This window comes from Neomonachus schauinslandi, chromosome 5 (genome assembly GCF_002201575.2).
Source record: "Neomonachus schauinslandi chromosome 5, ASM220157v2, whole genome shotgun sequence".
NCBI lineage: Eukaryota > Metazoa > Chordata > Mammalia > Carnivora > Phocidae > Neomonachus > Neomonachus schauinslandi.
This window is the reverse complement of record NC_058407.1, coordinates 155504932-155649110: the sequence shown is the minus strand read 5'-3', so window position 1 is coordinate 155649110 and position 144179 is coordinate 155504932. Positions and strand designations below refer to the sequence as shown.

The following is a 144179-nucleotide window of genomic DNA, read 5'->3' as shown; positions in this document are numbered from 1 at the left end:
TGTGTGTGTGTGTGTGTGTGTGTGTGTAGCAGGGTATTTCTGATTATTTCTGATTATTTCTGATGCAGGCAAGCCAGGTCCAAGGACCCAGAGGAGTCCCGCAGGACCAGTCAAGGGGGTCCTGGGCTTTACGAAGGATGGAAATCAAACGCCAGACAGCAGAGAGTGAGAGCAGAGTTTATTGAAGATGTAGAGAGAGCAGAGACAGACGGAGCATCAGGGAGGGTCAGAAAGGAAATGGAAGATGAAGCTCATCTTTGCTTGGGGGGCTGGAGTTTTCACTGAAGATGGTGGTCTGGTATAGGTGTGCTCTCAGGCATGCAGGAACTGGTTGAACAAGGACACGTGCTCAGGTGTCCTCCATGTCACGCACGTCCTGGAACCAGGGGGTCTTGGTGTCAAGGTGTTTGGAGTCAGTTGTCTCAGAGAACCTCCATGACCACCTGGCCACTCCTTAGATATCATCTATCATGCTGGAAGACTGCAAAGAAATCTTTAGCTCCCTGACCTTTACAAGGAGAACATACATTAAGGCATGCAGAGGGCAAGGGTGCAGGTCCTAGCAAGAATAAGGGCAGGAAAAGGAGCAAATTAAAAAGCAGCTTTTTTTCATGGGGTCCCTTTAGTTTCCCTGTCTCATTTTGACTATGCTGTTCTGTACAGTTAGATAGTAGTGCCTCGGAGGTCTTTCTGTAAATTTTGGGCGACAGAGATGTCTTAACTGCACAAAATGCTTGTGGACACCTAAGAAGTATCTGATTCATTCTCTCAAGCCAGAAGCTTACCTGCCTAGGGCCCAGGAGGAAAGATAAGGTGGCAGTTTGGGTCCAGACATATTCAGACATGTCTAAGGAATGTGGAGTGTATCTGATGGAAACCTGCTTGGGAGGAGGGGCAACAGAGACCCCTAAACAATGAAGAGGTTCAGGACAAGTCTCTCCAAAATGTGCCACTTTGGCATGTGGACTATTTTGAACTGAAAGCAATTGAGACTCTGCAGGCTCAAGAGAAACTTTTGCCCTTCCCTTAACTACCTAGGAGAATCCAAATTGGAGTCTTTCCCAGAGTAAGAGTTATTACCGGAGATAAATTTTATTTGAGTGACCCATCTGTATGACAGGGCAAACATCTAATTACCAAACACCAGCTCTTCTTATTGCCTTGTGAATTACCCTCCTCCCCTTTGAAGTCCCAGGCTCAGGATAGAGTACATACCTCATTTTACCTCTCTGTCTTTGAACCCCTTGTGGACGTGAGGTTCCTGTATGTACAAAATTAAATTTGATTTTCTCCTGTTAATTTACTCTCATGTCAGTTTAATTTGTAGACCGGCCAGAAGAGTTTTTGAAGGGTAGAAAAATTTTTTTCCTCCCCAACGTTCATCCCCAGATTCAGGGAGGAACAGTTTCTTGGAGTCTGGGCTCTGTTGAGGGAGGGAGTCGGGAAGTTGAGGGAGCAGGGATTCTGGGTCTAGGTCAGGCTTGAGGGTTCATGCTCCCCGAAAAGGAAAAGGCTGGTGGAATGAGAAGAACTGCCTCACCTGTGGCCTGAGTCACCATGTTCGGGGACCTCCCAGAGGCCATCGGGCAGTAAGATGGAATAAGGATGCCATCAAGAGCCTGAACCTCTTAGTGAAGATGACGCATCTTGGAAAAGTCTGGATGTTGGAGGGACGGGCATTTTCCTACCAGCCAGCGAGAGATACAGGTAATGGAGAACCACAGAGACCATATGAGTAGCCAGAAACTTAAGTGGTCGGGAACCAAAGAGAGTGACATGGTGATGAAGAGTGGACAGGCCACCACACGAGACACCTGTGAAGGTGGACCCCTGCCTGGCCAATTATATTTTAGAGACTTTGCCTACCAGTATTCAAATTCTAATTCAGTGACTAACCACTACCCCTAGAACAGAGCCTGGAGTCCTCTTCTCATTATGGTTGGTAAATCAAAAGCTGAATGGTACCACGATGGCCTGATGACTCCGCTGGCCCTTGGGATACCCCCAAAGAAGGAGATAATGTTGGAAACCACTGGGATTTTATCCCCATTTATCTGCAAGGTGAGACAATGGATATGGGGGGCACTGTTGAGGCAGGGAAGTGTATCCCGAAAACATTTTCGGGAAGAGGCAGCAGAGGGTGGGTAAATTTATGACCTTTCCTATTGCAACAGGTAGAAACCAAGCAAACTGGCTTTAAGGCAAGATACGGGCTCATGGAATGGAAGAATTCAGGAGTATCTGGCTCTGGCGACTCACATGGGGCATTATCAAGTTTCCATCTCACACTCTCCATCTCTTGGCTCTGCTTTCTTCCATGTAATTCCATTCTTGGCTTCGAGGCCAGGCATGAAGAGGGTTTCTAGCAGCTGTGGGTAGGCAGGTGGCCGTTCCTGACTGCTTAATGGCTATTTGGTTCATTTTTGGCATCCCAAATATGCCAAAAATATAATTTCAATTCATTTTACAAAAAGACAGCTCTATTACATCACCCTTTGAACCTTTGAGTCTGTCTTCCAATAAGGGAACAGGGATGACAGCAAAACGAAAGGCTAGGTCCTCTCCCCACCCCAACCCCAGGGGAGGACACGTGAGTCTTCCTCTCCTTAATGTTGGAAAAGCCCTTTGAGTGAAAGCTGAACTTCTTCTTCTTCTTTTTTGAAAGCTGAACTTCAATCCTAGCATCAAGGGACTCAGCTGATCCTACTATACACTTTTGGGGTGGAAGTGACAGCCTCTCTCTGAAAAGCTCTGCTCCTTGGAAACTTTGAAGGTGTACAACCAAAAATGTCCCGTGAGGACAGTGAACAAATTACACAAAATGTAATCCCCATACCAAGCCTAGCATGATGAAAAAAATCCCCGGAGGGAGAGGACATCAGTTCAGTATAAACCCTCTACATTCTTGCTGTATGCTGGTGGAGAAATCTTCAAACCACATTCTACTCCTTTACAAAAGGAGAGCATTGATCTTATGTGAGTGGTTTCTAATGCTCCTTATGTGTGTTCAGTTCTCCTAACTGTTCCATGTGGTAGGTTCTTACTTCCCTCACTGTACAAAAGTGGAAGCGCAGAGAGGTCGTTTGCCTGGGATTTCAACTCACTCTGCTTTGCCCCAGGGAGGGCGAGTGTGTGTTCCCTCTGAGAGCTAAGACTGCAAAACACAGAACTGCATCTCCTCTGGCTTGGGATCCCCCAGCTCAGCTCCCTTTTTTGTTGTTGTTGATTTGCGTTTTTGTTGACTTAAGGAGCCACATCCTGTGCTCACAAGCAGCAGGTGCTCGACAAGTCAACAGTGGACAGAATTTGGAGCCACAGGGAGTGTGAGGTGGGGGTGGAAGGGGCTGAGGGTGTTTTGGACAAAGTAATTCTGACAGGAGACTGACTGGTCATGAGGGAAGCCGACAAAACTCACGTCAACAAAGCTTCAACCCTTAGCTGCTTTTAACAATTTCTTCCTTGGCCTTCTGCTCTGCCTCTCACCTTTGGTCTTTGGTTTTTAAATTTTCTCCTACACATTGTTTTTTTCAATATTGATTATATTGCCTTCCTCATTGTGACATCTTTTAATTTTTTGTAGGGACTCCTTTTTTTAACTTTGTGTAATTGTTATAGTTTCTTCACGTTGATTTTCATTATTTTATTTCAAACCCCATCTACCTTTGTCTTTCTCTGCCTTGTTTTATTGGAATCTTAATAAAAGAAGCATTGTATCTTAAGTATGGAGTCTTTTCTTTCCATTGTCTTGCTCATCCCATTTTAGCATTTTATTATTCACAGCCAACTTTTTTTTTTTTTAAAGATTGTATTTATTTATTTGACAAAGAGACAGAGAGCACAAGTAGGCAGAGCGGCAGGCAGAGGGAGAGGGAGAAGCAGGCTCTCCGCTGAGCAGGAAGCCCGACGTGGGGCTCGATCCCAGGACCCTGGGAACATGACCCGAGCCGAAGGCTCAACTAACTGAGCCACACAGGCGCCCTTCACATGCAACTTTTAATAGGCTTATTTAAATGCAGATGTGTATAAAATAAAAAGTAAAAATCTTCCCTCCCTAATGACATTCCCTAGAGGTACCCACTGTGAACAGCTGGGTGTCTGCCTCATTCAGGGTTTTTTCCCCCCTTTAAACCCATAAATCATGTAAACGTATTACCACACACATATTCATTTATTTTAATAAAAATGAGGTCACACCATCCTCGATGCTCTGCAGATTGTTTTTGCTTTTACGTATCATGATTATTCTCATTTTAAATCGTTTTCTTTATTTCCCCCCTAACTTACATGAGATAAAAATCATCACTCGCGCTGCTTATTCTGTGTTTTATACAGTGATTATTTATATAGAGGGGTACTCTTCTGTTCTGATGTGTCCTCCCCCGCAACTTGTGATTCTCCCTTACCCTCATCCACTTGGACAACCAGAAACGAAGCATCTTTGCCTTGAGGGACAGGGTCACAGCTCCCTTCTGGCATTTGAGCTGCTTGGGCTGAGATCCCGGTTTCTACCATAGTTTAGAAGATGATTTGCTTAGTTAATTTTTCCTGCTGTAAAGAAAATAAAACTGCCTTGGCCCTGGGGCAGTGGTGAAGGGAAGAAGAGAACAGGAGAATGAGGCAGAGGTGTGGGCTTTTGAGAAGGAACAGGGAAATTAATAGGATTCTGTTAGAGACTGAATGCTCGTGTCCTCCTTGAAATTCACATGTTGGAGCCCTAATCCCAGTGTAGCTACGTTTGGAGTAAGGTTAAATGAGAAGAAGAAAGAAAGAAAGAAAAAGAGAAAGAGAAAAGAAGTAAAAAATGGGGGGAAAAATTAAAAAAATAAATAAAAACAAAATAAAATAAGGTGAAATGAGATCATCAGGGCAGGGCTCTAATCCAGTAAGATGAGTGTCATGAGAAGAGACACCGGAGAGCTTGTGTGCACAAACCCAGGAAAAGCCATGTGAGGACACAGCAAGAAGGTGGCTGTCTTCACGCTGGGAAGTCCCCTCCCCAGAAACAGCTTGCTGAACCTTGATCTTGGGCTTCCTAGCCTCCAAAACTGTGGGAAAAGAAATTTCTATGGTTTGAGCCATGCAATCTGTCATATATATATATTTTTTAAAGATTTCATTTATTTATTAGAGAGAGAGAGAGAATGAGAGAGAGAGAGAGCATGAGAGGGGGGAGGGTCAGAGGGAGAAGCCAACTCCCTGCCAACCAGGGAGCCCGATGCGGGACTCGATCCCTAGACTCCAGGATCATGACCCGAGCCGAAGGCAGACGCTTAACCGACGGAGCCACCCAGGCACCCCTATCATATTTTGTTATAGCAGCCCAGACAGGCTAATACAGACTCCAAGACAGGTCTGGGAATTTCTCTGTAGAACCCGGGGGGCCTTGGGGAGGCAGGCCTCATTATCATCCACTCAGCAAATACTTCCTGGGGCCAGCCAGACGCCAGGCAGTCATAGGAGCCAAGGGTAGAGCCACCAACTAGCAGATGTGGCTCCTGCTTGCATTCTCCATCTATCGGGTGCAGGCATGCTGTGACAGCCTGAGTGCAGGAAGGCTGGTTCGGTGGCAGCGACGCAGGAAGGGCATGAGGCTCTCCACATGCTTTCTGCTGCCCCCGGAGTGGCGTGGGAGGGCCTCTGTAATGAGAGTAGAAGATGATGGTAAGCAAAAATGGAAGAGAGAGGGGCGCGAGGGTGGCTCAGTCGTTGGGTATCTGCCTTTGGCTCAGGTCATGATCCCAGGGTCCTGGGATTGAGCCCTGCATTGGACTCCCTGTTCAGCGGGAAGCCTGCTTCTCCCTCTCCCACTCCCCCTGCTTGTGTTCCCTCTCTTGCTGTCTCTCTCTGTCAAAAAATAAATAAAATCTTTTAAAAAAATGGAAGAGAGAGAGAGAGAAAAAGGGAGAATGATTGGCAATGATGGACCCTTCCTTATCAGTTTCTCTTTCTTTTTTTAAAAATTTATTTTTATTTTTTAAAAATATTTTATTTATTTATTTGACACAGAGAGAGCAAGTGAGAGAGAGAGAGAGAGAGCACAAGCAGGGGAAGTGGGAGAGGGAGAAGCAGACTCTCCACTGATCTCTGAGCCTGATGCGGGGCTTGATCCCAGGACTCCGGGATCATGACCTGAGCCGAAGGCAGGCAATCAACCGATGGAGCCACCCAGGCGCCCCTCCTTATCTGTTTCTCCTGATTTTCTTTATAAAGTGGTTGACGAATGCATAGATTCAGAAACCGGCTCATCCAGTGCTTCCCAAATTTCAGTGAGCATCAGACTTGGAGGATTCACCACAGCATACAATTTCTGGTCCCCCTCCCTGAGAAATTCTGATAGAGAAGGTCTGGGTAGGGCCTAAGTATCTGCATCTCTATCAGACTTCTAGATGATGCTGATGCTGCCCTGGTCACAGGGTGAGTAGCTCTAAACGAATGTAACATTTATAAACTGACCCTCACAGAGGTAAGTGTCTCCCAGCAAAGTCTTATAGCAAGTTGGTAAAGCAGGTGGCCTCAGGGATCTCTATGGGCTCTTTTAGGACCGTACGGCCCTCCCGGGGACCAATCCCACAGATCCCTCTGGGGTTGGGGAAACGGTAGGTTCTGATTGGCCCGGACTGGGTCACAGGCCACCTCTGGAACTGAGGCTAGAGTCAGCTCCATCGAACCAGATGTTCTTCAAGTGAGAGAAGTTTGTTCTCCAATAAAAGCGAACAGAAGTGAGGTCAATATTGGCGTACAGCCCTAAACAATACCTTCCATAGAACTTAAACTCCTGGGGAGGGTAGATGGGCTGCTCAGATAGAACCCCATCTTGGGTAAGGACCCAGGCTCTGAAGGGAGCTTGCCCAGGTTCAGAATCCCACCTGCCATGCAGGGGGTGTGGGGAGAGAGGCAGGCTAATCCTTGGCCCCAGTGCCAACCCACCTAACATCTTCGTGGCACCTGCCGTGCAGCTCACCTTCAGAATGGAGTGTAAACTTTATGTTCAAAACCCTTCTTGCATTGAATGGAAAAGACATAGTTTGTGAAACTCTTTTGGTTGGGTTCATGGCTCAGTCAGGGATTATCTGTCCTTTTTTTTTTTTTTTTGAAGCCGTCAATTCTGGGAAGAGGGTCACAGAAAGGGGGGGCTTTCAGGGGATGGGTCTGAAGAGATATATTTGACTTTCAGCCAAGCCTCATCCTGGGGAAGAGGTATGGGAGTTGGCCGCAGGAACTAGGAAGCGTAGGCTGGTTATTGACCCTGGGGCCAGGACCCAGGTGCCCATTTGACAAGGAATGAGCTGGGTCCAAGGCAGCCCCCACCTGCCTTCCTCACTCTGTTTAGTGGCAGACACCATAGCCCCCACCCACTGTGCTTTCTGGGCAGCAAGGGCTGGGGGTGGGGAGCCCAGGGAGTCACAAGGACCTTCTGCAGGGATGTTCCCATTTGGGTTAGGGGGGTGGTGAGACTAAAAATACCACCTACATGACATATTTACTCTGTTCTTGTTAATACCCCAGGGAGATTGCCAAGAGTCACTACCACCAAGCCTGTGATTAAACCATAATAACCACTTTCATGTTTATAAATTTTGTCCTTGATATCAGAGAGGAGTATTTTTAGGCTAGAACTTGGAGCGAACAAATCCCAATGCATGAGTGTGGATTTAAGCAAGTATCTCTCCTTAAGATGTACTTCCCAGGACACAGCAACAAGGCCAGGAGCTATCTGTTCCCAGGAGTCAAATGGGAGACTCCACGCACACCAGGGCATACACCCCTTCATTCCGAGGTACCTCACCAAATGGGAGAGCTTTGTGGACATCTGTGCTCTTCTGTCTTCTCGACTTCATAGGGCTGCCATTCATTCATCCATTCATCTGTTCATTAACTAACTGATTTCGCATGTATTTATTGAGTGCTTACTATGTGCCAGGCACTGGGGATAAAGCAGTGAATAAATAGACAAGCTGCCTACTTTCATGGAGTTTACATTCTAATGGAGATGGTATCTGCTGATTAGGGAGCCAGATCATTCATTCATTCAATATTAAGTAATAGAAAGGAAATATACAGGGAGAAATGCTATATAGTAGCTGGGGAGGCAGGGCTACTTGAGGTAGCAAGGTCAAGGAGGTAATTTGTGAACTGAGAAAGAGCCAACCATGTGAAAAGCCAGCTCTCTGCTTCTGCTTTGCTGACCCAAATTCCCCACTACTCCCTTCCATCCTAACTCTTCACTCTGTGTTCAGTACCAAGGAAAACCTCTTCCACCCTTCCATGAACCTGTTTTAACTGCCAGTTGATTCTTCTTCCAGGACATCACTTCCCCTTGTGGCTCTTGTAAATAGTGGTTGCTTATTTGGCATACCCCATTAATTCTGGGTCAGAAGGGTGTGGGATGTTGGAGCCCCTTTCCTAGTGCTCTCTCCAAGGTGCTTAAATGTCCCCGCTCCTGCCATCTGATTATACCACACCCTCCCTCTCACTGCTGTCACTCACTTGCCTCCTAGACCCTCCACTCTGTTCACTGAAGACTTTGGGACCTGCCCCACCAACTTCATGTTCAACTCAAATATTGAGTCACCTGCATTGTTTTTCTGGTATTCTAGTTTAAAAGTTCTTTGACCTCAATTCTTTTTATTTTCACCTCCACCATTTTCCACAGCTCCAGCCTGGGCCCACTTGGGTTCCATGTTAAAAATCTTAAAGCTCTCTATCTCACCCTAAACAGAGGAACCATGGTTTTCTCAAGCCTATTTCTCAGCCTGGTATCACAAATAAAAGAAACACTACTCCTCTCCAAAGAGCCATGAAAAATATTCTGAATCTTTAGTGAAGGGGTCTTGAAACAGTGTCACAGGGGCAGGGCATATCACATGATGTATGGGAAGACTTCTTAACAAGGGCCTTTACTCGTCTCTCTCCCCATTGCCCCAATCTTTGGACAGTTCCTTATCTCTGTTCCTTCCATCCTGCTCAAAACTCCCAGCCTACTTAATTCTATCTCCTTTGCCCCTTCCCCTTTGCCTCCATCATCTTTTTCTTCTTTGCCTCAAGCTGGATCTCTGTCTTTCTAAAATGCCCTTGTGGACCTGTCTTTCTAAAATGCCCTTGTGGATGACATCTTCAGCCATTGTCTTATCCCAGCAGATTAGACATTCAAAAAGAATCCTTGAAAAGTGAGGGTGGGGATGGGTGGGAGATTGTACATATTTATCATATGATTTGCCCTTAGCACACTTCTTAGTGTTCATCATCACTATCCTTCCAGAGCTCTTTTTCCCGATCTTCTTTTTTTTTTTTTTTTTTAAAGATTTTATTTATTTATTTGACAGAGAAAGACACAGCGAGAGAGGGAACACAAGCAGGGGGGAGTGGGAGAGGGAGAAGCAGGCTCCCCGCCGAGCAGGGAGCCCGATGCGGGACTCGATCCAGGGACTCCAGGATCATGACCTGAGCCGAAGGCAGTCGCTTAACCAACTGAGCCACCCAGGCACCCTTTCCCGATCTTCTTAGAACACCCGTCCTTCTGCCCTGTAGTGACATCCCGTGCCCCATTCTCTGCTGGTCCACTGGCCCCTGTCTGATGTCTCTTTGCTCCCTTCTCTACTCAGACCCATTTCAGGGATGGTCTTCTGAATGCTCATGTCCTTTGTATTTCTTGACTCTATCTATTTACTGTCCCTGCTGAGCCCAATGCTGTCCAGACCCTTTACTCGGTCATTTCTGCATCTACAAATGGAGAAAAATCACACACCTTGAGAAGTCATACCTTGCAAATCCGTGACAACAAATGCAGGGTCCGCAGTTTTGATCATTAAATCTTTCACTTGTCTGAGACCAAGTCCTTCTCCTGTTCCCCCTCAACCTGTATCCCATGTACCTGAAGGCAAATCATGTTTGGACTTTCCAGGTAAAAGAACAAATAATTCCCCGACTTGCCTTTCTTTATGTATTTATTTCATTTGAATTGGGTTTCTTCCACTTGCAATCAAAAGACTACTGGCAGATGGAATTAATGCTCAGAGAAGGTGCTGGAGGAAAGGGGGGGGGAAGCCCCTTCTGGATGAATAATAAGTTGGGAGTAGCTATTGATTCACCTTTGGGGGCCAGTCTTTGCAAATTCTGAGGGCAAGCATGATCATCTGGGAAGCACAGGCAGAGCTCATAGAGAATATTCTGGAAGACAATTGATGAGCGCAGCTCTGTCCTCTTCCTGTCTTTGCTCCAAATCCTCCTTAGAAAAGCAGAGCTGCCTGCAGTTTGAAATGGACAATCAGACACTGCTAACAGCTGCAAGCCCCAAAACTTCGATTCTTGGCAGAAGGATCCTGACACAAAAGTATTTCTTTGTGGAAAATTATGCATTCATCGGGCTCATTTGAAACAAAATATGATTTGCATCTTAACTTCCTGTAACAAGCTCCAGTTCTTCTGTGGATTTCATAATGTCTGATTTCGTTGGACCAGATTGGTGGGGCACATGCTTTACCAAACAGTTTAAATTCAAGCCCAGGTTTTTCTTATTTTAAATGGCAACAGCTGCTAAGCATGATAATTATTGTATCATCAAAATAAACTCACCAAGTTGCTTCTGAGTGTTCCTTGGAGCTACTCTGCTTGGGGACGCTGGGGGGTCCTCAGGGCTGTCAAAGAAGATGCAAAGTTTGGATCTGAAAAACAGGAGATGCGTCTCTGGGTCTGGAAGGGGGATAAATGGACAACTCCCAAGAACAGAGGAAGGAGAAAAAGTCACTAGCTGGAGGCAGATTCACTAAGATACTTCCCTCTCGGTATCTGGTTGGGCTCTCTCTCTCTGCAGTGTTCAGCAATTCCCAATTTCTGAATGACTGAAAGGAGGGAAGGAAGAAAACACCAAGTATTAACTATGTACAGGACACTGTTGTGGGAGCATCATGAATTTAGGTGGCAGCCAGAGTGTCTCTCGTAAAGAAAATTGAGATCATGTCATCTCCTGCTTAAAAGCCTCCTGTAGTGGTTTCTCAACCTTGGCTGGCCATTAGAGTCATTGGAGGGCTTTAAAAAAAATCCCTGGGGTGCCTGGATGGCTCAGTAGTTAAGTGTCCACCTCTTGTTTTTGGCTCAGGTCATGATCTCAGGGTCTTGAGATTGAGCCCCACATCAGGCTCCACGCTAGGTGTGGAGCCTACTTAAGATTCTCTCTCTCCCTCTGCTCTGCCCCCAGCTTGCTCTCTCTCTCTCAAAAAAAAAAAAAAAAATCCCCAAATGCCAGAGTTCACCCTAGAATTGGTGAAGGTGGGGCCCAGACATCAGTATTTGTTTAAAGCTTCCTGGATGATTCCAGTGTGTAGTCCATGTTAAGAACCACTGCATTAGCAGGAGCCTGGCTGTCTCAGTTGGTAGAGGTGAGCAACTCTGTAGGTTTGAGCCCCACGCTGAGTGTAGAGATTACTTTAATAAATAAAATCTTTTTTTTAAAGATTTTTATTTTATTTATTTATTTGAGACAGAGAGAATGAGAGACAGAGAGCATGAGAGGGAGGAGGGTCAGAGGGAGAAGCAGACTCCCTGCCGAGCAGGGAGCCCGATGCAGGACTCGATCCCGGGACTCCAGGATCATGACCTGAGCCGAAGGCAGTCGCTTAACCAACTGAGCCACCCAGGCGCCCTAATAAATAAAATCTTAAAAAAAAAAAAGAACCACTGAGTTAGAACCCGAATTAAATCCAAACTTCTGACCCCAGCCAGGGAGGCTCTGCCTGATCTCAGACCCCATCTTCAAACACCCACTCTCTGTCTTAACTTAGGTTCAGTTATTGGTGTTGTAGTTCTTTGGTCTGTGCGGACCAAAAGAACTTTCCATGCTTTCCATTGAGTTCTGGAAGACCCTATGTGAACTAGCCTTTGCCCACCTCTCCAGTCTCACCTAGATCCCTCTCCTCTTCTGCCTTTCTGTTCTTTCCTGTTCCTTAAATACATCTCTCTTTTCAGAGCCTCTGCACGGTGGTTTCCTTTGCCCTCTTCTGGTAACATGTTCTTTTCCCAGGTCCTCGCATGTCCCAACTCTGAGAACCCTGCTATGACATGCCACGTCTCACCTGCCCCTTGTTAGTTTCCACCTCCTTCCTGCGTTTGTTCCTGTTCAGCAGGTCCCCATCTGAAGTTATCTTGCTGATTTGTCCACTTGTTCTTTGTCTCCTTCCCAGAAGGTAAGCTCTCTGGGAGCTGAGACCTCCTAGATATTATTCACTGCTGTGAATCAGTCCCCATGGGGCTGATATGTAGCAAATGTTCAGTAAATGTTTGTAGAGTGAAAGAATTGAATGTAGAGTAGGTCACTCAATAAATATTGGTTGAATGAATGAATGAATGATCTCATTTGATCCTTCAGACAACAAGTGTTGTTAGCACCATCCTATAGGTAATCCATCAGGGTCAGAGGTTAAGTAACTTTTCCAAGGTTACAGATAATGTCAGAGGTTCCTAAGGTCTCTGCCATTGAAGAAAGAGTGGGTTGTTGGGGGTGAAGGGGAGAGCAAACATCCTTTTTTCAGACTATGGATTTTTGAGGACTCTGCCATCCCGAGAAAGGGCAACTCCTTCACTAATTGGCCAGGATGTGCAATTAGGCTTTAATTGTGGGCTTCTGAAGGGACTATTTTAAAACCACATCTGTGGCAGCGTTTGGTGGAATCTGACCTTCTGACCTTCAAAAGGGGCATTTACAAACCAAGAGAGAGCCTCGTTATTTTGGGTGACATGCTCTCAGCATACCCAAATGAGTGAGGGGCTGGGGAATGAAGCAGGTCTTCGAATCTCAGGGACTTCTCTGCTGTTGACTCATAGCAACTGTCAGCTGGTCTCTACAGAGATCTGCGCCCTGCACTGACCCCAGAAACCACGAGAGTCATAAGGTGAGGGTCTCTGCAGCGGCTTGGCCAATGCGGCAGGGCTGAAAGGGAATGTGGACAGCTGGTTTGGGAGACTTTGTCAGTATGGAAAACCAAGGGCAACGTAGTCCTCAGCTTTGCATCTGGATTAAAAAAAACAAAACATAACAATAGGGGATGTATTTGTTTGCTAGGGTCACCTTAACAAAACACCACACCACTGTGTGCATGCATCCTGTTGTTGATGTGTCCAAATGTCCTCTTCTTCTTTTTTTTTTTTTAAAGATTTTATTTATTTTTCAACAGAGAGAGAGAGACAGCGAGAGAGGGAACACAAGCAGGGGGAGTGGGAGAGGGAGAAGCAGGCTTCCCGCGGAGCAGGGAGCCTGATGTGGGGCTCGATCCCAGGACCCTGGGATCATGACCTGAGCCGAAGGCAGACGCTTAACGACTGAGCCACCCAGGTGCCCCAAATTTCCTCTTCTTATAAGAACACCAGTTAGGTTGGATTTGGGCCCACCCCAACAGTCTCATTTTAACTTAATCACCCCCTTAAAGACCCTATCCCCCAATCACGTTCTGAGATACATACAATTCGATGTATGAATTTTGCAGGGGGTGGGGGGACACAATTCAGCCCATAACAGGTGACATTTATTGAGTGCTTATTACATATTGACCTCCTACAAATTATCTTACGAACATCACCTCATGTAATTTTCCCAACTACCCTAAAAGTCTATTCTATTAATATTACTCGCTTTATGAAACCAAAACACTGAAACAGAGAGGTTAAGGAAATTGTCCAAGTTTACACAGTGATAAGCACCTGTGCTCAGATTCAAGCCTGGGTATCTCAGATTCAGATGTCTGTTCTCATAAAATTGATGCTAAATTGCTGAATGCTACACTTCTGGCTTTTCTCTTCTCTCTTTTTGAAACAGCTATTATATATTTTTTTGGATAGCAAATACCACCTTTTATGTCTCTTATCTGTTTTCTAAGAATTTTTATCTCTTTGTTCTCGAAAAAAATAAAGAGATCCTGGGAGATTTTGTTGAGCTTGGTTTTTAAGTCACTTATTTATTTTTCTGCCACCACCAGCCTGCTCTTTCTTGCTTCTACTCGCATAAAAAATTCACAAATGAGGTTTTCTCTTTTCCAGGTCATTTTCCTAAGCATGGTGTTCCTTCTCCATAGTTGCCCCTTCTTGCTTTTGTTCAGACAATAAGGAAGGGAGCCTCAGTTGGGCACCATGTGAAGTAAACACAACAATTGTGTAGCCATGCCTTCTGAGAGGAAGGTATGGTATTCTGCTTTAGAAATCACCTCATGTAAACAAGCAAGCAAGCAAACAAACAAAGAGCTACCCAGGGGAGCTGCCTGCATGCCCAAAGCAACCTCACCCAATAGTCTGGACAAGGAAATGTTGGTCAGTGAAGCCATGCTCGCTCCACTATGTTCTCTGCACTATTCATCAGTCCCCTCATTTATTCCAATCTCTGGTTTCAGTCTCCTGATGTAAGACCAGAAAGCCCACCCAATGTGTGACTCTCTAACTACAGAAAGCCTGAAGGCAGTGGGTTAGGGGCACTAGTAAGAAGCCGTGGTGTTTGGCAGCATGAAGTTGGCAGAGAAGCTGAACATCAGTCTAAGGTTTATGCCTCAAGCTCTGAATTACCTTGAACTTGAAGCACCAGTTTCAACTGAAACTGTAGACCACTAACATTTCACTTCCTCTAACTGATCTCATATCCTTCCTGGTCTACTGCAAAAGAAGGGGCTGAATCGTGCTATTCTGTGTCAAGCTTTCTTTGGCCTTCTCTGGGGTCCTAGAAAGAAAAAAAGAGAGAGAGAGGATTTATTTCTCTGCTGGAGAAGCAGGCTGGTGAAGGTCTTTGAGCTAAGACCTCTGACTCTTGCCAGGATCCCTCTTCATCTCTGGTCCAGATGTCCTCTGTCAACCAAGATGTCTGCCCCCTGCCCCAACCAGATGTCCCCCACCTCCCCCAGCATTTCCACTATCTCTGGCTTTCCCCCGTCCCTGTGTACTTGCTTAGATTCTAAAAAGAGATGTATTTCAGCAGCCTCCGGGCACACATTCAAAAACACCCAGACTACAAGGAAAAATGTGCCCAAACTCACATTGTACCCATGGGCTCAACTCTACCGAGGGGGACTTTTCACAGCAGCCTGGAAGTCAATGCAGTGGTCCTTTGCCAAATCTGGGCAGTTCAGGCCTCAAATTGCTTTCAGGATACTCCGTGAGACGGGCTCAGAGGAACCAGCTCGGAGGGTACACATATGGGTGATGCTCAGACCAGGATGAGCCCTCCAGTTGCTGTCTCCTCTCCAGGAAGGGACCCCACCCCAACACGCCTGACACTGCTCATGTTGGCCCTTTGGTTTTCCTCCCAGTCCCCCTTCTCTGCGGCCAAAACTTGACAACTCATTCTCAGTCTACATTTGAGAAATCCTCTGTTTTCATGAAGCTTTCTGCTGTTCTCAGAATTAACTTCCTTCTCATCGGCGCTCTGTTAGCATTGTGTAAACACCTTTCACTCCTACACTCGGTAAATATTTATCCACCAGTTACTGTGTACTGGTCTTTTGCTAGGAAAGAAGGCACAGTGACAGTGATGAGTGACTGAGCTCTCGTGGAGCTTCCTTTCTGGGTTGTAGAGACAGACCAAAAACACTCTGGTCAAAGTTTTTATCTCCCCCACTAGGTTGTGAGCTGCATTACCATCACAGTGGTCCTCCTCCTCCTCCTCCTCCCAAACCCCTACATACCACCACCTGGGCTCTTCACACGCTCCACGTTAACTCACATAAGGCGGGCACCATGCCTTGTGCACCTGGGGTACCCCCCTGTCCCCCATGGCCCACAGTACTTAGCATCATGCCTGCCATGTGGTAGCCCTCAATTCATCTGTACATTGTCATATTGGTTAATTCTTTTTTTAAAGATATTTATTTATTTATTTATTTATTTATTTATTTATTTATTTGACAGAGAGATACAGAGAGAGAGGGAGAGCACAAGCAATCCGAATGGCAGGAAGAGGGAAAGGGAGAAGCAGGCTCCCCACTGAGTAGGGAGCCTGACTCGGGATCCAGGATCCCAGGACCCTGAGACCAGGGACCCGAGCTGAAGGCAGACGCTTGACCAACTGAGCACCCCAGACACCCCATATTGGTTAATTCTAAAAGAGCCTGGGCAGGTGACATTTATAACAGAAACATTTGAATCTAAAGGGACCCTGTTAGAAACAGATTTTTCCTGTTTTCCTTAACCCCTATCTCCCAAACACATTCAAACATACACAGGATCTAACTAGGAAACAGTAATGACTTCCAGTACTTATCACAGAGGAAATTTATGCTGGGACTTGGTTATACAGATGTTGGAGAAGATCATGGTAAGGCATGGCTGCAAATTTTTCCTGTTGCATCAAGAAATGGAGTCTATTTCTTTACCCTTGAATCCGGGTGGGTCTTGTGACTTCGGGAGGAAGCCATGTTGTGCAAGTTCCAAACTTGGGCCTCAAGAGGCTTTTCCTGTTTCCCTACTCTTTCTTGGAACCAGCTGCCATCTGAATATGCCTGGGCTAGACTGTTGGATGTTGAGAGACACATGAACCCACCACCACCCCAGAGGACGGCCTGCCAGCTCCCAGCGTAGAGCCCCCTGCTGACTTGGCAGTTGAGTGTAGATGCTTGAGCATGCCCAGCCAAGACCAGCAGAATTGCCCAGCTGATCCCAGTCTAAATTGCTACCTCATGAATTGTGAGCTACACATAAATGGTGGGTTGTTTAAATCATTACATTTGGGGTAGTTTGTTTCACAACAAAAGCCAACTGGCACGCGAAGTAACCCGGGGATTAGCAACAGCAGGGAGCCACTACTCTCTTAGGCTGTAAAGACAAAGGGAGGAGGTGGTGTAACCGGGGCCCTGTGGAACCAGGACACCCAAAAGGAAAGGCATCAGGGCAGGGGTGTTGGAAGCAGAGAGGGAGACAAATACCCTGGACTTCTCCCCTCTAACTCCTACCTCCAATCTTCCCACCAGAGCCTTCCATCAATCAGCTGAGCTCAGATGGCAGCCAGTGGGGACAAGAGCCTGGAGATGCAGACTTTGAGAGTCAGTGCAACACAGAGCAGAGCAAGAGAAGGGCCTCGATGGAGCTGAGCACACCCAGGCCCAGGACTGAAAGTACACAGCTTCTGGGGCAGAGAAAAGGAAGTGGGTTACTGATTGAACTTTCAAAACAGCACAACTGCATTCTCTTATTCACATGTTATTCCCTATTCAGGCATTGAGCCCCAGCTAACAATGAGTTCTAGCTCTTAGAAAACTGTGATCTCAGGTGTCTCAACCTTTGACAGAATATTTGATCAAACTGTATTAGCCTATTTAGAAAATGTTGCACCCATATTGGCCCCTCAAAAGCCTCAACCATCAAAATGCAGCCTGAATGATCTCAGGGTCATGGGATAGAGCCCCATATTGGGCTCTGCACTCACTGGGGAGTCTGCTGGAGATTCTTTCTCCTCTCCCTCTCCCTCTGCCCCTCCCCCCACTGAGGCCCAAGCACACATACTCTCTTTCTCTCTCTAAATAAATAAACAAAATCTTTAAAAAAAGAGTCATGATTTCTGACCTCTCTATCCTGGGAGTAACCACTTAGTGATGGAGAGGGTATCTGGCTTAGTGATGGAAAGGGTATCTGGACACACTTTTTTCTTATGCAAGGTTGGTTGGTTGGTTTATTTGATCTGACTTGAATTGCAAAAATGGTGTAAAAATGGTACCATATTATCATGCTTCTGCAATTTGCTTCTTTCCCCTTCACAATATAGGGACATTTTTCTAGATAAATTAGGTTGAACCCTTTCATTTATCCCACTATTCTCTTATTGATGGACATTCAAGTTGTCTGTTTTTAGCAGTTACACAAATATTGTGGTAATGTCTCCTTGAGGATGAATCTGGGTGTACTGAAGCTTTCACTTTAGAAAATAGGTTTAGAAAATAGGATATCTGGATCAATGGATGTTTGCATTTTTTATTTTTAGAGTGGGGGAGAGGCAGAGGGAGAGAGAGAGTCTCAAGCGGGCTCCACACCCAGCAAGGAGCCTGACTTAGGGCTTGATCTAACAACCCTGAGATCACGACCTGAGCTGAAATCAAAGAGTCAGACACTTAACTGACTGAGCCACCCAGGTGACCCTTTAATTTTTTAAAAATTTTTTATTTCTTTTAAGTAGTCTCTACACCCAGCATGGAGCTGGAACTCACGACCCTGAGATCAAGAGTCGCTTGCTCTACCGACTGAGCCAGCCAGGCGCCCCTGCATTTTTAATCTTAATGGATGTGTCCAGATTGCTTTCTAACCGGTTGTAGCAATTCTTATTTCTCAACATTGTCAGGCAGACCTGGACAGTATCACTCTTCCAATGGTAGATTTTGGCAAATACACTGGGTATAAAAAGGCTGTATTGATTTAATTTGCATTTCCTTGACTCATACAGATACTGAGCATCTTACCATATACTTACTGACAATTTGCCTCTTCCCTTCTGTGAATACCCTACTCATTTTTCCATTCAGTTGTCTTTTTCTTGTCAATTGTTAGGAACGCTTTGAATATTAGTATATTAGTTTATATTAGTTTTTCTTTCTTTTTTTTAGAGAGAGAGAGCATGAGAGAACACATGCAAGTGGGGGTGGGTGGGATAGTGGGGAGGGAGGGGCAGAGGGAGAGAGAGAATCTCAAGTAGGCTCCATGGAGCCTGACGTAGGGCTCAATCCCACGACTCTGAGATCACAACCTGAGCCCAAATCAAGAGTTGGATGCTTAATTGACTGAGCCACTCAGGTGCCCCCATTTGTGTTTTTTTAAAATAGAACTTTTTACTTGAAAATTATTACACACTAACATTTAGTTGTGAAAATAGTACAGAGTCCCATGTTCCCTTCATACAGCTCCTCCCAAGGGTAGCATCTTTCAAAATTATAGTACAATATCAAAACCTCATTTCTCTTTTGATGTAGTGTATGGTACTATTTTTATTTCAAACACTTTATTGTAAATTTTACTATCTGGTAAGGTAAGTCCTACCACTCCCTATTTTTTCCTTATTTTTCTGACTATTCTTGGATTCTTGTTTTTTTAAATTTGAAATTTAGAATAATTTTAGCCACTTGTTCCCTTTGTCTTTCCCCTAACATGCCCTCTTGAAATTCAGACTGCAACTCACTTAAAATTATATATTAGTCTGTGAAGGATTGGCATTTTAAGATATCAGGTTTTCCCACCCAGGAAGGTAGTATTTGTCTCCAGCTATTCAGTTCTTATATTATGCCCTTCAGTAAGAGTTTAGTTTTCTTCATACGGATCATGTACCTTCTATGAATAATTTATTCATACGCATTTTGTGGCTGTTATCACTAGTATAAATGATGTATTAATTTCCTATGGCTACTATAACAACTTACCATAAATTTAGTGGCTTAAAAATAGCACAGATTTATGATCTTATAATTTAGGAGGTCAGAAATCATAAAATCGGGGGCACCTGTGTGGCTTAGTTGGTTAAACGTCTGCCTTCAGCTTCATGATCCCAGGGTCCTGGGATTGAGCCCTATGTAGGGCTCCCTGCTCAGCCGGGAGTCTGCTTCTTCGTCTGCCTTTCCCCCTGCTCAAGCTCTCTCTCTAATAAATACAATCTTTTAAAAAAAGAAAAAAAAAGGAAATAATAAAATCGAGGGCTGCAGTCAGCAGGGCTGTGTTCCTTCTGGAGGCTTTAGGAGTGAATCCGTTTCCTTGCCTTTTCTTGCTTTAGAGGCCACCTGCATTCCTTGGATCTTGGCACCTTACTTGACTCACTCCTACCTTTATCTGAATTACCACATCTTTGACTCTGCCTCTCTCTTATAAGGGATTGTGATGACTTTATTTATTTTTGTATATTTAACTACTATCATTCACCTTTCAAAAGTAATTATTTCAGGGGCGCTTGGGTGGCTCACTTGGTTAAGCAACTGCCTTCGGCTCAGGTCATGATCCCGGAATCCTGGGATCGAGTCCCACATCGGGCTCCCAGCTCAGCGGGGAGCCTGCTTCTCCCTCTGACCCTCTCCCCTCTCATGCTGTTTCTCTCTCTCTCAAATAAATAAAATAAAGTCTTTAAAAAAAAGTAATTATTTCAAATAGTTCTTGGTAGAGTTTTTCTGGATTTTCTACATAGACAATTATATTGGGTAAAAATAATGTAGGGATGCCTGGGTGGCTCAGTCGTTAAGCGTCTGCCTTTGGCTTAGGTCATGATCCCAGGGTTCTGGGATCGAGCCCACATCGAGCTCCCTGCTCGGCAGGGTGTCTACTTCTCTCTCTCCCACTCCCCCTGCTTGTGTTGCCTCTCTCGCTGGATCTCTCTCTGTCAAATAAATAAATAAATAAATAAAATCTTAAAAAAAAAAAAAAGAAAATAATGTAGTTTTTGCCTCTTCTTTTTCCAATATTTATATGGAGTATTAAATTAATAACAATAAATAACAATTAATGTATTGCATTAGTTAAGGTCTCTAAAGTAATGCCAAGAATGGTGATTTTGATAGAAATGACTTCAGCTTAATGTTGAAGTTGCTACTGGTTTTTGGTAAATAACCTTTATCATTTTGAAATGATTCCTTTATGTATGTGGGTTTTTTTGTGTGTGTTGGTAGGAAATGAGCCCATAAATGCTCTCACCTCCATTGGGGGTTGTGGAGGAGGTGGCTATACTCTCCTACATCTGGGTCCAAGAAGGGAATAGATGGTTTTCTTTCAATCACTCAAACAGATCAAATCAGCCCAAATTATACTTCCATTTCAGGTCTGCTGGTATCGGCAAGATAGGGCAATCCCCACCAAGGACATCCAAAGGAACCCCATGTCCACTATTCATCTCTTCTCAAGGAGTCATAAAATCTTTGCCTTGGTTCAAGAAAGGAAGTCCTATACCCATCCCTCCTCTGGAGCTCTCAGAACAACCCCTGGTCTCACACACCTAGTTTCCATCAGAACTCTTATTTTGGTGTTTATGTTACTCCAAGGACAGATTGCAAATGGGAGGGTTTGGGGATGTTTACCTAGTTTGCCACCTCCCTAGAATCTCCTTATTCACATCACACTGAAGCTTTGAAGTAGAATAATAACAGCATATTTCTGTTTTATAAAGTATTCTGGAAGAAGCTTAAGTGATTCATTTAAGCAGGATCCCACTTAAAAGACTACATGATGGGATCCCACTTAAAAGAGTATATATGAACTGTTATGTAAAATATGGTATATCCATATCATGTCTATTAGTTAGTTATTGCTATATAATATATTACCCCAAAACTTACCAGCTTTAAACACATACATTTATCATCTTCCAGTGTTTGTGGGTGAGGATTGTGGGCACAGGCTAACCTTGTACTCTGCTTCATGATTTCCCACAAGCTGCAGTCAAGGTGTTAGCCAGTGCTAGGATTTCATCAGAAGACCCAGCTGGGGAAGGATCCATTCCTAAACTAATTTACATGATCACTGGCAGGATTCAGGTCCTTGACGCCTATTCTTACCTATGTGGGTTTCTCCAACATGGCAAATTACTTCATCAAAGCCATCAAGAGAGAGAGTCACCTAGCAAGATGGAAGTTATAATCCCTTATAACATAATCTCAGAAGTGACATTGCTTCAATATTGCCATGTGCTGTTGGACAGAAAATAGTTACTCAAAGTGAGAGTATGATTCTGACACCAACTCTGATGTGTGGGTTTTCCAACACCACCAAGGAATTCCCCATTACTAGTTGGCTGTCCTACCATTCAACTCAATTGGATTCTGACACAATCTACCTGGAGGTAGCATCAGATCCCACAGGTTAAGGGCTCAGTCCTACAACATTGACCCCAACCTCACACCTTCAGAAACCAACCACAAGTCCAGCAAGTCACCTACGCTTCTGACTGACTGGCTATAGACCAGAGGTTTCTCACCAATCCTTGCCTGGGTTTGATTAATTTGCTAGAGTAGCTCACAGAGCTCAGAAACATTTTACATATTAGATCACCAGTTTATTATAAAAGGATATAACTCAGGAACAGCCAGATGGAAGAGAGGCACAGGGCAAGGTATGTGTGGGAAGGAATGAAGAGCTCCCATGACCTCTCTGGGTGTGCCACCCTCCCAGCTCCTCCATGCGGTCACCAACCCAGAAGCTCTCTGGACCCTGCCCTTTTGAGGTTTTTTGTTTTTGTTTTTTTAGATTTTATTTATTTGAGAGGGAGAGAGCGAGAGAGCCCGAGCAAGGGGAAGCCCAGAGGGAGAAGCAGACTCCCTGCTGAACAGGGAGCCCAACGTTCAGGACCATGATCTCAGGATTCTGAGATCATGACCTGAGCTGAAGGCAGCGTCTTAACTGACTGAGCCACCCAGGTGCCTCTCCTTTTGAGTTTTTGTGGAAGCTTCATTACATAGCCATGGTTGAGTAAATCATTGGCCATTGGTGATTAATACAACCTCCAGCCCCTCTTCCCTCTCAGGAGGCCAGGGGTGGAAGGTAAGGGGCTGGGGGCCGTGGGGGGGCGGTGGTGGAATCTTCTAACCCTCTAATCATGTGGTTGGCTCCTCTGGCAACCAGCCACCATCCTTGAGTCCTTTCCAAAAGTCACCTCATTAAGATAACAAAAGACACCTTGATTGTTGTCATCACAGGAAATTCCAAGGATTTTAGGAGCTTTGTGCCAGAAATTAGGACAAAGGCCAGATATATATTTCTTACTATTAATCACAGTGATCACCAAGGGGATTACACAAGGCTGTGAAACCAGGAAAGGAGTCATCTTAGGGAAAGCCTGTCCCACCACAGAATACTATGTAGCAGCCCAAATTAGGTAGTTCTGTATATACTGACATGGAAAATCTCCAAGACATATTGTTAAGTGAAAAAAGGAAGTAGCAAAACCATTTATGGCACCATTCATGTTTAAAAAAAAAAAACAACATACAAAAAATAGTAAAATTTTTTTTCTGTGTAGATATGCATAGAAAATACACAAAACACTCCCAACTGATTACCATGGTTACATCTTGAATTTTCGATTATCTGTATTGTTTGAATTTTTAAAGAATGATAATATATTCATATTTTATGCAGTTAACACTAATTCTCAAAGATTAAATAAAACAGACTGTTGTGGGTGTGGAAAAGAGATGATGGGGACGCCTGGGTGGCTCAGTCGGTTAAGCATCTGCCTTCGGCTCAGGTCATGATCCCAGGGTCCTGGGATGGAGCCCCGCATCGGGCTCCCTGCTCAGCGGGAAGCCTGCTTCTCCCTCTCCTCCCCTCTTGTGTTCTTGCTCTCACTATCTCTCTCTCTGTCAAATAAATAAATAAAATCTTAAAAAAAAAAAAAGGAAAAGAGATGATGGTAGCCAAAAGTGATATGACAGTAAGGGATAAAAGGGAGCGGTGTTTTGTGATTTTTTGTTTTGGTTTGTTTGTTTGTTTTAAGAGAGAGGTGTCTAAGAGTCAAAATCAAGAGATCTTAAAGTACCTGGTAGAAAGGAAGTTGTCTATGATGACTTAAGATTTTGAGCTTAGGTGATGGGGTAGATGAAGGTTTCCTTCATTTAATTAGGGAACACAGTAGGAACAACAGATTTCGGGGGGCCTGGGGGAGGAGTGTAAATGTCCAGACCCTTAGTTTCCTTAACAACCCCCTCCAAGCTAAGGCATACAAGACCACTGATACCTGTCCTGTATCTGGGGAGATGATTAAGAGAAAGCTGAAAAATGAACCTCTACCCAAATCCTGACTATCCTTGATTAGCCTTCCCACTCCCTGCAGACATAGATGAAAATTCCCCAGGGAATTATTTATTATTACAATGAGAGTTTTGGCCAAAGACTCCAATGTCATCCCTTTGTTGAGTTAGACTGACAGGCGTGTGAGCCTAGAGCACTCCACTTGCCTAAATAACCTACTTCCCACTCTAGACCCCCCTTGGTCCTTTACTTAGGAGAAGGCTTGGACCCTTTCCTATCCCACTAGTAACCTGGGATTAGAGAGCAATGAACCAAGATTGGTATCCATAAATAAGAAGCCAAAGAGAAGAGACAAACACCAAGTAAGTGGATGCTAGAGCTTCTTGTCCCTCTCTTCTTCATGCCCAAACACCAGCTCCAACACCCTGGGGCTTGTACTACCCAGTTCTTAGTGCATAAAATCCATCCTCTTGAGATGTGTGTGCATGTCAGTGTGTTGGAGTTGGGCCTGTGGTGAGGCTGATGGTTGATGGCGCTTAGAATTCAAATATCTCCTCCAGGGGTGCCTGGGTGGCTCAGTCGTTAAGTGTCTGCCTTGGGCTCAGGTCATGATCCCAGGGTCCTGGGATCGAGCCCTGCATCGGGCTCCCTGCTCAGCGGAAAGCCTGCTTCTCCCTCTCTCACTCCCCCTGCTTGTGTTCCCTCTCTCGCTGTGTCTCTCTCTGTCAAATAAATAAATAAAACCTTTAAACAAACAAACAAACAAACAAAAAACAAATATCCCTTCCATACTTTAACTCCTTTAAACTGGAGTTAGCTTGACAACCAGACCTGGGACAACCAAGGGTGGTGTTGCTTTGGTCACCCATCAGAGGAGATAAAATCCAACCCATGACCTCAGTCACTGCAATCTCTCCATGCTGTTTATCCGGGACCAATGAAAAGTGACTACCAGATTTAACAAGAGCCCTTTAAAAATGTCTCTTTGGCATTGGCCCCAGAAGCTGCTGAAAAAGGTCAGGAAAGAAGTTAATAAATTAACCACAAGGCCATACTCTTCACTGGACCTAGGAGCCTCAGTGGGTTAATTATCATCTCAATGGAGCTCAGTTTAGTGTCCAGGTAGACCCTCCAGAGAATGTTTAATATAATAAACAGGGTCCAAATCATGGAACACCCGTGACATGAAATTCCCTAGACATGCCACTATTCCACAATTTTCACACTACAAATCTTCTTTTATCAACTTAATCCCTTATTCCCACAGAGTAATTAGAGCTCCTTTTCTACTTTTTCTGTGTAAATATGGCCAGCGGGATCTCCCCAAGATTTATTCACTGGCTGGAACTTGGACTCTTTCTTCTGTACTCAAAGCAGAGAGTCTCGGCCCAGGTTATACATTAGAATCACCTACCAGCTTGAAAAGGCCCCATCGCCAAGCCCTGTCCCTAGATATTCAGAATTCACTGGCCTGCGGCAGGGCCAGGCACCAGGAGATTTAAAGCTCACCAGATGATTCCGATGGACAGGCGGGGTCAAGAACCACTCACTTATGTCCTGGACATGTTCATGGGCTAAACTCTAGCTCTTCCAAATGGATTTTCTCCAATTCCAGCTTTCTCTTGGTTCTAACTTTCTAAAATTCTAATCTGATAGAACATTCCGTGATGATGGAAATGTTCCTACAGGGACTAGAAATAGGATAAAGCACCTGAGGCAGGTAGGGGGCAAAATTTAAGGAGGCTCTTACTTTCAGATGCTGACTCTCCACTTGCACCATTCTGGGAGTGAGTGCCTCCTTAAATTAAAAAGAAATATATATGTGTGTATATATATGTGTGTGTGTATATATTTTATTTTTTTTTAGATTTTATTTATTTATTTATTTGAGAGAGAGAGAGAACGAGCGGGGGGAAGGGCAGAGGAAGAGAGAGAAGCAGACTCCCTGCTGAGCATGGAGCCTGACGTGGGGCTCAATCCCAGGACGCTGGGATCATGACCTGAGCCGAAGGCAGACGTTTAACCAACTGAGCCACCCAGGTGCCCCTATGTGTGTATATCTTAAACGATTTATTTATTCAATTTGAGAGAGAGCATGTAGGGGGGAGGGGCAGCAGGAGAGGGAGAGAGAGCCTTAAGCAGACTTTGTGCTAAGTGTGGAGCCTGACACAGGGCTCGATCTCATGACCTTGAGATCATGACCTGTGTTGAAACCAAGAGTCGGATGCTCAACTGACTGCACCACCCAGGCACCCCTTAATATATATGTGTATATATATATATAATATATATATATATGTATATATATATGTATAAATATATATTATATATACATATATATATATATAAAATTTTTAAAAAGATTTTATTTTTAAGTAATCTCTACACCCAGTGGGGGCTCAAACTCACAACCCTGAGTGAAGTCACGTGCTCCACTGGCTGAGCCAGCCAGGAGCCCTGCCTCCTTAAGTTTTGAACCTTAGGTGCCTCACCCTAATCTTGCATTCATTCTCTATGGGGGCCATACTGCCTCCCAGGGGGGAAAGATTGGTTCCTAGTTTGAGGTGGGGTGGGAAATCTTTCTGGTTTTATGTTTGAAGCACAGATATACATATAGTACATATGCAGATATGTAGTACATCTGTGTTATTAAGATTTCATGGGGTTGGCAACCACGGGAAAAAGTGTCTAAAAAGTCATCTTGAAGAAGCAATAGTGAAAAAAAGGTGGAGAAACACTAATACAGAACATTGAGCATAGGTACCATTGAGCCTGCAAAGTGCAGTTAAGTGGGACCAAGAAACTGAATTTTAAATTACATTTAATTTTAATTTCAATTTCAATACCTACTATGGCTGCTGATTACCGTGTTACACAAGCACAGATTGAGAGGATGGACAAGACAAATAAGATTATCACAGGGGTGCCTGGGTGGCTCAGTCGGTTAAGCGCCTGCCTTTGGCTCAGGTCATGATCCCAGGGTCCTGGGATGGAGTCCTGCATCAGGTTCCCTGCTCAGCGGGGAGTCTGCTTCTCCCTCTCCCTCTGCCCCTCCCCCCTGCTTGTGCTCTCTCAAATAAATAAATAAAATCTTAAAAAAAAAAAAAAGATTATCACAGTTCCTGCCCTGTTCCAAAGCACAGAGAGATCCTGGAAATGGATGGCTCTCCCTGGCAGTTCACACGGTAAGCACCACTCCACTCACTCACACAATCTCTCAAAACCTAACCCATGCTACTGTTACTGAACCCCAAGCTCTGTGGCCTCTTACTCAAAGGCCAGCACTTAAGAGTTGAATTTTGATTAGAAAGGAAGATGAGCTTTATTTATTCAGGAGGCTGGCCACCTGAGGAGAAGGTGGACTATGGTCCAAAGGTCAACTCTGGGGTTTCTGCCTGGCCCAGGGAGTTTTCAAGGGGTTTAAGGCAGTTAATGAGTAAAGGCAGTGCAGTGGTCTGTAACATTTCTGGATTACGTGCAGACTGGTGTCAACTGTAGATGTTATCTCGTGCTCAGACATTGTTCAAGGGCATTGGTCTTGTTCCTAAGTGCTTGGGGGTTGAGCAAGTGGGTCTAGTTTCTGTTTCCTGACGTGCAGGAATGCTCTGTTCTTTCTAGGAAAGAATGCATGATCTGTAGATATACAAAGAAAGGTTAATCAATCATGTGGGCTAAGGGCGTTAAACTACCAGGTTGGCCAGAAGGGCCACATTGGGGCAGTTGGGAAGCAGGGCACAGTAAAAAGAAAGATAAAACTCACCAGGGACAAATATACTATAAAAGGATAACGAGGACTATAAAAGGAAAATGATCTCCCAACCAGGTAACTGACCTCTTTGAGGGGTACTTGAAACATGCTCTACACCCTGTCTCATGACTAACATGCTTTGCATTTATGGAAGTTAATTTTTCCTTAAAATTTGCTGGCTTTGCTTTCCTTCAAACCCCCATCTTAAATTTGTGTTACTTTGATTGTTCCTTCTCTCCAGGCTTGCTGGTAGACCTGATGCAACCGTTTCCTACTTTCAAATTCACTGGGCCTTTGCATTCTGCTCCAAAGGCCCCTCCCTGTTCCCACGTTGTCCGAACTGGAGACACTCCGCCCATCCCCCCACAATTCTCCAGCCTAAAGCTCTTGTGCCCTCAGGAGCCCCTAAAGAACGGTGTGTCCTCCATCCTTGCTTTTCCTTAGCTTTTTAAAATAACGATAAACATGCATTATCTCAACAAGTGTCTGTGCGTCAGGAGCTCAGGAGTAGATGAACTGTGTGATTCTGGCATGGAGTCTCTCATGAGGTTGCTTTTGAGGTGTCAGCCTGAGGTGTAGTCATCTGAAAGTTTGAGTGGGGCTGGAGAATCCACTTCTAAGATGGCTCCCCTCACTCACACGGCTGGTAAATTGGCGCTGGCTGTTGGCGGAGGCCTCAGTTTCTTGCCACATAAACCTCACCTAAGGCTCCTTGGGTGTTCTTTGACTTGTAAAATATTCAGTAAGCTTTCTCTATTTTGGTAGTATCAAAAGTATTCTTTCTTGCCCACCATTATTCCTGCAGCAGAACCCTAATGCTGCTTCCTCTGAAGTTCTAGCCCCATTCCCCTCGGGTGCTTCCTATGCTTTTTCAAGTGGACTTGGTTATGTAAGGTGGTTCCTTTCTCTTGTACCAGAGTAGGGCTAACACTGTAGATGCAGGTGGCTTCTTCCTTTTTCTTTCTTTCTTTTTTTTAAAAGATTTTTATTTATTTATTTGGTAGTGAGAGAGAGAGAGTGCACAAATAGGGGGAATGGCAGGCAGAGGAAGAAGCAGACTCCCCGCTGAGCAGGGACCCCCCCCCCCCATGTGGGGCTCCATCCCAGGACCCTGGGATCATGACCTTAGCCGAAAGCAGAGCTTAACAACTGAGCCACCCAGGTGCCTCGACTTCTTCCTGCATTCCCACCATTCCTGTCTTGACTGCAAGTTTATAACCCTTTTGTCAAGCTGATTCTGTTCATCCTCAAATTTCTGATGTTCTTCTTTCAAATTCTGAGCAATCATTTACCTCCAGATACCAAAGTCTGAAGCCATTTTATCTCTTAATAGATGCTCTTAAAAAAACCTGAATTTTAGAACAAAATGGCCTTTTAAGTCCCTAAAAACACTCTTGGGTATGCAATAATTTTATTGAGTTTTCCTTCCTCTTCACCCTAAGAAAACAACACATCCCTTATAGATAAGATCCCCCTTCTTCCTTTTCTGTCCATAGATGTTTGAACCCACTCTTGGGGCCCCTAACCCCATGGCCATTCTCTAGGCTTGGGAATGGCCAGCTCTGGGTGAGAAATACAATAAAAGGAATATGGTTATTGAATACCACAGCATTTACCAAACCCCAAAGTTGCACACTAGCTTCCCAGCCTGCTTCTTTTTTTTTTTTTTAAAGATTTTATCTATTTATCTGACAGAGACAGAGACAGCGAGAGCAGGAACACAAGCAGGGGGAGTGGGAGAGGGAGAAGCCGGCCTCCCGCCGAGCAGGGAGCCTGATGTGGGGCTCTCTCCCAGGACCCTGGGATCATGACCTGAGCTGAAGGCAGTCGTTTAACCAACTGAGCCACCCAGGCGCCCCCTGCTTCTTTTTTTAAAAGAGATTTTATTTTAAAATAATCTCTACACCCAACATGGGGCTCACACTTATAACCCTGAGATCCAGAGTCAAACCCTCTAGCTGTTGAGCCAGCCAAGCACCCCTCCCAGCCTGCTTTAAAGTGAGCCTACCTTGGTCCTGCAAGTGAGTGAGCCCTGGTACCTCCCAGTGTATGACTGAGTTCCTTTTCGGTGCCACATCTGTCCAGTGGTGTGCTGCTGCCTGCTTGTACCAGCTCACAAGAGGAAATGGTTAAATTTTCAGGATTTTTGCAAGCTGGCTGTTACACACAGCCTTTATTAAAAATTAAGTTATATAGGGGCACCTGGGTGGCTCAGTTGGTTAAGTGACTGCCTTCGGCTCAGGTCATGATCCTGGAGTCCTGGGATCGAGTCCCGCATGGGGCTCCCTGCTCAGCAGGGAGTCTGCTTCTCCCTCTGACCCTCCCCGCTCTCATGTCTCTCTCTCTCTCTCATTCTCTCTTTCAAATAAATAAATAAAATCTTTAAAAAAAATTAAGTTATATAAACTTATGATTAACTGCTTTATATATATATTTAAGATTTTATTTTACTTTTATTTTATTTTTAAAGATTTTATTTATTTATTTGACAGAGAGAAAGAGAACACAAGCAGGGGGAGCAGCAGAAGGAGAGGGAGAAGCAGGCTCTCTGCTGAGTGGGGAGCCCGCCACGGGGCTCCATCCCAGGACCCTGGGATCATGACCTGAGCTGAAGGCAGATGCTTAACCAACTGAGCCACCCAGGCGTCTCTAAGATTTTATTTATTTATTTTAGAGAGAGAGTAGGGAAGAGCAGAAGGGGAGGGAGAAAGAATCTAAAGCAGGCTCCACGCTCAGCAAGGAGCCCCATGTGGGGCTCAATCCCACAACCCATGAGATCATGACCTGAGCCAAAACCAAGAGCCGAATGCTTAACCGACTGAGCCACCCAGGCGCCCCAGACTGAATAATATTTTAAAAGGTAATAAACACTCAAAGCTTACTGCTTCCAGATAATTTTACATTTTGCTATTATCATGCTCTTGAATACACACTTCTATGTGTATATTTATACCATAACACATATACACTATATGTTATTTAGCATATATTCACATAAATATTGTGGAAGTATTGTAAGATGGGGTACTACTGAGCATCTCTTGCAACTGCCAACTCTGTAGTCAGTGACATCATATTGGTGGCTTGAAATCAGCTGCAGCTGATTTCAAGCACTTGCTTGAAATGGCACTTGCACCATGGAAATCAGCCGACACTTCAAATCAGAGGTTGATTTATTGTTTTGTTGATTAAATGTCTAGACTTTAGAAGGTGATAGAGAAAAATTTTAATAATGCAGGTTAAACATAAAAAGTGTATTGTCATGTTTGTAGCGGTTACATTGTGAATAGCACACAGTATTGTGACATCAAGATTGAATTGTAACCACAGGTTGACCACAGGTACAAGAGAAGCATTCCCAAAGAATTAAGTGCACAGTAAAGAAAACAATCAACAGTGTGAAAAGGCAACCTACAGAATGGGAGAAGATATGTGCAAACCTTATATCTGAGAAGGGGTTAATATCCCAAATATATAAGGAACTCTTACAACTCAAGAACAAAATAACTAATAACCTGATTTAAAAATGGATGAAGGACTTGACCAGATATTTTTTCCCAAAGACATACAAATGGCCAGTAGGCATATGAAAAATTGCTCACCATCATTAATAATTAGGGAAATGCAAAGCAAAACCACAATGAGATATCCACTGACAGCTATTATAAAAAAAATCAAAATCAAAAGATGTTGGTGAGGATGTGGAAAAGTTGCAACCTTTGTACAGTGTGGTTGGGAATGTAAAATGGTTCAGCTGCTGTGGAAAACAGTATGGACGTTTCTCAAAAAATTAAAAATAGAACCACCATATGATTCAGCAGTCCCATTTCTGGTATTTATCCCAAAGAAGTGAAATCAGGAGCTTGAAGAGATATTAGCACTTCCGTGTTGATTCCAGCACTGTTCACAATAACCCAGATGTGGAAAAAGCCTGAATGCCCATCATTGGGTGAATGGACAAAGAAAAGGTGGCATATACATACAGTGGAGTATCATTCAACCTTAAAAAGAAGGAAATCCTGCTCTATGCAACAATGCAATCTATAAATCCTGTTATATCCTGTTACAGGAACCTGGTGGACATTATGCCAAGTGAAATAAACAAGTCCAGGACTGCACGATTCCATTTATATGAGATATCTACAACAGTCAAACTTCAGAGAAGCAAAGAACAGCATTGTGGTTGCTAGAGGCTGGAGGGAAGGGGGACTGGGGAGTTCTTAATCAACAGGTATAACATTCCACTGATGCAATATGAAAAATGTTCTAGCAATCTGCTGTATGGCATTGTGCCTATAGATAATGAGGTCGCATGGTACACTTAAAAATTTGTTGAGAGGGCAGATCTCATGTTAAATGTTTTTTTTACCACAATCGAATTTGAAAAAAGAAACCATTGGCTCTGGGTTCTTTTCAATGGAGGGATTTTATGTTTTATTATTATTTGCAAAGCATGTGATACACATTGTTTTTATCGGTAACATTTATAATAAACTCATGTTTGTATATACATGCATGCATTCCCTTAACCCCCCACCCCTGCCCCAGGCTGGCTGTTAAGCATTTAGCAGCACTGGGGAACCTGGCTGTCCAAGCAGGATTTTGGCAGAAAGGGTGGTGCTTCTGTGGGGTACCAGCTCTGTCCCTGCCAAGCTCAGATTCCTGCTTCGTGAAGGCCCTGTCCTGCGGCAGGAACTGTACTTCTTCCACCTGGGGCTTTGCCCAGAAGTGCAGTTTGGCTGTCACAGTGAGGCATCCTCCAAGGAGCTGGCCGCCCACCTCCCTGCCTCCTGCACACACTCGCTTCCCTCTGCCAAATCACCAGATGTGAGACGTGTCTCAGCACAGGAAAGAAACGGGGAAAGATGGCCGGGATCCTGAGCCCCTAAGTCCTCAGCCTCCAGCTCTCCCCACTCTGTCAAGGGAGTTGTGTCCAGACAAAACCATGGGTTTTTTTGGGTTTTTTTTTTTTTTTTTCCCTCTAAGAAATGTTTCTTGGGGGCGCCTGGGTAGCTCAGATGGTTAAGCGTCTGCCTTCGGCTCAGGTCATGATCCCAGGGTCTTGGGATCGAGTCCCACATCAGGCTCCCTGCTCCTTGGGAGCCTGCTTCTCCCTCTGTTTCTCTCTCTCTCTCTATCATGAATAAATAAATAAAATCTTTAAAAAAAAATGTTTCTTGGTGTGTGACCTCCAGCCATCTCCTTTAGAGTCACCTGGTACCCATGTTATGTTCCTGGACCTTACCCAGGCCTGCTGGGTTATAATCTCTGGGGACAGAGGCTGCAATTTTAACTGCTTTACTTATTCATTCATCTCCTGGGGTGGGGGTTGGGGGCTACTGTCTGCCAGTCACTGTTCTAGGCTCTGGATATGCAAGGGAACAAAACAGACAGAATCCCTGTTTGCAGGGATGTTACAGCTAATGGGGAAACACCAAATAGACAAGATATTTAAGTGAAATATACAGCATACTAGTTAGTAATAAGTGTTAGGGAGAAAAATAAAGCCAGGAAAGAGGGTAGGAAGCATGAAGGTGAAGTTTGAGTAAAGACCTGAAGGGTAATCGTGTGAATATTGGGGCGGGGGCGGGGGGAGTTGCTCCAGGCAGAGGGAACAGAAGATACAACAGCTCCAAGGAAGGACTTTGCTTGGAGTGACCCAGGAATAGGAGGCAGCCAATATGGCTGAAGAATCCCCAGAATATTCTTCTGCACACTAAAATGGGGGAACTCTCGCTGTGAGCAAATGCCACTAGCTTTTTCATGTAAAGTCTGCCAGGCTTAGCATACTGAGGCTTCCAGAATCTTCCTTCAGTTAATTTGTTTCTTTCACCAAGCTTTTATTGAGTACTTAGGAGGTGTCTATGAGGTTATGAGGCTGAAAGTCCTTCGCTTGTAACCATTTTCCCGCTTCTTTGCCTGCAATCCAACTCTGTGACTCCCAACTGGACTTCATTCTCCAGCTCCTTGAGCCTCAAAACTCTCTTCAGTTACCCTTTACTCTCTGCTCTAGGCCACAGGGGAATAGTAGTTCTCCAACCTGGGTCCAGCTCCCAGAACCTCTGTTCCATTGAAAGGCGTGGATCCCTCATTTGTCTGCAAGGGGAGCTGGGAGATGGAGTTTCCTTTCAGACATACTGAGTTCAAGTAGGAGGACGTGCTCAGGAGGTCACTGGGGCCCGGAAGAGAAGACAGGGATGGAAATGAGGATTGAAATCACCGGCAAACATTTGTTGAAATGTTTTTCATGTGCTAAGCTGGTCATTCTCAACCTTGACTGCGCATTAAAAACACCTGGGGGGCTTTTAGGGGGCGCCTGGCTGGCTCAGTTGGTAGAGCATGCGACTCTTGATCTCAGGGTCCTGAGTTTGAGCCCCATGTTGGGTATAGAGCTTACTTAAATAAATAAATAAACTTAAAAAAAAAAAAGCACCTGGAGGGCTTTTAAAAAATACAGTACTGGATCCTACTCCAGACCAATTAACACTGAATGTCTGCGGCTTTTGGATAAAGCTCAGAGTCATTACCATGAGTTGGAAAAGCTACTTGCTGAGTCCTGGCTTACCTCTGAGACTCAGAGATAGTTCATGCTCTAGCCACACTGAACTACTTTTAGCAACTTCAATGCACTATGCTTTCTTCATTTTCGCATTTCTCTGTATGCTAGTACTTCTGCCTAGAACATTCCCCTCCCTTCTTTCATTGGGTCAATCCTTGTTTTCCTGTCCTTAACTTAGAGGCCAGTTCCTCCAGATGTCACTGACCACCTCTTTCCACTCCTAGACTTGGTCCTAACTTCCTTGGAACACTCCATTTTCCTGGCTCCCACCCAGTTCCCCACCTCCAACCTGATGTATCCCCTTCTAGCTCTTTCCAAACAGGGGTAGATTTCAAAGACAGCTTCCATACTTGGCAGCTCTTACCATCAAGAAATGGAGTTTTTCTCTGCTCCCTTGAATACTTACTCATATAAGGAAAATATTATTATGCCCATTTTACAGACAAGGAAACTGAACCCAAGATCACATGGCTTGTAAGTGACATAGTTACATTCAAACACAAGAGTTCTGGGTCCACATCCTAAGCTCTTTGCACTAGGCTGTGGGAATCTGGCTGCCATGGACTTGGCCATTGGTAGCTTTGCTTGCCCTAGACTCTTTCCTGACTAGGAACATCACCTCCCTTCTTTAGGGGAACTCCTCCTGCTCCCATTCCAACAATACGGTTTGAATGGGGATTGCCAACCACAACATGCCCTGCTCCTTTGGCTTCAGGGCATCAGACCCAACCAAGAAAATCAGAACCTTCCTTGCAATTTTCTGAATTAAAACTACGAGATGTTGGGTGAACATGATGAGATGTGAGCTTGGCCATGCTTTCAGGTTCATGGAGAAAATAGGTCTGAAAAAAAGAAAGTATCACCCAACTGGTTTGTGCGTGTGTTGGGGGTACAGGGAGGCAGTGAGGGTGGGGATGGGTGGGCACTCATGTGCTCAGGAGGAGCAGGAAGGTATGTGAATCCCCACTTTTATTGTCCATGAAGGCAGCTCCATCCTTAGTCTTCCCAAGTTTTAGTTAGTATGGTCGATAAATTCCCCACTTTGCCTCAGTTAGTTGAAACTAGGTCACTTTGCAATAATTTAAAGAACCCTCATAATATACAAGCCTTGGAGGAATTAATCAAAGGGGGAGGGAGGATTAAGGCATTAGGTACAACTGGCCCCTTTGAGCAGCTGTGGGAGGGTAGGGGTTGAAATGGGGGGAAGGTCTGTGGATGACAGGTGAGAACATAGTCTAGGCCCCTGGCTCCTTCTGTAAAGTGAAAGCCCTCAGCCCACAATTCAACTTGACTGCAAAGGCATTTAGGACTTAGGGGAGAAATGAGAATGTATTCTTCTACATCAGAGGAAAAAAAGTGTCTAACAGGTTGTGAATAATTCAGATTTAATTACTAGGAAAATGCCTTCCTTTTCTTGTTTCTTTTTTCTTCTGTCCCCTGCCTGATGCTTAGGCAGCAGGTTTAGGAGATATTTTTGTTTTAGAAATTCCACTTGAGAAATAGTTAGCCAAGTCCTCAGCTTTTCTTTTTGCTGGGTGTGAAAACAGGGGTGTTTGGGAGGTGGGCAGGAAGGATCAGTGGGTATGCCCTCGCTCTTCCTACTGGATGCTCCAGGCCTGGTGCCCACTCTTGGGGGTCTTACACTGATGCCTGGGGCCTCTGGGCTTGTGGGTCGTAGATTAGAAGGCACAGGTGTGAGATGTTCCCAACCACGCAGATTGGGTGCCATTACAATTTTGTGGTATTATGTCTCAGACAGACCCTCACCACTGCTCAGCAATCCTATTACATGCCTACTCCCATTGATTTCAAACCTCATTACTCACTTCGAGCCCTCAATATGCACTATCCCATCCCCATCCTCCCCTCCTCTCCAGAAGATGAATTTTTTAAATAACAGCTTTATTGAGATATTATTCTTAGGCCATAAAATTCAACCCTTCAAACTGTACAATTCAATGATTTTTTAATTATATTCACAAAGTCGGACAATCATTACCACTCTCTGGTTTTAGAACATTCGTATCACTCCAAAAAGAAGCCCCATACGCATTAGCAAGTACTCCTCATCCCTGCCCCCCAGTCCCTGGCAACCACTAATCTAATTTTTCTATCTATTAGCTCAATGGGATTTACCTATTCTGGACATTTCATATAAATGGAATCACACAGTATGTGGTCTTTGTGACTGGCTTCTTTCACTAGAATGGTTTTTTCGATTGATACATATCGTAGCATGTATCAGTATTTCTATTTCTTTTTATGGCTGAATAAAATTCCTTTGTATGGATATGTATTTGTTTTTTCCATTCATCAGTTGATGGACATTTAGGTTTCCAGTTTGGGGCTATTATGAATAATGCTGCTATGCACATTGGTGTACAAGTTTTTGGGAGATATACTTCTAATTCTTTCGGGCGCTTCTCAAGTCACATGGTAACTCAGGACGGTAACTTTTTGAGTCACCATTAAGTAGGTAGGTCACCTGGGGACTTTTGAGAAACTGCCAGAATGTTTTCCAAAGTGGCTACACCATTTTACAACCCTACCTGTAATGTATTAGGGTTCTGATTTCTCCACATCCTTACTAACACTTGTGATTGTCTGTCTTTTATATTGTAGTCATTCTAGTGATATCTCATTGTGGTTTTGATTTACATTTCTCTAATGATTATTATTTTCCTATCCTTATATCCTTTGCCCATTTAAAAATTAGGCTATTTGTTTTTTTATACTTAAGTTGTAATAGTTATTTATGTAGTCTGGATATAAGTCTCTTGTCAGTTATATGATCTCCAAATATTTTCTCCTCTTGCATGGGTTGTCTTTTTGTGGTTTTGATGGCATTCTTTAGAGCACGATTTTCTAATTTCAATCATGTCCAATCTATCTTTTTGGGTTTTTTCTTTTTCTTTTTTTTTGGGGGGGTTCTTATTACTTACACTTTTAGTGTCATATCTAAGAAATCCCTGCCTAACCCAAGGTCTTGAAGATTTAGTCCAGTATTTTCTTCTACAGGGTTTATGGTTTTGGCTCTTACATTTAGATATGATTCATTTTGAGTTTATTTTTGTGTATGGTGTGAGGTAGGGGTCCAACTTCATTCTTTTGCATGTGGATATCCAGTTGTTGCAGCACCATTTGTTGAAAGACTGTTCTTTCCGGCGTGCCTGGCTGGCTGGGTTGGTGGAGTGTGTGACTCTGGATCTTGGGGTTGTGAGTTCAGGCCCCCATTGGGTGTACAGATGACTTAAAAATAAAATCTTAAAAAAAAAAAAGGAAGACTATTCTTTCCTAATTGAGTTGTCCTGGCTTCCTTGTTGAAAATCAATTGACTATAAATGTAAGGGCTTATAATTAGCTTCTGAATTCTATTCCATTGATCTGTAAGTTTACCCTCTTGCTAGTACCACACTGCCTTCATAGTGTAACTTTGAGGTATGTTTGGAAATCAGGAGGTGTGAGTCTTCCAACTTTGTTCTTTTTCAAGATTGTTCTGGCTATTCTGAGTTCCTTGAATTTCTGCATGAATTTTAGGGTCAGCCTATCAATTTTTGCAAAAAGGCTGCTGGGATTTTGATAGGGATTGTGCGGAATCTGTAGATCAGTTTGGGGATTATTGCCATCTTAACAATATTAAGTCTTCTGATCCATGAATATAGGATATCTTTTAATTTCTTTAGGTCATCCTTAATTCTTTCAACAATGTTCTTCAGTAGTCAGTGTACAAATCTTGCACTTCTCTCATTGAACTTATTCCTAAGTATTTAATTCTTTTTGATTCTCTTTTAAGTGTAATGGTTTTTTTCATTTCATTTTTGGATTGTTCATTGCTACTGTATAGAAATATAGTTGATTTTTTTATAATTGGTTTTTATATATTATTCTTATCTGCAATGTTGCTTTATTTGTTCTTTAGTTCTAATAGTTTTTTTGCATATCTATAATAATTTTCTATATATGACATCATGTCATCTACAAACAGACATAGTTCTACTTCTTCCTTTCCAGTCCAGCTTTCTTTTGTTTCTTTTTCTTGTCTAATTGCCCTAGCAGAAATGTTTTGAAATGGTTTAATGTAGTTGTTCTTGGGCATATCCTGGGCTTTGGACTCAGTCAGATCTGGTTATGATTTCCACTCCACTCACTTACTGTGTGATTGTAAACTGGAATCTTGACTCCTTTGAACTTTGATATTTTACCCAACTCATAGGTTTTTTTACAAATGTATTTTTACTTTATTATTATTATTTTTTAAGATTTTATTATTTATTTGGAGTGCCTGGGTGGCTCAGTCGGTTAAGCGGCTGTCTTCTGCTCAGGTCATGATCCTGGGGTCCTGGGATCGACCCCCTGCATTGGGCTCCCTGCTCAGCAGAGAGCCTGCTTCTCCCTCTCCCTTTGCCTGCCACTCTGCCTACTTGTGCTCTCTCTATCTCTCTGTCAAATAAATAAAGAAAATCTTAAAAAAAAGGATTTTATTTATTTATTTGACAGAGAGAGATAGGGAGAGCAGGAACACAAGCAGCGGGAGTGGGAGGGCGAGTAGCAGGCTTTCTGCTGAGCAGGAAGAGAAGCCTGAGCACCCAGGCGCCCCTAAAAATGTATTTTTAAATTAAAGTATAAATTATATAGAATAAAACATACAGATGTTTAGTGTTCAGATTGGTGAATTTTGACTATTGTATACATTTGTATACATTTGTGTAACAGTCATCCCAAAAAACAAGGTATGAAGCATTTCTATCATCTCAGAAAGGTCACTTGTACCATTTTCTACTCAATCTATTTCTTCTATCACCATAGATTGTTTTAGCCTATTCTTAGATTCATATAAGTACAATTACACAGTCATGTTCTCTTTTGTAACCACCTTCTTTTATTCAATATACTGTTTTTGAGATGCATCCATGTTGTTGACATAAGTGTCCTTTGCATTGTTAAGCAGTGTTCCATTGTGTGGACATACCAAAATTTGTTACCCATTGATGGATCCATATCCTTCCCTTGATGGACATTTTGAATGGTTCCCAATTTGTAATTATTATGAATAAGGTTGCAATAAACATTTGTTTACAAGTCTTTTTGTAGACATATATTTCATTTGTCACGCATAAATACCTAGGCTTGGAATCTCTAGGCCACATAGTTGATATATATTTAATTTTGTAAGAAACTTCCAAATAGTTCAAAATGGTTGCACTACTCTGCAGTCTTTTTTTTTTTCCCTCCCTCTGCATTCTCACAGCAATGTATGAGAGTTCTAGTTGCTTCATAGCCTTGTTGATATCTGGGGTTGTCAGTTTTTTTGATTTTAGCTGTTCTAATAGGTTTGAAATGACCTTTTATTGAGGCCTTAATTGGCATCACCCTGATGGCTAATGATGATGAACACCATTTCATGTGCTTATGGATCATTGGTATATCTTCTCTTGTGAATTTTGTCCATGGCTTTTACTCATTAAAAAAAATAGAGTTGTTTGCTTTTTATTGTTAATTTATAGGAGTTCTTTATATATATATATATATATTTTCAATTTTATTTATTTATTCATGAGAGATAGAGAGAGAGAGAGGCAGAGGGAGAAGCAGGCTCCCCGCGGAGCAGGGAGCCCGATGTGGGACTCAATCCCAGGACCCCGGGATCACGACCTGAGCCGAAGGCAGACGCTTAACCGACTGAGCCACCCAGGTGTCCCTTTTTTTGTTGTTGTTCTTTATATATTTTGGATACTATTCCTTTGACAAATGCACTGTGTTTTTTCCCAGGCTCTGCGTGTAGGGTTGTTTTGAGATTTGAATGTTAAGGACAGTGCTTGACACATAGTAATTGTTCAAAATAGAGAGACAGAGGTTACCAGAGCATGATCTCTCTCAATTCTCTGCCCATTCCACTGAAACTGAGCTGCATCTCCACCCATTCTTAGGGTTTTTTTCCCTGCTACAGAGGAGGAGAAGAGTTTCTCAACCTAATCCACCTCAACAGAGATCATGCTATATGAATGATGCCCTCTCATATCTTTAGCTTCTTTATCTTCAATTCATACATATTCAAAATCTAAAGTCTCTTCCATTAAAAATAAAAACAGGTGGGAGACAGATATGGGACAATGATTTTAAGCGAACTTTTTGTATTTCTGGAAGTTTTAGGATTTTCTCTTTATTCTTGATGGTTCCACCATAGTATATCTGAGTGTGGGACTTTTTTGATTCTTCTTCCTTATCAGTGCTCTCATCTGGTAAGCACCTCACTGTAACCACAAGGGCTGGTGTCCTTGTTTTATCTCCCCAGTTACTCACCTTGACAAGTACTCCTGGGCCCCACCCTTCCTTCTTCTATCCAGGTGCAGCTTGGAGTCCCTCTCCCCACATTCCTACCTTCTCTGGAGATTCTCTTGCAGGTCTTGGTGATGGTTTCTTCCCATTTTATTGTTATACTATCTGCTTCCTTGCTTTCAGCTTTAACTTAAAATTTCTGACCATCTGATGACACTTTCTTGTTTTACCATGTGGTTATAGATTTCTTTCATGGGTTTTGAGGGTAACACAAATATGAGTGCTTATACTCAGTTTGTCACAGGAGTTCCCTCCAAGGGGACTTTCTTCTTCTTCTTTTTAAAGATTTTATTTATTTGAGTGAGAGCAAGAGAAAGAGAGAGAGAGAGAGCATGAGCAGGGGGGAGAGGCAGAGGGAGAGAAAGAAGCAGACTCCCTGCTAAGCAGGGAGTTGGATGCAGGACTCTATCCCAGGACCCTGGGATCACGACCTGAGCTGAAGGCAGATGCTTAACCGACTGAGCCACCCAGGCGCCCCCAAGAGAACTTTCTAACACTCTACTTATGTGCTGAGTACAGAGTATAGAACTGGTTCATTGTAGGCACTCAGCAAGTTAATCTCAGATCGAATCAAGGGACAGACAGGTGGTCTGTCCAGACACCATAAAGCCCATTAGTCTCTCGGTCCTGACTCCCATAATATAATGTTCAAGAGATATGATGTAGAAATGGACAGACTACTTAAGGGACTCTGAGCATTACTTTACCTCTCTAGGCCTCACTTTCCTTATTCCTAAAATGGGGCTGGTAATAATTCCTACCTGGTGGGATTGCCATGAGGATAAATGCAACGATGTATAGAAAGTGCTTAGAATCTGGCATATTAATCAATAAGGATTCAGTTTGTTTTAAATTAACAATACATATTTCAGATTCAAAACTGTTTGAAAGTCACATGATCTATGTTAATTGCAGCCAATTCAATCTTACCTGTAGCCCTCCCTCCCCCAAGCCTGTTTCCTCATTCACCTGTACATTCCTCCACTTTAACCCCACCACACCCCTCGGGATCTCTGTGCCATCTCTCCCTGCCAAGCAACCCAGAAGCTTGCCGCATCGTCTTCCCTTTAATGGGCCTTAATAAAAACCCTTAACCAAGTCTGTCATCACTGTCAGCAGGAGGTCAGTAAGCAATTAGCATTCCTTACTTAATGGGCCAGTATTTCTCTTGGGGTGACAGTACCAATTAGGAGATGGAAATAAAGTTTTAATCTTGTTCCCTGATGGACACAGTACAATTTGTGGTACAACCCCTTTTCTTCAGGGCACCACACAGGTGAATTTGAGAACACCTTTACCTGGGGTGGCACTAGAACCGTGACCTAGAGGTCATCATCTTCTTACAAGTTAGGCTTTAGAAGTAATGCTTCTCGTGCTCTAATGGTGGCCGTACAAATCTATCCAGGCTAGGTTGGAAGGCATGAAGCCATGAATCTAGAGCAAGTGATTGATAAAAAGGAACACAGAGGATGCATTTCTGGCGATTAAGAAAGCATCACGTACCAAGAGATGCCTGGAAGAAATGTAGAGAATGTATTTCTGGTTGGATAAAAAGAAAGGCAACTATTTATTGAACACCTACTATGCTGGGGTTAAAGCAGGAAATAAAAGACCCAAATCCCTTCCTTCATGTTGTTTACATTGCAGTTTAAGGGTCGTGGGGGACCAAGGGGCCAAAGGAAAAAGAAAGTTTAGGCAATGGTGGTAAATGTTTTAAGGTTAGTGGTGATCATGAGTAGCTTCTTCAAGGTAGATTTCCAAGGACAAATGGAAGACCTTGGAACCTTGATCTTGGCTGGCAAGAGGAGTGGAGAAACCCCAAGAGCTCAAGGAGCTTTGTGGGGAGAGGCTGAGAGCTTCTCCCCAGCTCTTGGGCAGGACTGGAGAGGGCTGATGGAGAGCAAGGGGACCTGTGACCTAGTTTGGTGGCTGGGAGGGAGTTCTTGGAGACATGGTAAAGGGTTGGTGGGATGTGGTAGTGTGAACTCACAAGCAAGCTTGCCTTGCTGGGTGCTGGTGGCTAGAGGAATCAGGGTTTGGGGATTGAGGACGCTATGGAGTAATGTATTGGTTATGGGCATGTGCCTTGAGATCAAACAGACCTGGGTTTGAGTTGGGGTCTGCCACCTGCAGTGTGTAACCTTGGAAAGTTCTGCACTTTCTCTGTAGATGGAAACTTCAGTTTCTTCATCTTTAAAGTGGGAATAGTGCTGTAGCTTGGTTGTATGGATTTAGCAGGCGCCTGACACAATTATCCTGTTTGCAAAATTGCCTCTGCATGGGCTGATTCACAGCCGCCTCTGGAGGGTGCCTGGGTGGAAACATGCCTCCTTCTCCTCGGACCCGTCACGGCCATCATCCCAAGGCGGTGAGCTGCCCAGACATCCAGGGCTTCTCGGGGTCTACTCCAGCTGGGCAAGGGGCTCCTGGCTGCCTCTGTGTCCTTGCACTTAGAGGCCTCTTTTCACTTTGTTTTTAAATATTTCCCGAAGCTCTAATTGCTATACTTCCTCAAATGTTTTTAATACAGGCAATCAGTGAGTACTGCAATTAGGAGAGCCTAATTGCCATCGGCATTCTTTCTCTTCTCTCAGAAACCACCATTGGAACAGTCACAAATAAACCTTAATGAAGACCAAAGATCTTTCTCTAGTCAAAAGCCGTTTGTAATCATGATCTGTTATTGTCAAAGCCAGCAGGTGGAGGGGACCTTGCAAGGGCTGCTACATATTCAGTGGCAGGAGGAGCAGGGAGAGGTGTGGCTGGGGTCCGGGAGGACGTGAGCAAGGCAGGCTTAGGGCAGGGGGTCTGTGGTCCTTGCAGGTGCCCCAGAGGGCTTGCATTCCATCTCCATGTTGTTGCACTTTAATGTATTTATTTGGCCAATGAAGTCTCTTGAGTCACTCTTTTAAAAAAATTCTCAAGATGCAGCACGTGAATGGGAAAGTGTACGCGCTGTAAGAGTTGATGAGCTTTTAAATATATATATAGACCCCATGTAACCACCACTCGGATCAAGATTTAGAACATTTCCAACATCCTGGGAGGCTCCCTCCTGCCTTTCTACGGAGTATCTGTTGGGGTGGAATCAGAAAAGCAGAACCGCAATGAGAGTTAGATTATCAGAAATGATAAGAATTTGACCTGACCCAACCACAGGACCATCTGGGGGACATGAAAGTCCAAAAGAGGGCATAGGGAAATCCGAGAAAAGGTGCTCACTTAAAGCATGGACACAGGTGCGCGAGTCAGATATTGCAGAGAAGCCTGGAAGCGGGTCCTGTCCAGCTGTAGGAGTGAGAGCCTGGAGGGGCTGGTGCAGAAACCCATGGAAGGCTGTAGGCACATTGGAGCTGCTGCCTCTGTGAATTCACACAGAAGCATCCGGTGGTGGATCAGGTCCCTGTGGGTCAGCAAGGAGTTCAGGAAGAAGGACGAGATGTGACATGGGAAGAACAGAGCTGGGGTGAGCTGGAACTTGGCAGCACCCCTGCGTCTGGCTCTTGCCACCTGGAACCTTCAATGGTACCGCCTCACAGCTGCCTCCCACACCCCCCACAGCTTCACTTTGGCAGTCTTAACCTGGAACCACACAGGGAAGATGATTCTGGGAAGCCTGGCCCCCAGTCTAAGTAGGCTGACAGTAGAACAATCCAGCACAGTGGAAAAATGTCTATGCCCACTAGATGTGGCTCATGGGGTTGTGTCCTCCAGCTGGAAGACGTAGGGTCTTTGAGGGTGTGTTTCAGCTGCACAACACCTAGAACGGCACCTTTCCCAGAGTTGGCACGGGGAGGGAGTTCTCTGGCTGTGCTATGGGAAACAAAGGCAGAAGAAAAATTACTCAATTTCCTTACTACTTGCAGCCCATTGACAAGTCCTTGAGGCGGGCAGAGTGCCATTCCTCTAGGGACTCAACTGCCTGGATGTTGACACTTTGTGAGGGGAAAAAGGCAATCTTCGCCGGACCCCCAGGATCCTGTAAGTCTACTTTAACATACAACAATTCCTCTATCTCTACCCCCCCATACATGTTGGCAAGCATCCCCCAAGTATATGACCCACTGATATACATTTGAAGGGTCTCACTGAGTAAGCGACAGGCGGGGTTAGGTAGGGAGGGATAGGTAGGGGGCTACATGATCAGGCTCACAGAAATCCCAGAAATGCTGAGGTGTAAGGAAACCGAAGATAAGGGAACACACCAGACCACCCTGCCCTGGGCGTCAGAGGTGGGGTGGTTTTATGGCAATCACATTGTGACCACCAAAGAATAACCAGACCCCAAAGAAGAAGTAAGCCATTAAAGATGTGATCACCAGTCCTTACTCAAACCAAGACATCACAATAATGATACTCCCCGGTCAGTTCTAAATAAGAGACTGTCGGTGGAGGCCCACGTTGGCAACCCTGTCAGGACCCCTCTCAGTCCTGAGAGCTTTTTTTCTGTATACTTGCTTCATAAAACTCTATCTGGTTCGGATTCTCAGACAGTGGCCAAGGTCACTGTGCTTTAGCATGGTGGTCACGGGGCATGGGGAGGTCGGGGTGGGGAGGGTGGGGGGTGTGGTTCTCAACCTTGGCTGCACAATGGAATCATCTGGGGAGCTTTACAAAATGCTGATACCTGCCTGGCGCTCCGCCCCCCCCTCCCCCCGAGACTTTGATATAATTGGTCTGCGGTGTAGCCTGGGCATCATCGGGGATTTAAAAAAAATCTCCCTAGATGATTTGAATGGGCAGCTAAGGTTGTGGGGCAGGACTTGCTGCTGGGCAGGCTGACTCTTCTTCCAGGGGCTTTTTGCCGATCTCCCCTGTACCTACTGCTCTTTTTCCTTCTGCGCTCATTGCTTCTGGCTTGCAGATCAGCTGGCGATAAGATCTGGAACATAGGGCAGCCAGAAACTTTCCTTAAGCCTCAGGGCAAATGGCCTCCTTCCATCCAGTCGACCAGAGGTTCCTGCACGTGCCCAGACTCTTCCCTCTTCTCCCCATGATTGCGAGGGGGAGTCTGCAAGGTCAGAGAGAAGCTATCTGCGCATAGGTCCATTCATCGGGGGGCAGAATTCTCAAGCTAAACTCCCCAGCTGTGATGTATAGCACAGGGCCCACAGTTAACAAGACTGTTTTGTATATTTGCAAGTTGCTAAGGGAGCAGATCTTAAAAGTGCTCATCATTTAGACACACAGAAATGTTGACTATGCGAGGTATGGATGTGTTATTTAACCCTATTGTGGAGATCATTTTGCAACATATACATTATATCAAAGAATTACATTGTATGCCTTAAACTTACACAATGTTAATGTCGATGATAGCTCAATAAAGTTGGGGGGAAAAGAGGGAAAAAAAAATCCTCGGACTCTTAAATTATCTCCTTCTTTGAGTCCCACCCAAAGTCAAGTGAATCAGACTCTCAGGGAAGAGGGTCCTGGCCATAGGCATTTTTGTATTTTATATAATTTTGCTAATTTTATAAATACTTGTATGGAGTTATATTACAATAGAATACACAAATTTTAACTGTACAGCTCAATGAATTTTTACAGAAATATATACCCATGTACCACTATCTTGATAAAGCTATAGAACTTTCTGGGGCACCTGGGTGGCTCAATCTGTTAAGCATCTGTGTTCTGCTCAGGTCATGATCCGGAAGCGGGAGAGTGAAGTCTTGTCTTCACGAGGTCAAAGAATGAATCTCGCGGATAAAGGAGAGTGAGTAAAGCGATAGAGTTTTGTGAAGCAAGGATACAGGAAAAAAAGCTCTCAGGAGTGAGAGGGGTCCCAACAGCGTTGCCAGTGAGGGCTTTTAGGGTTGGCCTTGAGGGGGGAGATGAACCATGAGAGACGATGGACTCTGAGAAACAAACTGAGGGTTCTAGACAAACTGAGGGTTCTAGAGGGGAGGGGGATGGGGGGATGGATTAGCCCGGTGATGGGTATTAAGGAGGGCACGTATTGCATGGAGCCCTGGCTGTTATACGCAAACAATGAATCATGGAGCGCTACATCAAAAACTACCGATGTACTGTATGGTGACCAACATAATAAAAAAAAAAAAAAGGAAAAAAAAATTTAAAAAAAAGCGCTAACCAGGAAACTTAAATCTTTTTGACTTCTCTACTGGTGACACTATTGATTAGGGACTAGCCATAACATCTTCAATGGCTTACTTCTTTTTAGGGTCTGGTTATTTTCTGTTGACCACGGGAGACTGTCATAAATAAGACTTCCCCTCGGACACCTAGGGCAGGGTAGTCTGGAGTGTTCCCTTATCTCTGGTTTCCTTATGCCTCCACATTTTTGGGATCTCTGTGAGCTTGACCACGGAGCCCCCCATCTATCTCTCCCTACCTAGCCCCGCCTGTCCCAGGGTCCTGCTCAGCGGGGAGTCTGCTTCTCCCTCAGCCTGCCTTTCCCCCTGGTTGTGCTCTCTCTGTCAAATAAATAAATAAAATCTTAAAAAAAAAGCTATAGAACTTTCTAGCATCAACACTCTAAGCTCCTGTATGTCCCTCCCAGGCAGTAACTGCCCCTCACCCCCACTGCAGGGAACCACTATTCTGACTTCTCTCACCTAGATTAGTTTTGTCTGCACTTGAACTTCACGTAAATGGCACCAAGCAGTATACACACTCTTTTAGATCTAGCTTCTCTCTCTTCACTGAATGTCTGTGAGACTCACCTGTGGTGCACAGGGCAGCTGTAATCCACTCCATCGACTGAACAGTTCCCAGTGTATCAATCCGTTCTATTTATGATAGAAATTTGATTGTTTTCCACTTTTGGCTACCGTAATAAAAGCTCCCGTGGTCATATTTGTACATATCTTTGGCTGTAACTCATTTTGGGGTGTGTTTGTTTTTCTTGGGCATGTTGGAAGTGGAATCGCCAGGACAAAGGGCAAGTGTATGGTTCGTGTTTACAGACAGGAAACAGGCATGTCGTTTTTCTTTTTGAAACTCCTAAGGTGGTTCTAATGTGTTGAGAATAACGTATCTGGAGGGTAAAGAGAGGCGCTTTCAGTAAATGTGGGGCTGCATTGTAATAAAGCCCAAGTCAAGAAAAGGGTTGCTGTGTCTTTAGCATAATAAGGTCAGATTTATTATTTCTCAAGTGTTAAAAAAACAAAATTCAACCAAGTAGATTTGAAGATTTAATTGGCTTTATTAAGTGATTCATGACTCAGGCAACATTCCATCCAGCAAGTAAAGTGAGCTCTGAGGAATCCTACGAGATGGAAAATTTTTATAGGAAGAAGGGAGGGATGGGAGGTTATTAGCAAAAGAAAAGAAAAGAAAGGATTGTTTCAGGCAAGGTCACCTTCCCTTAGAGGGTAGGGCAGGGGGCTCATTAGGTAGATCACCTCATTTGACTATGGAGGAAGGAGAGCCCATGTGACAGATTACCTCATTGGTACTGATCAGAAAAATCCCAGATTGATTGGCTTAAAATTCTGGAGAGAGGATGAACCTGCAATTAAGTCTTGGTTTGCTGTCCTGAGGGCAAGTGACTCCACCTTGGCCTTGTGGCTCTCTTTTTTTTTTTTTTTTTTAAAGATTTTATTTATTTATTTGACAGAGAGAGACACAGCGAGAGAGGGAACACAAGCAGGCTTCCCGCAGAGCTGAGAGCCCGACGCGGGGCTCGATCCCAGGACCCCGGGATCATGACCTGAGCCGAAGGCAGACGCTTAACGACTGAGCCACCCAGGCGCCCCTGTGGCTCTCTTTTTAACACCCTCAATCTTGTCCTTAACTTCCTCCCACTCTGAAGCCAGCCTGTGTCCCCAGATGTCCTTTCCTTAAGATCTGCTCTCCCTGTCCTGCAAAAATCAAGCCCCAGCCACCTGAGCTGCCCCACGCTCGAGGACTCTGATGGTTGCTGTCCTCTGCTCTCTGGCTGGTGGGGAGGGTTGAGCTCTGATCTCTCTTTCTCCTGGTTTCTCAATGTGGAGAGAAGGAAGGGTCCTGGTCCCATGGATGAGGGGTGCAAGGACAAAGGGGGATGCTCTTCCGATTCAGCCATAGCTTGCTTTCTCCTAAGGTAGTCCAAATGACACTCCCTCCTTGCTTCCCTGAGGATTGACTTACTAATCGAAGACCACCCCCCCACCGGAACCCCCCTGCTTTGGTAACCTCAAAAGGCTACACAGGGAAAACCTGCCAAATAGGGGAGAGGTGTGGGCTCAAGCCAGTTCTGAGTTATTTCGGAGAAACGTTAAGATTTATTACTGTACTGACTCCCGCCCTATGTTGTGAAATATTTAAAATCTAATACAGACGAGGCTAACACAATTATTGAGGAATATGAAAGTGTTAATGTTTCAGAGAACTGATGCTACCCGGGCCCAATATTAATCAGTAGGAAGCTTACTATTCAAACAGAATTGGAATGAACTGGCCTGCTTTAACTGTCTCTCTTTGTGTTCAGAGAGGACATTATCTTCTCAAGGGTGGAATGGCTTCCATTTGCATAATGTCATTCCTTTTGTTCCTTCTGTTGTCCCAATGATTGCTTTAGAATATTCGACCTCTGCTACTCCTCCTATCTTTCTTGCCAATAATGATTGTCCTCTTCCCTCTTGATATGTAAAGTGTGGGTAAACTGAGCCACTTCAAAGCGCAAGGCTTCCTGCGAATCCCCCTCCGCTGGGCTGGTGATTAACACGTTGGCAGTGGGGAGCCAGAGACTGAATCAGGGTAGGGAGAGAGAAGCCGGCTCCCTGGGCTCCCTGCTGAATGGAAGTGTCCTATTACCTGATGGGAGAGGGTGAGTTTGAAGAAAACAGATCTGAATTTTAGAAAGTCTCCTTCCTGAGATAGACTTGAAGTGGGGATTGCTTGTTGCCTTGTGGTTAATAAAATCTGCTAAGTTTCTGCAACTCAGCTGTTCTGCCTTCCCTAAATTGTCCTGAGACCTTAAGGGGCAAGGATACCGGGCCTGAGGATGGAATAGGACTAGTATTGGTAACTATGTAATACGTTTTCATTTCTCAAGCACTGGCTATGAGCTGGTCGTGTGTTAAGTGCCGCACAAGCGTCGCCTTTAGTCCTCACCTCACCCAGTGAGGTGGATTCTACTGTTATCCCCATTTTGGAGTATGGGGAAGGAAAACCCTTTTCCTCTATCCTCTTACGTTCGGTACCTGGGTCATGTAAATTAAACTGACAAACAATAAGTTAACAGGAGAAGATGCAAAAAAAAAAAAAAGATGCTTATAATTTTTTTCATGCACACCAAGATCTCACAGAAAGGGAATAAAAACTCAAAGTGGTTAGGCCTGAGAGCTTATATACCATTCTCACAAAGGGTGATAAATTTATGGAGAATTATGGAGAAGTGACAACAAAAAGGAAAGAGGTTTGGGCTTCAAAGGGCAGTAGAGGGTGAGAAATTAAATATCTGGGGGAACTGATGGAAGGTAAGGGTTATTTCAGTAAGATTTGTTTATGCAGATTCAAGTTGGTACCAGTGTTAAAACCCATTTCCTTTTCCTGGTGTGGGAATGGGGAGTTGGGGGACAGCTTCACAAAGGGAAATTTAGGCCCTGCCTTTAGGCAGAAAGGGGGAGAGTAGAGAGATTTTTTTTCTTAAATCTGCCATTTCTTGATTGCCTTCAGCTCAAAATAATCCTTCTGTATGCTAAGGGGGTGGGGCATATTTTGATTTGGCGTATCCTAATCCCCCCCTCTAGCAGCTGAGTAAACTAAAGTATCAAGCACAACTTGCCTAAAGTCAAAGAGCAGGGACTTGAACTGGGTCTGTTTTAAAGACAGGAAAGTGGGGTTGGGGCAGCAGGGGCAGGAGGTCAAGGTCATGTAGCTCAAAATTTCTGCTCTTCCAAGCTCCGTTAGCCCTCAGGACACTCAACACAGAGGAAGAAGTGGCCAGACTTCTAAAGAGATGAGCAGTAGCAGGAGAGAGAGAAAGACCTGGGAGGATGAGGACCTGTGAGTCAAGGCAGGAAACTTCTATCAAGGAGGCTGGGAGTCAGAACAAAAAGGTCAGAAACCAGAGATGAGTCAACCCCAGAAGTGGGGATTGGATTTATGCTATTTAACAAGACAGTAGGGAGAGGGGAGGAGGCAGGGAGGGAAGTGGATATTAAGGGTTAAAGCTATACGGAGATTTATTGCAGGGAATTGGCAAATGTGGGCTGGCTGGACGAATCTGAAATCTGGAGGGTGGGCCATTATGAGGTGTAGGCTAGAAACTCTTGGGCAGCGTCTGATGCCGCTATGCACAGGGGGAATTTCTTCTTTAGAAAAGCCTCAGTTCTGGGGCACCTGGGTGGCTTAGTTGGTTAAGTGGCAGGCTTTTTGATTTCAGCTCAGGTCATGATCTCGAGGTCCTGGGATCAAGCCCTGTGTTGGACTCCACACTCAGCGTGGAGTTGGCTTGAGATTCTCTCCCTCACCTTCTCTGCCCCTCCCCCCATCAAATAAATAACTAAAGTCTTAAAAAAAAAAAAAAGCCTCGGTTCTGATCTTAAGGCCCTTCAACTGATTATATCAGGCCCACCCAGATTCTTGATAATAAGCCACTTAAAGTCAAGTGATTATATATGTTAATCACATCGCAACATTTCTTCACAGCAACACCTGCATTAGTGTTGGATGGAATAACTGGGTGATTCACATAAAACTGACCCTCACAATGCTCAATAAACTCTTGCTGAATCAATAAGTAACAATAAGCTAGTATTTATTGAGCAGTTAATAGATACCAGGCACTGTCCTAAGAACTTTGTATGTATTAATTATTTTCCCTTCCCAACACATTTATAAAGTCAGTATTATTATTACTTGTGTCCAACATTAGTGCTACTTATCAATCCGTATTTGCTCTTCTTTCTCTAGGAATGTGGTAGGTTTTTACTTTGCTGTCCTCCTTCAAATTCAGTAGAGCCATATGACTCGTTTTGTTCAATGGATTTGAGCAGGAATGATGTGTTTCCCTTCCAGGCAGGCACATTTAAGAGCCAGCTTATCACCTCCCTTTCTTTTCATCTTCTCACTTTGACCAGCAATGTCCAGATGGCGGACATTGGGACTCCTGGAGCAGGCAACGTGAGCAGATCCCCGGCTGACCACACTGGACACGTAGCCTGTGTTTTAAGCTCCTGATACCTTGGGGTTGTTTGTTTCCACCGTATAACCCAATCTATTCCAATGATCTCATTTTGTAGAAAAGGAAACTGAGGCACAGGGCAGGAAAGTAACTCGTCCAAAGTCACACAACTAGGAGCCGGGATTCAAACTCAATCATCTATGAGTCCTTACAGTCTAGAACCCTAGAATGACTCAGATTGCCATTTTTTTTTTTCTCTAAAACTTGATTCTTCAGCTTTCCCTTTGGGAGAGACTTTTACTTCCCCACCCCCCACCCCACACATTTGGCAATGTCTGGAGACATTTTTGGCTGTCACCACTTGGGGGGGGAGGGGGATTTGTGCTCCTGGCATCTGGTGGGTAGAAGCCAGGGTTGCTGCTTAACAGCCTTTGTCGTCCCGCCCCCTCCGCCCCAACCAAAGAGCTATCCAGCCCCAAATGTCAACAGCACAGCTGGAACAAAGCCCTGATTTTCCTCTTGAAATTCCTCTGTTCCTTAAGTTAACCACAGTTGGCTTCTTCTGCTTGCAACCAGAGACTTGGTTGGGTTGTCATGAGTTAGTTAATTAATTAATCGAAAACAGTGGGGTGTCAGTGCTAGGGCTGGTCTTATTTGACATTTGCCTAACTGATCTGGAGGAGTGAGGGGTGTGAGCCCCACATTCCCTGGTGACACTTCGCTGTGCCAGGTAGTGAAATGCCAAGCCACTGGTGATAAGCTGCAGGAAGATCTCACCAGGCTGTGTGAGTGGGCCGAGGAATTGCCAAGGATGAGCTTCAGTGTGGGCAAGTGCAAGGTGCTGCGTTTGGCAAAAAATAATCTGAGCTATACTTAGAGGTTGGAAAAGGATGGAACAGGAGAGAAGAAAACAGATGCAAATGCAAAAGACTTCAGGAAGTGATTCCCAAGCCTGATTCTCAGACTCACCTGAGCTCTAGACAATACTGATGCTCAGGCCCTCGCCCCAGGATATACTTGATCCAAGGTCTGGGCCATACTGCTTAGGCCTGCTTTTTATCTTCTATGGGAATACAGACCCGGTTTTCCCAGATTTTCTGATTTCCAAAAGAAGCCAAAGATAGGGCGCCTGGCTGGCTCAGTCGGTTAAGCGACTGCCTTCGGCTCAGGTCATGATCCCGGAGTCCCTGGATCGAGTCCCGCATCGGGCTCCCTGCTCAGCGGGGAGTCTGCTTCTCCCTCTGACCCTACTCCCTCTTGTGCTCTCTCTCTCACTCTCTCTCTCAAATAAATAAAATAAAATCTTAAAAAAAAAAAAGAAGCCAAAGATACTGGCTTTTCTGTGTAAGTTCCGACTTTCCCCTTTTTATGGTAACTTTTAATTTTGAAATAATGTCAAGCCTATAGGAAGAAAATGCCAAGAATGGCATCAAGAGCTTCTATAGCCTATACCCAGATTCACCGGTTGCTATCATTTGTCCCATTTGCTTTGTCATTGTAAATTCCCAATTTTTTGAAACATCCTATGGATCAAGCTACACAAGAATGTGAATGGACTTTAGTCTTTAAACTATCAGTTGGGGACTTCTGAAGGTCAAGCTCACTTCACACCCATCCAATAAGAATCTCTGCGGTGGATTCTAGACATTTGTATTTTTAAAAATTTCCTCCAGATGGGGGCGCCTGGGTGGCTCAGTTGGTTAAGCGACTGCCTTCGGCTCAGGTCATGATCCTGGAGTCCCGGGATCGAGTCCCGCATCGGGCTCCCTGCTTGGCGAGGAGTCTGCTTCTCCCTCTGACCCTCCTCCCTCTCATGCTCTCTGTCTCTCATTCTCTCTCTCTCAAATAAATAAATAAAATCTTTAAAAAAAAAAAATTTCCTCCAGATGAAGCTAATGGGCAACTAGGGCTGGTCCCTCATGGTGAGTCCATCCCCCTTATTGACTGAGGGTTTAGGCAGACATGTGACCCCATTAGTGTGAAAGATGAAAAGACTATGGGTTCTTGAATTTATCTTTGAGCTGCTGAATGAGCTAATTTCGGGGCCCCTTTATCTGGGGATTTCTTTTTTTTTTTTAAATTTTTATTGTTATGTTAATCACCATACATTACATCGTTAGTTTTTGATGCAGTGTTCCATGATTCATTGTTTGTGTATAACACCCAGTGCTCCATGCCGAACGTGCCCTCTTTAATACCCATCACCAGGCTAACCCATCCTCCCACCCCCCTCCCCTCTAGAACCTTCAGTTTGTTTTTCAGAGTCCATCGTCTCTCATGGTTCGTCTTGGGGATTTCTTTTTACAGGGGATACATGTTTCTTAAATTGTATGGTAAAGATGACTGGTCACCTGCTAAAGATTCATGTATACCTTATATTATATAGAGTTATACTTATTACCTGGTAAGGTAGAGGCCACGGTGCAGGTGGGCCCAAGATGGGCCACTTTGGAGTGAAGACTATTTTGAATCTAAAAGCAATCAGAACCCAGAAGATTCAGGAAAAGCTCTGTACCTCCCCCACAACTGCCTAAAAAGAATTTAGGTAGAGAAACTGCTCCAGAAGAGAGCTATCACCATAGATAAGCACATTATGTTGGAAGCTAGGTATGGTGGACAGGGAGCGACCCAGCGAGATCTGTTCAGTCAAAGTCCTCTATATGTCCCACTCTTTCTGATTGATCCAGAAACATTTATTTACCAAACATATACTCTTTTTCATTCCCCTGTGAATCACATTCCTTCCCTTTGAAGTCCCAGAACCCTACCCGCTTCTCCTTACTTCAGAATGATATTTTTACCTTATTTTGCTTGTCTTTGGAATTTCCACGTCTGCGTGGATTCCCCATATACACTCTATTAAATTTGATTTTCTCCTGTTAATCTGTCCTATGTCAATTTGTTTTCTTAGTCTGGCTAGAAGGAACCTGAAGGGGACAGGACATTCTTGAACCCTGACAGAAGAAACTCTCCAACCATGGATGACATTTTCAGCAGCCCCTTCTTTGGAATCCAGATGGAACCATGTGACTCATTCTCACTACCGGAATGTGACATGAAGTGGGTCACTTCTGGATTAGGGGGAATGAGTTTAGGTGCATGATCCTTCACCTCCTCACCCCACCCTTCACTCCCTCTACCCAGGTGGATAACATCAGGTCAACCCTGGAGCCACAAGATGGCCTAACTGTAAGGCAGAAGCAATTTGGTTTCCTGAGTTAGAGCCTGGGGCAGAGCCATCCAGGAGAGCTGCTCAGTCAGGAAACCTACATTGGACTTTGTGTGAGCAAGAAATTAGATTTGTTGGGTTAAGCCTCTGAGGCTTTGGGGTTTGTTTGCTATGACAGACAACCTTGCCTATCTAAGGAATACAAGCTATTTGAATTAAAATTGGGTGTTACTTGCAGCCCAAAGATTATTATTATTTTTTAAGTAAGCTCTACACCCAACGTGGGGCTTGAACTTATAACCCCAAGATCAAGAGTTGCATGTTCCACGAACTGAGCTAGCCAGGCGCCCCTTAATGATTCTTATTTATAGCATCAGAGAAGGACCCGTGAAGTCCAGACCACCATCTCAAAACTGGTTTTTGTTTGTCTGGTTTTATTTTTATTTACAAAGAGGCAATCAGCATTCCACAAATTTAATCTATCATCCAGGAGTCGCTTGCTTTCAGCCTGGTGACTTGGCCTCATCATTGCCTTATGGTGGCTTTGATTCTAGACTGATGATTCGTTAGCCCTCAGACACTGTCACCTGGTTTCTGGTCCCCGGTTCTTCCTCTGTCTTGGCTCTTTCCTAACTGAACTGGCTCTGAGGTTGTGATTTCCCTTGTATAAACATCCTGACTAAATGCCATTCTGCTCTAGTTGTCCTGCTGTCCCTAAGAAGGACTCTCAGCCATCTGCATATGGCTGGCTGTTCTCCAGCTCTGGAAGCCTCCAGAGGCGCAGGTTCTAGTCTGTGCTCGTTTGGTAACTAGGAACAGGCAGGCACTTGGGCTTGCTCAAGGAAAAGGGGAGATTGTTGAACGGATGCAGATAAAGTCTCTCGGAGGAAATGGGAGAGGAAGCTCCCAGAAACCAAGGAAACCACGCTCTCCTTGTGATGGGACGGCTTTCTGTTAAACAGTTCTTAATGCATTCACCTTCTCTGCTTGCTTCTTTCACATGGTGGAACATCCACCAGATGAATAGCTCCACACTTGGCATGGAGGACAACAGTGGAGAATGAGACAGGTACGCTCCTCTCGTGGAACTTAACTTCTAGTCAGTAAACAAATACACACAAAATATTACAGACTTTTGAACTATCAAGGGATTAAGTATGGACTATACCAGAGAAAAACATCAGATCTCCTGTTGAGAATTGGTAAAGGAAGAGGTGACTTGTCAGCTTAGACCTGAAAGATGAGAAAGGGCCAGCCATATAAAGAGAGAAGTGATTTCAAGCAAGGTGCAAAGGCCCTGAGGCAGAACTATGTTTGGCTGGATCAAGGAACTGAAAAGAGAGGACACATAACTGGACGGTAGGCAGCAAGGTGAAAAGTGACAGAATAAAGTTAGACAGATTAGCATGGTCTCAATAATGAAAGACCCCGGAGACCATGGCAAAAATTTGGATTTTATTTACCTACAATGGGAAGCCTTTGCAGGGTTGTCCTCTTTTTACCTTGAGTTTGGCCCACTGTTGCTGCCTGGGTCCCAAGGCTTCCTTATACCTTTTCTGTTCTGCTCCCTCTGGCCAACTAGCAACTGCTTTCTGTGTCTCTTAGTTAGAATTCCCAGCAGAGATTGTCTGATTGGCTCAATTTACCTTTTAATGTCAAGTCACAAAGCCTAGGCCACTGGCCACCCTATGAATAGACAGGCTAGCCTCATGGGGCACCTGGGTGGCTCAGTGGGTTAAGCGTCCAACTCTTGGTTTCTGCTCAGGTCATGATCTCAGGGTTGTGAGATTGAGCCCTTGCATTCACACTCAGCAGGGAGTCTGCTTGAGATTCTCTCTCCTCTGCCATTCATCGCCCCCCTCAAAGTAAATAAATAAATCTTAAAAAAAAAAAAAAAAAGGCTCGGCTAGCCGCAAATCAGGTGTAGTCTGTGATCTGGCCAACCGTGCTCCAAGGCAAGTTCATGTCCAATTCATTGTCATGTCCACATGTTAGAGACTGTGGACAAAGCAGGCAATGATACAAGCTCTTAGTGAAGTATTTCTAAAGGTAAGATTTAGGAAACTAGTATTTCACTGGACACCTAACATTAGACTTCTGAAAATACATATTAGATTGTACCTAGTGTACTTAGGGTTCAAATTCAAAATCCCTAACATGCTTGTAATGTACATCCTCTGGATCTAGCTTTCTCTTAAGACTCACCTGATGCTACTTTCCCTCTCACTCTGAGCTCCAGCTTTGCTGGCTTTTGTGGGGGGAGGGGGTGGAGGGTGTCTCCAGCCTCAGGGCCTTTGCCTATGCTACTCTTGTCCTCTGCACACATCCCTTTTTTCACTTGGCTAACTCTAACTCTTCCTTTAGGTCTGATTGTAAATGCCACCGCCTCTTCCTTGAGCCTCCATCAAAATTAGAGCCCCCTGTTTATATTCCTTGGTAAACAGAGCTGCATCGGGGGGAGAAGATGAGGATCTCAGTAACGGAACAAGAGATTTGAGAAGCGTGACCGGCCCAACTTAGGGAGGCTCTTTCGTATGCTTTGGAGCTGGGCAGACGCGGGGTTGAGTACCTGCTTTGCTGTCTCTTGGCAAGTTTCAGCATCTATCCTGGGTGTTTAACAATAGTACCTACCTCACGCAGCACGCAGAGCGGGGGCCCAGTGACCATGAATACCCTTCACAGGGATTCAAATGACAAGGGTTGGCTGGGATCTTGGCTGCAAACTGCAAGTGGTAATTATATTTATTTGATGCCAGCCAGCTAGGTCCAGCTGAGCAGGCTTCAAGCAAAAGCTCTCTGAGGCTGCTCATGCCCAAGCCGTGCAGGGAGCAGACCTAGATGGTGCGGGAGGGGATGCGGGAGGGGTGGGCAGGGGGTCCTTCCAGGGGTCAGGTGCCTACTTCTCTCTTCCTGCTATCTGGCCTTTTGTACTTGGTCCAGAGCAGACGTCCACCTAGTGAAGCCCCTGGGACCTTTCTCTCCATCCCCATCAGCTTCCCCAGATGCTCTGGTTTTTTTGTTTTTAAAGATTTTATTTATTTATTTGACAGAGAGAGAGAGAAAGAGAGAGAGAGCACAAGCAGGCGGAGTGGTAGGCTGAGGGAGAGGGAGAAGCAAGTTCCCCGCTGAGCAGGGAGCCCCATGCGAGGCTCGATCCCAGGACCCTGGGATCATGACCTGAGCCGAAGGCAGACGCTTAACTGGCTGAGCCACCCAGGCGCCCCCAGATGCCCTGTTTGACAAAGTCCTGATTCCCAGAGCTGTAGGTTGCTGTTTGTTCCATTTCACAGGATTCATCACCTACTTGCTCCATCTCTCAGATCTTTCCTTCTCTGAGGGTGCCTGGAGCCCCGATTCCTACGGCGAGGGATGAGACAATGGGACCTGATCTCATAGTGAGAAAGCTACCCCCTTTCCCAGTGCTCCTTGGATCCTTCCTTGGATCCTTCTGATTAAGCCAAAAGAAGCTACTTCTCTTGTGCGAGGATATCTTGAACATCTTCCTAATGCTTTGGTTATATCCTTTTTACAAAGATCAGGCAGTAGCTAGAAGACGGCATGATTGTTTTGTTTTCATTGCATTTATTTTCCTAGTTGCCACTTTCTTAAGGCTAGATACATTTATTATTATTATTATTAAAAAGCGAGTCAATTTAAAGAAAAACGTTAGACAGATAATTGTCGACGTGGCATGTGCCTATGAGAAACGTCGCAAGGGTCCTAGTACCCCAATGACCGGTTTGGAAAATGCTGGAAGATGAAGAAGTCACTCAAATTCGGGAGCTGAGGTGGGGCATCCATGCCAGTTCTGCTCATTAGCACCTAAGACACTTTCTTTGAGCCCTTTTCCCCGCTTGCCAAAATGGGGAGAGTAATTCCTACTACACGCAGGGCTGTTTTAAGGATTCAAGGAGATCATTTGATATATGTAAGTGTGATTTGCACGCAATGAGTCTTAAGCATTAAAAGAAACGAATTGGCGGGAGTCTGCACTGGGCAATCAAAGTGACCGCGTGGGTGCGGGCAGGTGCCTTGCTCCCGGGACTCCCGGCCCCTAGTGGGGGTGAAGTCTGGGCGAGTCATGTAACCTCTCTTCCTTGGAAACTAGGGACTATCCCTGGGTGGGTGTGTACAGTGCTAGAACCCAGCCCCGCACCTGGCAGCAAGAGGTAAGCGTGAGCTCTTAGGACCCTGCCTGTGCCCTCTGCGGGAACCGGAACCCTAGGAGGGACAGCTAGCTGGGAAGTGGGGAACAGCGGGGCGCGGGCCAAAACACACTCCAGGAAGTCAGCCTCGGCAGAGGTGACACTGAGCTCATGCTTTTTGGTATGGAGTATTCAAAATACTCAGATGTCCTTCCATTCTCTTCCCCCAGTGCTCTCAGAGCCCCCCCTCCCTACCCACCCCCCAGTGTAGAACCATTTCTGTTTGGTTCTGTCTTCTTGCAATAATGCTTGCTGTGGACTGTGTCTCCCACCCCCCGAATTCATACGTTGAAGCCCTAACCCTCATTGTGATGGTATTTGCAGATGGGGCCTTTGGGAGGTAATGAGGGGTAGATGAGGCCATGAGGGTGGGGAAGCTGTGCTGGGATTAGTGGCTTCCTAAGAAGAGGGAGAGACAGAGACAGAGAGAGAGACAGAGACAGAGAGAGTGAGAGCGCTGTCCTCAGCTGGCTGTGCGGAGACACAGTGAGAAGGCGGCCCTCTGCAAACCAGGAGAACCCTCCCTGTAGAGGCTGCTTTTAAGCAAGTGGCTCGAGCCATGGAAAGTTGAGCCAGGCAAAAGGGCCCACAGAGACCACCAGGCTGAACGCAAACAGGCTCATTAAGCCATAGGCCCTAACCGACCAGTGGACTATTTACAACCAACCTAAGATTTCCAAGGAAGGGAAAATTCCATCTGCCCCCATACTCCTTCACTCTGCCCTGGGACTATGGCCCCTCACCCCTGCCTCCTGGCAGACAGTCTGTCTGTCCTATCCGCTGCTCCCTTGTGGTGTATTCCATAAACTTTTATCTCTTTTGTTCCGCCTCGGGTGAATTCTTCCCTGGCCTGTGCCACCCGCCCCCACCCAATCGGGAGGCCCCACACTCACTGAGAACCAAATCTGCTTGCACCCTCCCTGAGCTTGGACTTCCCAGCCTCCAGGACGGTGAGAAAGAAACGTCTGCGGTGTCAGCCACCCTGTCTAGGGTGCTTTTTTGTTGTAGCAGCCCAAGCTGACTCAGATAATGCTCACGCTGCTTAGACTGCATCCCAAAACTAAAACTACATATATCACTTATTCACAATGTGCTACTCATTTTGCACATGGCATTTTAGTTGAGCCTCACGGCTCTGTGGAGGAGGGTGCTATACCGTGTTCCACTTTACAGATGAGAAGACCGAGGCTTGAAGGTGAGGTGGACTCGCCCCAGCTCCTGGAGCTCCTGGGTGCCAGAGCCAGATTTTTTTTTTAACACACGCTTGCCCCCAGCTAGCCTTCAGGGACTCAGGTGAGGGACAATGCTGACTCTGACATTGGCGGGGGCAGCTTGCTGGTCTTAAGGGGTGTTGGGATGGCCGGGAAACTTCCTGGCGGTTAGATGAGCAAAACTCAACTTCCAACACAGAGGTGAGCCAGTCCTGTGGGAGGCAACGAGTCTGTGTAGGAAGTAGCCGGAAGAAACAAAACACCCCCAGCTTGGTTGGTTACAACAAGGCAAAACCTTTAATAACATGGGTGCTTATTACATTAGCTGCTTTGGGGCTCTGACATCTTTGATTTCTGGTCATGTTTTTCTAACACGTAAAGGTGAATGCCTCCTTCAGGGCCACCTGGGTGGTTGGTGTCCCGAGGATTTGTGTGAGTGGGCAATGGGGACAATTGCACGCGCCTGGGGAATCGGGGATCCCACTCCCCCCCCAGCCACCACCCGTGACTTTGAATAAAGTCCTCTTCCAAGGAGGGAAGAATGTGCAGGTCCTTCCAGTAAAGAAGGAAGAGAGGAAAACATGTGGCACAGATACACAGAGAGAGGAATGACATCATGGGATTGGCTTGAAAAGTCGGGAAGGAACGGTGGGGGGTGGGGGCGGGGTGGGACCCGGAGCGCCAGGGGCCAAGTGTGGGAGAGGGCTGAGTCCATTTGGTTTCATTCTTTGTAAAAAGTAATACCATCACGAGGACCATGCCATGCAACCTCAAAGCCGCCTCTGTACGTTGCCTCCGAGGCTGTGCTGGGGCGGAGGCCAGAGGGCAGAGGTCAAGTTCAGACGGGCGTGGTGCGCCTGTTGGCCGGATTATTATGCAGCGACTCTTTGAACTCTTTGGGCGTGGAATTGTGGAACTGTAGAAAAGCGTGGTCCCGGTCGGAATTGAGGAGGGTCCCCATGGTGATCTTTGAGGGGTCCCGGGAGAGGGTGAACATGGAGATGTCAGTGGAAGGGATGGTGTGGAAGCCTTTGCTGATGGGGGACAGGTCTCGGGATCTGGGCTCCGTGGAGCGAGAACTTGACCGCCTCCGGAATCTATACCTGTAGGGTGGAAGGCGAGCAAAGGTAGATTTCTTCAGGAGCTCCGAGTGGGATTTGGCACGTAGCTGCTGATGTTTTTCTATGTAGATGTGCACAGCAACAACTCCCACGATTTCTGCGATGATGAAAGAGAAGGCCCCGAAATAAAAGGACCAGCCATAGGAGTAGCTTTTTTTGGAGTCACGCTGCCCGGGGTCTCCGGCATTGGCTGATATATAAACTATGATGCCGATGATGTTGCTTAACCCTAAGAGAAGGGAAGAGAAAAATATGTCTTTTATACATGTCGGAGGTAACTGTCACTTTGAGCCTTGAACGATTTGTAGGAAATGTGGAGGGAACTGGGAGACAAGGAGAATGGGTTTAAGGCCAGGAAATCCAACCCTTGGGCCTTTCTTGCACCATCCGTCCCTGGGGAAAGGAGGGATGCGGCGGCTCCGTCCCAGGGGGCGTGTGTTCAGCTACAGAGTACATCCTATTCCTATAGCAAGGGTGGGAGAGCTCGGGATGCGCGTGTTTTCCCTTACAAGCCATTCATTCCATCAAAACCTCATCTTCGGCACTAAATTGTGAGGATGGTAAAACGAGGGAGCTACAGGTCCCGGCTCCTGAGCTCCTCGCTGTTAGTAGGAGATGCTGACACGTAAAAGCAATTAGAGCAAAATAGAGTAAGGGCTCTACCAGAGACACATAAAAAATGGTTTGCGAGCAAAAGGAGGCAGAACAAGTGAGCCACTGGGGTTTGAAGACAAGGTGACATTGCATAAGGTTGAGCTGGGAGATGAAAGGCTACTGATTGTGCAGGATGAGAGAAAGGATTGAGAATGACCTGCTAGGGTTTTCGCCGGGCTGACGAGGAGGTTGGTGGCATCTTGAGCTAAAGTAAGAGGCAGCAGAGAGAACAGGTTTAGAGAGGAGGGAAGATGTGAATACGTTGAGTTGGACGTGCTTAGGGGAGTCTAAATGCAGCAGTCTGGTGGACATAGATGGGTCTGCCCCTGTGGTTTGGGGAGCTAATGAACCCAAGGGGAAGGGACAGTAGCTTCCTAAGTCTTTTCATTTGCACAGGATAGGATAATGCTTTAGATTAGCTGTCATTTGAGCATCGGGAATTGGGGAGGAAGCGGCTGCTTTCCCCAGCAGGCGAGGCGCCGCAGACTTAGCATCCCCCAGGGGCCAATGGAGAGGCGCTGGAAATGGTCACTTGGAGGTGAATTGATCCTCTAGGGAGTGGTAGGAAAACAATAGAACTTGAGAGGGCCCAGGGGCTGTGATTATCTCTGACAACTTTTCTCACATTATTTTTTTTTTTTAAGATTTTATTTATTTATTTAGAGAGCACGAGTGAGCGGGGGTAGGGGCAGATGGAGAGGGAGAGAGAATCCCAAGCAGACTCCTTGCTGAGCACAGAGCCGGACGCGGGGCTCGATCCCACGACCCTGCGATCATGACCTGAGCCCCGAAACCAAGAGTCGACTGGGCCACCCGGGCGCCCCACCTTTCTCACATTATTGTTCCAAAGGTGGAATGTCTCTTTTTGTCTCTTTGCTTCAAGGGCCTCATCTAGGCCTTGATACCAACAATGACTCAGGGAGGTTGATATATCAGCTGGCACCTCCTTGTCTCCAAATTTAGGTGATGCTAAATGGAGACTGGCCCTCGTCACAGTTGCTAGCACCAGCTGGTAAATAACCATATCCAGGAGCTGCCTGTGCTCCGTCACTGCCCCAGACTCTTCCTGAGGGTCCCCACGATCTCCCCACAATCCAGCAACTGAAGGGTTAAAGCTGGGCAGAGCAGGAGACTCGGGGCTGTTCTGACCTGGCTGGGGCACATGCATGAAGGGGAGTTAGTATTTGAATATGATCTCTGGCCATTCTCCATCTAGGACTTGCTTCTAGAAGGCGGTGGGGGTGCAGGGGGTGGGGGTGGGCACTGCTTCTGCCCCATCTCCTCTTGGCATTATCCTGCGCAGGCATCCAGCAGGTCGGCAGCGAGTTCTCATCACTGAGCTATTTCTAAATAGACAGACAGCCCTGTGTCGGGCTGCTGGAAACCACAGGATGAGAAACTGCTCCTCTTTCTGGGGTGTCAACTCGGCTTAAAGATTAGTAGGGAAGACCCATTCTTTTATAGTAAAATGAACATGGATATAATAAGGAGGAGAGAGCAGAATTCACATGAATTTTTAAGTGTAAATGGGGGACAGACTTCAAAGACATTTCAGCTCACTGAAGGCGGCTTCTAGTGATGTCCCCCACCCCCTCCGCCGCCCCGACTCCCCAGGGCCATGTTTTCTTTCTCCTCTGCCAGCAGGGAAATTTGGGTGGTACAGTTTGGGAAGCCCCTAAAGGAAGTCTCAATAGGGTGGGAGAGGGGGAGAAATTCAAAGAAAGACTTAGATGTCAGACCAGGTTAAATGAGGCAGGGAGCCAAGGGGGTTGCCATTGATTTATAGGGCATGTGCCCGGCACTGTGCAAAGTCTTAATATGCACCGTCTCGATTATTGCAACAGACATGCTGTAAAAAAAAAAAAAAATTAACCCTCTTTTAAAGTTTATTTATTTAGTTTTTTAGGATCTCTGCACCCAACGTGGGGCTCGAACTCACAACCCCGAGATCAAGAGTCGTACGCTCTTCTGACCGAACCAGCCAGGCGCCCCCTGACTCTCTTTTCTAGATGGGGAAACCGAGCCCGGTACTAGGTGCCCAGCAGAGGTTCTTGATTGCTTGCCCCAAACCACAGATCCTTAGAATAGCTGAATGAGAAAAAGCCTTAGAGAGTGCGGGCTCTTCTGAAACTTTTATTTTATAGGTGGAAAACTGAGGCTTTTTGGGTTCCTTGGGGAGATGGGGGGCATCCAGGAATAGACCCCACGCTTCTGGCTTTCCCTTGGGGCTTTTGCCACTGTCCCGCATGTTTCGCGGTTCCCATGCGTCCTATCCACCTGCCACCTCTCACAGTAGCCCTTGTGAGCTAAAAAGTTGCAGCTGACACGCTCTTTCCTGACAACCCCCTTGGGGGACAAAATAATGATCTCCTGTATGGGAAACCCGAATGTCAGCACAATCCATTATCCTTCAGGTGGGTCAGAGCCCAGGGGGTCTGGTTGGGCCACCGGTGACCAGAAAGTGCCTCAAAGCCACACAAATCCCTGGGTTTGCCAGGCGTGACCATCAGTTGGCACAGAGCGTGGTCAGAGGCCCCGGCCACCTTTGGGCTGACCACATCCCCATGGCAAGATGGCGGCTCCCTCCCTGGTCTGTTGCTGGAGTTGGTGTCCAGCGACTCAGAGCTGGATACAATCCAACTTCCTCATTTCCCAGAAGGGGACACAGTGGGGAAGGAATGGAAGCGAGGTCTTCGATGGGGGCAGGACGTTGCGTCTCAGACTTTGGAATGATATTGTTGCTGCTTTTCCAGTACTAGAAAATGATATTGGGGTGCCCCGGCTGGCTCAGTCGGAAGAGCACGTGACTCTTGATCTCGGGGTTGTGAGTTTGAGCCCCCCCCTAAAATAATAAATAAGTAAACTAAAAAGAAAAGAAAATAATACTTTGCATTTTATGTTCAGCCTCCTTCCGACAACACCATGAAGTGGATACTGTTATTAGGTAGGGAGGGATGAAAATCCAGGGGGAAGAGAGCATGAGGTGTGTGGAGGAGGATCAGAGATGGAGGGAGGAGAGAGAAGGCAGTGCATGGGACCCCGTCCTGAACTAAGATTGTCTCTCATCCCTCTTGCCACATTCTGGTCAGGCCAGCTATTGATTATGAGGTCTTCCCGGAGAGCATCCAGGCTGCTGGCTTTTTACCTTATTCCCAGGGACGCCTTGAACAATATGAGGATCTGAGCCCTTGGAACGCTGTGACATATCTCAAAGGGCCAGAGACATACGTGAACATATCCAAGTGAAGAGAAAGTTGGACCCCATTAAAAATACGCTTAGCCAGTCTTTCAGGCCACACATTACATACACCTGACCCCTATGTGCAAGCATAGACAGTTGACCCTTGAACAATAGTTAGGGGTGCTGACCCCCCACACAGTCAAAAATCTGGGTTTAACTTTTGACTTTCCAAAAACTTAACTGCTAATTGCTTCCTGTTGACCGGAAGCCTTACCAGACACAATTAACACATACTTTGTATGTCATATGTCTTCTATACTGTATTCATACAAGAAAGTAAGCTAGAGAAAAGAAAATGTCATTAAGAAGAAGGGAAAATACATTTACACTACCGTACGGATTTGTTGAAAAATCCCTGTGTAAGTGGACCCTCGCAGTTCAAACCCCTGTCTTTCCAGGGTCACACACGCTCTCTTACTAACCAGCCTCTCTCTCCCTCTGAGCTGACCCTGCCCCCCATCTCCTCTTGCCTTTCCATTACAGCTTCCCAGCGTGTCAGCATCTTTGGTTCTCATGAAAGTCTCTGGCTCCTCATTCTTAACACAAGTCGAGCATTTTCTCGCCCTTTCCCTGCACGGAACCCCAAATAGCACTGCTTTGTCCTCATGCCCCGGCTTGGGTGGGGTGTCTGGGAGGGTCTCTGGGCTGGGGCCAGATGCTCACCTGCAGAAACGAAAAAGATGCCCGCGCTGAGGATGACATTGTGTCTGCTTCGGTGGAACTCGCTGGCTGCCACGCAGAGCCCGCCAAAGAACAGCAACGTGACGCTGAGGATGGGGAAGACACTGGAGGCCCTCACGGCCCCTGCGGAGACAAGAGGAGACGGTTCCACCTGCATCCCAGCCGGCCCCAGGCTCCACCCACCCCGGGCATGCGGTGCCCAAGGGGAAAACAGCACACAAACAGGACAGAGCCTGCATCTAACATGGGCATGAGACCAGTAATGTCGCTCAGGGCCCTGTGCATGTGGCTAAGGCTCTGCAGTCACCATCCTGAAATTCTTAATCATTTTGTCTTTGAATTGTGTGTGTGTGTGTGTGTGTTTAGGTGGGCTCCACACTCAGTGTGGAGTCCAACGCGGGGCTTGAACTCACGACCCTGAGATCAAGACCTGAGATGATATCAAGAGTTGGACGGTCAACCACGCAGGTGCCCCTTGCATTATGTTTTAGAAGTGAAGTCTGATGGGCCAATGGAGCATGCAGTGGGGGCTTGGAGCCTTGACTGACAGGGGAATCCTACCATCCGTCAGCTCTCCACCTCCCTACTCCCCCGGGGTGGGACCTTAGCTGCCCCTTCTCCTGCCCCAACCAGTGATCACTGCAGCCTTCCTTCCTGGTGGGGGCTGGGCATGGACTAAAGAAGAATCAGGGTTAGGTGCAAGCCCCAGGCACCTGCAAAGCTACGAATTCACCTACTGTCCCTGTGGCCCCGCTCCCCACCCCCGGCCCTGGCGGTAGTGTGACATGAAATAGCAAATGAAAGACACCGTGACAGATCGAGAGAGAGAGAGAGAACAGAAGAAAAGAAAACGCTTTTTTTGCCGGTGTTTTGAATGAGGAGCTTGGGATTTTCATTTGCATTGGGCCGTGCCAATTATGTTGCTGGCCCTGCATCCAGAGAACCCCATCAGATCACACGCTGTTCACCAAAATGCAGAATCTTTCCCAGGACACACCTACATTTGGATGGCACCGGGTCTGGTGATCCTCACTTAATACCCTCTCAGTCACTGAAGGAACAAATGAGTTTATTTATTCATTCAACAATGTTACTGTGCACCTACTAAATGCATGTGCGCTGTGTTGGGTCCTGGGGTCCCTAAGGTTCTGGGGGAGGGGTTCTATGGTGGGGGACCCAGTATTCACCCAACCAGTATAAGGGTATTTCCTGCTATGTCCAGACCAGAATATACCAGTTGAACAAATTCCATGTTCATTAGTGTACAAAAGAACTAGGGTCCCTGACCTCATGCAGCTCCCAAGCCAGTCAAGTTGACAGGTAGGAAGAGCAGCATAATCTGCAGGACCCAGTGCAAAATGAAAATGCAAGGCCTCTTGTTCCAAAATCATGAAAAATGTCAAGATAATGACAGGAGAGCACTGAACACTGTGGGGCTCTTGGAAAGGGCGAGCTGTTGTGGCCGCAAGGGCTGTGGAAGCCAGACTTGAGCTGACCACGGCTGGGGCCGGGGTGGTAGGCTGGAGGTGGTGAGAAGTTGTGGGACTCAGGATATATTTCTAAGGTAAAGCCACCAGAATTGGCAGTGGGCAGTGGGAGACAGAGAAGCTGATGCCCATGTCTGGTGCTTGGCCGCTGAGCCCCTGGTGCCACCCAGAATGCCATGGGGCACGAGCAGGTGCAGAGTGGGGTTGGCGTGGCAGGAAGGGTCCTGAGTTCATTTTTGGCCTTGGGAATTTCAAAGCTGAAAGTTCAAGGCTTTCAAGCCCCGTATTCATGGTGACCCAACTCCTGCTGTTTCTATTTGCTACTGCACGGAGGTGCTTATGTGCCTACTGCCAAGCTCTTTTTGCAACGTTAGGACTGGTGTTTTATTTGGTCTCATAGAAAAAGTTTTCTGAAAGTTTGGTAGCTGATTTAGCCAACAGGGTTACCTGGGAGGGGTGATGGAAAAATGGGGTGAGAGTCTGAGGGCACACGGGGGTGATGTTCTCTTAATGAGAAGAAAATGAAAGAGTCCTTGCTTTTGCTTAAAGACGGCCACCCCAAATCACCCAGTGTTGGGATCTGGGCAGACTTGGGGCCTGATAACAATGTCCCTCCCATCCTTCTGCTTCCATGGTCAAGTTTTGGGAAAGGCTGGACCCCCTGCTTCCTTTAGTCCCCAGGTTGAGGGGTATCCCTGAGGAGGGGCTCTGGGGTCCTAAGAGGGTGGGCACATGAGCCCGACTGTGGGCATAGCTTATTTATAACTTCTCGATATTTACACATATGACCTATGGGTTTCCATTTAGACCCTCAGCCCAGGGCCCCACAAATATCAGGGGTTGACCTGCCTCCCATGTTTTCAAGAGAACTAGAACGTGAACAAACCTTTAAAGCGTTCATTTGCATTGTGTATTGACAGGAATTGCTCGAATATTCAATGTGATGAGTTCAATCGATTAAAAGAGTAGTTAAAAAAAATTTTTTTTTTGTAAAGTATAATTATGCCCAAAGGAAATAATTACGGACGTTTGACGCTATTGAACTGTGTTGGTTATAAAAGTGCAAATTTGAAATGGGTGGCTATGAGATGTGCGAAGTTGGCTGCAGTAACCCCGTGGAAACCAGCTGGTGGCCAGACCCCACTTTTTAGCCCACAGATGAAATACGTGGTTGCAGGTGTCTGCCTCAGGACATTTGCTTCTGCCATTTTTGCTGAGTTGTTGTGATCCACTCTACTTTCATTTTAACATAGTGGACACATGGTGGCTTCAGAACAAAAAGGTTTTACTGTCTTTCCCCCTCCCTCCGTCCCCCTTCCTCCCTGCCTTCCTTCCTTTACTGTTTCTCCTCCCCAAACTATCTGGGGGTAAGTTGAGGTCTTAGGGGTGGGGAGGGCAGTTTGTTGCAGTGTAATTCTACCATGGGCATCAGAGAGGACCTGGCCAAGTCCAGGGCTATATTATGGGGAGTCTCTCGTCCATAGGACTCGTGGGCTAGTGAACCTTATGCTCTATGGTGAAGCTGTAACCTTCCCCGACAGCACTCGAGAACGAGGAAACAGCAGAAAAATCAATGTGCCGAGTCCCAGTCCCACTACGGTGTGGCCACAACAGGAACTGGCAGCTTACACATCGGAGGGGTCTGGAGAGTCCTGGGGGAACGTGCCCCTGGCTCTGTGTGGTGGGGTGGGGGATTCCAAAGTCCCTCGCAGGACATCTGTGCGCTCGTAAAGGCCTCTCCTGAACCTTAGCCGGGGTCTGAGGCTAATGATGAAGTATGAGCGGACCATGGGATGGGGGCGAGGACCTCACCTTCCCAGACGGGAGCAAAGTATTTTGTCGGAAATGCAATCCACCTCTGGGAAGAACTGAAAATCAGTTTTGGGAGCTGTGAAATAGAAGTTATAGCTCATGTTCCACCTCCAACGGGGCAAACGTCACAGTGTTTCATTAAAGCAGGAAAGAAAAACAAAGAAAAATGATGGGCACTCAGTAAAATCCCACTGGAGATGACTTTAAAGCTGTTCTTCAGAGGAGGTCCAAGTACAAAGCTACATCTCTAAATATGCCCTGTGTTCCCCGTACCAAATTTTTCTGAGTTGCTGGCACAAATCCTAGTAGGCATTTGGGTAAATCCTAGTAGTTGCATAAGGACTGGAAAAAGAGAAACGGTATATTTAGGTTTTAAAAATCAGCTTAAAACTGACTTTCCTAATTGACCCTGCTATAATAACTATATAACTAACATTGTTATATGATTCAGGGCTCATACATCTGCAGACTAACAGGTGTGAGCAGGGCTACAAATGGTTCTAATTTTAAAATCACTCTTCTTGGGGCGCCTGGGTGGCTCAGTCGTTAAGCGTCTGCCTTTGGCTCAGGTCATGATCCCAGGGTCCTGGGATCGAGCCCCGCATCAGGCTCTCTGTTCAAAAGGGAGCCTGCTTCTCCTTCTCCCACTCTGCCAGCTTGTGTTCCCTCTCTCACTGTCTCTCTCTGTCAAATAAATAAATAAAATCTTAAAAAAAAATAAAATCAAATAAAATCACTCTTCTTGAGCTACAAGTTATCAACATAATCTGAATAGGACAATTTTCTTGAAGTTTTTATTTATAATAGCAGTTAAAAACAAAAAAGGGCAAACCTTACATTTAACATTCCCTAATAATAAATTAATCAATGCCTTTGAAATTCCCCTTTGAGTGAATTGAATTTGACACGCATTCTTGTGGAAGAAGTGACATTTAGATTACATGAAATGTCAAAGTCCCTCCGTGCCTGGATCAGTGTCAGGTGCATATCTGCAGCTGGACTTCGCTATTGGTTGTCCCGCGAAACAAAAAAGGGCTAGCTATATTCCTTCACTGACGCCATGTTGGGCCCTGGGCTGAGCATAATGGCATGAGCTTATTTAATTTTCACGAGCCTGTCACATAGATGACATTATCATCTCCATTTCTGACTTGATAAGGATAGCTGGGAGATGGAAAGGTAAGGCAGTGTACCCAGGTTTAACCCAGCCAGTAGAGAGTCAGACAGGGCATAAAAGGCCAGGTCTAACCAGAACCCAGAGCCCTCGTGCTAAGCCCCCACGCTCTGCTGCCCCCCATGTGCTGCATTTGTGACAGTACCATGTCATATCCAGGTTACCAACCTTGGGCCAATCCCAGGAAGACGCTGGCCCTGTCCCAATAGGACCAAAACTGCAGAGAGGAGAATTTGGGTTTGCATTTAATCTCCCAGGGCTTGCCTCTTAAGACCGTGCCCATTAACACCTAACCCATTAACACCTCACCCATTAGCACCTCAACTCAGCTCTCTTGGGAAGGTGAAAACTTGTTTCCAATTGAAGAAAATTCCTTAGATTCTCTCCTAAGCAGACTAAAAAGAACCTTTCAGTTTTGACTCACCTACTTTTCCCCCTTCTATGTCTAGTTCATTGACATTAAAGAGACTTAGATATCAGAATCACTTGAATGTCTCTGTCCAGTAGCAAAGGTCCCCGGAAGCTCCTTTGAAAGTATCCATTTCCAGGGGTGGGTATTGAGGGGCCTCAGCAGCAGCTGGGTGACTGCAGGCCACCCCCACCCCCTCTAGGGGAGACCCCAGAAGTGGGAACTCACGCAGGAGATACTCCGCTGTGTCTTGTTCATAGTCAGCATCTTCGGGGAAGTGATCGATCTTCTTGCACACTCCTCGGAAAGCCCCTGTGGAAACAAATGTGGGTCCGAGCTGGGGGGAGGAGCCAGAGACCTTAGGGTGAGCCTGGGTCCTCACCCCCACCGTGAAGATACTTCCCTGGTTGTTGCGGGCTGTGTGTACCTTGGCCCATCAGCACCTGTCCTAGGGCACAAAAGTAGAGAAGAGAAGAAAAAAAAAAAAAAAAAAGAAGCAGCAGCAGAAAACTTCAGTTCCTAGAAAATTGGCTTCCTAGATTTTGCATGATGAGATCTATAAAGAAGAAAGAAGAAGCGGAAAACTTCACTTCCTAGAAAATCGGCTTCCTGGGGCGCCTGAGTGGCTCAGTTGGTTAACCGTCTGCCTTCAGCTCAGGTCATGATCTTGGGGTCCTGGGATCGAACCCCGCATTGGGCTCCCTGCCCAGTGGGGAGTCTGCTTCTCCCTCTCCCTCTGCTGCTCCCCCTGCTTGTGTGCTCTTTCTCTCTCTCTGTCAAATAAATAAATAAAACCTTAAAAAAAAAAAAAAGAAAATCTTATTTTTTAAGATTTGGCTTCCTAGATTTTGCATGATGTTGGGATCTATAAGAGCAAATAGCTGTGGAACACAATCATTCATTATGAGGACTGTCTTGCCTTATCTATTCTAGCCCCCCCACCCCCCGCAATTGGTGAGGGAAAAAAGGAGGAAATGGATTCTCTATGTATTAATTTTCCATTTTACAGATGAGGAAACTGGGCATAAGGATTTTGCTTGAGCTCACACAGCTCCAATCAAGATCTGCTGACTCCCAGGTGTCAATTCCCCCGGGCATGGGTTCAGGAGTAGCCCACTGTCCCTGATCTACTCATATCCGACCCAGGACTGTCCCCTCACCCTGGTCACACCCGGCTGTGCTCTGCGGTGTGGCCCATGCCTTCGGGAGGCACAGAATGCACAGGTGCATCTTGGGGAAACTGCCAACATTTGCTTCCTTTTCTTCCTTCGATATCAGTTGGACTTAAATCATTCTGGGTTTTTGATAATCCTTGTGATCCTTGTGGGTGTTTGTTAACTAGCCAATTAACCGATCTCTGGGGCAGCTAATGGCTCTGCCAGTTCTTATAAATGACAACAATTTCAGAACTCCTCACCGTAACACAGCATGGAATTATGCATCATTGTTCCTGGCCCAGCCTGAGAACATGGTGTGGAGGTGGAGGGGCAGGGTGGCGTCGCAGACAGCAGATCAGAAGGACAGCATATCTGGCCTTATATTTCAGCCCAGCTACCGTAAGGATGAGATAATTTTTGCAAAACTCTAGGTGTGTTGTGATAGTGGCCAGCACTTATTAAATGCTTCCAGTGGGCCAAGCACAGAGCTGAAATCTTACATCCCTTCTCTCATTTACTCTTGTCCACCGCCCTGGGAGGTACAGGCTATTAATACTGACATGTGAATGTAACCCAGATCACAGAAAAGATTGAGGCGTCACAGCTGGAAAGGAGAAGAATCGATATCTGAACCCAAGCTTCAAAGCCTGTGGTTTTCACTGTTGCACTATGGATGGTAGTCATTATTATTATGTCAATAATTATCTTATAATAATGAGTGCCATGCATTTAACCCCTGCTCTAAGGAGGACCCAAGCCAGAGGCATTTCCCAATAAATGTGATGCTGTATGTAAAGCATCCCCTTGGTTCTGATTCTCTGCTTACCAGGCAAAGAATGGACTCAGCACCAGCAAGAGGAGTCCTGGAGAGAAGTCTTGCAGACTCCACGATATTCTTGGAAGGAACACAAAGTCCTAACTTCCTCCCTGATATGAAAAAAAAGGCCCTCATTTTTTTTCTTGTTCAGATTTTAGAGTCCCATTCACGTACTCCTCTTAGTTTATAAACCCCACTTCCTTCCAGCGAGCTGGATAGGAAATCAGAACAAGTCACACACGCTAAGCCCATACCACATACCTGGTGCCATCCTAAGCCCTGTACGTGTTTTATGCTCTTTAGCTCTCAAAACAGCCGTATGAGGTACCTGGTATTATGATCCCTTTTGACAGGTGAGGAAACAGGCTCAGGGAAGGGACACAGCTATAAGGGGCAGGCTCCCTACTCTGACTTCCATCTGAGACTGCCCTGCTCCAAAGCCAAAGTTCTTAACCACTATTGTGAGTTGTACTCTCTTCCAGCAAAGTCCTTTGCCAGGCGGCTTTTAGATAATTTTGTGGTCCATCCGCAGCTCTTGATTGTGGCAATGAATGGGACCAATGGTTTTTCTATCAACCATGGTTTTTCCATAATCTACATTGGGGGTTAACGAGCAGGGCAAAGGCGGTGGTTGTGGGACCAACTATTGTTAGTTGTTTGACATACACCACAAAGGCTTTCTTTCTTTCTTTCTTTTTTAAGATTTTATTTATTTGAGAGAAAGAGAGAGAGAGAGCGTGTGCGTGAGCACACAAGACTGGGAGTGGGGGAGGGCAGAGGGAGAGGGAGAAGCAGACTCCCCCACTGAGCAGGGAGCCCAATGTGGGGCTCAATCCCAGGACCCTGAGATCATGACCTGAGTCGAAGGCAGACTCTTAACCGACTGAGCCACCCAGGAGCCCCCACTAAGGCGTTCATGGGAAGAAAAGGTTCAGCTGAAGATGCAATGTGGACACCACCAAGACAGACCAGTCAGAACCACGTGGGAATGAGGAGCCACATACACGCCGCAGCTGCTTGTGACAAGGGCCTTCCCCAAGGTGGTTTAGGGCAGTTGGATCCTAGAGCTTAGAGCTGCAAACACCGAAGCTCCTGGAGAAACAGTCACCAGTATTTAGGGTCTAAAGCAGCCTACCACCTGTTTTTGAACAGCCCCTGGGCTAAGAATGGTTCCTGCATATTTAGATGGCTGGAAAAAAAGCAAAAGAAGAATACTGCGTCACAAAATGCACAAAACGATAGGAAATTCAAATTTCAGCATCTGTAAACAAGATTGTACTGAAACACAACCGTGCCCGTTTGTTGATGGCTTCCACCCAAAATGGCAGAAACTGCAGAGCCAAAAATATTTGCTATCTGGCCGAGGAAAATTTTGCTGATCCATGGTCTATACCGTGTACCGTGAGGTAACATGAAAGAGGGTGTCTGGGGCTTCAGGGGGGCTGGAGGACATCATCCAGGCTGGTTCTTCTAAAGGACATAACGTCTAGGGCAAATCTGGGTCATGGAATGTTTTGTTTGGCGTTTTGGCTTGTTCTTTTTTTTTTCCTTTCTTGTGATGACTTTTTTACCTGCAGTATTTTAGTGCCTATTTTGTTGTATATATATATTTTTTAATTCAATATGCTGCTGCAATTTAAAATTCAGGATCTGCCACATGAAAGCCTCATTTGCAGCTTCTCTTTAAAAAAATGGGGAGCTCTGTCCCACATTTCCACTCGTAAAACAGTCCTCTCCAGCTGGGCATCTGCAGCCCCCTGTAGGCCCCCGGGGACGAACTTTCCAGCTGGCCAAATTCCCCACCTGGCCTTACGGTGCTTGAGGTACCCATGGTGAATGACCTCCCTAAATCTCAGTTTCTTCTATAGAATGATGATAGTAATAATAACAACATTGTGGAATTGTCAGGAAAATTAACTGAGGTTATAAGAGTAGACAGAGTGTCGGCTGGTATGCTTTTATTTTATTTTATTTTATTTTTTTAAGATTTTATTTATTTATTTGAGAGAGAGAATGAGAGAGAGAGAGAGAGAGAGCACATGAGAGGGGGGAGGGTCAGAGGGAGAAGCAGATTCCCTGCTGAGCAGGGAGCCCGATGTGGGACTCGATCCCGGGACTCCAGGATCATGACCTGAGCCGAAGGCAGTCGCTCAACCAACTGAGCCACCCAGGCTCCCGCTGGTATGCTTTTAATCAGGCAATGACGTAAACCACTTAGGACAGCTCTTAGCGCATAGTAAGAACTCAATAAATTCTAGCTATTACTACCATTGGTTTGGGTAGGTATTTTAGGACCCAAGGAGACACATTGGTGCCATGATGAGATTTAAAAAAGCAATATAAAACGAAAGGAATCAAGAATTTCCCCGAGGAAGACTTCACGCTGAAGACGACGTTGCTGGCACCACAAGTCATACACTCATCAAAAAGTGAACTTGGCCATTCACACAAGGAGCATATCACCAGCTCCCAGAAATAACCACTATTTAGCATTTCTGTATATTTCCTTCCAGACTTTCTTCCCCCCCTCCATGCTTTCACAAACAAATGGTTTTATAAAATTGAGATCATGCTGTTCTTCTCACTTACATTTTCTCAGGAGTATTTCCCCATCTCAGTAAATCTAAGAAAAATAGGATGGGGTTGGACTTGTCCATGAACTGCAAAGGATGGAACCAAGAGAGATGTTGAAAACATAGACCCTGCAAAGATGAAGTCAGGACATAGGGACAAGCACTGTCCCAGCCCAGGTTAAGCCAAGGCCCTGGGGCAGAGAGAAGCAGAACCCGGGAATGTGGTCAACCAGGAGGAGGATCAGTGGGGGTTGGTCTGGGTGCAGATCCGGTGGTTACAGGGGAGAGGTGATGGGAAGGCAGGGTGGGGCAGGTGTGAGTTAGGCTGTGAGAACACACAGACCCTGGGACTGTGAGACCCCGGGACCCCAGGAAGAGGTCTGGAATGGAAGATAGAGCCAGGGCAGAGTTCCTGACATGTTGAAGTGAATACATTGCAGAGACTCATTTTCTGATGAAAACAAGCCTCATCTTGTGCAGAAAAGATTATGCCGATGGTTCATCTCTGGCTCAGACAATGAAAGAACACATCTTTCATAAGAGGAAGGGGACTTCCTTTCAACCAAAAATCCTTCTAAAAGGCCAGACTGTAGAGGGGCACCTGGATGTCTCAGTTGGTTAAGCATCCAGGTTAGGTCGTGGGATCGAGCCCTGTGTTGGGCTCCCACACTCAGCATGGAGTCTGCTTGATACTTTCTCTCTCTCTCCCTCTGCCCCTCCTGCTCCTGCTCTCTCTCTGTCTCTCTTAAATCAATAAATAAATCTTTAAATAAAAATAAAATAAAAGGTCAGACCCTAGAAATATTCCCATTAAAATCAAGAAGAAGACAAAATGCCCACCATTGCCTCTCTTATTTACCATGGTTCTATAAGTTCTAGTGCAAGAAGAAATAAAACAGAATTAAGAGTAACAAACAATAGAAAAAAATAGGACAAAATTATCATTTTTTTCCAGGTGAGAGAATAGTCTACTTGCAAAAGCTCAAGGCAATTTGCTGGATAAAATATTAGAATGAATGAAAGAGCTCAGTCAGGTGGCTTCTTCCAAGGTACTAAACCACACAAGGAAGCGATGATAATTAAGTCATTGTGGTACTGACTTTAAAAATTACATTGATGAGGGGCGCCTGGGTGGCTCAGTTGGTTAAGCGACTGCCTTCGGCTCAGGTCATGATCCTGGAGTCCTGGGATCGAGTCCCGCATCGGGCTCCCTGCTCGGCGGGGAGTCTGCTTCTCCCTCTGACCCTCCCCCTTCTCACGTGCTCTCTCTCATTCTCTCTCTCAAATAAATAAATTAAAAAAAAAAATAAAAAATCAAAAAAAAAAATAAATAAAAATTACATTGATGAGAATATTTTTCAATGCAGAGAAATATCACAGGGAAAATAAGAAGCAGTCCATTATCCCATGTTCCTATAATCCCTGTTAAATTAAAAGAATAGAGGTGTTCATAGTTGGAAAATTCGAACAGTATATATAGAAAGGCATAAGACTGAAAGTAAAAGCATTTCCCTCATCCCCGAAAATTCGCTCACTGGATAACTTGGTAGGGTGATTTCTGTTAACTGAATGTTGAGTGAATCATGCCTACACTGAGATCTGAAGGGCAGTTAAAAGTTCGTCAGAGTGAGGGAGGCAGAGAGCGATAGCATGAGCGTTGTTGAGTGGGAGAGGAAAAGTCATTCGGGAACTCAGAGTAACTCAGAGTAACTTAGAGCATCAGCGGTGGTTGGTCTGGGAGGCAGATCCAGTGGTTCCAGGGGAGAGGTGGTTAGACAGTGGGAACTGAGGTAGGACAGGTATGGTATGAGCTGTGAAGGTTGGTTGGTTCAACCTTTGCCCTTCCCTTCTCTCTCCCTCCCTCCCTAGGAATTCACTAGTGGCCAAGGCAGAAGATTCTGGGCCTCAGAACTTACATTCTCATTGGGGAGAGAGTCTGCAGACTCATAAAGAGATGAACAAGATCCCTGAGCTTTGAAGGCAACGGAGCAGGATGAGGTGATTGTGATGGTGCATGGGGTGGGGGCAGTCGGTGAGCCATTTGGGGCAGGGTGGTAGTGTGTGGGGGGGATGTTTGGGCTCTGACCTGCATAAAGAGAAGGAGCCAGTCATGCGAAGAGCCAGGGAAGGGACTTTCCAGGCAGAGGTTCTTGCAAGTGCACAGGCTCTGAGGTGGGAAGGAGCTTGTTAGTTTGAGGAACAGAAGGGAGGCCAGCGGGGTGAACGAGGGCCTATGGTGGAAGATTTACCGGGTCACACTGTAGAGAGAACAAGCCTAGACCACCTGCTATGCCAAGTTTGGGCAAGGGCCAGATAGAGCTTTTCTGGGTCATCTAAAGACAGCTCTGCTTAAGTGTTTTTGGCCTTAAGTCCGGAAATTCTGGAGCCAGAGGAGGCGGGGGGGGGGGGGGGGGGGGGGGGGGGTTGAGGCATTATTTCACTTCCCCGACCTTCTCAAGATTGCAGTCCTGAAAGGAGACCCTTCGGAGTGGCTGCTGTCCCCTGATGTCCTTCCTCCAACATTAGCAGAACCTCTAGACGGTCTTCCTGGAGGGTCCCTCCACATCCGCCTCCTCTGGACTGGGAATACCCCACACTGGTGGTCTTGGGGCAGACTTTGGTGGCAGTGGCACCCCCCCACCCTAATAAAGGGACATCACTTCTGAGTAGTCTCTGGACATTTACCATGGGCTCAGAGTGAGGGTGGACACATCAAACCAGCCCACCCAGCCCAGTGGCAGTGCCCCGCACCTGCTCCAGCCTGGAAACCCTGCCAACCAGTGCCTGGACCTTGGCACCCATCTCAGCCACCAGCCCAGCTGGGGCAACCAAATTTCAAGCTCCCAAAGTCTAGCTCGGAGCTCAAAACCAAGGCTAACTAGAGACCAGAGCTCTGGGTCCAGAGACAGAGGTTTTTGGTTAGGCCCCCATCGTGATGACTTGGCCTCAAGGAATCAGGAAAGAATGAACATCAGGTTCGTCTATGCACCACGAATACTTAAGAAAGCAAAGTGACCGTCTGACTGTAAGCATGTTCGGGTTCTTGGTTTAACAGCAGATCTCTATTACAGAAGAGAAGAATACCTTAAAACATGGTTTTCAACATGAGCTGCACATTGGAATTACTGGGGTGGATGCTGGAAAACACAGAGATTCCTACTTAATCCATCTGGGCACCTGGAGTTTTCCAAGCTCCCTGGATGAGTCTAACTGTCCAGTGGAGGTTGAGAACCATTGCCTGCTAGGTGAGTTCCGTCAAAAGGAAGGGACCTTTATTTCATAGTAAGTGATGAGGTTGGAAGACATGCTTCCACCTTTATCTTGAAAATGAAATGATCGCTTATGAGAACATGTTTATTTTGTCTTATCTTTTCTAATGACACACCGGGGCGAACAAAAAAGTAAGCTGTGTTGATTTTCGCTGGAAGGGAACATATTTTTTTCTGATAAAATCACATGAGAGTCCAATATGAAATCCTTCACTTTCTCAGCTGGGTTGTAAAGTTTTACTTTCACAGCCAGATCATAAAGTAGGTCCTTTTTTGCAAAAAATATTTGAGCACATCATCATTCTCTCAAGAGCTTCTCTTAATCCTTTGATATTCAAATCACATTCAAATGTGCCTAACACATCATCCTTCTTGTTGGTTTTTTTTCTTCTTGCATTGCTACCGGGTATCCCTCTGGCCGGCTTGCAGGGGCCCACGGCTGGCATAGCACGTCACTCCTCACGTCCGTTACCACGAAGCTCTGTGTATTTTGCTAGATATGCAATCTCACTTTGCAATCGTTTTGCCTCTATTTGCATCGGATTGTCCCATGTTGATAAGAGCTAGCAACCACAGAGAGGCTGCCGACAAAGACTCCGAATTGCGGGGTATGAAATGGGGTGGGGGCCGTGGGATGGGGCTGGGAGGGTGTTTCCGTTGTGCCTGGTTTTATAAGTCATCAAGCCATTAATGCAAATATTCATATTAAGATGGCGTTTGCTTGCTTGTCCATGCAACCTAGCATGTGTGGGGCTTTGGGTGATGAATTCCTGGATAATGGGGACCCTGAGCTAATAGGTCTGAGGAAGATGAAGCACGTGGGGTATAACAATTACGGCTCGCTGCTTCTAATAAGAGAACCACAGGAGTGAGTGAGTTCAGCAGGAAGAAACATCCTCTTTTAATGCTACTGAGCTGCGGCTGGTGCACATTCCGATTCACTCTTTTGTTCAACAGATGTCTACGGAGGCGCCTGCTTTGCATTAAGCTCTGTCATGGGCACTTGGGGTTTATCAGTGAACTAGATAGACTAGGTTCTGGATCTCAAGGCTGTTGTATATATATTTTGAAAGATTTTATTTATTTGTTTGAGAGAGAGAGAGAGTGGGGGGGGGGGCACGGGGCGGGGGAGAAGGAGAGGGAGAAAATCTCAAGCAGATTCCCCGATGAGTGTGGAGCCTGATGCGGGGCTTGATCCCACGACCTTGAGATCATGACCTGAGCCAAAATCAAGAGTCAGATGTGTACCCGACTGAGCCCACCAGGGGGCCCCAAGGCTGTTATATTCTAATGGGGAAAGACCTACAGTGAATGAATAATAAATGAAACAAAACTTTCTGCAAAAAGGAAAAGGTCATTTCAACTAGTGTTGAGTGCCGTGAAAATAATAAACCCTGGAGGGAGTCACTCGGGGAGGAGCAATCATGAGGTTGGGTGGACAGGGAAAGCCTCTCTGACAAGGTGGCCTGAGTGACAAGATGAAGCCAACCATGGGGAGATTTGAGAGAAGAGCTTTCTGGGAAGAGGGCATCACATATGCAAAGGCCCCGGGGAAGGATAATGCTTAGTGTGTTTCCGGAACCAAGAGAGATGAGTAGGGAGACAGCAGGTGCGCGAAGGAGTCAGACGATGCTTTAAAAAGCTGAGAAACACAATATAGTTTTAAAAGATCTCTTTGGATGCCAGGGGCTTGCAGAGGAGCAGGGATGGAGTGTGCCTTCAGAGGAATCATTGAAAGCCACCGTGAACCCTTTGAAGAAGTAGCTGGCAATTGGGGGTGGAAAGGCAAGCCAGCCAGAGTCTTCCCACATCTGCCCAGAGAGAGATGCCTGCTTGATGGAGAGAGTGTCCTGCCTTGGAACCAAGTACGGGAAATTTAGCCAGGAGCAAGGGACTGTGGGTGCCACCTGTCCTTCTTGGCACCCAGCGGATAGGCCTGCTTTCTTTCTGAAGAGCCTGGTGTTGGGCACTTTGATCAGCCCATTGGGTGGGTTTGGTGCTTTCCCTGGTCCTTAATTATTTGGCTAATTGCAGGTCCCACTGGATCACCAGGCTCGCCCAAAGCTCAGGTCCTAGCCAGTCCCGGAGCCCAGAGCCCGGAGCCCCACCCGTCCTGGCCAAGATGGTTCTGGTCTACACCTGTCCTCTGGCTCTCCTTTGCAGCCTGGCACCCAACATAGCACCTGGAACTGCATAGGCTCTGGAGTGGGATTAGCCAATTAGGCATGTACTTGGGGGACCAGCAAAACAGGGGTAGAGAGAGAAAGAGAATGAGAACTGGAAATTATTTGATATTTGACTTTTACAAGAGCATTAAAATAGCATGGAAAAAAGTGTGTTGATCTTCCTTATTGAATAGCTTAGTATTTTTTTTTTTTATTTTTATCTATGAGGCTGGGGTGGTCACCATAATCACTCATGTGCTTCTGCAAGTCTTCCTAATCCTGCCTTGGTGGGCACTCAGGGGAGGCGAGAACTCATGCTGTTTCCGCACCACAGAGGCGACCGTGGTCGTGGCGGGGGCTCTGGGGAGAGGCCTGCAGCCCCTTCATCACTGCTGCTTTTAGGTGGTGACAGGTCTCCTCCAGAGGTGCCTGGAAAAGTGCCTGGATTCATCTGTGTAAGAATCAACTGGGCCCTTGTTAAAAAAAAAAAAAAAAAAAGCACGTTCCTGGGCCCCTTACAGAAGGCATTAGTACGAGTCTGAGAACCCATGCTTCTTAGCAGGCACCTCTCAGATTTGAATGCACATCAGAGTCTGAGAGCCACCGTCTGTAGCCAGGTGGACACACTGTCATCGTCACACACACGAAGGACTCGGCCTTGATTTGAGACCTTGGCTGGAGGACAAGCAAGGGGGGCTTGGGAGCTTGGGGGGCTCATGGACAGCGATTCCCTCTTACCAGATCTGAGGTTGGAAATATATGAGATTTGTTTGAGGTCTTCCAGCAAGTGAGAACCACATGGCCCTGAGTCCCTGACTCCCGCTGTGAGCTCAGAGCAGGCCTGTCCTTTGGACACGGTCACATTCACTGGTGTCGGTGGACTTTGGCATCGTTCCCAAACGCAGCTCCACACACGGTCACGGAGACACACTGACACTTGAGGGACATTCAGTGTGCAACTTCCAACCTATCCCTCATGACCACACCCCTCCGTTTGCTCTCTAAGTTCTGTTTGTAACATGTAAATTGCACAATTACAAGGTAACATGTGGAGGTGTGGGGTTCAAAAGGTTGTCTTTAATTTAATTTATTTTTTTAAAGATTTTATTTATTTATTTGAGAGAGAGAGAGAGCACAGCAGGGAGGAGAGGGAGAGGGAGAAGCAGGCTCCCTGCTGAGCAAGGAGCCTTATGTGGGACTCAATCCCGTGACCCTGAGACCACGACCAGCCAAAGGCAGACGTTTAATTGACTGAGCCACCCAGGCGCCCCTGTTTTTATTTTTAATAGACTATTTTTAGAGCAGTTTTAGATTCATAGCAAAATTGAGCAGCAGGTACAGAGATTCCCCATATCCTTCTGCCCCCCCACACGCACAGTCTCCCCTGCTGTCCATGGCCCTCATCAGAGTGGTACCTCTGTCATGATCGGTGAACCTACTGCAACACATCATCATCACTCGAAGTCTATAGCTTAATGAGGGTTTACTCTCAGTGTTGTACACCCTATGGATGGGACAAACGTACGTATCCACTGTGACCCAAAGTGATTTCACTGCCCTAAAAATCCTCTGTGCTCCACCTACTCATCCCCGCATACCCCCAACCCCTGGAGACCACTGTTCTTTTGACTGTAGTTTTGCCCTTTTCTGGAATGTCAGAGAGTTGGAATTATCCAGCATGTAGTCTTTTCAGATGGGCTTCTTTCCCTTAACAATATGCATTTAAGGTTCCTCCATGTCCTCTCATAGCTAGATAGCTCATTTCTTTCTAGTGCTGAATAATCCTCCCTTGTCTGGAGGTACGCCTGGTGTATTTATCCATTCACTTACTGAAGGGCATCTTGGTTGTTTCCAGGTTTTGGCCATTATGAATTGAAGCTGCTGTAAATATACGTGTGCAAGTTGTTGTGTGGACATAAAGACTAAGGAGTATCTGGGTAAATACCAGGGTGTGTAACTGCTGGGTCACATGTTAAGAGTCAATTTAGTTTGGAAGGAATTGCCAAACTGTTTTCCAAAGTGGCTGTTCCGTTTTGCTTTCCCACCAACAATGAATGAGTTTCTGTCGCTCCATGTCCTTGCCAGCGTTTGGGTGCTGCCACTGTCCTGGATTTTGGCCATTCTAATAGGTGTGTCGAGGTATCTTGTTGCTTTAATTTTCACTGCCTGATGACATATGATGTGGAGCTACCTTTCATACACTTATCTGACATCTGGATATCTTCTTTGACAATGTACCTGTTATGGTCTTTGTTTATTTCTTAATCAGGTTATGTTCTTATATTTGAGTTTGAAACTTCTTTGTATATTTTGGCTAACAATCCTTTATCAGGGGTGCCTGGGTGGCTCAGTCGGTTAAGCATCTGCTTTGGCTCAGGTCAGGATCTCAGGGTTCTGGGATCAAGCCCCATGTCGGGCTCCCTGCTCAGCAGGGAGTCTGCTTCTCCCTCTGCCCACACCCCCCCAATAGTCTCTCTCTCTCTCTCAAATAAATAAATAAAATCTTTAAAAAAACCCAATCCTTTATCAGATGTGTCTTTTGCAAACATTTTCTCCTAGCCCGTGGCTTGTCTTCTCATTTTCTTCACACTGTCTTTCCAAAGTTTATTTTTTAATGCTGATTTGGCACATTCTTAATTAAAAAATGATAATTCAGAAGATTTTTTTTTTTTAAAGAAGTGGCATCTCTTAACTCTTGAGAGAGCTGGGCTCAGACTTCTGCCCCTACAAACTCTGTAAACATGTTGCAAGATCAAACCCACAACACTGGAACTATGTTTAAACTGTCTATACCGAAAGTCACGTTTTTTGACATTTTGTGCCATTCTGACTCTGCTAAATGGGGGAAAAGGAGAGGGGGCCTGCTGGATCTGTTTCCTGCTACTCTGGACTGCTCATTTCAACCTTCACTGGTCAGCTCTGCCCAGCGCTAACAGGTTTGCTCCCAAGCAAATCCATCCCAGGCCCTGACATTTATCCAGCATCTTTTACTCTCTTCTATTCATTAAGCATGGGCGGTTGCCACGGCAACCATTAACTGCACCTGACATCCAGGAATAGTTCTGGCATTTTGAGCAAACACCACACTGGGATTTAGTTCTGCAAGGTAACCTTGCAACCTGTGTGGACGTCGTGGTTTCTCCCCTGCATCTGAGCTTCACTCCAGGCTCCTCGCCTGGCTCAGGGCCCGGGGCAGGAGAAAGAAGGCGAGTTTCCCTTTCGAGATTCTCCATTCCCCTGCCCACTCACCCACCAGAGACTTTTTGAGCTGCAATATGATGGAGGTGTGGCGGGGTGTCTCTGGGTGGGGTGTGTAAGGGCAGCAGCGTGTGTGATGGGGTAGGGGTGCAGGTGGAGGGGCATCTGGGGCTGGCTGAGGTGGATGCAAATGTATTCCAGAAAAGCAGAGAATGGAAAGGGGTGTGAGGTGCCCGGGTGTGGATGTGAGTATAGATGCGCATGCTGACGAGGGTGTGTGCTCTTGTGTGTGGTGTGTGCGTGCTTATGTTGCGCTTGGAATGAAACCGTGCGCTTAGAGTAGAACCCATTGGACCTTCTCTCCTCTCTGCCATCCCGCCTTGTATGCCTCACACCTCCCCCTCTTGCTGTCCTTTAGATCTGCCATTCTCAGACCGTCATATGTGTGTGACTAGCCTGGGCACCCCAGGAAAAGGCAGGTTCTGAATCTGTAGATCCGGGGGAGGGCCTGAGCCTCTGCCCCTTCTGGGATTTCTAACCGGCTCCTGGGCGCTGCTGATGCTGCTGGTCCGGGGACCACACTTTGAGTGGCCAGGCCCGGCTCTCTCTCTTAGAGTCACCCCAGAAACTCTTAAGTAGCACTGGTGCCCGGAACCCCCCCACGGAGCTGCATCTGAGCTTCCAGATGCGGGCCCAGTGGTTTTTTGTTAAAAGATTTTATTTATTTGACAGAGAGAGACACAGTGAGAGAGGGAACACAAGCAGGGGGAGAGGGAGAAGCAGGCTTCCTGCGGAGCAGGGAGCCCGATGCGGGGCTCGATCCCAGGACCCTCAGGGATCATGACCTGAGCTGAAGGCAGACGCTTAACAGACTGAGCCACCCAGGCGCCACATGGGGGGCCCAGTGTTTTTGAGAGGCCCCACCAGGCGATTCAAATGGGCAGGGGATTGAGAACCTCGGCTCTTGCTCTGCTGGTCTCCTTACTGTTCCTCTAACACGCATTTTTTGTCGGTGAGGTGTTTGCATTTGCTGCCTGTCTGCCTGACCACACAGACAAGGTGGTTTCAGGTGGGATAATGGTAAAAGTCATGCTTCTATGTGATCTGACCCTTGGCCCACTGCAGCTCCTTCTACCCACACTCCTCTTGCATGGCTTTCTTTTCTCACCTGCCTCAGGGCCTTTGCACCTCTTCTCTGTCTGCCCTCTACATCCTTCTATCCATTCTCCATTTGATTAATTCCTACTCGTTCTTAAGATCTTACCATAAGCATGGCCTCAGGCTGATGCCATCTAATTACCTGCTTCCACTGCACTCCACGCTTTTCTTTTGGGGGGGGATATTATAAATAAATAATTATGGGCTTAATTACAGGTCTGCTTATTCTCTGCTACTATAAATTCCAAGAGCGTCTCTCCATCTTGTTTCCTGCTGTTTTCACAGTGCCTGCCACACAGTAGGTCATCAAATAAACAAATAGGTAAATGAACGGGTGAGTATTGAGTATTTCCTCCAAATCTGGATTCTTCTCAAAGTTTCTTGTGCTGAGACCCTCCTTTTATTCCAGAGCCTTTGAAAGTCTGGGCCCTCCGCTTACCTCTTTCCCTTCTTCCCTCTCCCAGGACTGTGGCTTTTTTTTTTTTTTTAAAGAGGATGCTCAGGCTCACAGCACATCCACCATGCCCCTTTCCTGTCCCCTGGGTGTGGCCAGCGAGCCTCAGGCCTGGAGCCTACCATCAGGAGTCATTAGCTAGGCGGGTTCAGGACCAGGGGGCCGTGGGGAGAGTGCACGGAGTGTCCCTGTCTGATAGTCAGGGAGGCTGAGGTCACTAGTCAGTACCAGCACTCTGGAGGGGGTGTCTGTTCTCACTGCCTGAGATGTATCCATTCTCCTGTCTGCTAAAGGGCACCCTGATTCCACTGTGGGGAACCACGTCTTTCAATGCCGCCTGTGTGTGTGGCCGGGAGCAACCGGAACCCCGCGATCAGCTCAGGGGTGGGCCTGCGATTCAGTCATTACTCGTGTCCCAAATTTGCTTGGCTGCTGTGGTTGGCTGAAGGCAGGACACGTGACCTAGATTTGGCCCAATCAGCAAATTCCACTTCCTTGACCAGAGTGATTGAGTCAGGGATGGGCATGTGACCTGGTTGGTTTGGGGCGGGTTGTCCTGGAGGCTTGCCTAGGGCTGTTGAGAAACATGTTCTTTCCCATTGGGTTGCTAAGGTAGGAGGCTGGAGCTGGAGGTGCCAAGGGCTTCCTCTTGGAGAGGGCAAGCTTGATGGTGAATCCAGGGCAAGCTTGACGGTGAATCCAAGGCAAGAACGTAGAGCTCAGAGGTGTTGGAAGTCTGAATCTTGACATCATTTGGACCCCTGGATCCAGCTGTGCCTGAAGTCAGTTAATCCTTGGGTGTTTCAGTTACATAAGCCAGCAGCTTTGGCTGCTTATGATCATTTGAGATGGGTTTCTGTCATTTGCAATTGAGAGTTTTCACAAATTTGTGATCACCTTTTTGGGACCGTCGTTTCTATTATACATCAAATGCTTACTATGTAACTAATGATAACAATAATAATGAAATGAAAAAATAATAATCATGAATGAAAGAACAATAACGAAATGAAAAAATAATAATAATGAAAGATTTTGTTATGTGCCAAGCCCAGTTCTAAGAACTTTAGATCTAACTTCTTAATTAATTAATTAATTATTTTTAAGGAGGCTCCATGCCCAGCCTGGAGCCCATTGTGGGGCTTGAACTCACAACCCTGAGATCAAGACCTGAGCTGAGACCATGAGTCAGTTGCTTAACTAACTGAGCCACCCAGGCACATCTAGATCTTACCCTTTTAGATAGGTATTATTATTATATACTCATTTTATTGATGAAGAAACTGAATCATGGAGAAATAAGTAACTTGCCCAAAATGACAGATCCAATCTGGCTGACTCAGGATTCAAACCCAGAATCTGATTCCAGAGTCCCACATTTCCTGCTATCCTGCCATGGCCTCTCTCTCCCCTCCACTTCCTGTACTAAGTGTTTGATACACGTTCTCCTGTTTCCTCCTCACACCACTTGAAAGAGAGCAGCTCTTGTTATGACCTTATTACAAATGTATAAATTGAGGGCACCTGGGTGGCTCAGTTGGTTAAGCATCTGCCTTCAGCTCAGGTCATGATCCCAGGGTCTTGGGATCGAGTCCTGCATTGGGCTCCTTGCTCAGTAGGGAGTCTGCTTCTCTCTCAGTTGCTCCCCGTGCTTGTGCTCTCTCTCTCTCTCTCAAAAAAAAAAAAAATAATTAAAATCTTAAAAAAAAACCAAATGTATAAATTGAAGTTCAGAGAGGTTATGTATCTTGCCCAATTAACACAGCCTATGAGAAGCAGATTCCCAGCTTAAATGTAGGTCCTTCTACTCCAGTATCTGAATGCTCCCTCGTGACTAACTTAAGAAAGGGCTCAGGAACCAGGCTCTCCCAGACCCTAATTCCTCCATAGGGTCTTCTCCGGGTGTGAGGGTTCTCAGCCATGCCACAGCCTCAGCCTGTACCCAGCATGGACCCTTTTCTTTCATTAAGTAAGTGTCTCATCCTTAGGAATCCAGAGCTGCTCTGGACGTAAATAAGAAAAATAAGTTTTTCTTATTTACGTCCTTCTCAAACATTTCTTGCATAAATGAATGAGTGTGCCTCCTGCTGCAAGGACCAGGTTGGCCATCAGCAGCTACCAAATTTCAGCAGTTACTGATACATCTAAGAGGTGAAGCTGATTCAGGTACAGCAGGATCCAGGGTCTCAAAGAAGTTCATCAGGATTTGATCTCTCATCACTCCTCTGTGGTTTCAACTTCCAGCAACTGTCTGAAAAGCTACCCATTGAAAAGAGCCAGTGGACTCCAGAGCAAAACACATCTGTCTCCCAGTCCTACTGGCTTTGCCCCAAACCTGCACTGAAAACCCAACAACTCAAATGACCCTCCCTGGTCTTGGTGTCCATGTTTGTGAAATGCAGATCCCTTGCCTTAACCCTTCCTACTTCACAGGCTTGCTCTGGGAATCAAATGAAGTGATGAGAGCAGGCAGCTTGCAGACTATGGGTTGCTGATCCCGGCACAGAAGCTGTGCTGAGCATCATCCCTCAGAGCAGAGCTGTATACTGCACTGTGTGCGGAGGAATGAAGCAGGGCAAGGGATGTGGTGGATGACTAGTCTCCTATACTAACAGGTGCTCTCCAACCCTTATTGTTATCATCCTTTGCTTTGCCCCAGGGATGGAGAATATCTCAGCAGTTGATGATGGCCACAAGATGACCCAGACCAGATGCACCCACACCTCCTGGCCCTCAGAGCTTAGGTGCCCTTCAGGGAGAAGGATTGGCTGTGATGAAACGCCTGTCCCCTCCTCCAATGGAACAGGGCTTGTAAGAGAAATTCATTCACTCATGTCACGCAGTGAATAGCTTTAAGCCACCTACCTACTGGGTGGCAGGCACCATTCTAGGCCTGGTGACCGCTGTGACATGACCCAGAGAACAGCCTGGGACCTTTTGGGGGGAGGAGCGGGAGGACAGCTAAACACATGATTTCAGACAGTTGTCAGAGCTATGAAGCATTTAAAGCAGGATGAGGGGCTTGGGGTGCCAATCTGGGAGGGTGTCTCTCAGGGAGATGTGTGGCCCGAGGGTTGAATGGGGAAGGAGCCAGCTCCATTCCAAATCAGGGTCAAGTGCATTCAGGCAGGGGAAGAGGAAGCGCCGGGGCCCGCGCTGGGAGTGAGTTGGGGCCCTGGGAGACAGAGAGGACCCAATAGGGAGCAGGAAGGAGGAGGAGGAGGAGGAGAGCAACGGCTTGTGGAGCATGGAATGACACCGACACCGAGGTCTTATTCCAAATGTGGGGGGGCTTGGAGAGGAATGTTAAGCAGGAGAATGATACTACCTGATTCAGACTTTTTCAATGACCCTCAGGCTGCCTGCTGGATGGAGAATGGTCCCAAGGGGAGAGAGGGAGGGGGTGTGAAACCAGGGGCAGCTGGGGCCACCCAGTCCTTGGTGACAGCAATGCCCCCAGGTGGTGTTCTGGGGGAAACAGCTCAGGAGGTGGGAGAAGCTAACTGGCTGATTGGTTAATCCCGTATTTTTTATTTAATTAAAAAAAAATTTTTTTTATTCTTATGTTAATCCCCATACATTACATCATTAGTTTTAGATGAAGTGTTCCATGATTCATTGTTTGTGCATAACACCCAGTGCTCCATGCAGAATGTGCCCTCCTCAATACCCACCCCCAGGCTAACCCATCCTCCCACCCCCCTCCCCTCTAGAACCCTCAGTTCGTTTTGCAGAGTCCATCGTCTCTCATGGTTCGTCTACCCCTCCGATTTCCCCCGCTTCATTCTTCCCCTCCCGCTACCTTCTTCTTCTTCTTTTTTTTTTCATAACATATATTGCATTATTTGTTTCAGAGGTACCGATCTGAGATTCAACAGTCTTGCACAATTCACAGCGCTTACCAGAGCACATACCCTCCCCAGTGTCTATCACCCAGTCACCCCATCCCTCCCACCCCACCCCCCACATTAATCCCGTATTTTGAAGGCAGAGCTGGTAAGATTTGGGGTGCTGGATGTGGAGGAAGAGAAGAGGCATCAGGGTTGTCTGAGTTTCCCACCTGTGGGACTGGACTGGTACCAGGAAAGGAGATGGGGCAAGGGGCGGGTTGAGGAAGGAAATTAAGACTCTATGTTCACTGCCAGAAGCATGAAATTGCGTTCACGCACACTTGGGTTTGTGGGCTGGGGTCTGTATCCGCTAGAAATAGAAGCAAAGAGGGGCGCCTGGGTGGCTCAGTCATTAAGCGTCTGCCTTCAGCTCAGGTTGTGATCCCAGGGTCCTGGGATCAAGCCCCGCATTGGGCTCCCTGCTTGGAGGGAAGCCTGCTTCTCCCTCTCCTGCTCCCCCTGCTTCTGTTCCCTCTCTCGCTGTGTCTCTCTCTGTCAAATAAATAAATAAAATCTTAAAAAAAAAAAAAAAGAAATAGAAGCAAAGAAGTGGGTTCGAATCCCAGCTCCACGATCTCCCATGGAGTGGTTTACTTTGCCTGAACTTGAGTTTTCTGTAAATGAGGACACTAGTAGCTTTCTAAAAGGCTTTGTTGTTGTTTGTCTCTCAGAATTCAATAAAATAGTGTATATAAAGCACCTACTAAGGTGCCTGATGCATACTGGGTGGTAAATAAAGGTTAGTTCTCTTCCCTTTGCCTTCCCGGCCAAGGAAAGATCTCTCTCTGGCAGGGGGAGGGGGTTGATATTTATCAATATTAGTCTGGGAAGATGATGATTTTGACTTAATGAGAGTTGCTGTGATCCATGCTCAGTATCAAGTGCTTTATATAAACAGTCATAGCAACCTGGGATTGCCTTCTGGCTCTACCACTTACTAGCTGGTCATCCTGGGGCAAGTTACTCTACTTCTCTGAGCTTAGTTTCTTTAGCTTAAAGTGGGCATACTGACACCATCCTCGGAGGGCTGCTCTGAGTGTTAAAAGGACAGAGTAAGAGCCAGAAAGCTTGGAAACATCTTAGACAAATCTTTAAAAAAATTTTTTTTAAAGATTTACTTATTTATTTGAGAGAGAGCACGAGCAGGAGGGGCAGAGGGAGAGAGAGTCTCAGACTCTGCGCTGAGCACAGAGCCTGATGTGCGGCTCAATCTCACAACCCTGAGATCATGACCTGAGCCAAAATCAAGAGTTGGACCCTTAACTGACTCTGCCACCCAGGCACCCCAATCTTAGACAAATCTTATGGTGGGAAGGGTTGGATTCACCGTGGTGCATCATGCTATGGACTATTAGGCACCCATCACTCTGACTATATGGGTGACCAGGAAAGATATCCATAATGGGTGTATTTTTTAAAAGTTGCAGTTCAATATGGAAGGCCTCATCTCATTTGTGTAAGCAAAAATATGCAGTTAATGTAAATGGTGGCCCTAGGAGTTGAGCAGTACACCACCTGAGCAGCTGTACATAGACTTTTTTGTGGATTGACAGCTAAATAGGTAGATATTGATTTAAATAGAGAATCGTCATGGATACAGATCTGGATATAGATATGTCTCAGTAGGCATAGGGAAAGATTGAGAAAGTTACTTTCAACAGTGGTTACCTCTGTGGGGTGGGGAGGGGATAGAATTTGAGTGGCAGAATTGGGAGGGACAACTTTTGCCTCTTATTCTCTATTTGTAAAAGTGGATTATGAGTGATTTTTTGCTGTTTTGGCTCCAATTTCCCATATTTTTCAAATTTAAAAATTTTCTAAAAGCAGAGGTAATATGTAAAGAAACGTCTAACTTATCACCGTCTGGTGGGGGGTTTGTGTTCAGTAAACATGGTAGCTAAAGGGGAAAAATAGGCAATCAAGAGTATGTTTAAGGGGAAGGGGCAGATTAGAGGCTAAAAGAAACCATGGCCATGAAGCTTACAGCTCATCCTGGCAGTTTCTGGCGGGTGCCCAGGGACACCCCAGGGTTCTGTGGAAGTGTTAATGAGATCACAGAGCTGTTCTCAGGTGCTGGCTGGGATGTGCTTCTCTGGGGCACCCGGAGGTGGTGTCTCCTCTTTCTCACCTAACTAAGGAATGATGCTGATGTGAGAATTTCAATCCAAGTAGGAGAGTGGGAGTCATCCGTAAGGCACGAGGGTGGCTCTGTGTGAGTTCTGGACCATTTTGCTCTCTCCCTCTCACCAGTTCAGGTTTCACCATTGTGTTAGCTGTGTAAGTGAGTTGACCCCTTGAGGCCTCAGTTTCTTCATCTGGAAAATGGGTATAATCACTGTAATGAAGCAGATAACATGACGAAATACTCATTAACTCCCAGCTAGGATTAGTTTGAGTAGCATTTCTGAGTGCTACCATTCCTTTTTTTTTTTTTTTAAAGGTTGTATTTATTTATTTGAGAGAGAGAGAGTGAGGGCACGAGTGGACGGGAGGGGCAGAGGGAGAGGGAGAAGCAGGCGTCCTGTGGAGCAGGGAGCCCAACACGGGGCTCGACCCCAGGACCCTGAGATCATGACTTGAGCCAAAGGCAGAAGCTTAACTGATGGAGCCACCCAGGCGCCCTCGAGGGCTACCATTTCTAATTCAAAATTCTGAATCCCGAAGAGCCCTGAATAAATAAAAACACCTTATCATTTATTTGGGAGCAAAACCGTGAGGTGGTTGCAGGGACTCATCTGATGGCAGAACCTGACCTGAGCTGATGTGGGAAAGCATTGTGGTGTTTATTGGTCTCACTTGCTCCAGCTATTCCCAAGGTTTGCTGCCGAGTGATGAATGTGTCTATCTGAAGGCAGGGTGCCCTTCCAGAGGTGTTCACAGCCATCTCCGGGAGACGTCCCCTAGCACCTTTCTGGAATCCTCCCATTCTGATTCCTGAAATGCATCCGAGGAAGAGACAGGAAGTGCACCTACAGCAAACCAGATTCCTCCATCCTTCTGTCTTTCTCCGTGTATTTATATCCTATGTTTGGGTATTTGTCTTATATTACTCTTTAAATCAATTCACTTTTTTTTTCTTTAAATGGAGATTTATTTTCAAAGGAAACTTTATAACCCGACTGTAAATGGAAAGCGAGTACCGCTGGCCATAAATAGAAGTCCACTGAAAAAATAAATACAATGGAAACAAAGCATGTTATTAAATTCTAGCTAGATACTGTGAATTGAAAAGCAAATAGCTTTCTCACCATGTGGGATGTTATTTAGTATCTGGTCCGGATAGTAGGCATCAGGCGAGGTAGATGCCACCTGAAGCACGGGAGCCTGGGAGCCTCCTGCTGGTGGGCTGTCGGGGAGCCCCCTGGTAGAAGGAAGCGGCTAGGTGACCCCCTTCCATCCCGGGTGGGCAGCACAGAGGTTCCATGCCCGGAGGCAGAGAACATCAACAGTCCCACTTCACGGGATGAGAGCAGCCCGAATTTGCGCAGTGCCACCCTGCCCTGACCCGTAACAGGAAATTTCCTTCTGATCTGCAAGGCCCTTGGACCTGTGTTGATGAGACTTTGTCTGGAGGGAGGCACCGTTTACTAACCAGAGGGTGATAAGCCTAGAAGTTGGTTTGGGCAGGGGCCTGAGGAGCTGGGCTCTAGGCAGGGAGGGGATGTTGGTTCATTCATTTGTCCAAACAAGGATCTGCAGAGCACCTAGTGTGTACTAAGCACCATGCCTGGCTTCCGGGCAGCAGAGGAACGTCAGATGAATGAAATCCCTGCTTTGTGGAGGTGGGGGGAGAAGGAACGAGCTCCTTACCACGTGGAGGACATGCTATGAAGGGAATAAGTAAGGAGCCATGACCGCCACAGTGGGATGGGCGGGAAGCCTCTCAAGGGGTGTGTGAGGTGAGGCAGGATGCTGAGCATGAGCTGGCCACGCTAAGAACAAAGAGGGAGAGCATTCTGGGGGGGGGGGGGGGGGGGCATGGGCAAAGGCCCAGAGGCTAGAATTCTCAAGGGCAGTGCTTCTCAAACTTCAGGGGCTACAGAATCCCCTGGAGCACTTGCTAACCTACAGCCTCCGATAGAGGTTCTGAGCCAGCAGGTCTGGAGCGGGTCCCGAAGCTCTGCATTCGAGCAAGCTCCCAGGAGATGCTGCGGTGGCCGTCCAGGGTCTCTCTATTGTGCACGCCCCACCCCACTGCATTGACAGTGCTCCTCGGGAAGGGCTAGCTCCTCACCTCCTCACAGCCATGGGTGCTGTCTACAAACACAGATTCCCCAGCCCAGGGTGGTGGGACTGTGCCATCTCTGTGGGCTTCCAAACCTGGCGAATGCTCCACATGCCAACACCAGGCTGTGAGCTCTCCAGACCTCACTTTGCCAGAGCCGCTCCTTGGCCTGAGCAGAAAGAGGAGACTCGTACCCTCCAGTGCGGTGGCTCTGGGGTCTCAGCCATCCTTGTGAGCAGGGACTCCTCCACGTTCTGCTCTGGTCCCCGGAGTAGGCTGAGGAGGACAGCCATCCCCTCTGTTGTACCCGCCTCGCCTCCTGTTGTCTGATTCCTCTATGAGATACATCGGTGTCGTCCAGCGGCCTCAGAGGGAACCAGCCTGGCAGAGAACTTGGTAGTTAAGAGCTCAGGCTCAGGAATAGCCAACCCCGAGTTTAAACCTGCCTGCTCCCTTCTTGTCTGTGCAACCTTGTTCAAATTTCTCAACATCTCCAAGCTTAGTGTTCTCAGCTGGAAAGTTGAGGTGGCCAAATCAATGAGATAATATAAATAAGGCACTTAGCATAATAATGACGATGGTCACTATGCAGCCTGGTGGGTCACTTGGGGGAGCCCTTCATTCATAGGAGTCGCCTCATTCCAGTCTGGGAAGCTGGTCCTACTTGTGGTGTCTGTGTCCCAGGACTATATGAGGTATTTCCCCTGCTATGGGTTTCCCTGTGCATTTTGACCCACATCTCACGGGTGAGGGCCCTACAGCTCAAGGAAGTGAAGGAAGTGATCTAAGGACGACCCAGCCAAGTCGCTGAGCTGGAATTTGAACCCAGAGCCACCATAATAGGGCCTTGGGGGATGCCAGACAAACTGGGCAGAAGCATCACTCGCTCCCAGGAGCCAAGGACAGATAAGGCACAGCCTGGGTCAAGTTGGGGATCTGGGGGTGTCTGGGGGTGGGGGGAATCTTGGGGTGTCTCGGCTGGGCTGCTGGGAGGCCATCTGGAAAGGTGCCCAGAGCAGAATGAAGCCACAGACGGATCAATCAGTTGTCGCCCCAGTGAGCAACATGGCTGCCCACACCATGCTGGCTCTGTGGGGGACGTCAGGAAGCAGGCCAGGACCTTCCCGCGGGAGCTTTGTCTCATTGGGGAGAGAGAGCACAGACTCACAAAGAGGGAATCCATTTGGAGCGGGCAGTGAGTGTTCAGGGTTGAGAGGAGCTCCTGGAGTGCTGAGCATCGGGCTGGGCTGCAGGAAAGTCTGGGCCTGGTCCCCAGCCAAGGCACTGACGTGGAAGGCGGGGGCGGTGGTGTCTCAGGAGCTGGCACAGCCGGGGGGGGGGGGGGGCATCCCCAGGCAGGGCTTCCTGCCAGGGATTGGAAAGGACAGCTGTGCCTGCTCTTGACGCCCTCCAGGGCGGATAATGTACAAAGGGTTCCTGAGATCCTCCAAGTGGGGAAGACCTCAAGGTTACAGCTCTAGCCTGCCGCCTGTGTGACTTTGGATCACTCACACTCTCTGAAACTCCGTTTCCTCCTCTGTAAGAGAGGGATCGTCAGAGCACAAGTCCCCCAGGGGTGCTGGAGGATGAGATGAGAGATGCCCCTGAAGCCTGGAGCCTGAATGACTACATGTTCAATACATGTTCTCAGTTAACATTTGATGCTGGGGATGTTGAGGGTGCTGATCAGAGTGGGAGGAAATACAGTGACAGATGTGTTCTAACAGCTGAAGAAATACACCCAAGAAGTCCAAATGTCCCTTCCCTGGATTTGGAGAAGACCTTTCTCCCGGAATGTCTGGGTGAGGCACAGAGATGGCTAAATCTTGGCCAGAGAAGTGAGGCGAACCGGCCGGATGACAATGTGGCCTGGTCCCAGGGAAGCGCTCACTGAAGACTTGTTGAATTAAGCGTTCCAAAAATAATTCTGCGGGGTGTCGGGATGAGGCTGGGGATGTTGAATTAGGGAGCTGCCGGCGCCAGCCTTGGAGCTTGGAAACTCCCCCCTGGAGCCGTCAGCTCCTTCGGGGCTTCAGGTGCGCCAGGCCACTCCCTTGTTTCAGGAGTTTCCCTGAGATCCCTGGCAGAGAATAAAAATCAGAATAAAAATGGGTGCCTGGATCTGCAGCTTCCTTGTGGTGGGGGGGCGGGGAGCAGGGGCTCACAGGGGGCACGCTTGGGGCCTGTGGCTTCTCAGACACCATCATGCCCAGAGCCCATGGCTCTTATTTTCTACCCGCTATTACCACTTGGATTTCCTGGTTGTGGGGGGCTCCCGGATGGCATGAAAATGGACAGGGGTGGGCGGCACAAGGGGGAGGAGGAGGAAGGAGGGGGGAGGAGGAGGGGGCAGGGGGAGGAGGAAGGGGAGGAAGGAGAGGGGGAGGAGGGGGAGGAGGGGGAGGAGGCACGGGCAGCTGTGAGAGTCCTTGGAGCATTTGCCGGGTTTCAGACCGAAGCTGCCACATGGCTGCTGGGGAGTCGGTGGGAACACGGGGACATATATATCTAACATGAGGGCTGTGGCACCCACATGCGCAGAACATTCTGATGGCTAATAAATCCTGGGGAAATGGCTGGGCTCAGACCGAGGCAGAGCCTGTTCTCTAGATTCGTCCATGAGCGCAGGGCTTCCTGCATTTTTCACCCAGGGTTGGGGGGCCGGGGCGGGCAGAAGGGCAAGGCCACTCACTTGGGCAGCAGGCCCGGGGTCAGCCATGGCTGCTGGGCTGCCCTTGGGGCGGAGGGGACCCATATGCATTTCGGGGCTAGCTCCATGGGCCTGGGCCCGGAGCCGACTTACAAGGTCCTGTGCTTAGAACAGTCCCGTGCTTGGTTTAATGCTCTGTTCTCATTGTCCTGAATTTCTTCATATTTTTTGACCAAGGAGCTCCCCATTTCCAGTGAGCACTAGACCTCGTAAATTACGCTGCCTGGTCTGCAGCCCACACAAGGCAATGAGAGGAGCTCCATTTGGGGGTACTGAACACATGCTAGATCTATCTTTTCGGCCAGTTTCATCTTTTCATTGAACCTGGAAAGAGTAGAAAAATAGAGGTTCAAACACGTAAAAGTGCTAAGAAAAGGAACCTCTCTTACAGAGGGGCCTTGACTCTGGAGCCAGAGCGTCTGAGTTCAAACTCTGACCCTGCTGCCCAGGCTATGTGACCTTGGGCAAGTTGCTCTACTTCTCTGAGGCTCATTTTCCTCATCTATAAATTGGAGATACAGCTTCATCTCAGAGGGTCTTTGTAAGAAATCAATGAGTTTGTATCTGCGAAGTCCTTAGAATCGTGAAAGTTTTAGCTACTATTATTTTTTTAAAAAAGGCAAATCGTTATATACACTGCGATTGCTATTTATTCACTGCCTACTGAGTGCTAGAAACACTTCCATGTAATCCGTCCAAGAGCACTGTAGATACATATTGTTGTTTTCATCCAAGTTTTTTATAGATGAGAAAACTGAAGCACAGAGAGGGCACGTGACTCATGCAAGGAAGCCCAGCTAACAAGTGGCAGAGCTGGGCCTCCAACCCAGGTGGCCGAGCTCTGGACTTGGACGCTATACTCCTCTTTGCTATGCAACTTAGCAAAGTCAGGAGGGACATAGATTGTGTTGATGGGGAGGGATTTGGGACTGGATTATGGACATCGATTAGAGAGGATCGTGGACCATCCAAGTGCAGATGCCCAGTGGGCTGGGTTCACACTCTGTTCTGTTTCCCCCCTGCAGCCTCAGAACAGGAGGCCATGATTTATAGTCTAGGCTGTGTTTCCCCACGGCCTCCTACAATCCAGCCAACCACTAATGTTTAGCTCCATATTCCTTCTTGTTGATTCTGATTTCATATTTAGAGCAGGTTGGTGAAGGCTGACTCTAACATTTTTCCAAATCAGCCCCCAAATAGGTCAGGTCCGGGGACAGACATGACGAATGATCGTGTTGGAAACATCTTGGTCTGTGGATGACAAGCCTGTCCTGGAGAAGCCTCTGTCTCTTCCTGTGCCCCCCACCCACCATCACCATTTTTTTTTTTTAAACCACATGCTTAAAAAGCTGTTAAAATGTCTTGGGTATTTTTAAATAGCACTGTACAGACATTAACTCATAATAACCCCATGGGATACTAACGTTGTTGTCACTTTATAGATGGGAAAATTGAGGCACAGGGAGGTCAAGTAATGTGTTTTAGGTCTATCTGTAGAGCTTTTGCTCTTAAGTCTTGCCCCATACTGTAGCTGAAAGAGACAACCCAAGTGTCCTGTGGCTAGCTGCCGCTTCCTGACATACAAAAGGGAAACAGCTTGTGCATGCCCTAAGGATCTGGGTCCCTGGTGTTCTTGCTGGAGAGCTGCCCGAGAAGCAGGAGGCTGTGGAGTCCCCAGTATTTGTCCCTTGCAGGGACATCACCTAGGGTGTGTCTAGGAGGAGTGTCTGCCTCCATTTGAGCTCAAACAGCCTCAGGAAAATAGCTCCAATGAGCTGATCTGTGCACACTGACTGAACATCTCAGAGCAGGATGTGAGGAGTCCAGAAAGCCCCCTGCTTTGTGAAACTTCCTCCTTGAGGAGGAGAATCCAAGGTGAAATTCCAGTGTGTAGACTCTGGAGCCAGCCTGCCCAGGTTCAAATCCCTGCAACACAGCCTACTAGCTGTGTGACCTTGGGAAAGTCTCTTAATCTCTCGGTACCTCAGTTTTCCCCATCTGTAAAATGGGGATAACAGACTTACCTATCCCATAGGATAGTAGTTGTGAGAAGTAAATGTGGTATCTGTGGTAAGTGATTACAACGGGGCCACGCACAGAATAAACACTGTGTAAGTTATAGCTATTTTCATGACTGGGTCTTCCCGATCTCAGAAAAGTTGACGACCTGATATCTTTCCCTTGCCCTCAAATGTCCAATATGTCAGCAGATTCTGTCAATCTCCAAAGCAGGTCACTTTTGGGAACCCTTCTTCCTCACACTGGTCCAAGACACCAGTACCTCCACGGTCTCCCTGTTTCTACTTTTCCTCTTTTCTTGCCCATAGTGAGGTTTTACAAAGACAACCCACTTCACATGACTCCCCTGCTTCCTATCACATTTAGAACCACATCTGAAGTCCCCACGAGGCCAAGTGGTCCCTCCATCATTATCCCTTCTGACTTCCAGGGCTCACTTCCCGCCATGCCACCCTCCTTGGTTGCTGTGCTCCAGTCACACCAGCTGCAAACACACCGGGCCCTTCACTGCCCCAGGGCCTTAGCACATGCCGTTCCACCTGCCAGCAACACATCTCTGTAGTCTCACACGGCTAGCTTCATCTTCCTGCTCAGGTCTCAGCTCGCATGTCACCCCCTCAGAGATGCCCTCCCCACCATCCATGGTGGGACATGATCTGATTTACTCTCGAAGATCATTCTCCCTGCTTGGTGGAGAAATCATTACTCACACAGCATATTCTTGCACTGTTTCTACGAAGAACCACCAGGCACCGGGCACCCCTGCATGAAAGTACGTGAACTGTAATTCATCTGCTCGCTCAACAGGCCTTGTGCTAGGACATGTGTGCAAAACCAAGACAAACGAGTGATAGCTGGCTCACCAGGAGGTCAGAGCCCTAGCGAGAAGCTGATCTGGTGGTGTTCTCCTGCTGAACACGTTTCATGGCCCAGAACTTTCTATAAAGAGTCAAGCTGCTCTGACAGGTGTCAGGAGGTTTAGGTTTGAATCCCAGCTCTGATGCTTGCTGTGATGACCTGGGGCCAGTTACCTAACCTCTCTGAGCCTCCCCCCTACCTGATGGTGCTGCTGTTGGGCGAAAAAGACATAAAGCATGGGAGAGTAGCTAGCACATGAGGCACGAAATACTGGTTTGTTGCCTTCTTTTTCCCTACATGCTCATTAGTCCTTTTTCCTTTGTTTAAACGTCTGAACTCTGTGTATATTGGAGAGATACAGAGCAGCGGTTAAGCGTTTGCTCTCAGAGCCTAACTCCACTGTTTTCTTAGCTGTGTGACCTCAGGCCGGTTGCTTGACATCTCTGTGCCTCAGTTTCCACGGCTGCAAGATGAGAATAACGATGCATAGAACTGTTATGAAGGTTAAATGAGCTAATTCGGCAAAGGTAGGTCGGCTGGTGGTACATCGTCAGTGCTTAAAAACGATTAGCGTTTACCACTGATAATATTAGCCAATTAAGTGCTTACAATGGGCGCAGGCCTGGACAAGAAAATGCAGGAATAACGACACAGGACAGCTTGTAGAGGGGATGGACGGAACGGAAAAATACAAGGCCACAGCCTCCCATCTGCACGGTCGTACAGACACCCCGGCACATAAGAAGGCAATGAATGTTCGCGCCTGCCCTGCCCTGGCACTAGAAGAGATGGCTTCAGAAACAGCCACATCCAGGCACTGAGCAACAAGAATAATCTGTGCTTCCCCCTAGGGGCTTGAGCTGCTACGGTAGATAAAATTGGGCGTGCTTTCGGGATGACCCGGCATCCAACCCCAACACATGTGGTCATTACACCTTTACTGGCCTTCCTCCTGGGTCCCCAGCTCATCTGTTCATTCAAGCAACGTCTCCTGAGTGTCCACAAAGACAAAGCTTCTGTCCCGTGGCCAGGAGTTTCAGATGTGAAGAAGAGTCTGCCAGCAAGTCAAGAGTTCAGGGCAGAGAGGAGGCAGATGCATCGGCAAGCTCATTGCCCCCTCAGGGGCAGATGAGGCCACAACACAGGGAGACCCTTCTGTTGCAGGTCCAGGGCTGTTGGGGGCATCACGGCCTCTGCAACCCACTCTCTGTTTCAGGTGATGCCACCAACCCCAAGAAGTAGAGCCCTGAGTCAGAAATGCAAAGGATGCAAGGAATCCCTCCCAGGGACAAGAGCCCCTGCCTGTCACACACCAGCCTGTGTTCCCTACAAACATTTAGTTATATGGGGGGGCCTCCAGGTCTTCCAGGAGGTGCATGGAATGGAGAAATGGGGGGCTTGGGTTGCTCTGTCCCTTCTCTGTTCGCTGGGTGCCGTGATGGGGAGGGCGTGGGCACAGCTTACGGCAGAGCCTATGAGTGCAATGTGGGACTTAGGAGCTGTCTTAGTTTGTGTTCCGAGTACACAGTCTCCAGGACATTTATGTGCCAGAGGCTTATTGGGGTGGGCTCTTGGGACCGGTCCCCGAGGAGTGAGAGGGAGAGCGGAATGGCCATGCGGTTCTACGGGGACTCTGGAATGAGAAGGCATTTTAGAGTGTCCTGAATGAAGGCGAGGAGGCGGGGCCCCTACCTCCCCACCTCGACCAGCCACTGGATGCCTCTGGGAAAGGCATGTGACCTTGACCCAGGGCCACTCCCTTAGGAGGACTGCAATTCTGGGATAGGGGCTCCGCTGCGAACAGGCTGGGCCAGCAGGTGCGATCCCTACGGTGGGAGGAGGAGGGCTGAAGGGAAGCTCCTGGTGGTGCACCCCAGCATCTGCCACAAAGGTCAACCAGACTGGGGTGCCAATCCTGGCTTTGCCGCTTGCTAGCGGAGAGACCTTGGGTAAGTCAACGAGGCCAGGAGGGCTTCCTAGGGCTGGGGTGAGGGCTGATGGAGGGCTGCAGGTGGAGTGTAGCGCAGGGCTTGGCAGTGTTAGGAGAGGTCATTACTCTGCCTGAGGGAGCGCAGCACCAAACCTAAAGCAAACTGGGGGATTTGTGTGTGGTGGGGGGGATGGAGGAGGGGAGGATGGTGTTCAGGAAAGCGTCTCACAGTTGGGGACGGCTGAATTTTGAAGAAACTGGCCATATAGGGAAAGCTGTGGGGTGGGGAACATGGACAGAGGAAGAGTTAATAGCCCGTGGATGGCGGGGTGGTCCCTGTCCTTTGGGGTCAACACACTCCAAACACTCCCGCTACACAGGAAACCGGGGTTTAGGACCTTTCTGCTTCTGAAACTGCCATTCAGACTTGCTACCTTGCTCAGCATGGCGGCTCCATCAGCCAGAACGGAGAGAGCAAAAAGCCCAGGAGGAAGAATAGGCACCCCGAGCTTCCATGGGGCTAACTAGAAGCCCCAGTCAAATGCAAAGAAACCAAAAGGGCAGTGAGCACAGCGGCTCCAAGAAAAGCCCGCTGGAGTGATAATCCCCACAACGGCAGTGGTACAGCTGGGTGAACGACAGCAGGGCAGGCACCAAAGAAATTCGCCCGGATGGTTCCATCGAAAGGCTCCATACCAATTGGATCTGTTGCCGTTGTTACTTGGCATCCAAAAGGAGAAGGAGGTGGGCTCTGAGCCTCCCACTTTTTTGGGTTCAAATTAGTTCATGGGCTCCTGGGTGGCTCAGTCGTTAAGCGTCTGCCTTCGGCTCAGGTCATGACCCCAGGGTCCTGGGATTGAGCCCTGCATCGGGCTCCCTGCTCAGCGGGGAGTATGCTTCTCCCTCTCCCTCTGACCCTCTCTCCTGCTCGTGCTCTCTCTCTCTCTTTCTCAAATAAATAAATAAAATCTTTTAAAAAAATTCAAATTAGTTCAGCCTCTGAGAGCCACACTCTCTGGATTTCCCAGAAAGGGTGTGCATGAGATGATTGGAGGAAAGTAATCAATTAGTCCATTTACTCAGCAGATACTGATTGGTCATCTAGTATTTGTTGGGTACTGCTTCGTCCCCGGGCCTCAGAGGTGATGGCGTTGGATTAAAATTTTCAAAACACCCACTGTTAGAATTCAGAGCTGGTGGTGACCAGAAGGTGGGGGAGAGAGGCTGAGCAGGTGCCCTTTCTTGAGCTGGGTGCTGGTGACCAGGTGTGTTCAGTTTATAAAACTTAATGAAGTTTTATGCGTGGGATGCATTCTCTGTATGTGTGTTACACTTTGATTTTTTTTTTTAAAGCTTAACAATTTAAAAGCTCTAAGTCCTAAAAAGATGATGGTACCCTTTTCCATGTGCAATTAGAAAAACCACTCTCCTTAACATATGTACGAGAAAGTACAACACATTCTAATTTTTTCCATGATGACTACTCTGGTCAGTTTTTGAAATATCAAATCTCATTTTTAAAAAGCTTTTCTTTCTCTCTCCTCCCCCATGTGTTCTGGCCCAAAGCACATGCTTCGTTTGTTCTGAATCCAGCCCTGGGGGTGACTGAAAGCCACTAGGTCTCTGTCTTTCCAAAACTGAAATTCTTACAAAGGAAAGCAGCTGCTCCATAGGCAAATTAATACGGAAACGAGGGAACTGCAGATAGCAATGAATGCTATGGAGAAGATCAAACAGGGTAATGGGGTATGGATCCCGGGGCAGAGGGGGAGGATAGAAGAGTCAGGGAAGGTTCCCTGAGAAGTTAACATTTAAGGAGATTCCTAGATGATAAGATGACCTCCCTAAGAAGAGCTTTCTAGGCAGTAGGAATGCAAGGATGAGGGACTGCAGAGCTTGCTAGAGTATGAAAAAGGGTTGATTGTGGCTGGAGAAGAGAAAGGGGAAGCAATGGGAAGGAAGCTGGTGAGGCGAGCCAGGGACAGAAGGGGCGGAACAGTACTTCATATCCTCCTGGGCAGCTTTGAAAAAAACACCAGTGTCTGGGGGGCGCCTGGGTGGCTTAGTCAGTGAAGCGTGGGACTCTAGATTTCGGCTCAAGTCATGATCTCAGGGTTGTGGGGCAGAGCCCCATGTTGGGCTCCATGCTCAGCAGAGAGTCTGCTTCTCTCCCTCTCATTCTCCCTCTGCCCCTTCCCTTGCTTGCTCTCTCTGTCTCTCTGTAAAAATAAATAGATAAATCTTTAAAAAGAAAAAAACAAATAGTGCCTGGGCCTCCCCCTCCCCACCCCCCACCCCCACCTCAGTGGGATGCAGCCCAGGCACGAATGTGTTTAAAAACTCCCCAGGTGATGAAATGTGCAACCATGGGCAACAGCCCCTAGTCTGGAGCCTGGTAGCCCACACGTAAGTTTCTTAAACTTTTATGTGCATCCCACTCACCAGAGGATCTTGTTAAAATGCAGATTCAGATTCAGTAGGTTGGGTTCAGGAGCTGCATTGCTAACGAGCTGCCAGGTGATGCTGATGCTCCTGGTCCAAGGACCACACTTTGAGTAGCCAGGTTTTGGGCTGTGATAAGGAGGCTTATTTTTAAAGAGCCGGGGGAAGCCATTGGAGAAGAGCAAGCAGGAGGATAGCACAACCTTCTGGATGTTTTCAAAAGATTCTTCAGGCGACAATGCAGAAAATGGATTGGAGGGAGAAAAGAGCGGGCACTGGAGGATAAGGGATAAAGGAATCAAGGGGGAAGGCTGAGTGACTTCTTTTGCTTTCCCCATTGCCCGAGGTCCTAGGGGCTCTGGGCTTTGGGAGAGCATGAGAGAGATTACAAATTTACAGTGTCCAAGGCTTCAGTCTCGAATCCCTATCTATGTCATCTCACTAGACAGATACTCAGAACTATCCCATGGAGAGTAACTCAACCTAAGTAATGACTTTCAAATCCAGATCTATGCCCCAAGCAGAGCAGAAAGGAGGTGCAGGTCTGGGGAAGCTCAGAGGACCAGCAAAGGATACTGTTGTTTTAAACTATAAGAAAATGATCATTGATGTCTCAACTCTTTTGTTGACAACTGAGAGTGCCCTCTTGGGTGAAAAAGATGTCAAGGAGAGCAAAGGAAGTATGATTTTTGTTTGGAGAGCTGATCCTGCTGGATGAATAATAATGCCCCAGCCCCACTCCCTGCTTTGGGCAATGCCTTCAAACCAATCCCCATGGGTTCTGGAAAGAGTCCTGAGCAAGAGAAGCAAAGGATGCCATGAAGACTGGGGGATGAAGGATACCCCTTCGCAGAGTAGGCAGAGGTCCTTCCCTGCACACACGCTCTCTGTGACCGTGTTGGGCTGTGGGACCCCACAGGCCTCCCAACACTGTCAGAGAAGTGACTGACTTGGGTTGTCCCCAGTGGCTGGCTAACGTTCCAGGCTTAATCCCTCAGCCTCCAGAGAAAAGATCCCAGCTTGTCTGGAAATTCATTGACCCCAGGAAAAAAAGAAAAGCGAATGTTTTTCAAGACAAAATGACCCCATGTTACCCAAATTTTGTAGTGTGGGGGACCCCTTTTTACTATAAAAGGATGGTCATGGATCCCCAGATAATTGAGTTATGATGTGTGTTGTTTTTTTTTTCTAGCAACCAGGGAGTACAAATACCAAGGTCCCAGATTGGCATTCTGACGGTCATATCCTGCCAGAGGACATCTTTTGGTTGGCTCTTACAGCATTTTAGAAAGACTGATGATCACAGCCAACATTTAAGAACTTCAGGGGTTCACACAAGAATCTAGAATTCTGGCTTTCTTCCAAAAAGTCAGAGGCTCTGGCACCAATGGACCCACATTCCTGCACCAGGCCATGTGATTTCTGGTTTGCCATCCTCCCCCCAAACCCTTCCCTTGTGATAACCCATCTGGCTCTGTAGGCACCTGAGTTTGTGGCCTTTGTCTCCAGATTCCAGAGTCCATTGCTTGCCCCATGAGGTCCCAGGTCCACAGGTTGGGAACAAAAGACTGACTCTTTATCTGGACTTAAAAGCAGTTTGGAAGCCACTCAGATCAAAGATCTTAGTCATAGCTCAAAAAAGGGAGTCTACAAAGCGAGAAATAAATGTAGAAATAACCACAGCTTTCTACCCGGAGTTCTTTGATGTCAGTGGTCTCTGGTTCTCAAAGTGGGTGAGTCGTGCACACAAGTACTTTCAGATTTTGATCTCTTCAAGCAAAAGGGACTGTAAGTCTCTCAAATAGCATGAGCAATGTTATCCTAGGAGGCATCATTCCATCCTCTGTGTGTGTGCAACCGACTTCATTAAACCCTGATGGGCAGCAAATAGGTTCAAGGCATACTTCTCTCCCTCCTGTCCTCCCCCCAAAATAAGTTCATGGAAGGCAACATGGCAAGAGAAATCAAAAGACTTTAAGATATGGTTATCTTCGAGGAGAGAGAAGGCTGGAATGAACCATGTGATACTGGATTTGAAGTGGAGACATGATGATAAACTCAGGTTTAGCTTCATATCAATATAGATGGAGAAATATAGGAATAACTATAGATATGTCCATACACATGGGCTTGTATACATACGTGCATTTCCAAGCTCATGTCTACGGCATGCTGGTGGACTGAGCTTAACCAATACCTGGATCTTGGTTTCCAATCAGGGAACCAGGGCTCCTTGGAGAAATGACTTCTTCCAGGGCTGGGGCAGGGAACACACAAGAGGATAATGGAGCATCTTGTAGGCCAGGAAACAAGGAAATGTTCAAGATATCAACCAATGGGGGATCTATCAAAAGGACACAGGAGCCAACAGAAAGAGCTCCCAGTGGCCAAAGCTGGGACAATCTGAGCAACAAGATAAACAGTAGAGTAATGGATTATAGTCCAAAGGAAATAAATATCTATGAGTCTATAATGATATGAATAAATGAATAGATAAATAAGCAAGTGGGGGGAGAAGAGACAAATCTCCTGTACAGAAGGATTCCAAACAATTTATATACTTACTGCCACCTCAAAGAGGGGAGCATAACATAGGTGTGGACTGTGCAGAGTAACTTCCTTCCAAATAGCGCAGTATGGAAGGGGGGAAATGCAACTCCACAGGGGAGAAACCTGACAAACGTGACCTTGGCCAGGCAACGAAGGGCAACATCAACAGTGACAAGTCATGTGGATAGCACGTGCTCTTGATTCGATGTGATGAGAACAGCACTTTTTGTGGTCGTCCCTTCAAAATCCCATACCCCCTGATGTGATCACGAGAAAAACATAGATGGAGGTAAACTGAGGAAAATTCTACAGAATACCTGGTCAGAACCTCTGAAAACCATCGAGGTCATCAAAAACAAGGAAAGTCTGAGAAACTGCCACAGTCTAAAGGAGCCTAAGGTGATGAGATGACTAAATGTAATAGGGTGTCCTGGATTGGATCCTGGAACAGGAAAAGGACATTACGTAAAAACTAAGGAAATCAGAATAAAATACGGTTTTAGTTAATAAGGTGTCAATATATTAGGGATGCCTATATCAGTTGGTTAAGCATCTGCCTTTGTCTCAGATCATGATCCCAGGGTCCTGGGATGGAGCCCTGGGTCGGGCTCCTTGCTTAGCAGGGGCCTGCTTCTCCCTCTGCCTGCCACTCCCCCTGCTTGTGCTTGCTCTCTCTCTCTCTCTCTCTGACAAATAAATAATAAATAAAATCTTTAAAATATATATATTGGTTCATTAGTTGGAACAAATGTATCCTTTAAAAAAAAGATTTTATTTATTTATTTGAGGGCGTAGGGAGGGGCAGAGAATCTCAAGCAGATTCCCTGCTGAGCAGGGAGCCTGACACAGGAATCGATCTCATGACCCTGAGATCATGAGCTGAGCTGAAATCAAGAGCTGGACGCTTAACCGACTGAGCCACCCAGGCACCCCCAAATGTATCCTTCTAATGTAAGCTCTTAACACCAGGGGAAACTGAATGTACAAATACAGGAACTCTCTGTACTATCTTGCAGCTTTTCTATAAATCAAAACTATGCTAAGTCAAAAGTTTATGTAAACATATGCTCATCTTTTGACTCAGTGCTCTCAGTTCTAAAAATTCTATCATAAGGATATAATTCTGAACATGTGTGAGAATTTATTTACAATGATATATGCATCTATTGTTTTTAACTGGAACCAAACTAAATATACAATAACAGGGGATGAACTGAATAAATTATGGTACATCATAAGATGAAATACTATCTGGTCACTAAATGATGCAGTAAAACATTTGTGGATGTATAAAAGATGATAGTGATACTTTAGTAAATAAAAAAGTACATTATAAAAAAATCTATGGTATAATCTCATTCTGGTTAAAAATAAGGGATAGGTATGTAGAGTAGAAAATGTAAATATATATACTTGATGGGGGTTGTATCTGCGCTAAGAGAATATGAGGATAGTTATTACTTGTTACTTTCAAACTAATTTTTATTTCCTAAGTTTTCTATAGTGAATAATACACTGTTTCTACAGTAAAAAAGAACATATAAACATACATATATGTTTATGTTTATATACATATGTATGTGTTTATATACATATATAATATGCATATGTATATACTTATAGATACGTATGTATTAAATATATGCATATATATATATATATATTTTTTTTTTTTTTTAAGAAAAGAAAACAGCCTTCCAGGCCCAGGCCATGAACCCCCACTTGACAACGGTGACAAGCAGCTTTGGGGTAAACTCCAGTTTTTCCCTTTCTCAAGGCCACTAGAAAAAAACACAAGGAGATCCTTTTCAGTGCCTGGGTTTTATTGCAGAACACGTCTGGGAAACAGAACAAAACAGCTCACATGGGTGGAGAGGTTCTAGAACCTCGCAGCGATGTGCCCACGGTCTCTCCCTGTCCATCTTTAGGCTCCTTTCTTGGACAATTCTTGGAGAGGTTTCCATTTGTTCAGGTTGCCCAGTCTGGGGGACTCTCCCAGCTGCCTGGCGTGCAGTAGGTTCTCAATAAACACTTGCTGCGAGAGCCAGTGAATGAACACATGCATCCCCTGCTCTGCTCGCTCCGTGCCCTCTCCTGTTTACAGTTCTAAGCTGAGAGGATTTCTATTTTGGTTTTTGGAGGCCTTGTTTCCTGTAGCACAGCCGTCCTCCTGCCAGCTGCCCATCACACTCCCCGGAGCCGCTTCAAACCAAGCTGTTGCCTAGGACTCGGGGTCAAGGGGGTCCGGAGGAGAGGGCAGGCATCGTACTTGTGAGCACTCCCCGGACCGAGGACTGCCTCGCCAGCTGCATCCCCAGCTCCTGTCCTTAGGAGACGGGCAGTTGTAGATAAGGACCATTTGCAGACCCAAATGACCAGCAGACGCTGAATGAACAACCGAGCCCTTTCTGGTCCAGGGCATTCACCTCCTTGGGACGTTTATGACTCACACAAGCACCTCCTCCCTTCCATGCATTCTGAGAGTCCTGGTTTCATAACAGGAAGCTAATTTCATTCTTAGACACAGTCGTAGTTGTCATGCACACCAAGGAATGAGGAGGGTTAATGCTTTAATATCATCACTTAAGAGAATGTGTGTGTGTGTGTGAGAGAGAGAGATAGAGAGAGAGAGCGGCATTCCAGGGGAGCCTGTAGATCTCGAAACACCCACTGGGATGAGCACACATCCCCAGCAAGCCCAACCTCCCTTTCCAGAGAATGCTCGAGGAGTGTCTTCGGAGATAACAGGAGTATTGCCACAGCCCCTCTGAGCTTCTCCCTTGCAGCTCTTATCTCAAAAGTAATTGATTAATTTTTTGTGCACAGCTGGGTGTCTGGTGAGGAAGAGGTTTAATTTTGTTTCCTGCGAGAGACACAACTGAAGTTGATCTGTGGTTCTGGGAGAGCTGCACATTTGGAGGACGGATTTATAGGAGACAAAGATGTAAAGTTGGGGAACCCTGTCAGGGCAAACTGGCCCGGCTGCTGGTGTGGGAAGGCAGGGTGGACCCTCCCCACCCCCTCACCCCCCGAGATGGAGACAAGCCCGGAAGTAAGGTCACTGAAAAGGGAAGAAACACACACAAAGGAAAGATAGTCATGGATTGGCGGAGGATGGGACCACCCCTGACTTTGCCATCCAGAGGGCAGGCTTGAACTCAAACTTGTTCTGGTGTGCTGCACCTCCTGCAAAATCCTCCTCCTCAGCTCCTCCAGTGGAGCTTGGTGGTTGGAGGTGATGGCTCTGGGTGAAATCCTGGCGCTGTCCCTTCTAGGGGTGACCTAAGAGGTTACTTAACCTCTCCAAATCTCAGTTTACTTACCTCTAAAATGGGTTTAATCCTGAATACATACCTCTTAGAGGTAAATTTGAAGCTATTGTATGAAGCATGCTCACAATAATATCCAGCCCAGAAACCGCTAAATCGCTCAATAAATGTCAGCTTTTTAAAACATTCACACCTCAAAGGATCGCAGCAGCCTGGGTAGAAATCCCACTATCTCGGGAGACCGAAATCTAGCTGCCAATCTAGTGCCAAGTGCAGCAAGTTGAGAATTTATCTGGGATTTTCCTGTCCCGGGAGGCAAGCGGGGCGGCTCGGCAGTGGGGATCCTTGCGGAAAGGAGAATCAACAGTGGCAGTTGTTACACATCGTAGCCTCCAGGGAGCCATCTCCCTGGGCTCCAGTTCAGGCAGCGACTCTGGAGAAAGATGGACTGACCATCTGGCCCCCAGGAAGCCACCTGGAGACTTAGAAGGACCCAAGGAAAGAAACTGGACTTCCAGCGGAACGGGCAGGTGGACTGCTAGGACCTGGCCTCTGGAGGGCGCTCCTGAGAAACCATTCCTGGGCTCGGGCCAGTGGCACACCTGTCCTCCCACTGAGGGCAGTTGCCACCTAGCACCGCTCGATCCCCAATGCCCGACACCTAGTGCACACTCCCATCTATTTGAATGAATGAATGAATGAATGAATCACAATACAGTTTTCAACATCCTTTTACACCTAGTATCTCATTCAATTGTCCTAAAAGCCCTAGGAAATGTGCAGGGCAAGGATCATTTTTCACATGTTACCAGATAAACTGGCACAGGACTTGTCATTGGCAAGAGTCCAGGTCTCAGACCCCTCTCGCTCTTTCTACTATAGCATGCTGCTTCTCAAATATCTTTCATTTGTTTGTTTTGCCAGGAGTTAAGGACAATATGGTTTTATCACCATCATCTGCCTAGACTTTTTTTTGGAGTGTACAGAGTCACTTGACCTCCCTGCCAAGCATCTCCTAGCTATGAAGACAATTATCTCCTCCAGTGCCCTGGAACCTGGACCTTCTGCTCGGCGGAGTGGACAGACTTCTCCCTTGGCCTGTGGGCAGCATTAATGAATGGCGCCTGGGAACCCCGCGGCTTTGGCACAGGCGGCTCGGCTGCTAGCAGGGATGGTGTTGTGTCCCTTCACACTGGCTAATTCAGGGGATTTCTCATTCCTACGCCAAGGGGATTGCTGGCCCAGCCGCCCGCAAGGAAGATGTTCTGGTATCTTCTTCCGATGCCCTCTCTAAGCGAAGAGTTTGCAGATAAAACAAAGGAGGCGATTTCACCACCTAGATTTGCCTTCCTGCTCCTGGACCTACGACAGGTGCACGGCACTGTTTGTGGGAAGAATATATCTTTTCAGAAGCAGCACATTTTCTTTGAAGGGAGATAAGGCAAGCGCAGTTTTCTATGAAAACACATTGCTTCAGCTGAGGAAGAAGCTGGGGATCAGATGGATGGGATAAGAGGCAAGAGGGTTGGAAGGTTCTTGATTCAAGGTTTTTTGTTTGGGGGGCTTTTTTTCCACCCATAATGTTTCTAGTATGGATCCCGGAACCAGATGCAAGATCATGGGCAAGAGGGAATCTCTCCTCTTTAGATCTCCCTTGGTGCTTTCCACCGGCACTCAGAACATCTGCTGGCTGATGCAGGGCAGGTAGATTTGCCTCTCTGGTTGTTGGCTTTCTCAGGCTCAAAATGAAATGGAACCAGATTGGCGTTGGAGGATATTTCCCAGTCAGTTGTAGACGGTATCACAAGAATCTTATTACTGACAATTGTGTAAGTTCTGAAATGTGCCAGCGAGGTACTTTTTATCTTTATAAATGAGGGCAGGCTCTGGTGGGAAAAGGAAGTGGAGCAAACAACCTTACTGTTAACCGTTTTGCAGATGAGGAAACAGACGATCCCCGAGTGTTCCACAGTCTCTTGTTCAACCACACACAGCTGCCAGGGATAGAGGAAGATTCAGATGCTGGCAGGGCATCTAATTAGGTCATCTAATAGATTAGGTCATCTAATCCTCTCATTCCGTAAAGAAGGAAATAGGGGCCCCCAAAGGGCATGATTCACTCCAGGGCACAGAGTAAATTGGGGCAGAGCTGAGCCCAGAGCTCAGATTCTGGCTCTTTTAACAGCGAAGACTTCAAGATATTTTCCCGACAGCTCCAGGATCTTTAAATCCAAGGGATGGGGCACGTGGGAGGCTCAGTTGGTTGAGTGTCCGATTCTTGGTTTTGGCTCTGGTCACGATCTCAGGGTCCTGGGATGGAGCCCCGAGTCGGGCTTTGAGCTCAGTGAGGAGTCTGCTCTCTCTCTCTCCCTCTGTCCCTGCCCCCGCTCACATGCAAATAAATACATCTTTAAAAAAAACAAAAATCAGTAAGTCAAAGGGACAAGGACTTCTTGACTTGGTTGAGAACCCATGTTCAGAGTGGCCAACATCTGAAAAAACAGGTCTACACAATCACCCACATGTTTTCAAGAGCCAGGTGTTCGGCATGGAATAAATTTGACATCCAAATGATGGAAATAATGTTTCACTTCCTCCCTGGTGGCTTTCCCCCCCATCTTTTAACCAAAGACCTTGATTTGGTTTCATCTCCGACCTACGGGAGTCATGTCCTCTCTCTGTCCCTCCCCGCTCCCCATTCTGTCCGGGGAGTTTAGGCTCTTTTCCCAAATCCATTTCATTTTTTAGGGTTATTGTTTGGTTCATTCTGGCTTAGACTATACCCCAATGTCTTAGGACTGACTCAAAGGAAAAAGCATTTTGTTAAAATAGCTGCGTTGCTGTTAAACAATTTGTCCTCCTACTCACTTTTTCTTTTTGGAAGACAGAAACTGAATATAGATTTGTGGGAGAGAGATACAGAGGGAGCCGGAGAAGAGGGGCAGAGAAGAGAGAGGCTGGGGAGAAGGGATGGGAGAGAGGAAGAAGGGAGGGCAGGACACGGAGGAATACCAGCTCCAGGGATGACACCTGGAAACCAGCCAGGACTCTTCTCCACTTCTGGTTGTGAACAAGCTATGACCCCAGACCAGGAGTTGTTTACATATCGGAAAGGAATCAATGTCCTGCTCCCTGCTGACCCACTGCCCCTCCACAGATAGTTTTATTAACACAGGGAAGGGACGTCTCTCTCTGGTCCCCTAGAGGGGTTTCGGGAAGCTGGTGGCCTGAACACAGGAAACAGGCACAGGCTGTACTCCGAAGGGGGGATCCTGCTGACTCTGTTTCCCCATTCATGACTCCCCTTGAGGAGCGATTGAAAAATCAAGCTGCTTGGCACAGCGGGAGGACAGTTCATGCATATTCAAATCCTTCCCTTCCAGCACTAAACTTAGCTGCCACCTTGCTCATCCTGAATGCCTTCCACCCCCGCGCACCCTGTTATCCGTTCCACCTGTGCCCAGGAGCCCATCTCGTTGGTCGCCCCCATGTCCTTACCTCGTCCATAATGGTGATAATAGCAGCTAATGCTTAGATTGGCTTTATGGGCCACCCCTGTTCAATGCATGTTACATGTGCCAATCCACTTAGCCCTTATCGCAACCGTATGAGGTTGGCACTATTATTATTTTTTTTAAAGATTATTTATTTATTTATTTGAGAGAGAGAGATGGCGAGAACAGGAACACAAGTGGGGGGAGTGGGAGAGGGAGAAGCAGGCCTCCCGTGGAGCAGGGAGCCCGACACGGGGCTCAATCCCAGGACTCTGGGATCCTGACCTAAGCCAAAGGCAGACGCTTAACGACTGAGCCACCCAGGTGCCCCGAGGTTGGCGATATTATTGTCTGTTCCCTTTTGTTGAACAGAGGATGAAACTGAGGCACAGAGAGGTTAAGTAACTTGTCTCAGGCTACACAGCCAGTAAGTGGCAGAAGCAGGTCTTGAACCCAGAACCATTTGACCCACCGTCCTCCCGCCCCCCCATGCTTCTAACCATTAAGCCATAATAACTCAACCCTGAGCACCTGGCTTTCATCAACACCATTTTTCTAAGGAGAATACTGAAATGGCCTTTCATTCAGGCCCAGGTTCTTATAAGGCCCCTTGTCCTCTTCTCCTACAGGATACTGCTTCTACCCCTCACTTGATTATTTAAGCCTGAATGGTTTATACTCAGTTGGCAAGATAAAATAGCTGCTCTTGAACGTTTGCTGGAGAGTGTGGTCTTCAAGTGTGTTGTCACAAGGTGGTTACGGGAAGTAGAGAAGAGCCATTGAAGGAGAGTATTTGGCACAGGTTTCAGGATATGCAGACCACCCACCTCCCAGGTGTTCCGAGTATCCCTCTGGATCAAGCCGGACTAACGTTGGATGACTCACAGCGTTTACATCAACAACAGCAACAACACAGCCACTGAGCGGTAAATGCTTACCAAAACTTTGCTAAATGCTTTAGCTATTATAATCTCATTTAATTCCCATCACAACCCTATAAGGGAGGTACCGTTATTTTGCCCATTTACAGACGAAGGGCCTGTGTACCAGGAAAGTGAAGCGATGTGCCCAAGATCACACAGCTACTTAATAGCAGAGCCGGGATTCGAACCCATGCTTCCATCGTGCTCCTAAGCACGGTGCACTGTGGCTTTGGGGGTCTTGCCATCAGCCCATGTTGAGGTTTTGCCATGAGTGCATGTTTTGTTACATGAAACATCATCCTCTTAGGAAGGAAGAGGTTCTTATCTGATCTTGGTACAAGGAGAGTGGTACATGTCTATAAATTCTAAGAGTTATTTATTCTAGCAACTATTTATTGAATACTTAACTAAGTGGCCGGTGCTGTGATAAACACTTTACATATAATATTTCATTTTGCCCTCAAAATAATGTCATGACTACAATTATTATCCCCATTCCAATGAAGAAACTCAAACTCTAAGAGATTCAGCAATTTGCCCGGGGCGAATCACGGCACCTGTGAACCAGGTGGGCTTGACTGCAGGTCAGCTTAGCCACCGGGTTTCCTGTATTCTGAGCACTGTGGGCATGCAATGGACCAGACTGAGAGGAAGCTTGGTTCACAGGCAGCTTTATGAACCACCCTGAGCAAGAATGTAGTTCATCGTGAGGTGCATTCTGCTCTCATTCTTGGCTCTGTCCTGTTCCCATTTTTTTTCTTTCTTAGTCCAGTTTTAAAAATTGGACCCACTTTTTCTTATTTTGTGTACCTAGAAACCCCCTTAAATCCTTTCTGGAGCAAGAGGGGTATCAATCAACAAATATATGAAATATTACTCTTGAATCTCAGTAAAGCTTCTGACGCATAGTAGATCCACATTCCATCTACGGTGATTTTTGTCCTAACCTCCCTCCTGACATGCTAGGTTCTAAGCCTCTCTGACCTCCCCAGGACTAGACTTCTGGTTGTCTAGCCACTCCCTCAAATCTGTCTTTTGCAGTTGAGCTTTCTCTGCTAATATATAATAGCCAACATGATTGAATGTCTCATGGCCTTGACACTGTTCTAAGGCATTTTCAATACTTAACTCACTTAGCTCCTACAGCAGTCCCATTAGGTAGTTATTAGCCCCATTTTACAGATGAGGAAACTGAAGCACAGAATAATTAAGTAACTTGAATAAGGTCCTACAGTTTATAGGTAGTGGAATCAGGACTGCAGATGGTCTGACTCCACAGGCTGCATCCTTACCCAGTCTGCTAAGCTACCAGCAGCTACCAGAGCAATGGGGCAGCCTTCTTGGATGGAGCCAGGAGCATCTCTGAGAGTGAGCTCTGCAAGTATCTAGAAGGGAGATGGGGACCCAGGCATGAAGGGCTCCCTGTGAGTGGGTGGCCACCCATTGTGTTGATGGCTCAGGCCCACAGGCTCATCAAAACCCTCTGAAATGCAAGGCTCCCACTCTTGTCAAATTGAACCGGCTTTGCAGATTTCAGTTTCAATCCTGCCAACTTGAAAGTTTGAGCATTTCAGCTGTTTCAGAATTATAAAAGCCTACAAATGCTAAGGTGCTTTTTTTAGAGTTTTAAAAAAATGTGTCTTTTCCCCACCATCACATAACAATCTGAAGGGATTTTTTTTTTTCAGATTCTTGCCAAATGTGTATTTTTAAAGATTGCATTTGGCCAAAGCCCAGAAGTGGAAAATCTGGGAGAAACGTTGAGGAAGTTCTAAGGCCTATTCATAGCGGAGGAGAGGGGGAATCTCTTTCCTCTCTGTAGACCCCTGGGTCGGCTGGGGTGGATGTTGTTTATTTCGGCTTTCTTGCTACCTTGGGTGAGCAGTGAGAGTGTTTCTTTCAAATACTGACACCGCAGCTGGCTGGGTGGCCCAGAGGACATTTGGAGTGCAGCCCTGGCCAGGGAGGACCACCATCACTGCACGAAAAGCTCCCAGCTCAGCAACCGTCACCAGGAGCCAGATGGACCCTCAGTGGACAAAGTTAGGGTACCTATTGGATCAGGTGCCAACTCAACCCTCACTAATTAGGTGTCTCCTGTGTGTGTGTGTGTGTGTGTTTATGTGTCACAGACTCTTCCCCAGTGTGAATCAGCTCAATCATCATTTTGCAGTGTTTCACATTCAGATTGCAAACATCCACCAACAAATAGGAGCCTTGCTTTCTAACGAGCTAGAGATGTGTGGAAAATAGAATCACTCACAGTAGTAGTGAGCCACAGATGTTCCATGGAGACAGCCGGCTGTGCCAAGCACAGACGGTACGTATGACCACGAGACAGGATGCAGAATCCTGCCATGAAAGTGTTGCCCACAGAGCCCAAAAGATGAAGGGATGAAGACAGGCGGGAGATGGAATCTGGTTTCTTCTTCCAAAGGCCTGGGCTTCTGTAGAGCTGCCTGACACTCCGTTTGGGAGTGATCCAAAAAGCTCAGTGTTTAAATCGGAGTAACTTCCACCAAGGCCTTCATTACCCAAGTAAGGTGAAGAGATGCTTCTAAGGACTCCAAATGGCCTGGATTTGCATCCCAGCCCCAACACTGGACTGACTGCCTTTAACAGGTCACTTAGTCTTTAGGATCTTGGTTTTCTTATCCATAGAAGGGGATAATAATAGGACTTACTTGTTGGATTTTGTGAGGATTAAATGAGACAATGCAAACAAGGTTCTTAGCATCATGCCTACTCACAGCAAGTGTTCAATAAACAATAGCTATCACCACCACCACCATCATCATCATCATCAACATCATCACCATAATCATCACCATCATCATCACAATCATCATCATCAACATCATCACCACCATCATCATCAACGTCATCGCCATAACCATCATCATCATCATCACAATCATCACCACCATCATCATCATCACCACCACCACCACCATCATTTTTAGCTCTGCAAACTTAGCAGGTTTGACTGACCCATCAAGTTTCATTTTTCTCCTCTGTGCAATGAGAATAATTATGTCTACTTCACAGGACTGAGTTAATGTTTATTAACTTCTAGCACAGTGCAAAGCACATAGACTCTCAGTAAATGGGAATTCATTTTTCTTCTCCATATTACCCTCAATATTACTTTAAAACATCACTGATCCCCAGGGGGATGATCCTCTAATAGGTAAGGCAAAGCCCTGAGTAGGATGGTTATGCTTCCAGGGAGACCAGAAGGTTAGAGAGTCTCAGGACATTTGCCCAAGGATAACGAAGTGATTTCCAACCAGGTCATTCTGAGTCCAGAGTCTACACTTTTAACCATGGCTATCTGTTGGCTGTCAGGAGAAAGTGGGGAGAGGTGAAACCAAGGGTTTGCATTACTGTCAATTGCTTCAGAAAAAGAAAGAGAGAGGGAGAAAGAGAAGACAGCTGGCCTCTGCGTTGTGAGTAGGGGCAAGCAAGCATGTCAACCTAGTGCCCTGGGAGCTCACTCAGTTTCCTCTGAATACAGAAGGCCCTATCTGGAGGTCAAGATCACTTCAAATGCTTTATAGAGGAGTATTCTTCCTTCACAGTAGGAGGCAGGGCTTGGCCCCTGCCATGGTTCCAGGTGAACATTGATGTTCGTGTCACTTTGGGGCTCAGATGAAACAGTCCCAGCAATGGGATCCTTGGAAGAAATCCCACACAGTGTTTAAGAGCCCAGGTTTGGAACCAGGCAGAACAGGAATCACATCCCAGCTCTGCTACGTACTGGATGTGTGGCCTTCAGTAAGTGACTTAAACTTTCTAGGTCTCAGTTTCCATTTCTGTAAAGTGAGGATGGTAGTTAATAGGCTCTATCTCTTACTTGGCGAGGAGAATAAAATGAAAAACATGCACTTAAGGCATGGGAATCATTCAATGTATGCCTTGGGAATCATTCAATAAATTGGCTTTGCTGTTCTTATTGTTTTCAGAGCAGTGCCCCCTGGGGGCTGGCATGGAGGTGGCAACAGGGGTGCTAAGGACAACTGAAACGCAGGGCTCGTATTTGTGCTTCCAACCCATTCTAGGGGTCTCATTTCAAAGCAAAATCTTTGAATTTGTGTGTGTGTGTGTGTATTTTATCTTGATAATTAAGACATCTGCCTGATAACCACCCCCTTCCTACAACCTACCTGTCCATATCTATTAAGATCATAACCTCATACCTCTGTTAATTTAGCAGTCTCACTTTGGGTAATCTAGCCTATAAAAACAAAAGCACCAGTACACAAGAACACATGTGTAAGGATGACTGAAAACAAAACAAAACTGGAAACAAGGAGGATGCTCATCAATAGGGACATGGTTGAATACAGGGATGTGATTTCATTGTATGGAATATTATGTAACCATTAAAAAGATCGAGTTAGATCAGTGCCTATTGACCTGGAAGGATATTCAGGATGTACTGAGGGAAAAAAGCAAGTGGCACACTAATATCTTCAGGGTGATTCAATTTTTAAAATCACACAATGTCCCTCCCCCCACCCTGTGCATGTATTTGTGCGTTTTGAGGGTGAAGATGTAGAGGAAACACATCTGGCTGTTAACATTGGTTACTTTGGAGTGGGGTAGAGAAGAGGCAGGGTAGGAATTGAGCAAGGCATAGTATTACTTCTTTTTCTATTTTAGGTAGTTTTTAGAGTAAACACATATTTTGTTTTTTAAGATTTTATTTATTCACTTGAGAGAGAGAGAGCATGAGTCGGGGGGGAGCCGCAGAGGGAGAGGGAGAAGCAGGCTCCCCGCTGAGCAAGGAGCTTGGTGGGGCTCGATCCCAGGACCCTGGGATCATGACCTGAGCTGAAGGCAGATGCTTAACCAACGGAGTCACCCAGGTGCCATAACATATTTTTTCAGAAGTTTGTTTATTTAAGTAATCTCTACACCCCAATGTGGGGCTCAAACTCACAATGCTGAGATCAAGAGCCGCATGCTCTACCGACTGAGCCAGCTAGGCGCTCCACTCTTATAATTTTTGAAGAGAGAATTTAATCTGTATTTGCAGATGTAAGAAAATAGTAACAGTCTGAGACAACCTTGTGCTGTAGGGGAATCACATAAAAAAAAGATTTTCTTGATACTCCAAGTCCCTGAGGAAAGGGGTCACACTTTTTCAGCTTTGTTTGTCTCAGACCAGCTCAGCGCCTTCCTGAACCAGAAGTCCTCGATGAGTGTGAAGTCCATGAGTGAACGTTGACTCAGCCCGTGTCATGGGGTCTGGCTTTCCAGGGAGTTCACTTGAACTCGAAGTGAGTTTCCACTCAGACAAAGCTTCTGATGGCGATCATGCCTAGCTAATTCTTTACCACAGAGCTGTGTTCTTCAACTTTTCTTTTTCAGTCATTGTATCAGTGACTGTGAAAATTGAAGTGGCGAGCTAGTCAAGCACCCTGGCAGATGACATTTAGCTGGGAGGTCTAGTGACTTTGCTGAATGACAGTTGGGATCCCTAAAAGGACCTCTTCACCTTAAGACATGCCAACCTGAACAAGATGCAAATTTAAATCTGAGTTAAAAAGTCCCAAGAGCAAAAAGGTGGTTGGCTAGCTACCTTCGAACAGCTTTTCCCAGCTTCTTAAAAAATACATAAAGTACCAGAAAGAGATGACTCAAAGCCTAAAAATTGAAGACTGAAAGACAATTCAATGGCACAGTCTTCAAATTTTTTTTAAAGATTTTATTTATTTATTTGACAGAGAGAGATAGTGAGAGCAGGAACACAAGCAGGGGAAGTGGGGGAGGGAGAAGCAGGCTCCCCGCCGATCAGGAAGCCCGATGCAGGGCTCTATCCCAGGACTCTAGGATCATGACCTGAGCCGAAGGCAAACACTTAAGGACTGAGCCACCCAGGTGCCCCAATGGCACAGCCTTGGAAGAAACGACACCAACTACTAATGCAGTTGGAGACAAAATGAAAAAAGGTACAGGGTGGGGGAGATAGAGTTGAAAGAAAATAAACTACAAGCAATCACACCATTCAACTCTGTACTAAAACATTTATATATTTCTATGAAGTGAAATGATGTTCTAGGTAACAAAAAAGATTCCAGAAAAAGGCCTGCTATAGACACGTAAGACATGAGAGAAGTTGTCAAAGAACTACTTTCGAAAAAGCCTCAGGCTCAGAAGATTTTATATGAAAAATTCCATGCCATGGAATCTAGTTCATGGCATAGAAAATCATTTTATCAAGCTACTACCATTCTGATTCCCAAACTTGATGCAAATAGCATACAAAAAGGCAAGTGTCATGGACAAAGACAGAGGAAAAAACCTAAATTACATATTAGCAAATCTATTTCAGCATTATCAAAGATAAAATATGTCTCAAAAAGATTCAGTATAAGATTGAATGATAGTTTGTTAATATGAAAGGCATTACCTTCGCCTATTAGCCAGCCAAAGGACAGAAAGATTGCAATGTCAATGGATATCTGAGCATGGAAACCTCCATACCCAATTAAAATTCTTTCTTAGCTACATGTTGATGGAAAACTTCATAGCATGATAACAAGAACATTTTAAACCAATAGCAAATGCTGGGTTTCTTGGTGAAACCCTGGAGCAGCTGTTCACTTTAGGGGGAGCAGGAATCCTTCCCAGGAGTTTGCTAAAATGCAGATCACTAGGTTTGCACAAATTCTGGGATTTATATCCAAATCTGCAACCGCACTCTGAAAGACACTGCAAGACATTACAATTATAGTTATAGGAGAAAGACAAGGTGGTCCTTGAGCATCACAGCTACCTAACACTGTTCTCTAAGCTCAAAGGAAAAAGAGTGGGGGGATAAAAGTTCTATCTATTATTTGCAGAGGATATCATTGTTTACCTGGAAAACCAAATTAAGTTATTTACAGTGCAGCTACTACCACTAAGAAAGTTCAAGCAGCTTACAAATAGATCATTACAGATCAATAAATCCCTCCCATACCAGTAATACTAACCACTCAGGAAATATCTTGGGAAACACCACCCATTAACATTAGTAATCCGAAATATAAATCCTACCTACAAACAATGTACCCAATCAATGCACAGGCTTGACTGAGGAAAATGGTACTTCTCTAAAAGACAGAAGTAAATATTAATAAACGGGAGATATATTATGTTTTTAAATGGGGGAAGGCTTAATGTTCTAAAGAGGTCAACTGTGCCCAAATAACTCTATTAATTAAATTTTTATTAATATTCCAGTTTTTCCGGCAACTTGATAGAACAGTCAGAAAATTCACATGGAAAATCAAAACATAAGAACCTCTTGAGAAGGTGTTGATAAAGAAGCACGGTAAAGGAGAACATGCCCAGGGTGCCTGGGTGGCTCAGTCGTTAAGCGTCTGGTCTGCCTTCGGCTCGGGTCATGATCCCAAGGTCCTGGGATCGAGCCCCGCATCGGGCTCCCTGCTCAGCAGGAGGCCTGCTTCTCCCTCTCCCACTCACCCTGCTTGTGTTTCCTCTCTCACTGTGTCTCTCACTGTCAAATAAATAAGTAAAATCTTAAAAAAAAAAAAAGGAGAACATGCCCTTCTGGTATGAAGAGTTTTATAAAGCTATATTAATTCAAACAATAGTATGATAGAGCCTCAGAAATAGAAATATAGATTAAAAGAAAAGAATAGAAAATCCAAAAACTGATACAGATCTATTACATGTGTGTGAATTTAATAGAAGATAAAGGTCATAATTCAACTCCGTGTGGTTGAACTACTTCATAATTCATAAATAGTTTAATTTGCTGTTTAAATATCTAGGGCGACTTTGCGTCCACCTTCTTGGGATTCTCCTATCTGCTTACAACAAACACAGAAGGAAAGTAACATGGACGCACCAAGGGGTAAAACCTTGAGGATCAGCTTGCTATGAGCCCAATACATGTTTCCAGGCCTTTGTGGTTTCCCCACCATTTATTCAATTCTTAGGCTACCTTACTGCAGGGTCAGAAAGGACAAGCATGAGGTGTTAGTTCTTGTTCTACTGATGTTTGACTTAGAGCAAACCATTCAACTTGAACTTTAATTTCCTCATCAGAAAATGAAGATAATGCTCCCAAGTCCTACATCATTCCTAAAGTTGGGAGGAACAATGAAGTCACGTATGAAAGTCCTCTGTAACCGCAAAGTGTTGATTGACAGCAGACATCTGGTAACTGGATTCTCATTTAGGGTCAAAGCCCAGGCCATGGAAGGCTGCCTTAATTTGTACTGGGGCTCCAACATTTTCCATCCGCGGGTCTTTGGAAAGGTTACTTCGCCTCTCTGTACCCTGCTTTTGTAATTTACCAGCTGTGGGTCCTGGGGCAAGTTACTTAATCTCACTGTATTTTGGCTTTCCTCATCATTAGAAGGGTGATAACAAGGGTAGGTACCTCCAGGGGTTGTTAAAAGGAGCATACTACTTAGAACAATGCCTGACATGCAGTAATTAATCAATAATTCTTGTCGTTTATAATCATAATTATCTCTGGGGTCTATGTCTCTCCTACTCCAAAGTTAAAACGCAAGACTCAGCCCTGAGCCAATCAGCCCTTTGGGACCCCTGGTCTACCGTGATTGGGTCAATAATGGACATGTGACCTAATCAGAGCCAATGAAAGGCAATGAGGCTTTTACTTACTGCAAAAGAAACTCATGCCCTAAGGCTGGATTCAAGTATAGAAGAATATAGCCCTGAGAGTTGCATAATATTATCCATATTGTATCCCTGAGTCTCTCAATTTTGGAGGAGGTCATTGAGAGAATGTGGCTGGAAGTTGACCTGTGAGCTGGACCCAGGCAATTGGAGGCTCCTCATGTCCCACCCCCATCTTTGAAATGTATGCTCTGCCCACTGTCCCCACAGTCGGAGCCCTTTGCAAGGAGGTAGCCTCGAGAGAGTAAGGTGGTATTGAGAACATTTGGACTGACAATGTGACTGAACCCAGTTAAGGCCTCTGTGTAAACGTTTAAGATTCTGGTGGGGGATGCAGAGAATTACTTGTCTTGCAGCTGCTTAGGACAACCCTCCTATGTAAGTTCCCTTGCTTATTAAAACTGCCACCTTCCCATCTGGAGTGGTCTGACTCTTTTTTGGGTCTCTCTTTGCCCTCCGGGTGTGGGGGCCAGTTTACAAACCAACACTCATCCATTACTATGAGATGAAGTCAACAGAGAGGAGGCAGAGAAAGAATGGCAAGAGAAATAGCGTGCTTGTGAGCTTGATTCCTGTGTGAAGCCGTAATTTTACTATCAGATTATGTGAGCCAATGGAGATCTCTCTTTCTCTCTGTCTCTCTTTTCTTAAGTCAGTCAGAATTGGGTTTTCTGTCACTTACAATGGAATGAACTCTATGTGATACAGCAATATTATTGTACTATTATGATCTCAGATGATATGCTCCCCAATTCACCAGAATAGATTGGGTCTTGCTGTTAACACAAACTCGGCACTCAGTACATTTTTCATCCTCAGTGTGTGGTCACAGAATGATGAATGATGATCCTTCATCCAAATGATGGGCATGTTAAGGATGAAGATAACACTGCCCTTTTCCAAATACTGGTGGAGAGCACAGACTAGAGACAAGTCAGGAGCTTCAAGCTCATGACCTTCAAGCAGCAGCCCCAGGGCTGGAATGGAAATTAGCCGAAACCATCATTTCAAATTTCAAAAGGTCACCATTTATGAATAGATTCTTTAACGTTCACCACAAATCAGATGATAAGTCAGAAATGGAAGGGGAGGGGCTGAAACGATGGGTATACACAGCTTGCTTTCCATGACCCAGGAAACTCTATCTGTGCCCAGTTAAACTAGCAATGACCTCCTGGGTGTTGCATTCAGACTTTTAACATCAGTTCCTCTGTCACACGGAGCCTCATCTAATAACCTTTCACTAGTTGTCTGTAATAGAATTAGCAGAGGTTGGAATATACATGTTTGACTGTTTCCTGATCAAAAAATACAGGGATGAATATGGGGAAGTAATTAGACAAAACATCCCTTATGAGTTCAAGATTAGTGTATCCAGTCGCCCTCTTAACACCCACACTTGAATGTTAGATGGGAAGCTGCAAATTCAACATGTTCGAAATCTAATTACCAGCTCCCCCTACAAATTCTCCATCAGTAGAAGGCATCACCATCCACTCAAAGGTTAAAGCCATGGGAGTCCCCTGACCTCGTTTCCCCTTGCACTTGACGTACAACAAACAGGGAATTCTGTTGATTCCAGCTTTTAAGCATCTCCCAAAGTGACAGCCAACGTCTCTGTCATCACTGTCACTTCCCCAATAGGGAAATCCATCTATGCTCCTGGATTATTGCATGAAGGACTTTTAGCTGGCCTTCAAATATTCTTCTCCCATTGCCCCATCAATTGTCCACTTGGCAGCCAGAATGAGCCTCAAAAATGAAAACCTTATGTCAGATTTTTATACTTCCATTCTAAATGTTTCAAAGGATTCCTGTGCTCTCAGGATAAACTTAACATACTTTCCACAGATCTGCATGACATGGCCCCTGCTATCCTTGGCACTCACCCCACCTGTGAATTTACACCCTCATCCAACCATTACTGAATGCTTGGTTTTCCCTATGACGCCGTGCTCTCCCTAGCCTCAAGACCGCCGTGCACGCTCTTCCTGGAACACCACCTCATTCGTCCATCTTTCCAACTCCCCTTCATCCTTCAGCTCTTGTGAGAGAAGTAGTTTTTCTTTTGGAAGATGCTTCTCAGCTCAGGAAGGCAGCAGCTTAGTGGTTAAGGGAAAAGGCCATGGAGTCATGCTGTTGTGAGTTCATTTTCTGTCCCAGATAATAACTAGGTGTGTGACTTTGGGCTGGTTACTTAATCGCTCTGTTCCTAAGTTTTCTTATAAACTGGGGATGGTAAGCCTTGTCAAAAGGGACAAACATGATCATGTAAATGATAGCATGGTAGCTGGCACATAAACTCTCAAGCAATGTTAGATACTGTCATTATTTAACTTGCTATATACATGGTTGCACGAAGGGCTTTGTCTTTGGTTCTCTTCTCTTATTTTTTGCAGCCTTAGTGGAAGCTCTTTTTTTTTTAATTTTTAAATTTATTTGACAGAGAGAGACACAGCGAGAGAGGGAACACAAGCGGGGGGAGTGGGAGAGGGAGAAGCAGGCCTCCTGCTAAGCAGGGAGCCTGATACGGGGCTCGATCCCAGGACCCTGGGATCATGACCTGAGCGGAAGGCAGACGCTTAACAACTGAGCCACCCAGGTGCCCCCTTAGTGGAGGCTCTTATTCACACCCAAGGCTCTACCTTTGCCACTGACAATTTCAAAATATGTATTTCCAGATCAAACTTCTAGAGTCTTCTATTACTGGGGTCATTGCAATAGTCCTGTGGCTTATCTCTCTACTTTATTTATTTATTTATTTATTTATTTATTTATTTATTTATTTAAGTAAGCTCCACCCCCAGCATGGAGCCCAACATGGGGCTTAAACTCAGGACTGTGACATCAAGACCTGAGTTGAGATCAAGAGTTGGATGCTTAACCAACTGAGCCACTCAGGCAGCCCTCCCTTCTGCTTCACTTTTAAATCTCTAAAATCTGTTTCCACATGGCACCTGACTATACTTTAAAAAATGTCAGTTCAGAGCACATCACTCCTCTGCTTAAAAGCTGTCCATGGCTTCCCATTATCTTCCAGTCAGGTCTCTCCACCCCAATTGGCACTGTTGACTTTGGGGGCTGGATAGCTGTTTGTTGTGAGGGGCTGTCCTGTGCATTGCAGAATGTTTATCAATCATCCCTGGCCTCCCCCACACCCCCACCTGGTGACAACCAAAAGTGTCACCAGACATTGCCAAATGTCCCTGGAGGGGCAAAATCATCCTCTGTTGAGAACCACTGCCTTAGCATAAACTCTTGATACCTTCTGATAATCTTCAAGGTCATGCCTGGGTCACGTGCTCATCCCGAGAGCCAGGCTGGAGTCATTTCCACTCAAGCCACGTGGACGAAGAATGGAGTGAAAGAGTGACATGGTAGCCCAAAAAGCAGATCAGAATACTCTTACCAGAAGAGGGGGGTGGCAAACCAACAGACCAACAAGAACAAACATTCCTGGCAGCATCCTCAAGCCTCCCTTCTATTTCTCATTTCTCTCTGCTTCCCCGTGCCCAGCACTGGGACTGGCCAGAAGGAATGCCTGATCAGTGGCAGCCCGGCAGCCCCCTCCCTTCCCTAAACTCTCCATCTTCAAGCACAGGGTTCTTTAATTATAGGTAGAGGGTGGACAGTTTATAAATGTAAGCCCCCATCCATTAAAATGCCGAGGAATTGGCTCAGTGTTCCTGCACTTTGCTTTGTCCCACATGTCAGGAATCTCTCCACAGATCCCAAGCCTCCAGCTCTTTGTGGAGTCATGGTTGAGCTTTGTTGGTGTTCATGAACAAAGACACAAGGTGTGATGAATCCTCCAGGCCCTCTCAGACTTTATACCAGCAGGGTTGCATTTTAATCAAAGACATAGCTTTTAGTGCTTGCTGGAGCCTCACATTGCCTCTTACATCCCAGTGATGGCAGAACAATGGCGGAGCTTAGTTGCAGCTAAAGAGAACTCAGAGCAGAGAGACTGGAACACGCCAAGGGCCTGTTTCATCTCCCAGAGGGGAAGATAAGGCAGAACTAGAAGGAAATCTTCCGACAAAAGTATGAAAATGGCTCCTTCGGTTTCTCTCCTCAACTACTTGAAGTTTGTCAACAGAATTAAAATACAGCTGTAGCAGTGATTCTCAAAGGTTTTTGTCTCGGGACTCCTTTATATTTGTGCAAATTATTGAGCCGTAGTTAACATGGGTTATATTTGCCCATATTTCCTAACTCAGAACATGTAAATATATTTATTTAAAAATTCATTTGCAAGCAATGTTAAACCCAATTGCATATTAACAGAAATAACATATTTATATGAAAAATAATGATATTTTCTAAAACCAAAAAAAAGAGTAAAAGTAGAAGAGTGGTATTTGTTTTTACATTTTTGCAAATCTCGTTAATGTCTGGTTTAATAGACAGATTCTCATATCTGCTTCTGTACTTGGTCTGCTGCCAAATGTTTTGGTTGAAGCATAGGAAGAAATCCCAGCCTTGCACAAATATGTGATTGGCAAAGAAGGAGTATCTGAATAGCCTTTGAAGATAATTGTGGATATTCTTCTTTGATACTACACCAAAACTCAACAACAGCCGTTTCTTAAAGGCTGGTTGCAATGAGGAATCTGAATCCATATTAATTAACTTTTCATGCTCTTGGGCATGAAAATCCTTGTTCTCACGCCATATTTGACTGAATCTTTTACTCAGGGATAATTTTTTAACATCATGCATTGGTCATTTAGGAAATATTGGTTCCCTGAGTTATACAGGTCTCCCAAATTTGGCACATGTCATGACACAATATAAAAAAAAAAATCACATTCACCCAAGAGGGCAGATACCAGCAAAATTGTAATTTTCATTTGAAATCTTGAATGTTATCATTGGCAATAGATGCCATCAGTGGCTTTCCTTGAAGTGACAGGCTCACTTAGCTCATTTTCGAGAAAATGTCTGCCAAATATCCAAGCCTGAATAACCATAATTTGCCTGTCAGTCATTCTTTCAAGTAAATTTGGTGTTCCATGGAAAAAACTGCAACTAGTTCAGCACACAACTCAGTTGCACACGTGGCTTTGTTGGAGACCAACGGTGTGCTTTGGCTCGTCACTGAAGCGCTTTCTGGGTACTTCTCATTTTGTTATATGGGAGGTTCGAGATGTCATAGAATTTAATAAGATGAATCCTTCTTTACTGTTTCATTCAGGACCTTTCAAAGGGAAACTAGCATTTCCTTTCACTGGGAGGGAGTGGTGGTGATGAATTCAGTGACAACTAGGATAGGTTGGCGCCACTCCTTTTGTGGGAGCTTAGACTCCAACAGCGTCACCCACTGCTGCTTTGGCATCATCCGTGCAAATGTCAACACCATGAAAAAGGCAAATCACATCTTATTACTACTCTGAAGTAGTTCTGATCTTGCAGACCCCCCATGAAATGGCCTTTGGGGGCCTCCCTTATCCCCCAGGGTTAACAGAACGCACTCTGAGGACCCTGCGCTATCCCATCAGCATTAAGGACCTCGGTTCTCAGACTTGAAAGACTCAGGGTTGAGTCCTACCACTGCCACTCACTAGCTGGGAGAACTGGGATGTTACTATGCTGAATTATATTTGCTCATCAGTAAAATGCGTGTAATACCCCATAGGGCTCTTGAGAGAACTGAGTGAGAAAATGCATGTAAAGCACTCGGTATGCACTTGCCATTGTTATTTATTAAGGGCTAATCTTTCCTCAATGTGGCTCCTCTGGGGGATATTCTAGAATACAGATTCCCTAAGGTTTCCACCACCTCAGCAACCAGTATGAAAAGAGGCTTAAGATGTGTCACTAGAGACCATGAATCTGATTCCCTGATAGGGTCTCCATCAGCTGTATCACTGGCTTTGCCCCCAAAAGCAATGTGAAGATTTGGGAGATGAAGCAGAATGGTGGTAACCATGTTCTGGAGGGTTCCTTGCTGTGGGCAGAACGATGCAGATGGGCAGATTCTGTCCAGTCTGTTTATCACAGGAAGATGGTAATAACCAACACCAAGTTAGTACTTGTACGTGCCAGACATTGGTTCTATGTGCTGTACAAATATGAACTCATCAAATACCCAAGCAACCTTATGAGGAGGGACAATAACACCCCCATTTTACAGATGAAAACAGAAGACACAGGGAGGTTAAGTAGCATTGGTATACCGTTGTGCACCGTGATACATTGTTGACCTGGGATCTGAGCCCAAGCAATCTGACCATAGAGGTGAGCTCTTAACTACTACACTGTACCGAGAAAGCAGAAAAAAAGAAGGGGGGGGGGAAGTATGATTTTTCTGGAAGGTTCTTTCCCCCACCCTGGGACTTATATTTAAAAAAGCCCAATTTTGCTCAGAAATGACCTGTTTAAAAAAAAACAAACCTTTGAGTCACTCCAGGAAACTCCAGGAAAAATGAAAACTGTACCAAAAAGCCCAAGTGTGACACAAACAAATATATGGCATGACTTTGAACAACTGGATAAGCGTTAGAAAAAAAAGACTCCATTTGGACCTTTTTGTTTGTTTTTTTGAATGGCTACAAGATGGTGACATTGAAAACGCAAAGAGAAAAATGAAGTCCTAGGAATCAACTTAGCTTTGCACTGAACATTGTCCCCCTAATCATAGTAATTTCATTGGCTTTCAAACTTCAGAATCGACCCATAGCCCCAGCATGGGAGACATTAGCGTGGTTACAGAGTCAAATGCAAACGGAATGAATTCTTGGCAAAGAGAAAGCAAAAGTACAACTAACGGACACGGGTAAGTGGAAAGGGGGAATGTGGACACCACCATTCTAGAAAGTGGGAAGCTGAGACATTCTACCCAAGGTGGATGGGAAAAGAAATAAAGATTTATGCTATTTTTAGAAACTAGAAAGGGAATCAATATAGAGGGTGGAATGATTTAACTAAATCCTCACCTATTATGGCAGGAAGTCAATAGCTTATAAATCAAGAAACAGAGGATAAACACGTTATTTAGAGATATAGATGTAACCACCGCAAGAGCCGAATCAGAAATGGTTAAAGGGGGGGGGAAACCCTTGCTCTGAGCAGTAGAACTTGGGGTGAAGGGGAGGAAGAGCCCCTGAGGTGGATGCTTGTCATTAAGAGCCCTTCTACATGATTTAATTTTAAAAATAATGTGCATGATTAAATGCCTTAGTAAATTATAAGATAATTTTTAAAAGCTTTTGAGTAAATTGTGAAGAATTTGAACTGGAAGAGAAAAATATACCCTTTCTAATCTCTTTGACATGGTAGAGCAGAAAGATAGGGAAATGATATTTATTAGAGATTCATGGAAGTAGCAGTCATCTGGGGGAAAAGGGATGAGTGATACAGAAAGAGTACAGAGGAACTCTTGCCTTGTCTGTTTTGTCTTAAAAGTTTATATTGAGAATGTGTTTTTGTGTTACTTTGATGTTAAAAGTATTTTAAGAAAATACAATAAGAAAAATATGCCACTCAAAAAGCATGAAAAAAATCAAATACCCAGGCTTTTTTTTTTTTTTAAGAGAGTTTAAAAATGTAAACCAAGAGAAATGTGTAGTCACTCATTTTGTCTCCATGGATTTCTAGAAGTAGGCTGTTGTCCTGCTTTCTTTCCCATCTGCTTAAGGATAGGAAACCAGGAGCTCTGAATTCATTTCCATTCCAGCCTCCAGCACTTTGGAGAAGTCCGTTCTCCTCTGGGTAACCTATACAGCCTTGTGGTGCATTTGGCAAATGTGTTTTGGGCATCTGTTGTAGGCCAGACCCCTTGGAGACATGCAAGCCCCTAAGAGAACATTCTGTGTCAAGCCTCCTCTCCCTCTGACTAACCCAGGGCTCCTACTGCATCTTCCAGGAGTATCCTGCTCTGTTTACCTGGAGGCAGTTTCTCAGTGTCTTCCCTTTACATTTCTGAACTTCCCAAAGACGGGAACTTGTCTATTTTCTTCTCTGCTGAATCCTCAGCACTTAGCATAATGTCTAGCACCCAGTAGGTGCTCAGTAAGGACACAGAGAGCCAGGGAGCCAGGCTGGAGTTCCTCCAGATGCAAATCACTCACTTCACACACGACCCCCTGCCATTGGCTCTCCAGGCTGAGAAGGGAGACCAGGATGGGAGAAGATGACCGCCTGAGCTGGAGGAGGGTGGGAATCTGAGTTAGGAGGGGCTGCCCATCGGGAAGGATGAGTCTAAGAACTTCATGAGATTCGATACACGTGAGAAACTTCCATGTCACTGTCATCCCCCCATTTCCACACAGTAAAGAAATACAATACTGAAAACAGTAAGGGACCATGGCTTGCTTTCAGGGGGAGAAGGAAGATGATGGTGAAGGGATGCTGTTCCATTGTGCCCAGTCTTCGAGAAGCGCCAGGGCAAGGTGAGGCAAAAACTTTAAAGACTAGAGCTGAAGTTCTTGCCTGCTAGAAGCAAGGGAAGTCACAGGACAAAGCATTACTTCCATCAAGCAGCAAATAACTCTATTGAGAAGACCCAGGCGTGCCAAACTCAAGAACATGTCAGTCTTGGGCCACAGTCTGGGGTCAAGTCCCCTCAACTGATACACCCCCTCCTCTGAACTCATCATCCTCTTCAGCCGCAGCGACTCCCTTGCTCTTTGATCACCCCAGCCACGTCCCACCCCTGGGCCTTTGCATTTGCTTTTTCCTATCTGGAATGGTCTTTCCCCCTGATAGCCACCTGGCTTGGTTCTTCATCTCCTTTGCATCCGGGATTAAATGTCACCTTCTCAGGGAAGCGTACCTTGATCACACTATTTACAATCTCATCCCCCTTCCCACTCTAGTGCATCTTTGAGCTTTCAGATGGTTTGGAGAAAGTCCATAGTGCTGGGCTGGGACTGTCCATTACCTAAGCCAAAGGGATGGCGCTGCAGCCCAGCCCTAGGGAGTATAACTGGAAAATCATCTTTGGGGGTGGACCAGACAGAATTTTCCTTGGTTCAGACCTTATTATCTCTTGGAACCCAACCCTGCCATCTCCCCCGTGCTCGGGAGCTAAGCCATCACTCACCACAGAGTGAAGAAGCAGAGGAGAGCAATTACTATGCTGTGCAGCAGACCTTTGACTCAGATTAACATCATTGCCTCTTGATTTGATCTTTTTATTTTTCTCTAAACACTTAGAGCATTTTGATCACAAGCCAGATTCATCTTTGGTGAAAAGTAATATTTTGAAAAGCCAGGACTTACTTGGTAGGATATATTTTAAGGCATTTTAAGCTGATAAACAGCTAATTGGTTCTGCCGTCCTGTAATTTGCAAAGGGTCACAACAATTTGTTGTAAATAATGCATCTGTATGAACTGCTGCATGCCAAAACGAATTTCCACAGGTGACAGTAGGATTTTGTAATAGTTGAGATGGTGGAAGATGCTTCAACAGTTACCCATGATTTCTGGAATCATTTTAAGAGGTAGGTATTATTGTATTCCAAGGCAGCTTTGCATGATGCAGAATAGCATATGCTGCAGAATACAGAGTTGTGGAGATTCCATTTCCTAAACATGCAGGTAACCAAATATATATATAGACTCTGAAGCACAAGGAATAGAAACAGTGTCTGCTGGATTTGCCCACAATATGTCCACACAACATGTATTTACTTTTGTCTTTCCCCAGGTTGTACCCAGACTATTGAATGACTCTGAATAATTTTTGAGGAAAAAATGGAAAATAAGGGATGGACAAATGATGTGGAGATTTTCAAGACTGACTGTGAAGTCAGACTTCCTCAAAACACAGGCTACTCAATTACCAACAATTAAAACAGAGGTTATAAGATACATTATTTTAAAAGCGGTTTATAAGTACTTAAGAGCAGAATAGCAATTGGTAGCAATTAGCATGGGTTCACTAGGAGAAGCTCAAGATAACTGAGTTGCCTACCCTCAAGCAACAAACTCAGTGCATATTTATTGAGCATCTACTATGTGCCAGTTCAACAAAATAAGGTTGGTCGTGTATTTGGGTGGCAACAAGATAGTTGATAATATTTCTTACAACATGCAGGTTGAAAGGTAGATGTACGGTGTCAGGCTTTGCTTGCCCCAACCTCATCCCTGTTGCCCACTTCTGGCCTCTCCAACCCCAAGGTCACCAAGAACCCGGCCTGGTGGTACATTGGTCTATTGCATGTCTAGTGGGTATTTGTGCTCTTCAAAGATGATTTTGGCTCTTTAAGTGCTGTATGAGAATCAGGCTTCAGATCCCTAAACCAGAACTTGATTCCTGCATGACACAGAGTCAAAAGCTCAAAGAAATCAAACAAATGACGTGTCCAAGTTTACTCCTCGGAAAGTGGGACAGCCATGAACCTAACAGCATCCCCAAGTTTGCAGACACCCAAATCCAATGTAGAAGATGCAAGAATCTCCAATGCTTTGCCCACTTGCGTCTAATCAGAAACTCCTTAAGAAACTTGGCTCTTCTCACTCCCAAATGATTGGTGTTGCCATTTAAAGAAAATTTACATTTGATCTCCAGAGGTGGTGTTTCTCAGCAGCCCAGTGCTACCATATCTAAATCTTGTTAGCTCTACCATTTCTTTTCCCTGACCTTGCTGGATTTGTAATAAAAATTGGGAAAGGTTGGATAATTATTTTACACAAAATTCCGGTTGTTGAATGGCTAAGAGCTAGGGACTGGCACCAAACCCTCCTTGACATAGGAGTGAGCAGGTTGGAGGGGCGCCTGGGTGGCTCAGTTGGTGAAGTATCTGCCTTCTGCTCAGGTCATGATCCTGGAGTCCTGGGATCGAGCCCCACATCGGGGTTCCCTGCCCAGCGGGGAGTCTGCTTCTCCCTCTCCCTCTGCTCCTCCCAAGCTCATGCTCTCTCTCTCTCACTCACTCTCTCTGATAAAAAAATAGAACCTTTAAAAAAAAAAAAAGGAGTGAGCAGGTTGGAGAAGACCTGCCCATCAGGCCCGAGTCCTTCTATGAAGGCAGTGCAGTGTGGTGTTGAGGGTGCAGCTTCTGGGGAGCACACTAGCAGGCGATCTAGCGCAAACTACTTCACTTCTATGAGCCTCAGTCTCCTGTGGGTGGAGCAGGTCTACTGAGTAGTACACAGGCTATTATGAGTTGCATCTATTTACACTAAGTGCTTATCCAAGCGCCTGGAGTACAGTCACCAAAAGCGGCACAGGGTAGGGTTGAAATCCCAGCTCTGCCTCTTACTAACCATGTGCTCTCTGGGTCTCCGTCCTCCTACTTGTAAAGTGGGGATATTAGCAGTATCTACCTCCTGAAAACGTAACAAGGATCAAATGACATTTGCCAAGTGCTCACTTAGAACAGTGGCTGGTATATTGTGTGTGTCTGTTAAATCAATCAGTCAATCAATGCTCAGGGGTTAGTCCAGAAATAAACGCTCGGTGTGCCCTAGTAACCATAGCTTGGCACACAGAAGGTGTTCATTAAGTGTCTGCTATTTATTACTTCCTTGGCACTTCTTTCTGGGGTTCTCATGGCCCAGCCTCTCCTTCTGCAGCTTCCTTGGAAGCAGCCCCCAAGATTTCTATGGACACCCCACCTGCTTACTGATTCCAGGAGGAAGGGCAGATCTGCCCTGGACGTGGGTCCTCTCATGCAGACCCCTTGGGCTGGAGAGCTGCTAGTCTCGACTTGACTGTTCTCCTCCATCATTTTGGAGCAAGCCTCCATAGACCCTTAAAATAGGAGTCGAATCCTGATAATTTCTTCTTCATCTCTGCTTTTCTTTCCAATTTTCACCAGCTCCTCTGCTCCCAGCCCCCGAAGTGTCAATGCTACTTAGGCTTTTGTCACTTTCCCTCTTCATACCCACTGGGTTTTCTCTGGCACCTCTTGTGTACTTTTGCATCTTCAATTCCCACCTAGGTTTGGGTGGTCCTCAGGTCATCCCAGCTTTCACCTCTGCCCTAGGCTCTACATTAGTGATTCTTAACATTTTTGGAGGATGAATATGTCTCCATAAAAGCACCCATTTCCAGAATATTTGTCTTGAGTTTCATGAGCATGCTGAACCTCATCCACGGAGCAAATGGAGGAGGATTTCTATCTGACTTCCAATACCAACAGGCTCTTTTTTGTGGACGTCAATTTCTTCACCCTCACTTACTCAGTGACCATGTCTGATCGAGTCTACCTTCACCCTGTCTCTAGTGTCCTGTTCTTTTCATTACCATCAGAACACTGGCTCCCAAAGTTTTCCCCTCTTGCCAGCCCGGACAGGCATCGTTCCCTGTGTACCTGGGCAGGGGCTGCATTTTCCTGGAGCCCTTTATGAGGGAAGGATCTCACTGACTTTCTTTCAACCTCTCTATGTCTCAGGAAGAAGTGAAGTACTACCTGGGCAAAGAGCTAAGTGCAAGTTCTCCAGGAAAGAGAAGAAGGCTCAGAATACTGGGTCAGACAAAGAGTCAGTGATAAAGGTGAATAGTACAAAAAAAACCCTCCCACCACCACTGCCACAACAACCAATATTCTTAGGAAAACAAAGGGTACTTCTAGAAATAAAATGTTATTATAGATTCCTCCATGCCTCTCCAGTGAGATATAACAGGAGTTGGCAAACTTTACTTCTTCTGTAAAGGGCCAGACAGTAAATATTTTAGGCTTTGCAGGCCAAGCAGCAAAACTGAGGATACTATATGTTATACATATATAACAAGAGAGAAAACAAATTTCCATAAAATTTTTATTGGCAATGTGCGGAAGTATAGATGCTGAAATGTGAATTTCTCATCATTTTTATGTGTCATGAAATATTATTGGATATTATCTAATTTTTTGAACTACTTAAAATGTACAAAATATTCTCAGCCTGTGGGTTGTACAAAAATAGTCAATGGACTGAATTTGGCCCATGGGCTATAGTTTGCCACCCCCTGAGATACAGTTATGTATCACAGTAGATATACATATACACCATTGGGTTTTCAACTTCAGAATTTTAGAGACAAAGCACGATGACATATACCCTGTTTACTGAAGAATCTCAAATTAGTGGAGTGTGAATGTTTAACTGTTTTATTTTTAGCTTTCAACTGTGTTATATCCAATCTCTCATTTTCTCAATGATATTTTGGGTGGGGGCGCCTGGGCGGCTCAGTCGGTTAAGCGTCTGCCTTCAGCTCAGGTCATGATCCTGGGGTCCTGGGATTGAGCATCAGGCTCCTTGCTCAGTGGGGAGTCTGCTTCTCTCTCTGCCTGCCTGCCACTCCCCCTGCTTGTGCTCTATCTCTCTCTGACAAATAAATAAAATCTTAAAAAAAATGATATTTTGGGCAGAGGTCATAACTTTCCACTCACTTTTGCCTGTTAAAACTTCCAGATTGCAATGCGCTATCTCTGCTCATCCCTCTTTTAGATTCTAGCGCCTTCAGTGTGTTGTGGCAGGGAGCAGGAAGAAAAAAAAGGCCAAAATGTCACTTCACTTAGCTGGGTGAAGTTGCAAACCTTTACTGTTGTTACTACTTCCCCAGCTAACACTGATCGTCAGGGTTCTCTGCGTGGCAGGGGTCGACATGTTGACTGACTTTGGAGACACGTGCTTTGGTGATTGGAGAACCCTAGGGGGTCTTCCCACTGCAACTTCCCTCCCCCATGTGGGATATCTGAGTCTGATCCAGTCTCTTCCATCCCCCTTTGGCTTCCATCACTGGCAACTCATGGCCCCATGCTGCTGGACCTGCAGTTGAACCATACAGTACCCTGTGAACATTTTTTAAAGCCCCTCCTCCCTTTGGATGGACTCAGCTCTAGGCCAAGGTGTGTGGTTTGGGGATTGGGGCAGGGGGCCCACTCTCAGCCCCTGCATCACCACTAAGCCCAGCAGCCCTGTGCAGGGCAACATTGTCATGAATGTTATGTAGCTCTGACTGGGGTCTTGCCTATTGGGCTGCTCTCTTGGGTGGGATACTGACAAAATGGCTCAAGCTCAGCTCTTCACTACCAGATCCACACAACCTGCAAAACCTCCCCATTCCACAAAGGTGGCCCCATAGCCATTCCCTCTCTCATCTTCCTTACTAAAGTAGGCACGTGAGCAGTGTCCAACCCAGGAATGTGATGCCAGTCTCTCTTTTTTGTGGGCACCCTCAATCTTTCTGCATGATTTTTCTTAGAGCCACAGGTAACTCACTGAAGAACAACAAGTTTTGGGAGAAAGGGAGGTGGCATAAGGAAGCTAGCTTATCATTTGTCTTTGCAAATGGGTATTGTCTAAAAAGGATAAATTAAGGACTACTGGCCAATGTATTATTTAGAGGTATGAAGGAATAAAGGAACCACAAAAATAGAAATAGTTGAACAGTGCTTGCTACTGTGTGTCTTCATTTTACAGGTAAGGAAGCTCATGCTCAGAGGTGAAACAATTTCCCAGGCATTGCAGCCAGTAAATGGCAGGATCAGGTAAGAACTCAGGTCTACCTGACCTCAAGACCCCTGCTGTTATCCCATATTCTCTGTGGTCAGAGAACAGTTCATAAGTGATTAAAGGCCCATTTGCTCCTATAATGAAAAAGTGGGCTCTGGCAGGGTCGTGTGGATGGAGGAAAAAGCAAAACAACATTGGAGTTTTGTGGGCTTCTCTTTAACCTGAGAAACATTGGTTTCACTGGGGGTGCTTCCACATGTCAGAGTATAATTTTTAAATAGTTAGAAACATAATTTTCCTAAAATATACAATGAGCTCATGTCAAATTTAGTTCAACTCATCAATGAGAGAACTAGCAGAATGACAAAGCTAGTTCAAAGGAGGATGTTATATATATTTTTCAGGGAAAAAATTCTGAAGTAAGAATGTCAAGTTAGATGTAAAACTGATTCATGTCCTAGAGGTGGGCAATAAATCTACAACATTTGAGCTTATCTCTTCTAATGAACATAAATCATTCGCACCTCTAATGAGCAAACTTATGGGCATATTTCCAAGTTTTCTACAAGTAAACATCTAACTATACCACAGCCCTTTATCTATAATAAAACTAAGTCAAAAATTACATTCCTCTAAAGAATCCGATGATCCCATCAGTAAGATTGTTAGACACTGCTCTAAGAGAACATTCAAAGGACACAGTCATCTTTTCTTGTGGGTTTTTTTCTTGTTTTACTTTTTTTTGACACACACCAGTAACCCACACTAGTCACCATGTTAATAACCCACACTGGTTACCCAACCTTGGAAGGTGGATCACTTGCCTTTTTTCTAATCCAGAATATAAAATTTCAAGTGATGAAGTAAACAGAATTGTTTTCAAATCACCTACTTCTTAAAATGGGTAGGATCTTAGAGTCAGAAGATAGGGGGCTGGGTTTGAGGTAGAAAGAAGAGGAGTAAGTCTTTTCCACCAATGATAGAACTGGGAATAAGATTCAGAATATTTAATCACAGGTAGGACGTAAGACCAGCCAGTCAGAATGGATGCTTCCATAGCATCATGACGGGATCATGATCATGATGGCCTCTGCTGGGCCAGGTCTTAACTCTTTACTGGACAGATCTCGTAGATGTCTGGGAGGTTCCAGAATAGGCTAGGATAGCTGTAGTGGTGGTGGGAGGGGGAGGGTTGATGGGGGACTTGGACCAGATGCTGTTTACCTAGAAGTAGGAAAGTATTTCAACATTTTAACAAGCAATATGGCTATACAGACATGTTCTGGTTGAATATTATCATGCTCACACCTCAACCTCTGCCACCTCCCCAATCCTGACTGGTCCCACAAACACAGGCATAGTCACTCACCCTCATTCTGCCTTAAGATTCCAGTCCACTTCTCTCCTTTATTTGCCTCTTGGGCTTTAGAGGCAAAGAGGAAGCATGCAGGGAAAGGACCAGGGAGAATGTCAAGAGTAGGGAAGAGAGTCAGAGCATTCTGCACCCACATCTAAGGGAAGATGCAGCATCAGATGCTGGAGTAAAGGAGCAGAAGTGACTCCTCAGTACAGTTACTAAGCTGTAGAGATAGAGCAGTCCTCCAAACAGACAAGGATCCCTGTCCTTAGCTTCTACTGGAGGGAGATAGGAAATATGAAAAGTATATGAGTTACTGTATGTGAGAGCACCCAGCACAGGGCTTGGCACATAGGAAATACTCAACCACTGTTGTGTCCTTCTCTTATCCCTGTCCTTAATCACATCTTTGCAGCTTCCCTGAAGGCTTCTGAACACATAAATAAAGCTGCAACCCCATCTGGCTGAAAAAGTCAACCATCTGGAGATTTGGAAATATGGGGGAACTTCTAATGACTGGCTAATTTCTTTTTTCAGTTTTTCAGCCAGATGTTTGATGTCATCCAGGCCCATCTGTAGCTATTTCTGCTATTGAAACTCTTTTCCATAATTTCAAGTTCCTTGTCCTAAAAGCTAAGTGGGCTTTATTTTCTTAGTCAGCATTTTTTTTTTTTTAATGAATTGAAAAAGTGATCACTGACTAATGGAGAATAACTCAGGAATGAAATATGGAAATAACAGAAATTTGGATTAAAGGGGCCTTTAAACTGGCTGCCCATGGGTTAAATTCAACGACAAGGCAAGTTTGGCTTGGCAGGCAGTGCATTTTTAAAAAGTTAACTTAGTTGTCCACATTTTAAAAATCAAGAGATTTTACACATGGATTTTAAATACTTGGAATATTGGGATGAATTTGGTACACATTTCCCCAGAGTAAATATAAACTCAAGTCACATAGTAATTGTCCCTTGGATGAGGGCCTGTGTTCTCCGGTTTGCCTCTGTCCCCACCATTTTCTGTTGCCCCCCACACAGAGACCATGTTTCAGTTACCATATATCTTCTCAAGTGCAGTGACTTCCCCCTATAGAATTGAGTTAAGTGAAACACTTGTTTCAACTGTTACATTACCTGCCTCGTCCACATGGACATTGGGATTTGTTCACTCCCTAATCTTATCTGAAGCTTTCATTTCAGAATTGGATAAACTGAGGCCCAAAGGAGGAAAAGAACATGCACAATTCCCATAACTGGTAGTGACAGAAATGTGATGAGCGCTCAGGGTTCCTTGCTACCAGTCCAGCGGGGTCTTTCCACTCTGTAAATACATCACTTTGCTTGTGTCTAGGACTCCAAGGGGTCTTATTCATGGGAGACTCATACACCAAACATGTTCTCATTCAAATCCACATGCTGCCATTGAAAACACGCAGCAAGTTGGGGCCCTACTTTGTGAATGCCTTGTGTGCTTTCCAGATACAGATAATGAGTCAGGCTTTCTGAGTGTGGGTGTCTCTACATAGGTCGATTGTTTCTTCATTCAAAACGTGTCCTTTGCCGTCTCCGAGTTTGTCTGATGTCTCCTGCACCCCTGCAGATGAGGCACAGGCATGCTGAGTGTTCTGGGACCTGAGGCTTCTGAATGGAAAAACCCATGTGTCTGGGCATTCTCACAAGCTAATGTTTGTACCAATAGCAACCTACCCACTGGAGCATGAATTAATGTTCTCTAGCAAATGCTCAGAGGAGCAACATGGCTTAGTTGAAGTAGTACCTATTGGGTTTAGGTATGTGACCTCAGACAAGTCATATAATCTCTCTAGGCCTCAGTTTCCTCACCTATAAAACAAGGATAATAAAAATACCTCCATCAGTGAGCTCCTCTGAAGAGGAAAAAGTTAATTTTTCAAAATTGTCGGAACAGTGCTAGCACAGAGTAAGTACTAAATAGAAATGACATTCTGGTGAGTTATAGAAATGAAAACTGGAAACATCCCTTCTCTCCTTTGAGTGATGTGATCCTCTTTAACACATGTAATGGTTGCCAGGCCCATAGTAAACACTCAATACGTGTTGGCTTTAACATCAAAATTGCTTGGAGGAGTTTCAGAAAATTCAGATCCACCACAGACCTATGGAAGCAGAGAATCTAGTTGTGAGGCCTAATAATCTTTTTTTTTTTTTTTTTAAACGCTCCCCATGTGATTCTGATGACTAGCCAAGTTTGGAAACACTGATGTAGTTTCCTTATTCTTGAATATCTTTGGTGGTGGAGAACCCATACCTCTTAGGGGTGGGAGAACACACCCCTTCCACATTGCATGGTTATTTATATTGAGGTAAAACCTGTTTTCCTCTAGCTCTTACTTCTACCCCCTGGAGGCCACATAGAACATTTCAAATCTCTTTCCCATATGACAACTCCTCAGATATTTGCAGACAGCTGTCATGTCCCTCCTGAGCATTCTCTTTTGGACAAAATAGCCACATTCTCTCATGGCTCTTAAAAAAGTGTGGATGAACTGACTCTTCTAATTTGATATCAGGGAAAACTGAGCTGCAAGACCTCCAGTTATTCTTTGACACTAAAGGACCAGAAAAATGAGGATGTTGAGACTCTAGGAGACAGGAGATACTGAATTAGAGATGGTGATACAACTTTCTTCCAGAGGATGGATTCTGCCTACTGCATGCAGGAAATCAGAGGTTCCTGAAATTCCTTGCACACTTGATATATTCAGTACATGAAGAACAACCTTGGCTCAGATGCCAGCCAGGCCCATCTAGGTGTTGGTTCCATGGGTGTACACATAGCTAAAAATTCATTGTGACTCATTAAAGTTACCATATTTAATACTTCAAAAAATGTAAAAAAAATATGGCTGAGTCAAATTGCATGGAGACTGCAACAAATTTTCTCAAAAGAATTCACCTGACCAAGAGCATATCTTGGATGCATCCAGTTCCATCTTGATTCAAATTCTCACTTCTCCCACTAAGCCCACAGAATGCCTGGGTGGGGTTCCAATTCCTTGTACAAACTGTGGGTGTAGGACATGATGTTGGAGAAAAGAGAAACCATCAGTTGAGAAATTCTGAGCAAGGATTTAGAGATTTTAGGCCCTAATGGGGGAAGCCAAAATTGGTGTTTAATTGTACATTCCCAGGTTTTGCTCCAAGAAGAAGAAGAACTGGAAATAACTGAAACATGGTCTACATATATACCTTGTTTGGCTCAGATTTTTTGTGCCATCCCTAGAACCATGTAGACATCAAAACATCCACCAAATCACAGCTTTACAAAGGTAATTCAATTCTTTGTTGTCAATAGAGGAAAGAGAATTATGGAATTTCCCCAAGGTAAATGACTTCACCGTATCTGATTACCAATGATCATAAATATTAGATTTTTGTCAATGTTTGGGAAAGAATTGTTCTAAAATTTCCATCATTACACTGGATAAACTAAGAGCTTTGGATACTGCTAATTCATGATCACCTATTCCAAAGGAATCATTTCCCAGATTGATAAGCGAGGGTTGGAGGAGGTAAATGTCTTAGCCAAGGTCACACAGATAGTTTGCAGCATTGCCCAGGTCTTCTGACTTCAAGCACAATGATCCTTGTTGCATTTAAAGTAGACTTTTCCTACCTGGGATTCCCACCAGTTGCAAATATGTGTTGGAAACAGAATTGACTGTAGTAGTGCTAGTGAGGAGAGCAGTTGTTCAGAGTGTCAGGACATGGGAAGAAGGCCAGGGAATGATGCAATATTACACTAGCAAGTGATGTCATAGCATGATTTCCTAAGTGATTTACATAAATGCAAGTTCTTAAAAAGCCCTGACCAATGCCAGCCAGTGGGAATGCAGGCATGGAGAACCAATGGCAAACAGGGGAGGGGAACATATAGGGAATCCAGATTTCCTTGCTCATCACTGTGACAAGCTTCACAGATTCCTCAGAAGCCTGAGAAAACTCCCTTCTGCCCCTCTAATCCAGTGCCTTCCCTCAGGCACATAAGCTTGAAAGAGCTTTGATTTTCTTCTCTATCTTTCTATTTACTACCACTGACATTCAGGCATTGCCCAGTGCTGCTGAGAGTGACTTCTGGTGTAGTGAAAGCGAGTTTAATAGTAAGACAGGCTACCCAAGAGCTTGACATTCTAAAAATTGGTCTGTCCTCCTCATTATAATTTAGAGCAAATTCTCAATTTTTAAAATTAGAAGCTATGATTTTTGGAGAATCAATCTTATGCAAATGTCATGAAAATATATTTGTTGAGTTTGGCGATGATTTAAGAAAGAAGACAGGTGGATATCAAATGCTAACACTTCAGTTTTGTTTTGATTCCAAACAGTGAAACATGTATTAATAAGGAAGTTTTGTTAAAATGTGTGTGTGTGTGTGTGTGTGTGTGTGTGTGTGTGTAGGTGTTCACATATGTTAGTCTGGTTGGCAATGCAAGTTCATGAAAATATCTACTTAGACCAAACTCAGAAGAAACTGATAAGACTATGTTAGAAATAAGGAAATAGCTCAGAGTGTGCCAGCCTAGCTCACAGTCTCTCTCTCTCTCCATCTCTCGCTCCCTCCCTTTCTCTCTCCTCCTTCCTCCCTGTCCCTCCCCCTCCCCCACTGAAATGCAATTTAAGCTGAGCCAAAGACCCCATCACAAGCCACAGATCAAAGCAGTTCACAAAATGCTTAAGAATTTTGGATTTGGAGACTTTGCTCAACTGCAGAAGCTGCTTAGAGTGCCACAAAATCTCATCTCATGAAGCTTGAACCAAAAACAATCAACAAGACTCAACCTCTTCATTCCACACAGCATTAGTCTTGCTGGGAACAATCTGGACATCTGCACATTCTCAGCAATAATTCAAACTATTCCTCTTTCCCCATCACTGCCTCCATCTCCCCAAACACCCACTGGAATATCAGAATATCAGAAGCTGCATTATTTGGAGCCATTGGGAGGAAATTGTAAATACCTTCTAGGCAGCAGGTCCTCCACAGCCCCGAATGGGTCATTACTTCTTCATTCTTCCTGCTGGTTTCATTATCACTTGTAGATTTAGTCCTGCACACACCTCTGGAATATAACCAGTAGTCCGTGCCCACTGCAATGGTCATTAAACTAAAAGCTGCGAAGGCTCCCACAGTGGTGATCAACATCTGGATACCTCTGTCACACATCCTCATAATTCTTCATGGTACTCTGGATGGCTGGGGGTTGGAGGGGTAGGTTCAATGCCAGAGGGGAAAATCACTCTGCAGCTGGGTAACCTAGGGCAGGCTCTTCCAAAAATTCGGGTCTCCTTTTGTCAGCATCCACAGAGACTTTAGGAAAGCTGGGATTTTCTGTCTGGAGCTCTCTCCGGTTCCCTGGGTCGCCTATGGCCCTTGGAAGGGTGCAGGCTCCAGGGGGTTGGTCCACATCACTGCTGCCTTCTGAGGATCCCTGGGTTCCTTTCATTCCTCAGGAGCTTGGTAAAGATGAGGGTCCGTGCAGGGCATGGCTCCGGAGCCTGGAGCTGCCAGCTCGGTTTGAGATGCGCCTGGCTCCTCACAGCCCCGGGAGACTCAAGGCAAAGAAATCCAGAGAGGTCTGTGTGTGTGTGTGTGTGCGTGCGTGCGTGTGTGTGCGAGCGCGTGTGCTGGGGGTGAGGGCGGATGGCAAAAAATAGCACTGCTGGGAGGCGAGTCGCTGAGAAGAGTGTTCATTGCTTCCCCAGCCTCCCAGGAAAGCTCTCCGCCTGCTCCTGACACCCCCGCTCAAACTGGGGAAAAGACAGAGTCCTGGGGCTGGGGGCCGGGCGGTTTCATTGGAGGGCAAAGGTCCGCGGTGCTGAAGGGACAGCTCCCGCCTGTTGCCCCGCCTCCGGCTCCCCAACGCCCAGGCTCTAGGTCGGTGGTTCTGAAGGGACAGCTCCCCCGCTGCCGCCGCTGTTGCACCACGGTCTTTCTAGTGCCCGGGCTAGAGACCTGGGGTGCTGAAGGGTCGGACCTCCCTCCCGCCGCCCTTCCCCCGTCCCTTTCCAGGCCAGCTAGCCGGCTCGGCTCTGCCTAGTCAATCCCACGCTCCGCGCAAAGTTTCCGGAGCCCACGGC

At 45.9% G+C, this 144179-nt stretch overlaps 1 protein-coding gene across 1 annotated transcript; it reads right to left on the bottom strand.

The window, feature by feature from the left end:
- Positions 1–60252: 60252 nt before the first annotated feature.
- Positions 60253–143701, bottom strand: CACNG3 (calcium voltage-gated channel auxiliary subunit gamma 3). The gene is made up of 4 exons (XM_021686858.1): positions 143061–143701; positions 70780–70863; positions 65652–65792; positions 60253–61322 (listed from the first exon to the last, which is right to left on the bottom strand). The coding sequence occupies exons 1-4, from the start codon at positions 143269–143271 to the stop codon at positions 60811–60813; spliced, it is 948 nt and encodes a 315-aa protein (XP_021542533.1). The 5' UTR covers positions 143272–143701; the 3' UTR covers positions 60253–60810.
- Positions 143702–144179: the final 478 nt, after the last annotated feature.

What these genes read in the sequence shown, in the direction of transcription:
- CACNG3 (XM_021686858.1), bottom strand. Translation starts at nt 143,271, where the DNA reads ATGAGGATGTGTGACAGAGGTATCCAGATGTTGATCACCACTGTGGGA. An exon ending in GAGGACCTGCTGCCTAGAAG is followed by an intron (nt 70,864 to 143,060) that starts GTATTTACAATT and finishes TTGTTTCCACAG; the next exon opens with GGGCTTTCCGAGGAGTGTGC. An exon ending in CATCTTTTTCGTTTCTGCAG is followed by an intron (nt 61,323 to 65,651) that starts GTGAGCATCTGG and finishes CCCTTCTCTTAG; the next exon opens with GGTTAAGCAACATCATCGGC.